Raw genomic sequence first — 143,722 nt, forward strand, 5'->3', positions numbered from 1 at the left:
TTTCATTTTAGTAAGCTGATAGCTCTATTTTTCTCGTTTATCTCTTTTTTTTTTTCTTTTTGGGTCACACCCAGCGATGCACAAAGGTTACTCCTGGTTCATGCACTCAGGAATTACTCCTGGCAGTGCTTGGGGGATCATATGGGATGCTGGGAATCGAACCCAGGTTGGCCGAGTACAAGGCAAACATCCTAATCGCTGTGCTATTGCTCCAGCCCCTCTTTTATCTTTTTATGTTGTTGGGCCAAACCCGGTTAAACCCACAGTTTGTTCTTAGATCTGTACTCAGGGATCAGTCCTGGCAGGGCTCAGGGAACCTGTGCTGGAATCGAACCCAGGACTGTTGTGTGCAAGGCAGGCACCCAACCCACTATACTATAGATCTGGCGCTAATAGTCCTTTTTTCTAACATGTCTAGTGTGTTTCACTTATTCAGGGTTTTATTCTTAGAATGATCTTAAATTCTCTCATAAAAGTTTACTTTTGTTAATCAGGACCAGAATAGTAGTACAGGTAGGGCACTTGACTTGCATGTGGCTGACTGGGCTCGATCCCTGGCATCATATACTGTCCTCTGAGCACTACCAGGATTGATCCCTGAACGCAGGGCCAGGAGTAATCCCTGAGCACCACTTGCTGTGGCCCTGAAATAAAACGACAAAAGCGCAATGTTTACTTTAATACCAAAGATATTTCTAAGCACCTGCATGAACCAAAACTACTTTGGATATGGAGGATAGAAGTAAACAAAGCACACAAAAATTATTATCCTGCTGTGAAGTTGTCTAGCTATTAAGAGAACATATTATGAAAAAATAAGCAAATAAATCCTGGAGAAACATATAGCAGCAGCTCGGGATGAGCTTTGTGGATTGCAATGTTCAGTTGGGTGCCAGAAAAAACCTCTACGTGGAAGCCCTAAAGGAGATTAGAAATATGGAGGAGGTAACTGCAAGCACAAACGCAGAATACAAAGGTGTGTTTGATATTTTGTCCCAACTGCAAACAGTTTATTTCAATCCTTACCCCATTAATCTCATCAGCTTGAATTGCAACGAGATTATTTTTATTTATTTTAAACGTGCAATTGCTTTGAACTGGCTTGGACACACATGTCGTTTCCTCTATCTCCCCAGGAACGCAGCAAAGCGCTGTTTTCAGTATAGGTTGTACTGGACATCACACTGTCTCCAAGTTTTCCCAGATCCTTTGTGCCTTAACTCCCCCCGAACATTGCTTGCATTGACTAGACCTGCGCTTTCCAAAATGGTAGCGGTTTAAAAAGCCTACGGCTAGTAGAACGGGATGCGCTTTAAGCCTAAAATATGTATTTCGAAGAATTCACACAAACACCGTAAAATATTTTGTTAAATAGTATTGCAATATAGCTAGCATGTTAGAATAACGGCATATTGGATTATAGTATGCTATTAAATTCATTTGCTGTTCATTTTCTGAGCTGCAGTCAATATTTAAAACAATATGTGACTCATTTCCTATTGCTTTGGAAAGCTCTGGATTAGCTCCTGGTTACTGACAGGGGTGGTAACCACAGCCGGCTCCCAAGCAATGCCCAGTTGGTAGTGTCAGTTCCAGTCCCCGGCAACGACCCCACGGTGCCCAAGATCCCTACAAGATGGCAGAGTGCCGCAGGGAGCTGACAGCGAACGAGTGGCAAAACACTCCAGTGAAAACGCACAAAGCAGCCCTCCAAATTTGCAGAGGCGGAGCGAGGGCGCAGGCTTCCCTACAGCCCTGCCAGTCGCCCCGCCTCTTTGCGGCAGAGCTCGGGCCGGTACAAACCGGTTCAGTGCCCTGACTGACATCTCGTATCACCCAATCCTCTGAGTGCTACCGCCTCCCCAGCGCGGTGGGAGACCTGGAACCGGCGTCCCAGGAGGCGGCCGTGAGGCCCACAACTACCGAGACGGCGCGGACCGGCGACCAATGGCGCGGCGCGGGGGCGGGCCTTCAGGGTAAGCCCCACCCCTTGGCCGCCCTCTTTGGGCCGGGCCCACTCTGCAGCCGACGGAAGAGGGGGAGCGGGGCGGGGCCCGGGAGTCCCGCGCCTGCGCAGTGCGGCGCCCGCGGCTGGTTCAGGGTGACGTCGCCTCCTCCGGCGGCCTCCGCGCCCCGCCCCTGCCGCGGTCGGCGCAGCGGGCGCGCACTCGGCGGGCGGCGCCGGGCGGGCAGCCTCGTTCCTTCGGTGTGTGCGCGCAGCTCCGTCGTCTCCAGCCCGCCGCCGCCGTCGTCGCTTTGTTCCCGGGCTCGCCGCGGAGCAGCCCCCGCGCCACCCTGGCGTCGTCCTCGTCGCCGTCGCCGCCGCCCCCCGCGCGCGGCCGGGCCCTGCCCCCCATGGTCTCCCGGCCGGAGCCGGAGGGCGAGACCATGGACGCGGAGCTGGTGGTGACGCCCCCGGGCTGCTCGCACCTGAGCAGCTTCAAGGTGGACAACTGGAAGCAGAACCTGCGCGCCATCTACCAGTGCTTCGTGTGGAGCGGGACGGCCGAGGCCCGCAAGCGCAAGGTGCGCCCCCGCCCTGCCGGGCCGCGGCACTGCCGGGGGGTGGGGGCTCCGCGCCCCGGGCTCTCCCCGCGCCTCGGGGTGGGCGAGGGCCCCGGCGGGTGGAAGCCTGCGCGCGGGGCCGCGGCCCGACGTTCCAGCGCGACCCAGGGCCGCGGAACCCCCGAGGGCCGGGAGGGTTCGGGGGCGGGGATGGCCGCCCCGAGGGAGGAATCCGGCGGAAAGCGAGTCGGAGGGACGGCGGGTCGCGGCCTGTGTGGTGGTCGGCCGCGGGTGCGCCCCCGGCCCCGCCTTGGGGTGCTCGAGCCATGGAAACGGCCCGTCTGCCCGGGCGGGGGATGTGGGGCGCAGTCACAATCGCAGCGCTCGGGTCTGCGGGAGCCTGCGGGGCGGCGCCGTCTCCCCGCCCCCGCCCCAGCTCTCCGCGTTGGTGGGAGGGGTGCGGGGAGGGGGGCTTGGTAGAAACGTAGCCGGTCACAGACTCCGCAGAGCCAGACCTGGGTGGGCCTTATCTCTGCACGGTTGCAGTGTGGAGAAATCCCTTGTAGCTCACCGGGAGTGAATTAAACAGAAGAACCAGGTAGGTCTGCTGGATGTGGGACTCGCCGTGCTTTCTGCGATTGGGAGGTTCTGGCGAGAAACCGAACCCCTCCTGGCGACGCTGAGGAGACATACTGGGTGGAAGAGTTTTTAAAGAGATACTTACTATCTAAGCGGTTAGGCTTCTTAGTAACGATTTGAAAATATCAGAAGTGCCGGTATCCCTTCCGAATAAACCGTGTATCAACAATATAATTTTGTCATTTATGTCCTGAGTCTAGGCAGATTCCACGTAGAGTAGCATTTGGGGAGGGGCAGGGGAAAGTAACATTCTTTGAGATTGTAGGGAATATTAGGATTTTTCTTTTCCATTTTATTAGTAATGGTGTGAAGCAAAACCCGTTAGGATGATCTAAAATCAAAGATGAAATCCAGTCTTCTATTAGGGTCAGATAGATTATTACTAGTGGTAGTGTGCACCCTTAAAAAAAATGGTTTGAAGCCCTGTGCTTCAGGAGTCATCTTACTCTGCTGTGAATTGTCAGTTGCTCATCGGCTTTGTGTGACAAGCGTGAGGACCGGCTCTTCCCCTCCCCCTCCTCTCCCCTTTGCCTCCCACTGCACTGTCATTTTTTTTTCTTTTTGGGTCACACCCGGCAATGCTCAGGGGTTACTCCTGGCTCTGCACTCAGAAGTTACTCCTGGCAGTGCTCAGGGGACCATATGGGATGCTGGAATTCGAACCCGGGTTGACCGCGTGCAAGGCAAACGCCTTACCCGCTATGCTATCGCTACAGCCCCTGCACCGTCAATTTTTAACAAAGCTGGAGCCCATCTTAACAGTTTTGCCTAATTTCCTCAAGGCAGAAATTTTTTTTTAAAAAAAGTCGTTGTTGCCATAAAGTATTTGAATTAATTAATCTTTCCCACCCCAAATTGATCAGTCTTACAATGTCAGTTGCTTAGTTTGAAGCTGTTGAAGCACATCTGTAAGGAGCTGCAGAGGGAGAGTGGTGATAGTCTCCCCCACCCCAGGTCAGGCCTATCTGTATAGCTGCACCTTTTGGTAGCATTCCAACAATAAATCCTAATTTTCTTTATCTAATACTCTCTAATTTTTTTTGGTGGTCTTTTGTTTTCTTTTTATATCAGTAGAGGTTCTATGAAACTGAATTTCTAGCACTCTCTAGTGGCCCTGCCAAGGAAGATATGGTTTGAAAAGTGGTTTACAGTAAATAATTCAGTTGACAGTTTGTGGGAGATTTTAGCACTTCTTTTGGGTTAGTACACTTTTCAGTTTTAACAATATGAAGTTTCCTATAAGAATAGGTCAGTTTATCTTTGTGAACAAAGGTGCCTTGTGGAGGTGACGCTTAGCTGTAGCCTCACTACAAAAATGACTGTCTGGAGGAAAAGGATTTGAAGAAATAGCTTTGGTGTTTAAATCTAGACTTGTTTCTTCCTTTAATAGGTAGAGAGTATGATCAGATCTCATAACTTTCCATGTAGTTTATATTTGAATTACAGTAAATTTTCTTTTTTTCTTTTGGGCCACACCCAGCAGTGCTTGGGGCTTATCCCCCACTCTGTACTCAGGGGCCACTGCTTGGGGGACTGGTAGGACTCTGGGGATTGAGCATGGGTCGGCCATGCACAAGGCAAGCACTGTATTCATTGTCCTGTCCCTCTGGCTCCATCATTATGGTAAATTTTCTGTACTCTTGAATACAGATGTTTCCCACGATTGAATGTCGCCATACAGTGCACTCTGTTCTTCATTTTTATGTTTTAGTATAACATACCACTTTCAGGATTTGTGTGTGTAAAATAGAAATGTGCAGTAAAAACATGTATTTTTGAATATATAGACATTATGGGGGAGGTGATGATTTTTCCTCATTTATGGTTTGAGGGGAGGTCACTCCTGTGTGCATGGGGGAGACTGTCGTGTGGGAGGTCAGAGCATATAAAGCATGTGATCAAGCCCTTTGAACTGTCATTTCCCCAGCAAGGGATGTGTCTTTTTTTTTTTAAAGTACACTTTTTTCCCTACCTCTGAACTTACTTTGAGAAATTTGCCTTTGGTAGTGGCTGGTGGGAGTGGTTTAGCCATACCAAGTGGTAATCAGGGCTTACTTCTGCTCTGTGTTCGGGGTCACTCCCGGAGAGATAGGGGTTCATAAATGATGCCAGGAATTGAACTCCAGGCTGGCTTCATGAGAGGCCAATAAATACCCTAACCTGCTCTGCTTTCACACTCCCTAGTGTTGTTGTTGTTGTTGTTGTTTGATTAATTGCAACAGAACACTCCTTTTATGCTGAGTAGTAAATTGGAAGTTTTTCTTTGTAAGGTTTTTATTTTGAGGGGCTGGAGTGATGGTACAGCAAGTAAAGTGCTTGCATACAGCCAACCCAGTTCAATTCCTGGCATCCCATATGACCCCCTGAGTACTGACAGGAGTGATTCCTGAGTGCAGAGGCAGGAGTAACCCCTGAGCATGCCAGGAGTTACCCCTGAATACTGCTGAGTATGGCTCGGAAAACTAAAAAAAAGTTCTTATTTTGAGATAATTATACATTCATTTAGAGTTGGGGAAATATAGTACAGAAAGATAGTGTTTCTTTTACCAAATCTCCCTCAATGGCACCATCTTACAAAATTGTTATAGTATCACTGCCTGGATGTCATTATTGATACACAGTTCATCTTTGATGTAATCTACTCATTATTCAGATTTCCTGTTTAACTTGTATTCATTTGTGTGTATAGTTTGCTCTGTGTAGACATGTAACAGTTTTATATTTACAGAAAAGTCACAGAAAATAATGTAGACTTCTTGTGTTTCCCTCCCTGGTGTTAATATCCTACATTGTTGTGACTTTTTTTTTTATCATATGTTATGATCAGTATTGAGATTAACTCAGTTTTGGGGTTTTTTTTGGGGGGGAACACATGTGGTGCTTAGGGCTTGCTTCTCCTGAGTCTGTGCTAAGAGATCACTCCTGGGATGCCAGGGATCAAACCCCAGTTGGCTGTTTGTGCAAGCAGTCGTCCTACCTGCTGTACTCTCTTGCCCTTAACTTTTTTAAGATATGAAAAAAATTAGTTTTAGGTGAGCTGGAGCGATAGCACAGTGGGTAGGGCATTTGCCTTGCATGCGGTCAACCTGGGTTTGATTCCCAGCATCCCATATGGTTCCCTGAGCACCGCCAGGAGTGAATTCTGAGTGCATGAGCCAGGAGTAACCCCTGTGCATCGCCAGGTGTGACCCAAAAAGCAAAAAAAAAAAAAAAAAAAAAAAAAAAAATTAGTTTTACTTTAAGCTTGTCAACTGCCTCTTTGCTTTGAAATTTAATTTGATTCCTAGTTACACATTTACTGGAGACAATGGAAAAAACTACTTAGTGATTTCACTTTAAAGTTAAAAACATATGACTAAAACTTTGAATATAAGCCTATTCATAAACTGGATAAGCTTTAGGAATTCTGTTGTTTTTGGATTGCACCTGGCAGTGCTCAGGGCTTAGTCCTGGTTCTGTGCTCACAGATCATACCTGGGAGTGCTCAGGGACTGTATGTAATGCATGAATCAAACTTGGGTCTGCCTTGTGCAGTGCTGGTGCCTTTTAACCCCTGTAATATCCTCTGGTCCCTGGATGGGGAATGGATAGGAATTTGCTTTCAAATTTTTAAAACTACTGTCAAACAGATATTTTTGTTCCCACCATCCATATATTAATTTACTCTCAGTATCAATGTGTAATGGTTTCCTACCAACTGGTACCCCCTTATGTTTGTTGTTGTTTGGGGGCCACACCCAGTGTGCTCAGGGCTTACTACTGGCTCTGCATTCAGGGATCACTTCTGGTAAGGTTTGGAGGGACCATATGTGGTGCTGGGAATTGAACAGGTTTGCCTGCATGCACAGCTAGCTCCTTGCCCACTACGCTGTCACTCTGGCTCAACTAGGACTCCCTTGGATGACTCCCTTCCCATCTGAAGTAAAATGCTTGGGAAGGGTTCCTTTGCTTAGTAGTTTTGTATTTTGTATTTTGTATCCAGGTTCTGTTCAGAGATCACTCCTGGTACTCCTTAGGGTACTGTATGTTAACCCAGGTCTGCCTTGTGCAAGGCAAGTGCCTGTCACTGTACTATCTCTGGCCACTGGTTTTGGACTTTTTACTCATTTTCAGGTTTCTTCCTTCTAGGGAGACATTGGCATACATTTGTCATAGTCATAGTTGTCTGATTCTTCCGCCTTGGTCTGCATTTCTGCCTTTTTCAAAATTTTTAAATTTTTAAATTATTTTTATGGGTGAATAATTTGGGGATTCTCAGGGGCTAATCCCAGTTTTGTGTTGGGGGCACCGAGTGGTGCCAGTCAGTCTCCTTAACAAGTTTTCTTCTTCTTTGCGAAGACTAGGCTGGGTATGTGACTCAGAGGTAGAATGCAGGTCTCACTTGTATGAGGCTCTGCAGGACTTCAGCACTGCAAAAATAGTAATCCAATTTCCATGTAAGAAGGTCAGCTTTTTGTGTGTATAAAGGGCAATATTCTGACAGATGCAGTGTTACATTGACCATTGCAGTGCTGTAGGGATGAGTTTGCCCTCCCAGATAGGACAATTCTTACCCAAGTACTTGCCCTACCCTTGGAACCTCTGAGCTTCTCCACCTTTGTTATTATGCTGTTTTCAGAATGTTGTTTATTTATTTACTTTGGGTAAAGCAAGGTAGTTTTTACTGAAACTTACATAGAAAGGTAGGAGGGGAAAGAAAGAACAAAGTGTACGAGAGCACTGGCTTTTCCAGAGTGGAAATAGGCAAGCAAAGAAACAAAGATGAGCAAGCAGGATATATGTTGGACTCCGGCTTGAAGAGCAAGCCCAGAATGTCCTTGACATAGTGCACTGTTCCGCAGCTTTCCCAGACTCCACCATGTAGGACCTCTTTACCCGTCCTTTCTCTAAGACTAAGGGTGCCAGTTTGTTCAGCCAGTATGCCAGCTCTCATTATTTTGTGGCTGGGAAGATGGCATAAGTGGTGGTTGCCCTGAGGATTGGCTCTGTTTCCCCTTTTTGGTAGCAGTGGGCCAATATTTTCCCAAAAATCCTGTTTCGAAGCCACATGTGACCATGCTTAGGGACTTCTCCTAGCTCTCTGCCCAGAAATGACCCCTAGCTGTGTTTGGGGGACCATATTTAGTGCCAGGGATTAAAATAGGGTTAGCAGCCGCAAGGCAAGTGGCACAACCCCTGTATGTTGTCTCTGGCCCCTGTATTTTATTTTTAAACTTTGTGGTGCTGGGGATTGAGAACCTCACACATGCAGGCAAAGGCTACATTATGGACCCTCTGTTTAAATGTTTTGTTTTGTTACCAGACCAGGTAGTGTTCAAGGGTTACTACTCATAACATTGTGCTCAGGGATTGCTCCTAGGATGCTCAAAACTATACGAGGTGCCAGGGATTGGGTCAGGGATGGCTGTGTGCGAGGTAAGCATGTTCCCCCTTACTGTTTCTCTAGCCCTCATTCTTCTGTTTTCTGTTTTTTTTTTTTGCTTTTTGGGTCACACCCGGCAATGCACAGGGGTTACCTCTTGGCTTTGCACTCAGGAGTTACTCCTGGCGGTGCTCAGGGGACCATATGGGATGCTGGGAATCGAACCCAGGTCGGCCGCTTGCAAGGCAAACGCCCTACCCGCTGTGCTATCGCTCCAGCCCTTGTTTTCTGTTTTTTAAGGAATCCCCATGTTTTCCTTCGAGGCTGTGCCAGTTTACATACTTATCTACAGTGTCCCCACAGTTCCTTTTTCTACATATCATCACCCGTATTCTTTGTTTTCAATTTTTTGCATATGGGCCTTTCTCACCAGTGTGAGATGATAACCTTATTGTGGTTTTGATTAGCCAGTTTTTTAAATAATAAGTGATGCTGAATTTATTTTGGGGAGTGGGGTGGGGTAGACTGCTTTTTTGTTGTGTGACTTGCATATATAGGTTGTTTTGTTTTGAGATCACACTCAGTGGTGCTCAGGGCTTATTCCTGATTTTGCACTCAGGAATCATTCCTGGTGGGCTTGAGGGACTATATAGGTTGTGGTGGACAGAACCTTCTGCTCTGCCATGTGCCATGCAAGAACCAACACGCTGTACTATTGCTCCAGCTCCCTTCTGTATATATTTTCACTAATAGCCCATTGTAGATAATATAATGTGTAGGTTGCTAGATTGTCTTTTTCTTCTGTGGTAGTTTCTTTTGCTGGGTAGAAGTATTTTCATTTTATGTAGTAGTGTTCAGCCAGTATGCCAGCTCTCATTATTTTGGGAAGGGGTTTTGCCACATACAAAATATACCTGTGTCTTTGCTTATTGCAGAGTTCATGATAGAAAAATATTTTCAGCCCTTGAAAAAATAATTGAAGATAATGCACAATAATTACACTTATTTCTGTGATGTATCGAATTTTACAAAACCAAGTTGGAACTCATGAACAGTATTTTTACCGTTCAGTATTTTATTTTATTTTATTTTATTTTATTTTATGTTATTGGCATAACCTTTTTGGTTCTTAGTGGACTCAATATCCAAGCAGCTGATTCCTCTGCGTGACATACGTGTTCTATTCTGCATATTCCCATGTTTGGTGTGGGCAGGAAGTGAAAAAGAAATGATAGCCAATGAAATATTCTTAATGCTGGAGCTGAATTAATGGGTTTTCAGGTTTCTTTTTAGTTGTGGGGCACACTCTACTGCGCTCAGGACTCACTGCTGGCCCTGCGCTCAGGGGTCACTCCTGGCGGGGCTGAGGGCATGGGGAAACCGTCAGTGGGGCCGGGATCAAACCTGGGTCAGCTGCATGCAAGGCAAGAGCCCTGTCCATCCTGCTGTCTCTCCAGCCCTGGATTTCCATTTTTTATTTTTTTAATTTTTATTGAATCACCATGTGGAAAGTTACAAAGTTCTCAGGTTTATGTCTCAGTTATACAATATTCAAACACCCATCCATTCACCAGTGCCCATATTCCACCACCAGAAACCCCAGTATACCCCCCGCCCCCCACCCCCAACTGTATAACTGATAAATTTCACTTCATTTTCTCTTTACCTTGACTACATTCCATATTTCAACACAAAACTCACTATTATTGTTGGAGATTCCCCCCAAGAAAGACAGCTCTACTACCAAGGAAGCATTTGATAATTAGTTTTCCATTAAAAGATTGTATGTTTTCAGTTTTTAGAAAAGGGCGCGCGGCCGCATTAGCGACCGAGCGGTTCGGAGTTGTCCCAGTCCCGAGTCCCGGAGCCGTGTTAGTTGCTGCTCAGTGTCGCCGGGGCTCCATCTGGAGAGGGTATGGTGGCTGCACCTCCTCCGTCCGGATCCCTGGTGTTGCTGGCCCGGTTTCGGGTCCGGAGCATTCTCCGGCTGCGTTGCTCACCAGAACGCCCAGCTGCTTCTCTGTTGAATATGGCAAGATGGCGCCGAGGGTGGGTCGAGGGCGTGATTTCCTGGAGGCTGGGCTGGTGCCGCCCCACTCCAGTGCCCCCCCCCACCCCCCCCGCGGTTCGGAGTTGTCCCAGTCCCGCATCCCGGAGCCGTGTTAGGATTTCCATTCTTACACTGGGTCAAGTCCACCAGCATTTTAAATAACCAAGTCCCCAGTTTCTGTTACAATACAAATCCTAGTATTTAAGGTTTTTTTTTTTTTAAGCAGTGCCTTCTTTCTTTATTTATTTTTTTTGCTTTTTTTGGGTCAGACCCGGCGATGCACAGGGGTCACTGATGCTCTGTACTCAAGAAATACCCCTGGCGGTGCTCAGGGGACCATATGGGATGCTGGGAATCGAACCCGGGTCTGCCGCGTGCAAGGCAAACGCCCTACCCGCTGTGCTACAGCTCCAGCCCCCTAGTATTTAAGTTTTAACAAAAGTCATTGCAGGATGGTTGGGGCAGTAGTTTTAAGGTTGAATTTCCAGGAATGTTCACCAGCCTCTAGTTCTAGAGTTACTTGTGAACTGAGAAAGTTGCAGTGTGGCAGTGCTCTCTCGCAACAGGAAACTCTTAAGTCAGCTGATGGAGGCAGCCTGTCACCTCCAGACCAACCACAGGCAGGGCCATCTCCAGTGAGCCTGGGCCCTAACTGTCACTGGAAGGAGGGGAGAGTCATAGCCCCTTAGCACAGCCCTGGATTATGCCTGTGACTGTTAATGGTGGCCACATACTGTCTGCCTTAGAATAGCAGGGACTGGTCCCCAGCATTGCACAACCTCACGTCAGAGAGCTGGGATTAGTTCCGAGTACTGTCAGTGTGGCCCCCAAAACAAAACAGTAAATAAAATGGAACAAACCTCAGTTGCCTGTACAAGTAAAAATTCTCATGACTTATGGATATTGGTAATTGGGTTAATGGGCTGTTTTGTTTGTTTTTTAATAAAACTAGTTTTGAGCTAATTATATTTACTTTCGGGGGCTATTGAAATGATTTACAAAATAACCAATGATTTTCTTAACATATAAAGACTTTAGAATACGTATGTGTTTATACAAATACACACGGAGAGAGAAAGAGAGAGAGAGAGAGAGAGAGAGAGAGAGAGAGAGAGAGAGAGTGTGTGTGTGTGTGTGTGTGTGTGTTAAAAGTTATGTGCGTTCCTCTCCCCGTATCAGTTCCTGCTGTGGAGCACAGCTGGAATGGTATTATCTGAGAACTGGCATAGCATGCACAGCTTTCTGTTCATTCATTCATTTATTTTCACATGCTGCTTTCTTATTCTCTATATTTTAGGCTAAGTCGTGTGTCTGCCATGTTTGTGGTGGTGTGCACCTCAACAGGCTTCACTCCTGCCTGCACTGTGTCTTCTTTGGCTGCTTCACAAAGAAGCACATTCATGAACATGCCAAGTCAAAGCGGCACAACCTAGGTAAGCCCCTTCTGAACTGTTGGCGCCAGGATATTTCCTTGAATATCAGTTTCCCTCTGATTTTTTTTTTTTTTTTTTGCAGTTTCCCTCTTCCAGAAGTCTACTTCTATCTTAACATATTTCTTCCTTGTGAAACTTCATAGAGAGAATGAAGGAGATAAATTAAGATCAGGGTATTATTATGTCCCCAGTTAACCGTAAGGCATTAGGTTGCTGTTAGTGTATTTGAGGCAGGGGAGGGGTCCTGAGGATCAGACACAGGTTCTCAGAGGTGTGAGGTGTGCACTTGACCCAGACTGATCTCCCTCCCTCGCCTGGTGTTAATATTCTCTGCCACCTTAATGAGTTTGTTGTATTCAGCTTTCTTTGAAAATGCTTTTCTTTTTTTTTTTTAATGCTTATTTTTATTTATTTATTTATTTATTTATTTATTTATTTATTTATTTGCTTTTTGGGTCACACCTGGTGATGCACAGGGGTTACTCCTGGCTCTGCACTCAGGAATTAGCCCTGGCCGTGCTCAGGGGACCATATGGGATGCTGGGATTTGAACCCTGGTCGGCCGCATGCAAGGCAAACGCCCTACCCACTGTGCTATCTCTCCAGCCCCGAAAATGCTTCTTTCTTTGTTTTTGGGACACTCCCAGCTGTGCTAGATGCTTGCTTCTGGCTCTGTGCTCAGGGATCCAAGCTGGCCGTGCTCAGGGGATGTATGTGGTTCCGGAGATCAAACCAGGGCCAGCCATGTGCAAGGCAAGCACCTTACCTACTGCAAAATACCTCACTCCTATAATGTTTGCTTTTTGTGTCACACCCAGCAATGCACAGGGGTCACTCCTGGCTCTGCACTCAGGAACTACCCTTGGCAGTGTTTAGGAGACCCTGTGGGATGCTGGGAATCGAATCCGGGTTGACTGTGTGCAAGGCAAACGCCTTACCCACTGTGCTATCACTCCAGCCCCATAATGAAAAATGCTTAAATGCAGTATTTTAGGTCATTGTTGTCGGTGGTTTTTAATATTACCAATAATAGATTTTTTTTTGCTTTTTGGGTCATACCCAGCGATGCTCAGGGGTTATTCCTGGCTTTGCACTCAGGAATTGCTCCTGGCAGTGCTTGGGGGACCATATGGGATGCCGGGGATCGAACCCGGGTCGGCCGCGTGCAAGGCAAACGCCCTACCCGCTGTGCTATCGCTCCGGCCCCACCAATAATAGATTTTTGAGAAATAGTTTTGTGAGAAAGTAACATAAATGTCTATTTTATATTTGAAAGTAAGCCTGGGGCTGGAGAGATACTATAGTGGGATATATAGGGAGCTTGCCTTGCACACTGCTGACCCAGGTTTTAATCCCGGTACCACCCATGATTCCCCCAGCAGCACCAGGAGTAAGTGCTGAGCATGGCAGCAAAATCAGACTTGTCCAGGTGGGGCGTAACAGGGAGAGAAGAGGAAAGCAGATACCCTTGCACAGAGGGCTTTGCTTTCCTTCCCTCACTTGCTGAGACCACATTCACCCCTTCCCTGAGTACCTCACTGATGCTTCCCCCACCACCCCAGAGCAGCTTCATGGACTTGTGATTTTGGTTAGCATCGTATGAAGAGTGTTTTGTGGTATGTTCAAGGGTAATTAAATGAAGCAGCCATATAGAACTTACTCTAATTTGGTGTAGCCGGAAGAGTTTGCTATATAGTTCCTCATTCCCAGTAGGTGTGCTTGACTGAATGTTGGAGTCCCAGAAAAATGTGTGAGGCGTGAGTATTAAATAAAATAGTTTAATTATGTGTTTTCTAACACAAAGAAAAATGTGTGGGGCTTGTACAATAAAGTTGGAGCTTTTTCTAGGTACTGAATCTAAGGAAAACTTAGATTTTTGCCAGTATGAGACTTAAAAGTGATGTCTTTGCTTAGTTTCATGCCTCGTAGGAAGATGATAGTAGTTGCCCCAAATGTGCAGGTTATCTGGGCTATTGATCTTTCCTCTCCATTCTCCAGGTCATTCAGTAACAAAAAGGGAAAATACCTGCCTGAGTGATATCTGTATCATTAGACTCCTTGAGAATTCCTGAGTAAGCCATTGCATGAAAACCCAACCAGACTTCAATGTACTTAAAACTTTCACCAATATGGGGACCCTTGCAGTACAAGAGCCTGTCTCAGCTTTAATTAATATCCTTTATATGGACAACTTTTTTTTTTCTCTCTCAACATTTTAGTCTGGTGCAATCAAAACTTTGTTCTCAAAACAGTTATCATAATTATGAAATAATTTTTCAGTATAACTGCATTAAATGGTAGGCCTTGGGGTTTTATATTGAAATGAAATTCATAGAATATACTACTTACATTTTTGGTTTTTTGTTTTGCTTTTTCGTCACACCTGGCAATGCACAGGGGTTACTCCTGGCTCTGCACTCAGGAATCACCCCAGGCGTTGCTTAGAGGACCATATGGGATGGTAGGAATAGAACCCGGGTCGGCCTTGTGCAAGGCAAACGCCCTACCCACTGTGCTATCGCTCCAGCCCCTACTGCTTACTATTTTTTTTTTCTTTTTGGGTCACACCCAGCGATGCACAGGGGTCACTCCTGGCTCATGCACTCAGAAATCACCCCTGGCGGTGCTCAGGGGACCATATGGGATGCTGGGATTTGAACCCAGGTCAGCCACGTGCAAGGCAAACTCCCTACCCGCTGTGCTATCACTCCAGCCCCTGCTTACTATTTTAAAGCATTCAATGCAGTATCATTTATTTCCAGTATTTAATCTTAGTCTCTCAAATTTTTTCATTACCTCAAGATTTTCATCTCCAGTAACTGAGTCACTCAGTCTTTCTTCCCCCAGATCCTGTCAGTCACTAATCTGCTTTTTGTCAAGGTTCATCCTGTCATAGTATTTGTAGGTAGTAATTTGTTCCTTAGTATAGTTGAACAATGTTCCATTGTGAGGGTAGACTACGTTTTGTTAGTTCATTTGTTAGTGAACATTTGGGAGTTTTCACATTTTTCAGTTAAGACTAATGCTTTACAAATATTCATATATACGTTTCTGTGTATGCTTGTTTTTGAAAGGTCTGGGAACAGGCTATGGAAAGAACAAGCAGAGACCAAGAGAAGAATCAGGCTAGAATGGGCTTATTGGAATGTTCCCAGGCAATGTTCATGGGCTTTCCAAGAGACCCAGTGAAGTCTCTTTTGTGTATCTTCTTTGAAAAAATCTCTCTCTTAGTCTTTGGCATCAAATATGAATCCATTCCTAATTGAAAGGTTGTGAAAACCAACTCCGCCATCTTTTCTGAAGAGTTTTATACTATAAACTCTCTTTTTGGAGGGGAGCTGAGGGACACCCGACTGTGCTCATGGTTTTCCCCTAGCTTTGTGTTCAGCGGTCACTCCTGACAGTGCTTGGGGGACCATAATATGGTACCAGGAATGGAACCAAAGTTGACCGCATGCAAGGCAAGGACCTTAACCCCTGTACTACCTCATACTTTTGCTTTGTTTGTCTTTGGGTCACCCACCCAGTGATGCTCAGGGGTTACTCAGGGGTTACTCTTCTGACTTTGCCCTCAGAAATTACTCCTGGTGATGCTCAGGGGACCATAAGGGATGCTGGGGACCAAACCCAGGTCAGCTACCTGCTAGGCCAGCGTATACCATCCCCCATGATTCATTTTGGTTCATTTTCCTGTTAATTTTTGTGCATGATTGGTGATAAGCATTGATCTTCATTTCTTTCATTTGGATATCTGTGGCCCCAGCACCACTTGTTGAAAAGACCAGGTTTTCCTCATTGCATTAAAATAACTGTATGCCTTCCTCAAAATAAGAGTTTTTCTGTCAGCTCTATGTTTGGCACATTTGTCATTGAACTGCCTCTGCTTTTCTGAAATTTCCATCATCCTCTGTGTAAGCTTCTCTCTGACCCAGTGTCTCTTTAGTATCCCAATGTCCAGAACAGTCCCACAAAGAAATACGGAATGCTGGAGGGCGGAGGCCTTGATGAGGCTCTCAGAGAGTTCTTTGGGATTTTGTTAGGTTTGGGAGAAGGGCGAACTGGCATGGGTGACTTAAATTGCTGTTTTGTGTTTCAACAGAATCTGCTTTGGGGTACTCTAAAGATAAACTACAGTATTAGCAAGTTGTGTCATGGCAACTTGATCATGAAATACAATAAAAATTGATTTATCAAGAATTACAGTTTATTAGGAAATGTGCTCTGATGACAGTGACAGTGACAGTGTGCTCTAATGGTTCTATATCTTGACGTAACTGTCACGCAAACCTGCTAATTCAGTTTGACTCCCGCCATTGTTACTGGACAGGAACCTCAGGCTCAGAAGTAGAGTGACTTTCAAGTGTCTAGAACCTAGTATGAGGCAGACCGATGTTCCTTACTCAAGTATGTTTTCTCTCCTCCATGCACTGGAGAAAGTGCTCAAGCCCCACTCAGCGCTGGATGGTGGACACTGTGGCAGGACGTCAGTGTCGCTGCCCAGCATATTTTACTGCTGTCCTGACAGTAAGGGAGGCCAGCAGCTGTTGCACTCCTGTTCTGTGATGAGAATTTTACGTCAGTAGAGCACAGTTACTAAATTTGAGGAGACCAAGAAACCTTATAAGTATGAGAATCAGTGAGGGCCAGAGCGATAGCACATCGGGTAGGGTGTTTGCCTTGCACGTGGCCGACCCGGGTTCGATCCCCGGCATCCCATATGATCCCCCAAGCACTGCCAGGAGTAATTCCTGAGTGCAAAGCCAGGAGTAACCCCTGAGCATCGCTGGGTGAGACCCAAAAAGCAAAAAAAAAAAAAGAGAGAATCAGTGAATTTTGACTCTCCGTACCACCCTTCCAAAGAAGAGGAGGGTCCCGATTCTTGACTCTTAAGTCCCTGATAGAGCAGTGGGTGACAGCTCTCAGAGTGGTCAGTTCGTGGGAGGAGCTTCCAGGCAAACGCTGTTCAGGGTAACCTTGCTGACTTGGAGGAAATGCCCTGTGACAATAGGATTCTCTGGTTGAAGAGTAGAAAATGGTGCTCTCATTTGTCTCAGAAACTGTGTCCTTATGTATCACATTGTGTATCATATGTGTCCTAAGAAATGGTGCTCTGATATGTCTTAGAAACTGTGTCCTTACGTACCATATTATGTATCATCTGTGTTCTTATGTATCATATTGCAGTTTTTAATTTATTCTCCTTTCTGTTTTCAGCCATAGAGCTTATGTATGGAGGAATCTACTGCTTTTTGTGTCAGGACTACATATATGACAAAGACATAGAAATAATTGCCAAAGAGGAACAGCGGAAAGCTTGGAAATTGCAAGGTGTGTTTTTCTGGGTTTATATGTCTCATTTTTTTCTCAGCTGCGTTTTCCTTCTGTCTGAAAGATGCCGAACTGTCTGAGAGAAGAGTGGGTGTAGAGGACGACAGTATAGGTGTTGAGAGACTGGTTTTCTGCAGAATGGGTTCTCACTTGGTGTAATGATGACCAGCCTTCACCAACTGGTGTGCCCCCTTCTGCCCCTCCTCCCCCAGCCCTGGCCAAACCTCCCCCTTCCTCCTGTAGCTGAAGTGGAGCCTGGGCAGCTGCCCCAGTGCTTAAGAAAGAGCAGCCCTTTAACACCCATAAGGACAGCATTCAGATGCAGTTGAGCAGGGCCACACCCCCATCTAGTGGACAAGTGATTCCATGTTCACAAGTCCCTGAAGATGGTTGCTCTGAGCTCCCCCTTCTGTTCCAGAAAGCCACCTCACCTCAGTCATACTAGAATGGATATTTCTGGTACCTTTTGTGAGGTTAGCCAAGTTTGGATTAACATTTATACATTATTTAGACAATAAAAAAACTTAAAACATAAACATCTGGGAAGAAGGAGAAAAGCAGAAAAAGCTCATATAGTAAATTTAAGTGTAGTATTGTTCTGTAAACATATAAATCACATTGCTAAGATAATATGTGTTCTGGAATAAAATAAAATTTTTTTTGCGGTTTTTTTTTTTTTTTTTGGTTCACACCCTGCAATGCATAGGGGTCACTTCCTGACTTTGCAGTCAGGAATTACTCCTGGCGGTGCTCAGGGGAACATATGGGATGTTGGGAATCAAACCTGGGTCGGCTACTTGCAAGTCAAATGTCCTACCCGCTCTGCTATCACTCCAGCCCTTAAAATAAATTTTTTCTAAAGTCACTTTATTGTTCTCTGATGCAATGGATTATTCTTTCACTGTTATTTGAGTTATGCAGATAATTTTAGGTAACATGGAACCAAGTATTTCTGGGTGAATAAAGTGTGTGTTGGGATAAAATGGGATGCTTATTCTCACAGACACTGTCAGTTATCTTTCTTTATAAATCTTCTGTGGGGGGCCTATAGAATCCTCCAGAGGTGAAGGCACTTCCCTTGGGTGCTACTGACAGCTGGTTTGATCCCAGCACCACATACAGTCCTCAAGCAGAGCCAGAAGTAAGCCCTGAGCACTGCCACATGTGGCCCCAAATACAATATGGGTATAAGTGTTCTACACGATGTATTTTAGAAATACACATTAACAATTTTTTTTTTTTATGGATCCTTTTTTTTGGATGGGGTTGGGGTTAAGATTCTCAGAATAATTGGGAAAGTGTGGGGGGCCTCCCAGGTGGTATTTAGGAGGCGCTGGAACCTCGTTGGCAATTCTCAGCCAGGCTGACGGCTCAGGGAAGGAGCCTGAGGAAGTCATGATGCTGAGGTGATGGTGTGCTGTCAGGATACCTGGGCCGCGTTGACACTGCTGGGAGCTCCAGGGCTGCACCAGGCGATGCTCAAAGGACCTCATGGTGCTGGGAATCGCACGAGGTCAGGGTGTGCCTGCTCATTGCTATGCTATCCTAGGCCCCAAGGTACTTCTCAGATTTTGTTTTCTCTTCACAGGAAAGTCTCTCACCTAAGACTTCACTAGAGCTGAGACTGATCTCTTTCTCTCTTTCAGTGAGCAGGGTTGCTTTCTCTCTGTCAGGAAACTCCAGTGTATGCTCTGCACAGTCTATGCGAGAAAGTCCCTGTCACGTCCTGTACAAGCCCACCACAGTGTCGGGTGACCTGCAGGAAGACCTGGTGTGACAGATCTCTCACTGAAATGCAGCCTGACAAAATGTGTGTCACCAGCACACTAACTTCTAACCACACTTGATAAAACTGTAGCTCATCACTCCTGTTGCTGGTTTTTACCTGCTTAGGTGTTGGAGAGAAGTTTTCAACCTGGGAACCGACCAAACGGGAACTTGAACTGCTGAAACACAACCCGAAGAGGCGGAAGATCACTTCTAACTGCACCATTGGTAGGTGGGGCGGTGGGGGGGGGGGCGGGGATTGTAGGGGGATCTCTATCCCTCCCCTTAAGCTTCTCAGGCTCGAAAAGTAGATATCTCAGTGGGATTCTAAGTGGAGTTCTCTCCTGGCCACTGTCAGAGCCCTTGTTCCTGGGCTGCGTGCGGGTGGTGGTGGCTCTCCCAGAGGCCTCAGATTCTGCCTGTGTAGAAACTCAAGTTTACTCTGACCACACTGTTGCTGTGTGGTCACTTTCAGGGAGAGAAGTAAGAGTGTGAGTTTGAGAGAGAAGAAATCTATTTAGAAACATTCTTAAAAGACTTTTGTTTAAGAGGCAACATTGTGTGAGCAAGTGTAACTGAACATCACAGAGTACCTTGGGTTGGTTCATTAAAACATGCCTGAAAGTATGTGAGGTTGTATGTTCCTCAGTACTCACATGGCAGAGATGATGTGAGGTTCATACAAAAGTGGCATGATGATCCTATTTCTTCTCACACATTTCTTGCTTCTTGGACAAATGAATGAAGGGAAGTGCACACATCAGTGGGTTGCTGCCATGCTATTGGGGCTCAGAAATGTGCGTGGTCAGTGTTGTGGTCGTTCCGGCTAAGAACTCCTGTCTGCTTCGTGCCCAGGCCTGCGCGGGCTGATCAACCTGGGGAACACGTGCTTCATGAACTGCATCGTGCAGGCTCTCACCCACACACCTCTGCTTCGGGACTTCTTCCTGTCCGACCGGCACCGGTGCGAGATGCAGAGCCCCAGCTCCTGCCTGGTCTGTGAGATGTCCTCGCTGTTCCAGGAGGTAGGGCAGGCAGCCTCCATACCAGAACCTCCTCATAACAAACCCTCCTCCCTCCTTGCCCTCTGCTTTATGGACTCTGATGGAGGGAGGCACATTTCTGAAACCTTATGTGAATAAGTTTTTTTTCCCCATTTTTTAAGAAGAAGTTTCAAAATGTAGAATTACAGAAAGGGGGTAAAAAAGGCACATGGAATAGGACAGATCTGTCAGGGCACATGGCTTGCTAGGTCCCAAATTTGACCCCTGCTGTGACGTACATCCCACACCCCCAACACCAGCAGTGGGTGTCAGGGATTCCCTGAAAGACCACTGTTGTGCCCTGTGGCTTCCATACTGATAGACCCAGATAAGTTCATATCGCATCAGAGAAATTGAGCCAAATGCCCAGTTGGCAGAATATAGTGGGGAGTGGCCCGCGTTCTTTGAGCTGTGTGATTATTTCTTCAGTGCCAGTATGTTTTATGGAAGACACCTTTCCTCCGCTTCTTCCCAGAGGCCATCGCTAGATCAGAGACTGCCACTCAAGCTGGAACCCAGGCAGTGCGGGAGGCCTGAGTCTCGTCCTGGCACCACACATGGAGCCCCTGAGCACTGCCAGATATAGCCCCCAAACAAAAGACACAGGGAGACTTCTGGCATCATTTTTAGAGGACAAGAATGCGCACTTTGAAAAGGGCACGGGGGCGGATGGGATTCATTTCTGCATGTACTATGGCTGGGTCACCTTGCTTCTCCGCATCATGATTTGGAGGGTTGTGGATCTGAAATTGCATGGCCCTCTCCTTATTTTGGGGTTTGGGCAGTACCTGGTTGTGCTCAGGGCTCACCCCTGGCTTTATGCTCAGGCTCACTCCTGACAGGGCTCGCGGAACCATACCAGGTCCACCGTAATAAAGGTAACCTCTTTATTCATTGTAATATCTCTACAGCCCCACTGCCCCCTAAAGGAGATGGTACTCCCCCGGTCCCTGGCTCTCGGGCCACACCCCATACTCTGGGCTTGCTCCTGGCTTTTCACTCAGGAGTTATTCCTGGTGGGGTACAGGGGATTATATGGGATGCTGAGGATTGAGTCTGGGGTTAGCTGCCTGCAAGGCAAATGCCCTACCCCCTGTACTATTGCTCTAGTCGGAGATTGGGTTCTATGTAATACTGAGTGCCAGGTCAGTCAAGTGATCCCCAAACTGTATTTGTGACTCTCTGCCCTCAGTGTCAGCTAAGGTGTTAGGCTGCAGTTGAGTAGGGCCTGTCCACGTCTGTCCACCAGTGCTTCTGGCAAAGCTCAGACCTGGTATGTGGTACTCAGCTGAGTACTGAGTTCAGCTTGGTGAACTTGGTGAACTTAGAAGAGGCTCTCTGAAATGAATGATTGAATGAATGCCAGAGCATGTGGCTGTCTCAGCTAAAAATCCTGGGCTTGTGCCTCTTCCTAGGTTGCTGAGATGAATTAGATTTTACTCATGCACCTGTAGGAGACAGCAGATCCTGCAGAGGCTGTTTCTGGAAAGGATCCTTTGGTACAGCTGTGACAGGGGCCACAAAACCTGCATTATTTCCAATCTGGCTCATTTCAGAGAAACTTGCTGGTTCTGTGGTCTAGCCAACTCACTTCCTCCATCCATGCAACAGCCCTGGCTCCTAGGTGAGCAGATACACCAGCATAGGGGGAAGAGAGGGGCCACTCTCACATACATGGATACATGGTTTCCCAGGTACTGTGAGGCTGAGGGTAGGTAATGGAAGGAAGTGAGAGCAGCTCTGCAAGGCCGGGGGTCAGGGTGAAAATCGGCTGCCCCCTGGATGGAAGGTGGAGTCATTCTAGTCAGACTCACCGTACATTGGGGGGGTGGTGGTGGTGGTGGTGGTGGTGGTGGTGGTTGTGGTGGTTGTGTGTGTGTGTGTGTGTGTGTGTGTGAGTGTGTATGAGATTCTGGTCAGACTCACCGTACATTCGGTGTGTGTGTGTGAGAGACATTCTAGTCAGAGTCACCGTACATTCAGGCAGGTGTGTGTGTATGGTGTCTGTGGAGTGTGCTTGAATGCATGTGCGTGTCAAGTGTGTGCCTGTGTGTGAGTGTGTCTGTAGTGTGCGCATGTGTGAGTGCATGTGTGTTGAGTGTGCTGCATGCATGTGTATGTACAGTGTGTGTGATGTCCAGAGGGGAGCGTTTATTGCTGATGGTGTTTCCTTTGCCTCTTCTGGCAGTTTTACTCGGGGCACCGCTCCCCCCACATCCCCTACAAGCTGCTGCACCTCGTGTGGACACACGCCCGGCACCTGGCAGGGTACGAGCAGCAGGACGCTCACGAGTTCCTCATTGCAGCCCTGGACGTGCTGCACCGGCACTGCAAAGGTGGGCCCCGAGCCCCGTCCTCGTGGGGGGCCGGGCACAGCCATGTCTTGTGTGTGTTGCTTTTCTCCCTCGACTCCAAAAGGCACCGTGCTGAGCTCAGACCCTCAGGCGGGGTCTTTCTAGTTCTTCGTGGCCCTGAGTGCTGCCCTTGGAGAGCCCTGCAATGACTTTTTAACATGGAAGATCCCATGTGGGGCTGTTACCCCCAGGCAGTGTGGTAATGCGTTTGTTCCGGCCGGAGCAGGGATGCGGGTGCCTGGCGTTGGTGCTGCTTTGTCCGCCCGCCTGGCTGTTCTGTGGCCTCTGCGCTGGGCCTGGGGCAGCCTCGGCATATCTGACAGCTTCAAGCATGACTGGTCACCAACCCTTCACCCTCCCTGTTGGGTCCCTAAAGCACCTCAAGAAATAACCCAAGATAACTGGTCTTATGCAGCTCAGTTTGTGCACTGGCCAGTCCCTCGTTGGCCCTCACTCAGTTCACTTTTGGTGCCACTTTCACTTTAAAGTCTTAGAGATCTGGCCAGAAGACTGAGCTTGGGCCCATCTCACCATAATAGTTGTATTCAGATGAAAAGGGAAGTTAGCAACTCTCTAGTGACTGGAATGAATATAGCCATAACTGTGTCTTGGTTTTCTGTGTGGGTAGGTGCTCAGGGCTTACTCCTGGCTCTGTGCTTAGGAATGTCTCCTAACAGGCTCAGGGAACAGTAGATATGTTTGGGGTGGCTGGGATTGCGCACAGGCTGGCCTCAGGCAAGGCAGAACACCTCACCTGCTGTGCTATTGCTCCGGCCCCTAAATATATTTGAACGCCAAGAAAGAAGCTAAGGAGGTCTTAGGGAACGGAAAGAAAGAAAATTGAAAGGAACAGAGGGCAGCTGAGTTGTCTGCCCCTCCCCCAAGTGTTCGAGTGATGTCCTTTCCACATTCCCGTGGCGGGCAGCAGGTGTGAGCCGCAGCTGTGTTCTCCCCAGGTGATGACAACGGGAAGAAGGCCAACAACCCCAACCATTGCAACTGCATCATAGACCAGATCTTCACTGGCGGGCTGCAGTCCGATGTCACCTGCCAAGTCTGCCAGTAAGTGCCCGGCGTGCTGGACCTTGTGCTGACCCTGCTCTGTCCTAGGCCAAAGCTGAGGTGCTCTGCGAAGCTTTGAATGTCTTCAATTCTTGTACTGTGTCTGCGCAGTGTTAACTGCAGCCTCCAGAAGAGACACACAGGTTGGCGTGAGCAGCCCCCCATAGTCCCCTACTCTCCTAGGGCTATCGTGAAAGTGCCCATAGGAAAGACACTGAGAGGACCCTGTAGGCTGAAGGTGTCAGGGCCGGTCCCTGAGTGAGTGGAGGTATCCATTTCTGGGGGCTCGTGCTCACCCCTATAGCCAGCACGCTCTGGATGCTTTCCTTTGGAAAAACACTGGACCGCAGGGGCTGATGTTTTTGGTACATGTGCCCCAAAGTATCACTGTATCACTGTCATCCCATTGTTCATCAATTTACTCAGGCGAGCCCCAGTAACGCCTGAGTTTTTAGCATCCTCTTCTTACTTGTCTTTCCCAACGATTGGAAGCTCTTTCAGGGTCAGGGGAATGAAACCTGTCGTTACTGTTTTTGGCATATCGAATACGGGTAGCTTGCCAGGCTCTGCCTCAAAGTACCTTTATTTTAATGATGCTGTAGCTTCCTTTTCCCTTCCTCTGAAATGAGGCTCTTCTCCGGAGCCAGCGGGAGGAGGCCTGGACTGATGAGGGTTGCAAGTTTACCCCCTGCTGTAGGCATTCTGATGGCTTTTACTGCCGAACTCTAAATGCTTGGAGGTACCGGGGCTATAGCTAGTGGCAGCAGGGAGGCGGTGGATGCTGGATGGAGCCAGGCCCTCTGCATGCCCTCCGGCTTGCTGGTGCTGTCTCTGGTCCATTTATAAACATTTTTTCAGCCCTGGTTGCAAAATTGTTTTAGACAGCAACTGGAGGAGGGTAACTTCGGCCCAAAGAGTGGGGCAGTGGCCCTGTGCAATAGCACAGACTGTCTCAGAACATCACGGAGCCGAGACTCGCACTGTCGTTTGTTCTGGCTTCAGGGCTGGGGCTTAGTCCAGGCTCTCTTGCATGAGGCAGTGTGCACACACCCCCTCCTGTGTGCTGTCGGAGCCTGTCAGCGGTGGCCTTTCTAGGACTTGGGTCTGGCTGGTTGCTATAGTAATCCATGGCTTTTTTTTTCTGTGCATTTGCAATAAATTCCTAGGAGGAATTGGCTTGGCAGGTGAGCCTGAAGGCACGCTCCCTGAGCTCCCAGGCAGCGTGCTTGGAGCTCCCACTGTCTCCAAGGGCTCCATCCTGCTTCCCTCCCGCATCGCCCAGAGTGCTTCCCTCTCACTAACTCCCGAGCCTGTGGTGTGGGCACCAGGGCTGCAGCAGTGCCGCTGCTGGCCTCCAGCCCCTCAGGGCGTGAGCTGTCTGCTCTTCCTGAGGGGCATTTGGACAGGGGCAGCACCAGTGGCACCTGGCTCTCTCTGTGGCTGTCACTTGTCTGGGGTTTTTTCAGCAAGGGAGCAACAGCGGTCCACAGGCACTGTGATGAGGGACGCATGTGCATGGTAGAGTTGCGAAGGGGGGTTTGGGAAGGAGGGGCCTTGGGATCCTTGGGAGAAAGGTGCTGCGCTGGTGATGGGTGTGGTGCTGGAATTATGTGCATGATAAACCATTAGTATTGTAAACCACAGGATCTCAATTCTAAAATTTCAGAAAATAATTTAAAACTAGTAAGGATTGGAGAAATAGTACAGTAGGTAGGGCGCTTGCCTTGGCATGTGACAGACCTGGGTTTGATTCCTGACATCCCATTTGGTCCCCCAAGCACCGCTAGAAGTGGTCCCTGAGCACCGTTGGCTGTGGCCCGGAAACAGAAAATAAAGTCATTTTAGAAAGTTAAGAACATTGTTCTTTGTGTTTTCCCCTCTTCCTAGTGGCGTCTCTACCACAATAGATCCCTTCTGGGACATTAGCCTGGATCTGCCGGGCTCTTCCACCCCATTCTGGCCCCTGAGCCCAGGGAGTGAAGGCAGCGTGGTTAATGGGGAGAGCCACATCGCGGGAACCACCACGCTCACTGACTGCTTGCGAAGGTAAGACCCTTGGTGCCCAGGCTTCTGAGGGAAGAGGACGTCTCCTGACACCTGGCTCACCACGGCCTGTGGCTCAGAGCACAGGTGCCTTCATTGCTTAAATAGCTTTAAATTCAAGGTGTGCTATAAGTCTATTCACAAAATTTCTAATGGGTATATAAGAAACACATAACATTTTCTTACTAAAAGTTGTTAGATTATTAAATATAAGAGATATTTTATATAACAGAATTAAAAAAAAAATAAATAAATAGCTGAGGAGCAGCTACCACCTTCTGTTGGAGATTTCTGTAGAGTCTTGCCGCCACTCAAACTCCTCAGACATGGGGAGGAGGGAAGGTAAACACTTGACTTACATTTTCGTCCAAAATTTCTTATAATTTGTGTTGAAGCCAAATTCCTTTCACATCTGAAGGTGGGGCTTTTTTTTTTTTTTTTCGATTTTTGGGTCACACCCGGAGATTCTTAGGGGTTACTCCTGCCTCTGCACTCAGGAATTAACTCCTGGCAGTGCTGGGGGACCATATGGAATGCTGGGAATCAAACCTGGGTCCACCACGTGCAAGGTAAATGCCCTACCCGCTGTTCTATTGCTCTAGACCCTGTTACATTTATTTTTGATATTGAATTTGGTTTGATCTATGCATCTGTTGCAGGAATTAGCAGTTTGGCTGAGATGATGAGGATTGTAGGCAAAAAAATGTTCTTCAGCATGGTGGTACTGCACATGGGGGGAAAATGACAAATAAGAAATGACCCAGGAGTGCTTGTCTCCCAGGGCCCCTTACCTGTCTGGGAATCCTGTGGTCAGAAGGGTCCACTTTGATCAGACACAGTAGCATCTTGCCCCCGGTGAAATAAGATTTCCTCAGACCTGCTTCTGAACAGATTGAATATTTTTTTAAGCTGTAAACTTTGAAATTTGACTTAGAGTAAAGTGAGCTATTTTATTGGTTTTCTTATTTAGTTGCTATCCCTTATGGCTTAATTTAAACTTCTGTTATATCTTCACCATTAGAAATATAGCTTTCTCCCTTCCTTAATTAAACTCTTTTATTGCGGGGAAGGGCTGGGGACCACACCCAATGATGCTCAGGGGTTACTCATGACTCTGCACTCTGGAATCACTCCTGACGGCACTCCAGTGAGCATATGGGTGATCAAACCCAGGTCAGCAAGTGTAAGGCAAGTGCCTTACTTCCTGTACTGCTTCTCTGGCCTAAATTAACGCTTAAAAAAAAAACAAAACCAGAAAACAGCAATGTTAGCATGAGATCTAGGCTACAACCACCAAACTTAAAAATGTGCCTGTCAAGGTGCTTGGGGGAGTGATAGAAGCTGGGACACTAGTGGAGGGAAGTCAGCTTGGTGGTGGTATTGGTGTGAGCACTGTATGCCTGGAGCCCAGCTATGAATATCTTTGTACCTTAATATCTTTAATTAAGGTATCAATGTCTTGGTACCTTAATTAAAAACACATTTTTGAAACTAAGCTTTTACTTTTGAGACAGTTGCAGTTTCCTGTGCAGTAGGAAATGGAGCCCATGTACCGTTGGCCCGGTTTCCCCAGTTGTAAAATCATAGCTTAGAGCTGCCCCCTCAAAGGAGGCTGACCTCCCTGAGGGAGGGATCAGAGCATGTGCCCTCAGAGGGGCCCTTACATCATACCATTTTCTCTTTCTCCACCTATGCTTCCTGACTCAGCTATGAGCGGGTCTTCATTCTGCAAGTAGCAGGGGACTGGAAAAGATAGTACAGTGGGTAGGGTGCTTGCCTTGTATACGCTGGACCTAGGTTCTATCCCCAGCACACCACATGATCCACTGGGCTTCACCAGTAGTAATTCGAGAGTACAGAACCAAGAGTAACCCCTGAGCATCGCCAGGTATGGCCCAAAAACAAAACAAGGAAGGAGAAGGAGAAGGGGAGTGGGGTGCGGGTGCATACAAAACATAGCTTTGGGCGTTGCTTATTTCTTTTTTTACTCATACTTCTCTGGAGACCCAGCCAGGTTTCCATAGACAGTATCAGTAATTTTTCACTTCTTAATATTGACCATTATTTCATGGTGTTCCATGTACCACAGTGTAATCATTCACATATTGAAGGAAACATGCATTGTTTCTAGGTTTTAACTGTTACAAGTAAAGTTTGTATGAACATTTCTGTACACTGTGTATATGAACATACATCCTCGTGTGTCGGGGGTTTTGAGGAGGCCTAATGATTTCCCAGTGGCGTATAGTCAGTGGCCCAGCCTGCCGTGTGGGTCTGAGGCTGGGCGAGCCAGGCACCACCCAGCAGCAGCGCCACTGGGGATCCCCACAGGAAGTAAGAGTGGCCGCCACTCAGGTGACCGCAGTGAGCGTCACAGCCACGCATGCTCACTGCAAGCACGAAACCAGTCACGACTCCCAGAGGCCATTACAGCCCAGATGTGCCCGTGCATTCCTGCAAGGGAGGGAAGAGGCATAAACTAAAGCGTATTATGGTTATATTAAAAATATCAAATATGGGGGCTGGAGTGATAGCACAGCGGGTAGGGCATTTGCCTTGCACGCAGCCGACCCAGGTTCAATTCCCAGCATCCCATATGGTCTCCTGAGCACCGCCAAGGGTGATTCCTGAGTGTAAAGCCAGGAGTAACCCCTGTACATCGCCAGGTGTGACCCAAAAAGCAAAAAAAAAAAATATCAAATATGATTTAAAATGATAGGGAAGATGGAAAAAATAGCTTCCATTTTGAGATTGTAAGTCTCTCTGTTGTTGGTAAATTAACATACTGAAAGCAATTTTTTTTTTAATGAAAAAGAACTCTTCTTTTCTCTCTCTGCCTCCCCCATATGCTCCCCCTCAGACATTTTTTTTTGATGTCTTACAGATTCACCAGACCGGAGCACTTGGGAAGCAGCGCCAAGATCAAATGCAGTGGTTGCCATAGCTACCAGGAGTCCACCAAGCAGCTCACCATGAAGAAGCTGCCCATTGTGGCCTGCTTCCATCTCAAAGTGAGTGTCCCAGAGATGTCCAGCCTCTGTGGTCACTGCCCCGTGCAGCTGTGAGCCAGGGCGATGGCTTGCTGCGAGCGGGTTGTGCAGAGACAGGAAGTGCTTTGGTATAAGAACGGGAGGGAAGGGGCATCTTGAGATTTCACTGCTCTTCTTACTTAGTTTTTTCTCTTTCCTCAACCCCCAAGTTTTCTGTTTTTCTTTAACTGTAAAAAGAACCAAAGGTCTCTACAGGGTCAGGTGAGATAATGACCCTCTTAGCTTGGCCGGGAGCACACGGCCGGGGGGAGCCGCAGGCGACTCCTCCCTTTTCCTCGCATCTTCTGTAGCGTTTTGAGCACTCCGCCAAGCTGAGGCGCAAGATCACCACCTACGTGTCCTTTCCCCTGGAGCTGGACATGACCCCCTTCATGGCATCCAGGTGAGAGCGGGTTTGGCCAGCTGCTCTGGGGACAGGTGTGGCTGGTAGGGGTGCGCTCCCAGGGTCCTGGCTCAGATAGGCACTTGTTGCAGAGCTGGACCGCCCTCGGGTGAGTCTCCCATTTTGTGGGTTTCTCATAAACTTACAGAATTGTCAAGGTGGGATCACATTGTGAAAGCAGCTCTTAGGCTGATGAAGCTGTTTTTGGAATACAGAGAAACTTAGTTGACTTTGCAGCTATAGATTTTATTTTCTTATATTATTTATTTATCTTACCAATTTTTGTATTCTAGACCACTTGTAATCAACTCTCTAAAAATGGCAACACTCATACATTAGACAGTGCTAATTGCTTGGGCTGCTGTGGCCTAAAGCACTTCCTACATTTCTCTAAGGGCCAGAAACCTGGTCAGGGTATTGTCGAGCCAGGCTTCCTTAGATCCTAGGGGCTACACACAGCAGTGCTCTGTGTGGGGAGATCACTCATGGTTGTGCTCAGGGAACCAGGTGTGTTGCGGGATTTGAGCCTGGGTTGGCCACAGGCAAAGCAAGCACCTTATTTGTGTCCTCTCTGGGGCCAGCAGGTAGACCTGGGGGTTGCACTCCGCCTCAGCTGATTGGCCGGTTTCTCCTCTGGTTCACTTAGCTAGCCTGAGTCTTGGTTTCCTCACGTTCAGTGTGCCACAGAAGGAAGATTTGTAGAGAGAACTAGATATGGTGTGTGTGTATATAAAAGACCTAGCACAGTAGTTTCCCAATGACACTGGTGATGGGCCTCAGATAATTATTTTGGATGTTTAGTTTACTCTTGTTCTTTATAGCAAGGAGAGCAGGATGAACGGGCAGTACCAGCAGCCTATGGATAGCCTCAATAATGATAACAAGTAAGTGGTGCCTTGGGGACATGTCCTGGGCATCACAGGTGTGGGCAGGGAGGGGCACTTGCAGGGAGGCCTGCCTCTGTTTCCCTTGGGCTTTTTTTTTTTTTTGCTTTTCAGGTCATATCTGGCGAAGCACAGGGGTAACTCCTGGCCCTGCACTCAGGAATTAATCCTAGCGGTGCTGGGGGTCCATGTGGGATGCTGGGAATCGAACCCGGGTTGACTGCGTGCAAGGCAAACGCCCTACCCGCTGTGCTCCAGCCTTCCTTTTGGCTTTTTGGGTCCTACCCAATGATGTTCAGGGGCTACTCCTGGCTCTGCACTTGGGAATTACTCTTGGCGGTGGGAACCATATGGGATGCTGGGGGTTGAACCTGGGTTGGCTATGTGCAAGGCAAATGTTATCCCCGCTGTGCTGTCGCTCCAGCCCAACCTGCCTGTGTTTCTCAGGGACACCGCTACACTGAGTGACAGCAAGAGTTCTGACTCTTGGGAGCTGGAGTGATAGCACAGCGGGTAGGGCGTTTGCCTTGTATGCGGCCGACCCGGGTTCGATTCCCAGCATCCCATATGGTCCCCTGAGCACCGCCAGGGGTAATTCCTGAGTGCAGAGCCAGGAGTGACCCCTGAGCATCGCTGGGTGTGACCCAAAAAGCAAAAAAAAAAAAAGAGTTCTGCTTCCGGTCTTGCTGGACTATATTAAAAGTACTTAATCCTCCGTTGGTTAGGAATGGGCTTTTCTACATGCATCATAAATGCCCCCTTCTGTTGCGGGCACTGGGTCCCCTCTGACCCCTGCACTTGGGAAGCGAAAGCTCAGCTCTGGAACGCTGGGCCCCGCGGCCTTTTCCCCACCTTGTCTTGGTGTTGGTGTGGCAGGGAGGAGGAGAGGGAGAGTGGTGCCAGCGCCTGCTAACGCCAGTTGCTTCCTGGGCCAGGCAGTCTTCCTTCGAAACTGGGGATTTCTCATTCACGTGAGCGTCTGGTCTCTGATGCGGTGCAGCAGGCTCACTGCTCTCTCCCTTCCTCCCTTCCTCCCAAACTAGATACTCCTTGTTTGCAGTTGTCAACCACCAGGGGACCCTGGAGAGCGGCCACTACACCAGCTTCATCCGCCAACACAAAGACCAGTGGTTCAAGTGTGATGACGCCATCATCACCAAGGCCAGCATCGAGGATGTGCTGGACAGTGAGGGGTAGGTCCAGGGCCCTTCACTTCCCATGTCAACACTGAGTCCAGGGCCGACCTGAGTGCTCTTAGAAGCATAAGCCCAGTGCTCACGGGGCCTTGCTGTCCAGAGCCTTTCTCCTCTCCTGTGGCCGCTTCTGGCCTTTCCTGGCAGGGTCACTTACTGTCTAGATGCTCTAAGTCTTTCCCCTGCCTGCAGAATCATTGCCTTGAGGACACACACACACACACACACACACACACACTGCTTCCTCACTCTGCCTTCCCCTCTCCTTCCACATCCACAAGGTCTCATTAAGTACCACCGTGAACAAGCAAGGTCAGGCTAGTGGGAGGTCAGTCTGGGCTTGTTCGGGCCTTGGGTAGCCAGTGCCACTACCCCGCCAGGACGCCTTGTCTTTGGGCAATCACTGAGTCCCCAAACCATCCCTCCAGGACATGGGACTCTGAGCTGGGCAGAGGCCGTGGTCCGAGTGTCCTGGGGCCTGAGTTCTCCATGCCCTGAGTTGAGCAGAAGCATGCTTTCTCCTTTTGCCTCCGCAGATACCTGCTGTTCTACCACAAGCAGTTCCTGGAATACGAATAGCCTTACCTGCAGTTGGTCCCCAGAAATGAAGGCAGTGAGTTGGCAAGCACATGTTGGCATCAATGCAATCCCTGTCCTCACCACTGTCCTGTGCCCGCCACCCCCGCCAGCATGCCCCCAGGAGCACCAGGCTCTCAGCAGCCTGGGCCCCTGGGGCCTTCGTGCAGTTGGCTCCCAGGATCGTGATGGACAAGCAGAGGGTGAGGGGGGGCTCTCGAGGTGCCCAGAAGAGCACATTGAAGGGAGGGTGCACCTGGGCTGGGGGAGCAGAGCAGGTCTGCAGTAGCGCATCTCCTGTGCTCCCTGAGAGGGGTGGGGGGTGTCACACCTTAGCAGCCTGGCCCAGGTGCTTCAGTTCAGCTGCACAGTGGTGCAGTTTCAAAAGGTGCCACTCGTTTCAGAATTAGGGTACAGGAAAGCAACAGGCTAGGGTGGTAGAGATGGTGGCAAGGACAGCGATGTCAAATCCCCTTTTCTCTGAGAGTGAAGTTCTAGCGCTGTAAAATCTGGGACTCTTAGCCTCAGTTCTGTCAGCAGATGCAGAGCGCCCCCCAGAGCCTGTGGGTGGAGCTGCAGACGCTGGGTCTCTGCGCATGCCTGCCCTGCAGAGGCCTTAGCCCTGGGCGCATGGGAGGCTCCCGCTCCTGTACGCTCACTTCCTTTTCTTGGCCTCCCCCTTCTCCCACAGTGTGATGCCAGTGACGTGAAAAATTATTGCGTTTATACGGAAATTTTAGGTGTTTTTTTCCCTTACTTCTGGGGAGAATGGATGTTGATTTCTAATTGGTGCTGGGTGCTTGCCTCCCCCTTCCCCTCCCGTTAGTGGCTGATTCCGCCGGTGGTACAGCTGAGGAAAGTCAGACCACAGCTAGAAGTGTCTGTCCTATCAATTCCTTGAGTAAAGGAAGCCATTTTTAGGTGGTTTCTTTGTTTCCCATCTTCGTATTTACTTCCGGCCACCTGTCCCACGAGCTGTTTGTCACGGCCTGGTGCGTCTGGATTCGGGAGCGGCTCCCGCTGGACGGTGCCAGAACACCTGCCGGGCCTTTAGTGGCGTTGTCATTCCGGCTTGTGGCTGTGTTCGTTGGCAGAGCTGCTCGGGAAGATGCAGCAGTGTAGAGCGTTCCTTGTAAGATACCTTGCATGCATCTGTGCGTTCAAACCTAAATGTCCATTGTTTGTACATTTACGAAAAACTGTACCCCAGAAAAACTGTACCCCAGGCGCGCAGGAGGAAAAAGGCGTGTTGGTGTAGTTTGGGAAATACCCACTTTCAAGCTTGATTTGTCCTAGTTGCCCCATCTGCATCTGAACAGGGTCAGTGTTTGTTTTTCACTAAAGAACCAAATATTAAATATTTAGTCTTTAAGAATCACACAGTTTCTGCCCGAGATGAATGAATGTGGCTGTGTTCCAATAAAACTTTATTTGTGGACAAAGTTTAGTTGTACCTAATTTACATGTTGGTAAATTTTTAGGACCTCCCTACCTTGCCCCACCCTCCTACTGCTAAAAATTATGTGAGTGATTCTCAGTTGGCAGACCTGTGCGAAAGCAGTGGCAGGCCCAGTTGGGCAGCAAGAGCCGAGCATTTGAAACTCCTGGTAGCCCTGTGGTAGGATTCAAGCCCCTGGCCAGTTCATTATTTTTCTGTGTTTAAGAAAGATAAGTTCTTAATGGCTTTAAGATAGAATATGACCGGAGAGGTTAGCATGGCACAGAAGTTCAGATACAGCCCCTCTTGACCTGTGTGACTGCAGAGTTGTTTCGGGGAGAGGAGGAGCCTGCAGACTTCAGAGCCACAAAGTTGGCCACTTGTGGCCGCCTCAATTCCTGGGGTGTCCCAAGGTGGAGTGGAGGCAAAGCAGAGTCTTTGGGTTTCCTGGCACATTGCCTCAGACGTGGCCGGCCCCACACCCTCACTTCAGAAGAGACAGCTCTTCTCCCCTGTCCCCACAACTGCCCATGGGCTCAGCTGCACCCAGACTGGAGTACTAGGTGGAGGCAGCAGAGCTCCTAGGTGTTTTCACTGTGGGCTTCAGCTTAGTGCCATTCCCTGTACTAGCATCTTGGCACTACACTGCTCATTGTTGCTAAGCAGGTCACCTGCCACTGAAGCCCGTGGAGGCGGGCACCTGGGGACTCAGGGATTTCTTTAGGTCGGGGTCCAGGTTTTAATATTCCGACATTCCTATTGGCCTCCCTGCCCTGCCACAGAGGTATCCATGTTGAGGTCGTCACCACTTAGGGCTGCAGCCCTGGGGAACCATTAGGTGACAGCCCCTCACACTCTGTTCCCAAGGTGTTGGCTGTCATCGCTGCACTCTGCGGTGGAGCCCCTCAGAGCTCTGAGCATGCAGAGAGCTGGGAAGTAAGTATAGGCCAGGGGCTGGCTGCTGCCATCCTGGGAGGCCTGTGTCTGGCACCTGGACCCGCACTTCCAAGCCCCTGTGCATCGTGGGCCTGCGCCGTGCTGCTTGGCTCGGGGTGTTTGCTTTTCCTGTGTGACATGGTTGTTCTTCTGACAATTAAAGTGGTCGTTGCATTGACTGTAACTTTGAAAACAAAAAATTGTAGGAAAAAAGGATTCCAATGATTGTGCTGGTGATTTATTATTATTACTCAGATGTGTAACACCTCTCTTTACCTGTCTTTGGGAACGTTTGCCCCGCTTCCTTATTGGCTTGTAGTCTTTACTATCTCCTAATAAAGCTGTTTTATTCTGAGAGTCGGCCTGTCTCCCCTTACTAGCAGCCGCTAAGGCAGTGGGGTGGCCCAGCCCTGCCCTGGGACCACCGCCTGCACAGGACCGTTTGGGCGCTGACTGTGCACTGGGCTTGCTTGGCTTCCTGTGATTAGCCCCTTCCTCCTCTCAGGGGCAGGAGGACGATATCAGGGTGAAAGAGGAACATCCATGACTCTCAGACTGGTGCACAGAAGTTCCGGGGGGGCTTCTTTGTGTGCATGTGCCCCTTCCGGCAGTGCTCAGGGATGCTGGCATGTTGGGTACCTCTGTGACCTCGCTTGGCTGTGTGCAGGCACCTGGTTGGCCACACAGCGGCCTGCTGACAGCCGTGGTCTCAGTCTTGTACGCAGACCATCAGGTGAGTTCAGTGGGGACGTGGCAGTTGTTCCAGGTCTTTGATGGCCTGACCATTGTGGAAATCACTCCCCCCGAATCCGATACGCTGCTGGTGCTACCTTGGTGAGGGAGGTAGGGGTTCTGGGGCTCCCAGTCACAGTAACTCTCACCAGTGCATCAGAGAGTTGTGGGATTCCTGCCAGTGGCCAAGTACACCTGTTAAACACTCGGAAACCGCGGAAGTAGCCAGACTGGATGAGATACGCTGCAGTTCTTCAAAGGGACATCATTTCTGGGATGCTGCTGCTCCATGTCTCCTGTCTGCTGGGCCCCTGGCTGTGTTCAGTTACTGGAAGTCATTGTGCAGAATGAGTGTTCCAAGGACAGGGTGACAGGGAAGGAACCTGTAGGGAACTCTGCTCAGACATTACAGTAATCGGCTAGATGTTCTGTTTTTCTTTTTGGTTTGGATTTTGGACCACATCTGGCTGTGCTCAGGGATTACTCCTGGCTCTGTACTCAGGAATCATTTCTGGTGGGCTTGGGGGACCGTATAGGGTGCTGGGATCTAACCCTAGTGAGCCGTGTGCAAGGCAAGTGCCTTACCCACTGTATTCTCTCCGTCCAGCCCCTACATGTTGTTTCTTGACTGAAAAAACACAGGACGATTGTTATAGTCATTACAAATAAAAGAATGATCTCCCCAAATGGAGGTCCCAGCTCTAGTCTCTCTTTAAAAAATTTTTTTTGTTTGTTTCTGGGTAGTACTGGGTGGTGCAGGACTTACTCCTGACTGTCCACCCAGGGATCCTCCTAGCAAGCTCGGGGACCCTGTGTTTCCGGGGGCTGAACCTGGGGTGGCTCCAGGCAAGGCAAGTGCCCGACCTGCTGTGCTATAACTCCAGCGCTTCTAGTCTTTTCTTACCAACAGCACTTAATAGGCCTTAAATATTTCTGGGATAAACAATGATCTCACTTAGTAGGACCCCAGTAACCCAATATCATCCCGAGTACAGGGCCTGGGGAGATTGCAAGCTCAGAACAACATCCTTCTTGTGCCAAAGCTTGAGTTCCATCTTGAGCAGAATGTGGCTTGGAGCACTGTTCTGGCCGCCCCATCAAAAACTACCCCAAGTACTGTGGGATGGTGAGTAGAAATGAGGCCAGACTCACACTGCAAGGAACTTGAGGATTGGCAGGGAAAGGAAGAATAGTCCCACAGCCTGCAAGAGCAGTGGATGGACCCACACCTTGAGTGCGCTGTGAGCCCTAAGGAAGGGGCATTTAGCAAGACAGTGGACTGGCGACAATCAGTGCACAGAGGCCTGAGGCAGTCAGCTCTTGGGAATGCTGCAGGCGGGGCTCCGGGGTGAGAGAGAGGAAGGACTTGGGGCTCCCAGAGCTGCAGGCGGGGTTGGCCAAGGCATTGCCTGACTTGGCCACATGACGGAGCAGCAGTTTAGCCACACTTACCCTGTGGAGTTCCCTAGGGTTAGAGATCAAGCTCACAAGAGATGGGAACTTGGGAAGTAAAACCAGATGGAAGTGGCCACAAATAAGTAGAATATTGACCCAAGAAGGAGCAGTCTCCCAGGAGAGCTCTGTAGACGTGACATCGGCCTGGTGAGTCAGAGGCAGAAGGAAGGGCCGAGGGTTTGGGCAGGACTTGAACGTGGTAGGTGGTTTCCCTGAAAGAGTTAGCAGCTGGGGAGCTCAGTAGGCTGCGTGCATGCTTGGCAGGCGGTGGATTGATTTGATGCCCAGTACAGTATGGTTCCTTGAACACTTTGGGGAGTGATTCCAGACAGAGCCAGAAGTAGCCCCTGTAATACTGCCAGGTGTAACCCCAAACCAGGTATTACCCAAAAACCACCCATCAGAAAAAAGAAAAAGACCAATGTACAAGTGATGTCGGTGGGCCCCATGGGTGACTAACATGAAGCGGGGAGGAGAAAGACAGTCACTTTCTCCCCAACCACCTCTACCACCCGGGACCCAGAGTTACTGGGTTCTTGTCTCGCTCGAGGAAAAGAATTTCAGGAATAGACAAGCAGTGAAGTAACAGAGTTTATTCAGAGGTTTCTGAGGGAAGGAGGAAGGGGTAAGTGGGAGAGAGAATAGTAAGAATAATGCGCTCAAGAGAGAACTCGGGCTTCTCCAATGGTGGAGAGAGCTCTACACACATCCTAGCACTGGACATGAAAATAGGAAAGTACACATCTCAAGGGGGGAGATGCGGGTGACACATGTGCTCGGGCACCACATGTGCTGGGCCACGTGGGCACAAGCAGCACATGGGCACAGTTTTCTGTACCCACAAGGTGGGTCAGTCTCAGGATTCTCCTTCCCAGAGACTGTTAATCTCAGTTTCATTGTCAAAGGCCTTTCCTTATCTACCTGCCTACATCACTTATAGCATGAGGGGGTTTTCTGGGAAGTGCTTCGAGAATCAACAGCTGGGAGAGGGCGGGGGGGGGGGGGAACAAAGGTGGGGGAGTGATGGGGTGCATACAGCTCACTCTACATGGAGCTGTGGGCTGGCTCACGCTGCTGCAGTGTGTCACCAGCTGTCATGAGGCAGATTACCCCCAGCTGTTGATCAGAGCAATTCCCAGAGGCCTTACCTGCACCTCCAGCAAGGAACCCTCCTGCCCGTCCTCCTGTGGAGGGCCTGAGGGCCTGAGGCCGGCCTTCACCCCTGTGTCCACCACGGTTGTAAGTACAGGAACCCCGGTCCTTGCCTGGCGAAGGCTGAGGTCCTGACAGCCGCAGACAAACCCCAGAGGCCTGTATCCACGCTTGCTTGCTCTGGGCCCGTCTGCAGGGAGTGGACGAGCATCGCTTTTCACTGGAGACGTTGATCCCATGAAGTCAGTTCTGTCCTCCGGGGCTGGTGTGACATGGTTGGTGGTCAGGGAGATTCCTTCCACTGCTGGCACAGAAGGAAACAGCTTCCTGTTAGGAGGCAGGGTAAACGGAGGGGGCTCCAAAGGCCAAGAGCAGGACTCTGGGCTGGTGAGACCCCTTCCCTGTCCCCTCACCTCCCACCCCCATTTGTTAGAGGGCAGAGAAGAGATCTGGAAGGTCCTTAACCCTGACATTTGATTAGACTTAGGTGGTGGTTTTATTTATTTTTTGAGGGGTGAGGGGTTATACCTAATGATGCTCAGGGGTTACTCCTGGCTCTGTGCTCAGAAATTACTCTTGGCAGTGCTCGAGGGACCATGTAAGATGTCGGGAATGTAACCAAAGAGTCGGCTGTGTGCAGGTAAACACCCTGACCGCTGTGCTGTGGCTCCCGCCCCAAAACTGGAGACTCATTTCCTTTTAGTGGCACTGTGCAAGGACAGGCAGTGACAGCACTGTAAAGCGGCCCTGGATTTGCCTGGACTCACCAGGAATTGACGTAGAGACACGGACTCAGAGTTGCACGGAGTGAACATTTATTGGAAGTAGAGATAAAGACTCCCGGATGGGAGGGCTATCAGAGCAAAGTGCGGAGAATGTTGGGGTTTAGAGGTTCTCTGCACCATACACCAGCTTGGACTCAGGCTGCTCTCTGTTCTTTGCGATACTGCTAGAGTGCTAGGCTAGGCGTCTCCATGCCTAGCCTTGTCGCATTATAGCTTATTGATGGTTAACAGCCCTTTGGAAGCCACAGGCTCTCTGCTAGTGGTACCTTAGAGGTTGTTAAACTTTCTTCGCCTGCAAGCATTTTTTACATTTTCTGGCTGAGGAGGATTGTTGATTCTTTCCCCGCATTGCCTGGAAAGAACTATGAACAGTATCAGTGGCTCAGAGGAGGGATTTGCAGAGAACACTAGGTTGTGGAGGAAGTTTGGCTTATTTTTGGACCACATCCTGTGATGCCCCAAGGCTTACTCCTAGCTCCAGTGCTCAGGAGTCAGGGGGACCATATGGGGCCTGGAGATTCAACCTGGGTTGGCCGCATGCAAGGCAGATGCTTTACTTTCTGTCCTTCCATAACCATAATGGAGTTTTTAAGGGTGGGTGTAGGATAACACTGGGTTTGTCCTTTCAGCCTTGCTGCAGGGAACTTAGTTTACCTTAAAGCAATGGCCTTTCTGTATGGACACAGGAAGACAGTTAATTATGCTTTGTAACTTGGGAGTTGATTGACTCCAATAATAGTTACTCCTGGGCATCTGCTTTCTTGATTCAGTTGCCCTTAGTTCCTAGTACCCCCAAAGCAGGGTGCTGACGAGGGACAGAATGGACCCAGGGCAAGCTGTGAGCTACCCTGGCATCGAAATGGGCCAGGCCAAAGCGCCACAATACTCAACTATAAGTTGAGAGCATGGTCATAGACAAATGCTGTCATGATCCAAAAGTGACGACGAGACTAGGACCTTGCTGGGGTTAGGAAGACTAACCTGGCCTGAGGACTGTGGTCTGGAATATATAGTGAATGTCCTCAGGGAGAACCAAACTTTAAGTTTCATATATCTCTTACTGTGCTCATACAGAATGACATTGCTAGAAATATAAGAAGTAAATTTACTATAGCTGTTTGAATGGATTACTAGCTGAGGAAAGAAAGTGACACACCCTGGATGGGATCCCACCTTTAAGCGGATCTCCTAGTAACCTGGAATAATCTCCTTAGATGAGATTTTGTTAATCTCCTGGAGGAGGAGCCTTAACCCCTCTTTGTTGATTTGTTAATGTTCAACCCACCTTTGTGTCATAACCCTATGTGATTGCTATATAATCTAAGACTAAGAGAAGTAAAGAGAGAAGACACAGAAGTAGAGCACAGAGTGAAAGAGAATCACTGGAGCCAGATGCAGGGGAAAGAGCACAAAGCAAGTGAGAGTCAGAGTCAGAAGTAAGGGTCAGAGTCAGAAGTAAGAGACAGAATCAGAAGTGAGAGCGAGTGGGGCTCCAGAGACTGAAGCAGAAGGGCTCCGCAGAGAGATCAGAAGAGAGTTCAGAAGAGGAAGAGACCAGAAGAGAGATGACAGAGACAGAGATACAAAGACAGACAGAAAAGAGCACACACAGAAGCAGAGCACAAGGAGGGGCCATCCCAATCCGGTCCATACACAATGGCTCGAGAGCACTGAATGGGAGTAGTGAGAGAGAGAGAGCACCGCCCCGAGAGCCCACGAACAACACACACACAAACACACACACACACCCTTCCACGTGTGCGCACACCTTTATATTTTTTATAGGTGGTGAAGATGGAGTGTCTCCTGACAGCCGACCAGGGAGAGCTGAGGAACCCTCTCTCTCTCAGTCAGCTGTAGGGGGTGGAAAGGTCGGGAGTGGGAGAGGAGGTGTGGAATTTGCGCTGGTACAATGTTGAAACCTGACTTCAGAGATGACCCAGTGGGCTCCCGAATTCGATCTTGCAGCTCTCAGAGTAGAAGCCCGTGTTCCGCAGGAAACTGTTCTAGACCTTCAGGAATCAGAGACCAAAGTGCTGTATCCACAGAGGGACTGTCCCCTGGGGGACATGCACATGTCGGGGGAAAGTACTTCCCAGCAGGTGAACAAACTGAGGGAGATGTGGGACGGGCAGGAGGGCTCTCAGGATGCCCGAGGAGACCAGAGTGAAGTGAGAAACAGCATGTGCTCGGAGAGCTTGAGCATTCTCTGGATAAGAAACCTCATGTTTAGAGATGGTGATGTGCAAGCCAAACGGGGTGCCGGAGCAAGCTCTCTCTGGAATACCACTGCAACCCACCCTTGCCAGCGCCTCTGTGTGGCTCCCCCAACCTGCAGAGTCTCCAGAGACTGCTGGCCCCAAGGCTAGTGTGTGTCGGCCACACCTGGTTCTTATCATTGCTCCTGCTGTCCCAAATCTCCATCCTCACTCTGAAAATGCCAGTGGCAACTGTCTAGTCCAGTGGTTAGGAGACTGGGCACAGATCCTGGTTCCCGGAGCCTCTGTGACTTTGTCTACACAGGGAGATGATGAGAACCCTCTCATAGGAAGGAGCACAGCATAGAAAAATTGAGTTGATATTCAACCAGTAAAGAAACTATGTTAATATGTCTAAAAGCTCCATACGTGTTTTCTAAATACCCAGACCTGACGCCCGCCAAGCCAGGGTCTCTTTAGGGCAGATCTACATTTGTTTTCTGACTAGCAAGGGGGAAAAAGGGCTCCAACAAGCCAGACACTGGGTTCTCAGGAGCCAATTGGCTTTTTCACTAAGTCGGTAAGTGAGAATGTATGGCGGGAACAAGGAAGGCAAACAAGGTATTTTGCTAAAGCGTGACTGAGATGATCCCTGCTCGGCTGGAAACTGGGTGAGATGGGTGGAGAAGGCCGGGCCTGTGTCTCAGTAAGTTGGTCCTGAGACTGGCCCTGGTAGACTGGAGTGACAGTACGGTGGGTAGGTGCTTTCCTTGCATGGGACTGACTGGCTTTCATCTGGGTCTCCTAGATGGGCCCCAGCCCTACCAAGAGTGAGCCCTGAACACCACCACGTGTGGCTCCAAAACAAAGAACAAAAACACAACACCTGGCCATTGGGACACCATGGAGCCTGCGCCTGCATATCCCGGGGCCTAAGCAGTGTCTGCCTTGCGTAGCCCCCCAAGTACCCTAATGGAATTGTCCCGAGACCCTGGCACCAGGCTGCTCACAGCTGCAGGGGGCGCCCCTGCTGCAGGAATCGAGCTAAGGACGCACAGCTGGAGGAAGTCTAGCCCTTCCTGAACTCCTTTGTTCCAAAAATAACTTTTGAGCGGCTTCCAAGGCTGGAGCTCCTGCAGAGAGGCTGCAAGGGACCAAAGACAAACTAGAGGTCGGGAGGGGCCTTGGAGGGGCCTTTGAGCTGAGGCTCCCAGGGCAGCTGGGTCTTCGGGCTGCAGTGGGAAACGGGACAGTGTCTCTGGGGACAAGAGACAGTGGCGGGGGCGGGGGGGGGGGCGGTGTGCTGGCTCCTCCGGTGGTCCTGAGCTGACGCGGAGGAGCCGGGCCCAAAAGGGGCCTTGGAAGAGGCTGAGCTGCTACTCTGTGCCGAGAACTTCAGGTTTTTTTTTTGGGGGGGGGTCACACCCAATGAGGCACAGTGGTTACTCCTGGCTCATGCACTCAGGAATTACTCCTGGCGGTGGGATGCTGGGAATCGAACCCAGGTAAGCCCTACCCGCTGTGCTATTGCTCCAGCCCCAGGAAACTAAAGGTTTTGAGCCGTCAAGAGACATGATCAGACTCGTGTCTTATTTATTGATTAGGTTTGAGGGCCATGCCCAGAGGTACTCAGGGGTAACTCCCAGCAGCTCAAGTGATGGGGGGAGAGGGTTTGCCCCCTGGGGTGTTCAGGCTAGGGACGGACTCCAGGACTACAGCGTGCAGCAGGCATGCTTAGCCCCGAGCTCTCTCCCCTGCCCCTGACTGATGTCTTTATTCTTAGGTACTTTGTTTATTTATTTTTCTTTATTTTTCTTTTTTTGTTGTTTTTTTTTTTTTGTTTTTGGGTCACACCCGGCGATGCACAGGGGTTACTCCTGGCTCTTCACTCAGGAATTATCCCTGGCGGTGCTCAGGGGACCATATGGGATGCTGGGATTAGAACCCAGGTCAGCCGCGTGCAAGGCAAACGCCCTACCCTCTGTGCTATCGCTCCAGCCCCTATTCTTAGGTACTTTATCAAATCACCATGAGACAAAGTTACAAAGTCATCCATGTCTGTCCATGTTTTAGTCATGCTATGTTCCAATACCCATCCCTTCATCAGTGTAGTTTCCCACCACCGCGTCCCAGTGTTCCTCCTTGCACCCCTGCACCGCCAGTATGCCTCTGCAGCGGACACTTTTCTTCTGTCTGTCTGTCTGTCTCTCTCTCTTTTTCCTTTTGGTCATTATGGTTCTAAGTACAGGTTCTGTAACGTTCACCAACTGATATTTTTCAGAGGACACTCTGGGGGCTGGAGAGATTGAGCAGAAGAAAAGCCTTGCTTGGGTTTGATCCCCAGCACCCCATGTGGCTCCCCAAGCCTGCCAGAAGCAAGTTCTGATCCCACTGGATGTGGCCCAAGTCAAACTGTTGGAATATAGCTCTAAATATGTTAGGCCTGACTTTGGTTTGTCCTTTCTCCCCTTGCCACTAGGAGCTTAGGTATATCAGTCACACCCATCTAGGTGCTCCCGAGTCACTCCCATTCCTTTGTTTATCCTTAATCACTTCTGTGCTCCCTTCCCCAACTAGTTATTCAGTCCTTCCTCTAATCAAACTGTTAATTTGTAAGGTCAGACCTTGCTAGGACAGTGAACTTGTATTGTAAGTTAACATTGTCTTTCTCCTCTTATGTCTTTTGAATAGTTTACTTTAAAACAATATCCTTTTTGTATGGACAAAGAAAGACAATTGTTAATATGCTTTGGTAACATGGGATTTAATTGGCTTCAAATATTATTCACTCCCGGGCATCTGCTTTCTTGACTTAAGCCTCAGCTGCCCTTACTTCCTAGCATCCCCAAAAGTAGGGTCCCGATGAGGGATGGGACGGACCCAGGGCAAGCGGTGAGTTATGTGCTACCCTGGCATCGAGATGGGCCTGGCCAAAGTGCCTAATGCTTAACTATATGTTAAGAGCTTGGTCATGGACATGTCATGTCATGATCCAAAAGCAATGACGAGACTAGGACCCTGCTAGGGCTAGGAAAAACTAATCTGGCCTGAGCACTGTAGTCTGAGATCCAGGTGACCCCAGGAGAGCAATTCTATAAGCTTAATGCATCTCTTGCTATGTCCATACAAAATGATTTATAATATGAATACTTATATGTTAGTTGGACAAAGAGAGGGGAAATATACCCATGGGATTCTGCTCTTGGGCGGGTGTCCTGCTGAAAGAGATTCTGTCCTAGTGAAAGCATCCCCTGAGGGATAGAACTTTACCCCCTATTGATTCTAACCACACCTATGTGTAAACCCTGGCCCCTGATGCAGGGGGATTTAAGGTGGCTGTATGAGGGGGTTTGGGGAAGAAGCAGAGAGAGAGATGGGAGTGGATAGAGAGGAGATTGGAATAAACTATGATTGAGACCAACCATCTTGCCTCCGTTCCTTCCTTCGCCTGCCTCGTCATCGCCATCAACTTCCCCGGGGTGGGGGAAGCGGCTGGAGACTACCGAACGCAGGTGGCGGGAGAGTCAGCGCCGCTGCCCTGTGCCCAGTGCCCAGCGCGGTGCGGTGAGGTGCTCCTCGCCCCCTTCCTTTTTCTTTTTTGTGTTTTTACACACAAACAAACAAACAAAATCATTGTGACTTCTAGCTGCTAACTCAGAACCAAAAAGCCTGAGAGAAGAATGCACCTTCCCTACAATAAAAAGCCAGATAGGGGGCTGGAGCGGTAGCACAGCAGGTAGGGCGTTTGCCTTGCATGCGGGTTCAATTCCCAGCATCCCATATGGTCCTCTGAGCACTGCCAGGAGTAATTCCTGAGTGCAGAGCCAGGAGTAACCCCTGTGCATCGCTGGGTGTGACCCAAAAAACAAACGAAAAAGCTAGTCACCAAAGCCCCACTTTCTCCTGAACCCATAAACCCATCTGTGAGCTGAAGTTGCAGGACAACCAGTTAGCCTGACACAGAGGGAAGTGGTTGCCTGCCAAGAAGGAGAGGAGGTGAGCCCTGGCCTGCAGCCGAGGGCAAGGAGGGGAGTGAGCCGAGGGCAGGAAGGAGGGGAGGGGCCATAGCTGGCGTTTCTCACTATCGGGCTGTTGGTTCAAATGGAGGGCCTGAGGATGGGGTGCTGCTTGGGCCCTCCAATGCCAAGGATCACTTGTGTCACCCACCACCCCCCCAGTGCTCAGGTGGACCTGCTGCTGCTCTAGGGACCACATGTTGGCAGGAATCAAACTGGGGTGGCTGCTTCCAAGGCACATGCCTGTGGCCCTGTGCTGTCTCTCAGCACACCTGCTTACAGTGAGGTGAGGTGTGTGTGGAATAGCACAAGCAGGAAGAGTGCCGTGAACGGCCACCAAGGAGGCTCCAAAGCCACTTGGAGGTTCTGCCCGACTTCCCCAAGGAAGCAGTTGGGACACATGTGGGTGGTGGGAGTCTCCCCGCATGCACCCACCCACATCAGACTCCTGTTGCCGAACAAACCAGTGTCTAAGGAAAAGTGAGCCTCCCTCCATGGAGGACAGGAATGTCCTGTCGAGTGGACTGCAGGCGGGGGCAGGAAACTCCTGAGTCTGAGCCGTGAGGGTTTTCACATGTCCAGAGGAGCAAGGATCCCTACAGAGGCTGCCCTGGGCACAGGACAAACATTTGGAGACAGGACACCATCCCCACCCCGGGTGGGTGATCCCTGAGCCATGGTGGTCTGCTGGGGGGAGAGAAGTGAGGAGGGACCCCCTGTGAGGCACAGCTGAGGGTGGAGCAGGAACACCAGCTCCCCTAAGAAAATGGGGGAATTTGTAGGCAGTGAGTACGGCGGGGCGTCCAGCTACAGAGTGGGCGCCTCGAGGCCTGGCACAGATGCTCCTAATCCCAGTCTCTGGACCGCTCCCACCAGTATCTGTCATTCATTAAAAATTTGGGGGGGGGTTCTGTATGTCCCTTCACCTACTTTTAACACTCAGTTCTTGTCTAGGGATATACTCATCAACCTTTCAGCATTTGTATTGCAAACCACAATGCCCAAGGGGTGGGGGGGGGGGGAGAGAGAGAGAGAGAGGGAGAGAGAGAGAGAGGTCTGCCTTAGAGGCAGGCTGGGGTGAGGGTGACAGGAGGGAGATTGGGGACACTGGTGACTGGAACCTAATAAACAGCTTTTCAAGGGTCTATCAGTGATTCAATAATTTTTTTTAATTCAAATGGGCCTGGAAAAATAGTACAGGGGTTAAAGTGCTGTATGGTCCCCTGAGCACAGCGAGGGGTCACACCTGAGGAGAGCAGGGACAGCCCCTGAGCACCACCAGCTGTGTCCCATCTCCACCACCCTCAACCCCCAAACTCGAGCATGTATCTAGCAGCAGCAGAACATTTCTGGTGAGTTTGATCTCCAGCACCAATGGCCCTTAGAGCACTGTGGCCCCAGGACTACTTCTACTGGCCTCAGTGTCTCCTGAACACCACGGTCCAGCTGGAACCAAGCTCTGTCAGAGGGACCCCAGGCTCTTCCAGCACCATTGAATGTGGCCCCTATTTAAAAAAACAAAACAAAAAATGGAAACACTAAAGAACAAGGATGAACAACTCCCTGTCAAGAGACAGACATCAGTAGAAGCAGACTCTGAGATGGCTCAGATGTTGACATCACCAGGTGGGACGTTTGAAATAACTAACATGTTGAGGACTCTTGTGGGAAAGGTGTTACGCATGGCTGAGTCGGTGGGGGATTTCAGCACTGAGCTGGAACTATCGGGAACCAAGTGTAAATGCTACAAGGATACAAAGTGTGGTGAGGGCGGCAAAGAAATGCCTTTGATGGGCCAATCAGATTCAACATGGCTGTGGAGTGAAGCATGAGCTCAAAGGTCAATAGACGTGATCAAAGCTGAGGGAGCTGGAGAGACAGTAGAGTGGGCAGGGCACTTGCCTGGCATGCAGCTGACCAGAGTTCAATCCCTGGCATCCCATCCCCTTGAGCCCCACCAGGAGTGATCCCTGAACTGATCTAGGAGTAAACCCTAAGCACCATGGGGCATGGTCCAAAAGTCAAAAAAGGAAAAGGTATTGCTTATTTTTTAGCCATTATAAATGCATTTTATTTTTATTTTTTTTTTTTTTTTTTTTTTAAATAATTTTATTGAATCACCATGTGGAGGGTTACATAGTTCTCAGGATTATGTCGGTTATACAATTCTCAAACACCCTTCCCTTCACCAGTGCCCATCTCCCATCACCAACCCCCCCAGTATACCTGCCACCCCCCTCCCACCTCCCCAGTCCCCACCCTTGTACATGATAAGTTCCACTTCGTTTATGCCTTATCTCGATTACATTCCATGTTTCAACACACAACTCACTACCATTGTTGGGGTTTCCCCCAAAAAAGGAAAGCAGTCCTATTGCCAAGGAGGCATTTGATAGTTCTCCACTGCTAAGAATATAGAGATATTAAGTCCCGCTGTTTGTTACATAACTTTTCTTTTTCCCCCTTGCCCCGCGCCACCGAGTTCACGCCTGTTTGGTAATCGCCACGCTGCCTGACAAGGGAAAAAAAAAACCGAAAAGGATGGTTATTTCCCGTCATCGGCAGGCGTGGGGCTCTGGCTTAGTTGATAGACTAGTAGAGTTTCTGCAAGCAGTTTCTGGAACCGAAGGGCTTGCGCTGGTATCGGCTCCGGCTCGAGATTCCACCAGCGTCCCACTGTTCCATGTACATAATTTTTCCCCTTATATCCCATTCCCACGCCACCAGGTCTGTTTGCTTAATGGACATCACACTATGTTTGACACCACGCCGCGTTTCTTCCCGAGAAAGAAGGATATTTCTTCTCAGCCGGCGTGGGGATATAGCTTAGTTCAGTCTAGAGAGATGGCTACCACTTTGATTGCCTTCAATATTTCAGCAACAGACTTACTATTCTTGTTAGGATCTCCCACAAAAGTCCGACCCATTAAAAAGGGACATATTACATATTGCTGATGCTAAGATGACATTAGGTCGCGCGGCCGCGACAGCGGCCGCGCGGTTTTGGGTTTCTGTATAAAGTCCAGGAAAAGTACAACCAGAAATATCACTACAAACTTTTACCCTTTTATGGTGCTCATAAGATGAAGAAGCCTAGAGAGAGGCTCGGCGTCTCCATTTTGCGCTCAGGAAAACCTCGGATCCTGCGCTGTGCTCAGGGGGGAGGTGTGGAGAGAGAGAGAGGTTAAAAGAATTGGGGGATGCCCGGCTCCCACTGTTTCAGCGCACCGTGGGGTCTCTGGTCCCATGCCGGAATTAGTTCAGTGGGCTGTTTGGAGTCCAAGAGCGCTTCCTTGGGCTCTTCCATCATGCTCGCTCCGCAGCAGGGTCCAAAGGGAAGCACACGTGGGGGAGGTGGGTTTAAGTATCTATCTGCTGTGGGCGGGGTCGCCGCCCCCGCCCCCTGGGGCCTCCCGCAAGCGCGCGCGCCTCCCGTTTCAGCTGGATCGCCGTCACCATTTTGCGCTCAGGAAAACCGCGGATCCTGCGCTGTGCTCAGGGGGGAGGTGTGGAGAGAGAGAGAGGTTAAAAGAATTGGGGGATGCCCGGCTCCCACTGTTTCAGCGCACCGTGGGGTCTCTGGTCCCATGCCGGAATTAGTTCAGTGGGCTGTTTGGAGTCCAAGAGCGCTTCCTTGGGCTCTTCCATCATGCTCGCTCCGCAGCAGGGTCCAAAGGGCGCATTTTATTTTTAAAGCAAAAATAGTCACAATACATTATGAGTCTGAAGAATGTGTGGACCTAAAGTGTAAAAGATGGGGTACAAGGGGATTGGAGGTTGTAGATGTTTCACAGTATGTGAAGTGATGAATTATTATTTGGGGATTGACTATTTAAAGATGTATATTGTAAAAAATCAAACATGTTAGAAGGAACATGAATAAAAAGGCCAATGTTCAGAGAAACTCTAAGGGTTTTTACTAGGAGCATGGGACTTCCTGTTATAATATCAATTATATTTTTTTTTGGCGGGGGGGCTGCTGTACTATCCAGCCCCAAGACCAACAAATTCTGACAATCTCACATACTGTGTGATTATATCCACTAATATTATATTCTATTATTTTGTTTTGGGGCCACACCCAGCAGTGTTCTGGGCTTACTTCTGGCCCAACGATCACTCCTGGCAGGCTCAGTGAACCATATGGATGCTGGGGACCAAACCCAAGTGAGCTGCATGCAAGGCAAGCTCCCTGCCCGCTGTATTGCCTCTAATATATTTGAAAGCTGCCAAGAGTGTGGACCTTCCGTGTTCTCACCCAAAGGAAGAAATGCTAGGTAGGTCCTGGGGAGAGTACAGTTGGTGGTGTGAGGATCTGGCCCAGGACAGACCACAGGAATCTATTTAGCTTTCTTAAGACTCTTTTTACAGGAGCCCGCATTCTAGAATAACTTGATTTTCTGCCCCTGAGCAAGGAATTCAGATACAGGCACCCCGGTTTGCAAGAAGGGTGGTGGTCAGACCAGATAACCAGACCCATATCACATGACCCGTATCACAAGACCCAGAACTGCCCCCAGAACCGGGACATTCCTGAATATTGGCGCGAATACTGATCTCTAAAACCATAGGCTAAGGAGTGATGTCCTTTTAAATGGATTGGTTAAGAAAGTTTGCAATATTACAAATCTATTGGCTATGAAATGCGCGGGCTCTGCTGTAACGGCCGGGGAAGGCCTATATAAGATCTCCTTTGGAGAAGCTCGGGGTCTTTGGCCCAACCTGCTGGACCTGCGTGTCCGTGTAGGCGGCTGGACCCTGGCTAGCCAGTCTTACAATAAACCCTGCTTGCTGTTTGCAGTCTCTGGAGTCTCTTTGTCATTATAGGGAGATCTCGATCCGCGCCCTAACAGGTGGCATACATGATTAGCATGTGTCATGCCCTGTACCTGCTCCTCGGTACCTCATGGCCCCCAACCACCTACCCTGGACCTCTGGGCTGAGCGTTAAAGGGAACGGCCACAGCCCCTGGTGTGTTCACTGATGGAGCTAGTGACGCCCCCACTGACAGGATTTTCCTGTCGGACTCTAGGAAGAAGCTGCTTGGCTGGCATGGCAGTTGGCAACCCTGAAGCCGAGATGTCTCATGTGCCACGTGGGTTAACTGTGCAGAGGGCCAGACACTATCTCAGACACTTGTTCTTTCGATGCCAACTTTCCTGCAGGCAGAGATAAAGTGTGAGTGGACCAAGGGCGTGGAGTGGCTGACAGGGGTGCCTTGGAATTCACCAGCTCAAGTCCTGGCTGGTGACTGTATAAAAATAAAAAGAAAAGGCGCGGGCGAGGGAAGGGACGCCTCACCGCACCGAGCCAGGCACAGGGCCTAGGGCAGCAGCTGTCTCTCCCGCCACCCGAGTTCGGTAGCCTCCGGCCGCTTCCCCCACCCCGGGGAGGTTGATGGCGAAGATGTGGCAGGCGAAGGAAGGAACGGAGCCATGATGGTTGGTCTCACTTGCAGTTTATTCCAATCTTCCCTCTATACACTCTCCTCCTCTATACACTTTCCACCCCTATACACTTTCCGCCCCTCACCTTCTCTCCGAACCCCTTTTATTCATCATGGCCCTTCCAAAGGGCGCAATACATTGACGTCACCAAAAGCACCAAAAGATCTTACAGGAAGAACATTGAGGCAACATAATTCTCTTGTATCTGCAGGCCGTTAATCTAGGCCCCCCCCCCCTCCCCAAAGAAGATACAAAACCAAAACCGAAGCCTCCATTGGGCTGAAAGCACTCGGATTTACATCCCAAAGACCAGGCTGGGCTGCAGCAAGAAATCTACATGTCAATTACAAACTAGATGGCACCTGAAATTTACATCCCAAAGACCAGGCTGGGCCAGAGCCTGGAATCTACAATGTCAAGTCAAACCTGGCTAGCACCTAAGATCTGGGGGTCTGTTGGATATCATTGGTTTGTCCTTTCCCCCTTGCCACTAGGAGCTTAGGTTTATCAGTCACACCCATCAAAGTGCTCCCGAGTCACTCCCATTCTTTTGTTTATCTGTAACCAATTCTACCAGTTTATCTGCTCTTCCCTTAATCAAACTCTGTTAATTGGTAGGGTCAGAACTTCCTAGGACACTGAATATTATAACATTGCCTTTCTCTCCTCTTTATGCCTTTTGAATAATTTACTTTAAAGCTATGTCTTTTTTGTATAGACACAAGAAGACAATATTATGTTTTTATAACTTAAGACTTAATTGGCCTCGATATTCCCTCCTGGGCATCTGCTTTCTCCACTTAAGCCTCAGTTGCCCTCAGTTCCTAGCACCCCAAAGTAGGGTCCCCGACGTGGGACGGGAAGGATCCAGGGCAAGCGGTGAGTTATGTGCTACCCTGGCATCGAGATGGGCCTGGCCAAAGTGCCTAATTCTTAACTATAAGTTAAGAGCTTGATCATAGACAAATGCTGTCATGATCCAATGGTAATGATGAGACTAGGACCCTGCCAGGGATAGGAAAGACTGATCTGGCCTGAGCACTGTAGTCTGAGATGGCCCAAGGAGAGCAATTCTATAAGCTTTAATGCATCTCTTATTGTGTCCATACAAAATAATTAATATTATGAATTCTTATATGTTTGCTGGCTGAGGAGAAGAGAAACACATTCATGGGACTCTGCCCTTGGGTGGATCCTCCTGCTGAAAGAGAATTAAGTCCTAGGAGAAGCATCCCCTGAGGGAAAAGAACCTTACCCTATTGCTGACCACACCTATGTGTATGCCCCAACCCCCTCATGTGGTGGAGATTTAACTAGGCGGTAAGAGTGGGTTGGGGGCCAGATCCATGGGAGCCAAATCCACGGGCCAGATCCACAGGGCCAGATCCACAGGGCCAGATCCACGGGGCGAGATCCATGGGGGCCAGATCCACGGGGGCCAGATCCACAGATCGAGAGAGAGACCGAGAGCCGGGAGAGAGGCAGAGAGAGAGAGAATGAAGTAGGATGGGGGAGAAAGAAGCAGGAGGAGAATCAGGAGAATGGAGATGGACATGAAATAAACCGATCGAGCAACCAGTTTGGCCTTCTTCCTTCCTTCGCCTGCCTTGCTCGCCTGCGCGCCCTTTCTTTTATGTTTATTTTTATACAGGGGTCAAAGATCAGCTAGGTTTCTGTGACAAAAGGTTTCTGTGACAGGGGCTGGAGCAATAGCACAGCGGGTAGGGCGTTTGCCTTGCACGTGGCCGACCCGGGTTCGATTCCCAGCATCCCATATGGTCCCCTGAGCACCGCCAGGGGTAATTCCTGAGTGCAGAGCCAGGAGTAACCCCTGTGCATTACCGGGTGTGACCCAAAAAGCAAAAAAAAAAAAAAAGGTTTCTGTGACAAAACTCCAGAAGGCAGCTGGAAAAGGGGAAATATTCCAACACGGGACCTCAACATGGGCCCTTTGGAAATGAGTTCCTTACAGAGGTGATCAAGTTAGAGTAAGGTCACTTGGGTGGGCTCTCATCCAGTGATCAGTGCCCATAAGAAAGGCTAATATGGACATAGACACAGGCCAGGGAGAGAGGGTTGGGCTTCCCCCGAGGCTCTCAGAGGGAGCCAGCTCTGAGCTGGACCAAGAAACAGTGCTCCTGCGGCTGTGGCCTGGCTGCGTGGCCTCGCTCGCCACAGGAAGTATCCGTGACCAGCGATGTAAAGAGGCGAGCACCAGGCTTCCTGCCCCTCTGAGGCATGCAGGGGCTGCTCAGTTGGGGTGTCACAGGCTTAGTGAAGATCACCTTGGTTCTGTATTTGCAGGTTTAAACCCTATCAAGTAGGTTGAAAGAAGAAAAAGCAATTACATAAATATGGGCTGGAATGGTAATAGAGTAGGTAGGGCATTTGCTTTGCACATGGCCAATGCAGGTTTGATCCCTGGTGCCCAGTATGGTCCCCTGAGCCTGTGACGAGTGATCCCTGAGCACAGAGCCAGGAGTCAGCCCTGAGGACCACTGGGTAGGCCCCTCCCCCCACCCCAAATTACATAAGTATAAAACACAAAATCTAAAATGTGTGGAAGCTCAGATACTAGTATTGTCAGAATCCACAAAATGTTAGTAGGAGCTGCAAGAGGATGTAGAAGAAAAGGTAAGTTAATGTTTCATCGTTGCTGATTTTTATTTTTTGGCTTTTTGGGTCACACCTGGCGATGCACAGAGGTTACTTCTGGATCGTGCACTCAAGAATTACTCCTGGCAGTGCTCGGGGGACCATATGGGATCCTGGGAATCAAACCTGGGTCAGCCGTGTGCAAGGCAAACGCCCTACCCCCTGTGCTATCGCTCCACCCCGTGTTGCTGTTTTGAAAAAGGCAAATAATAGTATGGGTTAGTTGGCTAGATACCGCCCAAGATGTAAGAGCAGTTCTGTTGTGATGGTGAATAATCAGAGCTGCCCTGTCCTTCCTGCCCACCTCTCCAACACAGCACACACAGGCCTGTCCACACAGCCATGCGCACTTACCTGTGCACACGCACACAAGTGCATGCCTGTATACCCATGCATGCTTCCCCCCTGCACACACCTGGACACACGTGTGCACACTCACTGCTAACCCAGCCTGGTTGTGGTGCCGGTGCAGCATCTTTCCGGCGCTCTCTGCATTTCCCAGAGGCCCCAGCCGGGCCCTCCTGAGGCTGGGAACTTCCAGAGCACCCTAATCAGGCAGGCCCGAGGGACCCTCCCGCAAAATCCCCAAACAGGACACAGTGACAGACGCAGGTGCGCACGGAGCTTTATTTTTGCAGGATTCCTTGAGGTCTGGCTCCCGCAGGGCCGGGTGTGTGAGTGGTGGCGACCTCGAGGCCCCCCTGTGTGCCAGGCCGGATCGGGCTGGGATGTGACAGCACCGCCCGTTCGGGGGCCCCCGCCCTCGTCACGCGGCGGGGCCCCAGTCCTGCGGGGCCTCGCGGCCCGACACGAGGCCGCCGTCCCCCGCGCGCGTGCAGGGCACCTGCGGAGCGGCCGGGGCGCGCGCCGGGCTGGGGCTGCGGGGCGGCCGGGCGCTCTCCTGGGTGGGCGCCCTGCGCTCCGGGAAGCAGAAGCTGCACGTCTCCACCGGCTCCAGCGGACCCGTGGCGCTCCCGGCTTCCATCCAGTGATCTGCCCGAGGGGAAGCCGCGTTGGCCTTGGCCGGACCCGCACTCCTCCCTCGGGGGACAGCGTCAGGGAAACGGTGGCTGCCTCAGCGGGGAGACGACGTTCCTCCGCCAAGCGCCCCATCCACCGACTGGGCCCCTACACCCTCCAGCTCCCAAGTTGGGGCCCCTGGGCAGGAGCAGGCTTGGGGGGACACTGCGGTCACCCACCCCCACCCCCAGGCTGTCCACCCCAGTCATCCCGGCCTTGCTGGACTGCAGTGCGGGGCTGCACGGCGCCGGCGCTAGGGCAGGGCAGAGCAGGGCAGGGCCCAGCCTGTCTCACAAGTGAGAGGCAAGAACTCCCGTGGAGGCTCACCCTTGGTGGACGTGGCCCCCGGCCGGCTGGGCCCCGGCGGGGGCGGGCCCGAGAACTGCGCACTTCTGCGCTTGAGGAAGCAGGCGACGGCCAGCAGGAAGCAGCAGACGATGGCGCCCAGGCAGAGCCCCAGGGTGCTGTAGACCAGGGCCAGCTGCTCTGTGCTCAGCTTCAGTCCCGGGGGCGCTGCAAGACAGCGGGGCTGGGGGAGCTCAGGAGGGACTCCTCACGCTGGGACCCATCTGGAGCCGTAGCAGCAAAGACCTGCCCTCCTGCCCGGACTGGGAAGACAAACCACCCCCAACTGCCTCCACCCCCCTTGCTCTAGCAGCTTCTCCCAAGACCTCAGCACAGTCCACCTCACTGGTGGCCCTCGGGCTGTATGTCCTGGGTGGGGCAGTTTCAGCGGGGGAAGGACAGCATGGACCGGAGGCCAGGGAGGGTCTCTCACTCTGCCTGGCCTGAAGCCTCCTCCCCTTGGGAGGAGCAGGGTAATGGGGGACACCATCTTGAGGAGACTCTGTAACTGCTCAGGGCTTGGGGTGGGGAAGACGAGGGCAGGGGTGGCCTCTGGGGAAGCAGGCCCCTGCCCCCAGGCCTGTCACTCTACCTCTCAGAGGTGACTCTGTCTAGAGTCAAATAAATGCCCCCCTTGCCCAAGCCCCTCATCCTCCGGGCGCCTTGCGCTGGGTGGAAAGCCAGCCCAGCAGCTGGGATTTGGATGACATCAGGGAGTGGGCGGTAACGTGAGCCCTCCTGTGCCAGGCATGTCTGCCAAAGCAACAGTTCTGAAGACATCTCAGACTTCTTCGGGGTCGGGGTGCTCTCATTCCAAGGACATTCCGGCCGCTGTGTGCCACCTTGTCCCCCTCAACCCCGTGGGGTCACTGCAGCTCGACTTCTGCTCTGCGCATCGCGGAAAGGGCCTCCTCCAGGACCCCCGGCACTGCTTCCTCCAGCCTTGCATGTTTGGGGGTTCATCTTGCCAACACCCCCCACTCCCCAGCCCAGGACCAATAGTGGCAGGTAAATAAGAAAGAACCAAGCCACAGGGGCCTCTCGGAGGACAGCTCAGATCCATATGTTCACACTGAAAGTGGACTTTCCCCATGGCCAGGGACCCTCCCATCTTAGCACCCTGGACACGGCTGTCTGCTTCATCCTGAGGGCTGGCCCTGTTGGACAGTTGAGTAGGAATCTACAATAAGACGGGTAATGAGAGGCTGGAGCAATAGCACAGCGGGTAGGCGTTTGCTTGCATGCAGCCGACCCGGATTAGATTCCTAGCAGCCCATATGGTCCCCTGAGCACTGCCAGGGGTAATTCCTCAGTGCAGAGCCAGGAGTGACCCCGTAGTGTGCATTACCCTGTACCCCATTACCCCATAGTGTGCATCGCCGAGTGTGACCCAAAAAGCAAAAAAAAGAAAAAGAAAAACGTTGGGTAATGAGAAGCAGCAGTTCCAAGTCCTTTTCCTTGACAAGGGTAGGGCCCCACATTAAGATAGCTGGGAAAAGATACTATATAATCAGCTTCCCAGAGCAAAGCCTTCTGTTGACAGAGGGTTTGAAGGTCAACTCTTGTTGGCTGCCTGGCTCTGCAGAAGCTCTGAGTTCCTTGAGTAGTGCTCATGCTCTTTATTTCTGGAGGAGGGGACAGCACAGGGAGTGCCCCTGGAAGTGCTCAGGGCTTACTCCTAGTTCCATGCTCAGGGACCACTCCTGGCAGTGCTCAGCGGACCAGATGGGGTTAAACCCAAGTCAGATGGAACCCGAGTCAGCCGTGCACAAGGCAAACACCCTACCCTGCTGTATTCCTGTCTGGCTCATGTTCTTTAAAACTTTTCAATGTCACCTTCTGTTCTCCTGAAATTCTTTGCTGTGAGCCATGAACAGGGAGCCTGGCCCTGGGAGGTTTGGACTGGCTTTTCCTGCCAACACATCCCCTGGCCTCAGCACATGACTCCCTGAGCATCCAGCTCATGCAGAGCAAGGTCATCTAGATCATCTCGGGCAGTGAGATCATCCCATGGCAGCTTTCACAGCCTGGCAGGACACCATGTCCCCGCCATGTGGCAGCTCAGGCAGGTGCTTCAGGGCTATCTCAGTCCTCACATCACCGATATGGTGGTGGGCTAGATAGGAGAGAGGGGACACCCCTGTTGCTTGCCTCTTCCTGCTCTTTCTTCCTTTTCATTTGGGGGGGTCTCTTAGATGCTCAGGATAATCGAGCTCCCCGTGATTCTTGGCCAAGCTAGCCAGCAGGAGAGGGCATGAGGATGTGGCGCTAGGTGTCACCACAGGCCCTGGGCTGTGCTTGGAGACTGATGCCAGGTACAGAATCAGGCTCAGCTGTATGCTAGACGTGTACCTCCAGCCCTGTTCTCTCTCTCTGGTCCTTGCTCCCCTTTTCACCCACATATTTCCTGACACCAAAAAGAAACAAGGAGAGGGAAGAACATGTGGGTTGGAGCAAGAATATACTGGGTAGGGAGCTTGCCTTGCACATGGCCGACCTGTGTTTGGTCCCCAGCACCACATAGGGTCACCTGAGCACTTCCAGGAGTAATCCGTGAGCAGAGCTGGGTGGGGACCAAAAACAAAAACAAACCTAAAAAAGGAACAGAAGACCAGATGTGGAAAGAAAAAAATTGATAATAGTTTTCTCCATAAATAAATATAGAAAAAACCAGGGGACCGTATGGGGTATGGAATGGGATAAGATTCCCCTGTCCCCACCCCACCCCCAATTTTTTTTTTGTTAAGTTACCATGTTGCTTTTATTTTAAAAACTGATCGAGGGCTGGAGCAATAGCACAGCGCCTTGCATTGCAGCCAACCCAGGTTTGAATCCCAGCATCCCATATGGTCCCCTGAGCACCGCCAAGGGTAATTCCTGAGTGCAGAGCCAGGAGTGACCTCTGTGCATCGCCGGATGTGACCCAAAAAGCAAAAAACCAAAAACAAACAAACAAAACTGATCTGGGTATCAGTTCCAAACAGAAAAGCCACTCAGAGCCATTCTGGTGGTACACCCCTCTCAGAGCCTTGCTAAAGCCGTCCAGAAATGATGGGGAGGCTGTGACACTCAGGGCCGTGTCCCTGCGACTGTGGTGGGAAGCAATTGGCTCTCTGGGACCCGGCCCTGCCAGACTGGAGGCCTCTCCCGTTTAATCGCTACCTTCTCACCCCATGGGAGCACAGGTGAACACATTGCAAAGTTGTCTGGGAATGAAAATCTTCTCTCGATGATGGCTTGGGGTGCAATTGTAGGGCCCCACCGCCAGGAGGCAGCACCCTCCAGGTGGTTTCTTTCTTTCTTTCTTTCTTTTTTTTTTTTTTTTTGCTTTTTGGGTCACACCCTGCTATTCACAGGGGTCACTCCTGGCTCTGCACTGAGGAATTACCTCTGGTGGTGCTCAGGGGACCATATGGGATGCTGGGAACCGAACCCGGGTCAGCCTCGTGCAAGGCAAAGGCCCTACCCGCTGTGCTATCACTCCAGCCCCTCCAGGTAGCTTCTAGAGCCACAGGGCCATTTGCATTTCCAAGCCAGTGATTGTTTTTGGTTAATTAGAGTCTTCAAAGTGAGCTCTCATATAAAAATAGAATTTCCCCGGCCTGCTGCTGCCCCAATCAGACTCAGGCTGGCCGTTTGGATGCTTCGTAGGGTTGCACTGTAGTGATGCTTTGCTCCGGGGGCAGGGCACAGGGGGTCTTCGTGGCCCTGGCAAGCCTGAGCCAGAAACCCCGGCCAGTCCTGGACTGCTCTGCCGGCTTCAGCCAGAGCAGAAAGGCTAACTTTAATTCCGGGCCCCGAAGCCACAGCTCACTGTGTTGAATGTGACTTTTGGACATTTCACTCTTCATTAATTCATTTCCTCATCTGTAAACAGAACATGCCATTCCTGTCTTTCAGCACTGTCATTCCTGAGGTAAAAACCTACCGGGAGCAGGCCTGGGTGGAAAGTTTGAGAATGGCCCGGCATCCTCGAGCTCTCTATTTCTTCCTACCAGAGATTGAGCCCAGGGCCACCTGCACAGAAGGCTGAGTGTTCCCACGAAGTCACACCTGTGGCTGGGGCTTCCTGTCCCTCCCTCCCAGGAGACGGCAGAGCAGCCAGCACCCATCTTGTCCCAAGTCCACGAGCTGACTCAGGCTCCCTGCTTTCTCTGAGCGCAGTGCTTGCTCTCGGGGCTTCCCCCGACGGGAATCCATCTCCAAGCCCCATCCCTCGAGCCTGGCCCCCAGAGGCCCGCTCCCTTTCACGGCGTGGTGTGTTGCTTGCCTTGCCCTTTCTACACTGCTGGACCCATTACTCCTGAATGAGACTCTCCCGCTGGCCACTGCCTCCCTCCTCAGTGACCTTTTATGGACTTTGCAGGTCTCATGAAGTTTGGGTGTAGAGCTGAGCTGATTCTGGGTTTGGTTTGGGGCCATTTTGTTTTTGTTTGGGGGCCACACCCAGCTGTGCTCAGGACTTACTCCTGGCTCTGTGCTCAGGAATTATTCCTGGTAGTGCACGAAGTACCATATGGGATGCTGGGGATCAAATCAGGGTGGACCGCATGCCACCATACCCACTGTACCTGATCCTGGATGGGGGTCAGTTCAATGAAGAGTGTCCTTGCAAAAGAAGAGAGCCAGAAGACAGTCTCAGACGTGCAGGGAGCCAGGGAAGACCCAACCTAGACTGCTGGGTGTGGCCACAGCCCAACACACCAGGACCCCTGAGCTGGAGGAGCTGAGGAAGGACCTTCTTTGGAGCTTTTACTTTTCATTTTAATTTTTTAATTTCCTTTGGGGAGTCACACTCAGCTGTGCTCAGGCTTACTCAGGAATCACTCCTGGTGTGGCTGGGGAACCATAAGGGATCCCAGGGATCAAATCCTGGTAGGCTGTGTGCAAGGCAAGAACCCTGCCCACTGCACTATCTCTCTGGTTCCAACACATATGTGTGAAGTGTTCTTTGTTTTATTTTGTTTTGTTTTTTGAGTCACACCTAGCAATGCTCAGGGGTTACCCCTGGCTCTGCACTCAGAAATATACTCCTGGCAGTGCTTGGGGAATCTGGATCCCTGTGATGCCAGGAATCAAACCCGGGTTGGCTGCGTACAAGGCAAGTGTCCTACCCACTGTGCTCTCTTTCTGGCCCCTGAAGTGTTGTGAATTAAGGTTTCAGTCATCTTCCGATTTCCCTGTGCAGTTCCCACAGTATTGCAGCATCTAGGGGTTCTCTGTGGTCCTATGTGCTTTGATAGATGCCCTTGAGGATGTTATTCCAAGGTGAGGTTTGGGGACTCCCCCAAGCTGGGCATGGCGGCTGAGTGGTACTGTGCTATCCCTTTCTGTCCCTACAATCCAGCACCACGGAGCTGCCTGCCTGCTTGTCCTTGTCTTTCTTGTCTGTCAGTGGAGGCCTCTGGCCTTGCCATGAAGAGTCCCTCCCAGGGCCTCGGGGGCTCCGCTGTGGTCACCATGCCCAGGCTCCCGGTCTTGTGCCAGGGCTGCCCTGAGTCCACAGCGTCTGATTCCCCCAATCCCCCGGCTGCCCCATGCCCCGTCCCCACAGTGTCCATCTCTGCCCTGCCCTCCCTTCCCGTACACATTATTTTATCTCTGCAAAGCAGGGAGCCGTCAGCAGCAGAGAGCGTCAGAACTGCTCTCTGTGGGTGGGCCCGGGCCGTGCTCGTGTCTGCTCAGGCTTTGGTGAATTCTTTTTCTGGATCCTTCCTTCCTACTGCATACCACTAAACAGAGGCCCAGTTCACGGGCACTGTACTCAGCCCTAGAGCTGAGTGTCCCGTGGCTCACTTTTTTTTTTTTTTTAGCTTCTTTTTTGGGTCATACCCAGCAATGCTCAGAGGTTACTTTGGCTCTGCGCTCAGGAATTACTCCTGACAGTGCTCGGGGGACCATATGGGATGCTGGGAATTGAACCCGGGTTGGCCGCATGCAAGGCAAATGCACTATCCACTGTGCTATGGTTCTGGTTTCCTGTTGCTCACTTTTAGGGGGTCTCCCTTGCCTCGGAATCAAAATCTTGCAGGCACTGTTAGCTGTGCACCCTCTGGGTCTCAGGCCCCTCTGCCTTCAGGACGAGTCAGTCTGATGTACAGGCTTACCTGGGCCTGCTTCCGCACCTCTGTGCTGTGGTCCCTGATTCCGTCCCAGGTTGCTGGACCTGACTCCGACCTCTTCAGTCCGCTGTCTCCTGACATCGGTTGGGAAATTCGCGGTGCTCCTGAACTTGTCACAGAAGTAGGTGCATTGCATGGGGTGGCGGCCACAGATGGAGGCACAGCTGATGCAGTCCTTCAGCAGCTGGTCGTAGTACCGGCCCTGCTCCTTGCGACAGCTGAGGGACTCTGGGAAACAGAAAGGGGGTTGCCCTAGGGTGACAGACATTGACAGATTGTCTAGCCTTGGAGGACAGTAGAGTTTAAAAAGAAATCCGCCGGAGTGGCCAGGAATCCCTGGCACCAAACAGCAGCATTGCACCCTTGGGTCCTCACTGCATCCTCGGACCCTGCACTGCATTCTCAGACCCTCACTGCATCTTTGGGTCCTGAACTGCATCCTCAGACCCTCACTGCATCCCTCAGTCCTGCATTGCATCCTCAGATCCTCACTGCATCCTCAGACCCTCACTGCATCCTTGGGCCCTCACTGCAACCTCAGGCCCTGCATTATATCCTCAGACCCTAACTGCATTCTCAGGTCCTCACTGCATTCTTGGGCCCTGCACTGCATCCTTAGGTACTCACCAATAATAAAATAATTAAACATTAAAAAATGTAGTCAAATTCCTCAAAAGCAATTCCAAGGGCTCAGGGGGCATGCCTCTTCTGTCCCAAGTTTGATTCCTGCATTTTGTGTCCCGGGCCCAATGCATAGAGCCCTGAAAGCACTTCTGGGTCTATGCAATGCCACATTACCAAGCCCAAGCTTTGAACCGTTGTCTGGTTGGTCACGTATTGCCAGAGCCAGTATCCCCTGAGAAGTGCTTTGAAGGTACCCCTTAGAAAGCAATTCCAGAGTAATCCAATTTCCAATATGGAAACCAAGGTTGTACATTATCCTCTAAAGACTGTTATGTTAGCATCTCATACATTTAATAAATGATTGTTGGATGCTGAGTCACATCTGGTAGTGCTTGTGGAGTGACTCCTGGTCTTGTGCTTGGAAATCACTCCTGATGGTGCTCAAAGGACCACTAGGTGCTGGGGCTCGAACCCAGGTCTCCCACATGCAAACTATGTGCTCCAGCCCTTAGGGCCATCTCCCTTGCCCTATATATGTTTTGACATGTAGCATTTTCTAGAACTATTATTTAAAATGCTTTTATTTTTCATTCTTATTTCATTCTCCTTAGGCCTATAGATAATTGACGAGTGCATTTCTTGGTTTCTAAACTTATACACGGATTTTTTTTTGTTATCTCTTAGCATTGATATCCAGTTTATTACATTGTCATGCCAAACTCTTTAAATTTCAAATCCAATAAAGGAGAAGCTTTTATTAAACTAAGAATGGGTTGGCACCAGAGACATAGTACAGCAGGCAAGGCCTCTACTTGCCTTATACAAAGCTGACCCGGGTTCACCTCCTGACACAATATGGACCCCCAAGCCCCACTAGAAGTGATCTCTGAGTGAGGAGCCAGGAGTAAGCCCTGAGCACTGCCAGGTGTGGCCCCCAAACAAACAAAAAATCGTAAGGTTGGGGCGAGTCCCACAGAGGCTCTGAGCGCCGCCACGGGCATAAGCTCCTGCTCTGATGTTTCTGCTCACAGCCTACGGGTACATGCAGGGCCTGGGAGGCAGAGACATCAGTGTCCCAGGGAGAACAGAAACAGAGTGGGGAGAGCGCATCAGGTAGGGCACGTGCCTGGCATGTGGCTGCCCTGGGTATGACTCCTGACATCACATGATCCCAAGCACCTCAGGGGTGGCTCGGGGTGTCTTTGGCACTGCAGGACCTGAGCAGCACTGCTCTTGGGCCCTTGCACTGAGCTCACTGTGTGTGTGTGTGTGTGTGTGTGTGTGTGTGTGTGTGTGTCGGGAGGTGGGGGGCAGATCCCAGACCTCCTGAGTATTACTCTGAAGCCCCATCCCCACCAACCCCCCAAAAAGCCTCAAATACAACAGAGCAAGTTATAAAAAAAGAACAAACAAAAGTTTTATTTTTCCAAAAAGTCAAGGAAAATTGGATATTGGATATAGCTTAAGTCTTAGTTATTAAGAGTTATTGCTTGGATTGATAGGATACTAAGATTCAGAGTCCTGTTTATTGGAAATTCAGGATTCAGTATTGTAGAAATGATGGGCTCTTCCACTTGCTTTTTTTTTAAATTTTTTTTGGGGGGGTCACACCAGGCGATGCACAGGGATTAACTCCTGGCTCTGCACTCAGGAATTACTCCTGGCGGTGCTCAGGGGACCATATGGGATGCTGGGAATCGAGCCTGGGTCGGCCGTGTGCAAGGCAAACACCCTACCCGCTGTGCTATCGCTCCAGCCCCCTACTTGCTCTTAAAGCACAGTGCTTTTTCCAGAGAGTAAAAAGGCAGAATTGTTCTGATGTTGGAAGCTGACAGGTCTGTCAGACTTTCCTCTTTGTGTATGTTTGGCAACTTCTACATTAAAAAGTTTCAGAAGAGCATCTGGAGAGATTTGCTTTGCATGCTGCCAACCTGGTTTTGAACCCTGGCATCCCATATGGTCTCTCAAACCCACCAAGAGTGAGCTCAGAGCCAGGAGTACACCCTGAGTACACCGGAGGGGACCTGAAAAAGAAAGGAAAAGCTGATGTCTACCAGGCAGCCCAAGACCCCTGCGAGTGTGGCTGGGTCCTGAGGGCAGGTCAGAAGGCGCCCAAGAGAGCAGCAGCGGGCACTCTGTGCACGGACAGGCGCACGCAGGGCTGCGAGGCAGCGCCGGCCAGGGTGGGGCCAGTGAGTTCAGAACGGAGGCCTGGTGGGAGCAACCCCACTCTGTCCACGGGCCACCCTCCCCCTGCCAGTAACCCCAGCTCAGTGGCACCAGCAGGGCCTCTGGGGTGATCCAGCTGTTCCCGGGCCGCCAACCCCAGAACTCACTGCAGAAGGCCGCACAGGTGTGTGGGATCTGATGGCTGCAGATGGGTTTGCAGGAGACGCAGACACTCAGCAGGGGGTCCCAGTACTGCTCCTCTGGGCAGGGCTCCATGGCCACCCGGACTGCAGGCCCTGTGGGACGAGAGGCAGGAGCGTGAGGAAAACAGGCGTCCCAAAGAGGCTGGGGTTCACGTGGCTTCTTTGGCACAGTTTCCACTTGCTTTCCTAGAGACCAGAGGGGCTGTCGACAAAGCTGCTTCTGCCCACAGCTGCCACTCCTGGGGAGCCTGACCCACATGGGTCTCAGTTTCCTGGTCTGTGAAATGGTTATTCTGAAGCTCTCATCTCAGTCATGTTCTGCCTTGTTACTACACTGATACCTTAGGGTATTTGCACATGCTTATTCCCTCTTCTTGACTGTCTATATCTCCCTCTACCTTCAGATCTCAGTTTTGTCTTCATTTCTACAGAGAAGTCTTTTGGGACTTCCCTCAACAAGGCCACCCCTTTTCTTGTTACTGACCTGCCCTTTTCCTGTTACTGTTGTCAAGTTGCTTTTATGAATGTGGTTCTTTGCTGCTATTCTCCATGAACTATGAATAGCATGCAGGAGGAGATTCTAATTTTTTAGTTTGCTACAGGGTACTTAGAACCTAACAGTGCCTAGACATAGTAGGTGTTCATTGAATGAATTAATGGGTGGGTGGGTGGGTGGGGAGAGCAAATAGGGGCCAGAAAGATAGTACAGGGGTTAAGGCGCTTGCCTAGCATGCACCCAACCTTGGTTCAATCCGTGGCACCACAAGGTCTCCTGAGCGTTGCTGGGTGCTACTCTAGAGGCACCCAGGCACCTCCAGGTGTGGCCTGGAGTCCCATAGCAGTTGGTCAGGGTAGGAAAATAATCCCCAGCACCGCAAGGCACAAACAGCACCACAACTTCAGACCCTTGCATAGAACTGCCAGCCTGGGTGGCATACAGTCTCCTGGAGGGGCCTCCAGCCCCAGTGAGCACTGCACAGCTCGGGAGCCACCCACCACACACACACACACACACACACACACACACACACACACACACACGCATGCACGCACACACACACACAAGCATACACACACATACACACACGAGCACACACACACAAAGCACACATGCACGGGCACACACACAAAGCACGCATGCATGCACGCGCGCACACACACATACACACGCACACATGCACACATACACACAAAGCATGCATGCACACATACACATGACCCAGAAAAAGGAAGCCAACTGCCTGTGCTTGACATACAGCACTTAGTATCATTGTCTTCCCTTTGCCCCCAAGGTGTGACACACACAATAACATGAGCAGAGCACACACCGCTGGCACACGCTCATGTTCCAGCCACCACCAACCAGATATGGAGCCTTCCTTTCCCACGGGAGACTCCTTCCAGCTCCCACTCACTCTGAGAGCCGATCCCGGCCGTGATTCTTGCCCTGCTCCACCAGCACGAGCCGCTCAGAAGAGGGGGGCCACACCCGGCAGTGCTCAGGGCTTACCCCTGGCTCTGCCCTCAGGAATTACTCCTGGCAGTGCTCAGGGGACCACATGGGGTGCTGGGGATTGAATGGGGTCTCCTGCGTGCGAGTCGGGCATCTCACCCACTGTAGTATGCTTCGGCTTCCCCAGCTTTCTGAGGTTTGTCCCTGAAGCAGTTTGCTCTACGTGAGCTACCTGTGTAGGAATGCATTCTCTTACTCTTCTGGTGTGAGACAATTCACTTCCCCAGTTTCTCCTTGTCAACATTTTGCAGGGGGTTAGTTTATTCCTTAACAACAGTAGCTGAGAGATGACCTGGACCTGCTTGGAACACAGCAGCTTCAACACAGGGATTTTTTTCTGCTATTAAGACAGAAAAGGATATTTGCCCTTCAAGATGAAGGATAGGGGGCTGGAGTGATAGCACAGCGGGTAGGGCGTTTGCCTTGCACGCGGCCGACCCGGATTCGAATCCCAGCATCCCATATGGTCCCCTGAGCACCGCTAGGGGTGATTCCTGAGTGCATGAGCCAGGAGTGACCCCTGTGCATCGCCGGGTGTGACCCAAAAAGAAAAAAAAAAAAAAGATGAAGGATATATTTTCATTTCTAATTTTTTCTTCCAATTTTTATTGAGGCACAGTGATTTACAATATTGTTAGTAATGGGGGAGAAATCTATGGCTAGAGGTGAATATGGCTCATGGTTGAGTACAAGTCTTGTTAAATGAGATTCTTTTTTTTTTTTTTTTTTTTTTTGCTTTTTGGGTCACGCCTGGCGATGCACAGGGGTTACTCCTGGCTTTGCACTCAGGAAGGAATTACCCCTGGCAGTGCTAGGGGACCATATGGGATGCTGGGAATTGAACCCGGGTCGGCCGCGTGCAAGGCAAACGCCCTACCCGCTGTGCTATTGCTCCAGCCCCAATGAGATTCTGATTTGACTGACTGACAGAGAACTAAACAAAAAGTAGCAGAAGGTTAATAATAATAAAGATTAAAGATAAATAATAGAGAAACACTGAAAAATAATAACAAAAATAAAGAAAGCTATAATCTGGCTCTGAAAAAAAAATGTCTAACCCTTTAGCTAGATTGACTAAGGAAGTGAAGAAGATACCAGTTTCTATAATTAGAAATTAAAGAGCATTACTGGTTTTATAGAAACTGAAAAGACAATCAGACAACACTGTGCACAATTATATACCAATAAAATTGGATAACCAAAATAAAATGGAGAAGGTCCTAGAAACACAGTCTGTCTGTGCCACTTGAAATGTCACTTGAAGAAAAAGAGTATCTGAACAGACATAAGAAGACTAAATCAGTAATATTCCAATAAAAAGTGCAGGCCCAGGAGGTCTCACAGGTAAATCCTGCCAAATGTCTAAGGGGGAATTTACATAAATATCTTTCAAACCCTTCCTCCAAATGGGAAGAAATATTTTCTAACTCACTCTATGAGATCAGCATTAGACTGATACCAAAGCCTAATAAGAATCATAAGAAAAATCTAAAAAGGAAAAAATTACAGATCAAGGGGCTTTATGACTGGAGATGTACAAGTTTTCAGCAAAATATTAGCTAGTCAGGGGCTGGAGCAATAGCACAGCAGGTAGGGCATTTGCTTTGCACGCGGCCGACCAGAGTTCGATTACCAGCATCCCATATGGTCCCCCAAGCACCACTAGGAGTAATTCCTGAGTGCAGAGCCAGGAGTAACCCCGAGCATAGCTGGTTGTGACCCAAAAAAGAAAAAAAAATTAGCTAGTCAAATCCAACAGCAGATTTAATTAGATACTATGAAGCAATTTAATTTCACAATTCAATGATAATTCAATATATGAAAACCTATCAACATCATATTAAAAGAATGTTAATGAGAAAAATGAAAGAGGAACTTACATGGTCATCTCAATTGATGCGGAGAGAATACTTAAGATTTCATGGGCCAGAGTCAGCAAATAGGACATTTGCCTTGCGTGTGGCAGGCCTGGGTTCAATCCCTGTACCTCACCGGGTTCAATCCCTGTACCTCACAGTGTTCCCTGAGCCCTGCCAAGAGTGATCCCCGAGCGCAGATCTAGAAGTAAGCCCAGAGCACTGCCAGGTGTGACACCGGAAAACAAAAAACAAAACCAAAAAAGGATACTTGAAAATATTAATGCCTATGTAGACAATGGGCTGGAGTGATAGCACAATGGGTAGGGCGTTTGCCTTGCACACAACTGACCAGAGTTCGATTCCTCCATGCCTCTTGGAGAGCCTGACAAGCTACCCTGTGTATCCTGCCCACACGGCAGAGCCTGACAAGCTACCGGTGGCATATTCAATATGCCAAAAACAGTCACAACAAGTCTCACGATGGAGACGTTACTGGTGCCCACTCGAGCAAATCAAACAATGGGACGACAGTAACAGTGCAGTGCTATGTAGACGATAACTTATACAACACAATACAAGCCATATATGACACACCCACAACTAATTACTTGAAATACATACAGAAATGGTAATTAGGGCCGGACTGATAGTACAGTAGGCAGGGCGGTTGCCTCGTGTTGCGGCTGACCTGGGTTTGATCCCCGGCATCCCATATGATCCCCAAGCACCTCGAGGGATAATTCCTGAGTGCAGAGCCAGGAGTAACCCCTGAGCATCGCTGGGTGTGACCCGAAAAGCAAAAAAAAAAAAAGTATTAACAAATTCTTTCTTATCAATAATTTCACTAAATGCCAATAGCTTGAACACATTAATCAATAGACATAAAGTGACCAGATTAAACAGGGAACAAAATCCAAGTTTCCATTGTCCACAGGAGACCCTCTTGTGCTCCAATTACAAATATGAATTTAAAGCAAATGGTTGTAACATAGCCTAAAATGTCAGGAAGAGGCATAGTTATATCAGTCAAAACAGATTTAAAGCTATAATAGTTAATACTAGATAGGGACAGACTTTATGTAAGATTAATATCTCTAGAGGATTTAACACTCGTTCAGATATTGCAACAGATTAAGGAGCATCAAATTATATAAATCAACTATTAACTATTCAAGCAGAGGTATGTCCAGTAACACAGTAGTAGTAAGGAACTTTAACATCCCATCCTCATCAAAGGACAGATAACCCAGGTAGAAAATCAAGGGAAACAGCATTTAATTTAATTTAATTTAATTAATTTATTTATTTATTTTTGCATTTTGGGTCATACCTGGCAACGCACAGGGGTTACTCCTGGCTCTGCACTCAGGAATTACCCCTGGCTGTGTTCAGGGGACCATATGGGATGCTGGGATTTGAACCCGGGTCGGCCGCGTGCAAGGCAAACGCCCTACCCACTGTGCTATCTCTCCAGCCCCAGCATTTTATTTTATTTAAAAAAATTTTTTTTATTGAATCACCATGTGGAAAGTTACAAAGTTCTCAGGCTTATGTCTCAGTTATACAATACTCAAACACCCATCCCTTCAGTGCCCATATTCCACCACCAAAAACCTCAGTAATACCTCCCGCCCCCCCCACCCCCAACTGCATAACTGATGAATTTCACTTCATTTTTTCTTTACCTTGATTACATTCCATATTTCAACACAAAACTCACTATTGTTGTTGGAGTTTTCCCCCAAGAAAGACAGCCCTACTACCAAAGAAGCATTTGATAATTAGTTTTCCATTGCTGAGAATGAAGAGATATGTAGCCCCACTGCTCCAAGTACATAACTCTTTTTTTTTCTTTTTCCTTTTCTCTTTTTCCTCATCCCCCTTCCCGCGCCTCATAGTATGGTGGACACCACGCCACGGGAAACAGCATTTTAAACGAGTGTTTGGATGGGATGAATTTAGTAGACGTTTATAAGTGTTCTCTACACCCCCTAAAACTTAACACACCCTTCTCTAGTGAGATGGGGCATTAAATTTTTTAAAATACCATCTTAATTGAGGTACCAGAGTTTCCAATACTTTTAATTAAACTTTTAATGCATACATCATTCCAACACCACACCCATCACCAGAGTCTGATCCTTCCACCCAAGGCCCCTACCAGCCACACCCTTCCCATTCAAGCTCTGTACTACAGATAAAATCTCCAGCGTTTGTTACTGATGTCATTGTTTTGGGTGTGTTACCGGCTATGATCAAGGCTTCCTCCTGGGTCTGCACTCAGTAATCTTCCTGGCAGGGCTAATGGGATCATATGTAGTGTCAGGGATTGAACCCGAGTTGACGCATACAAGGCAAGTACCTTCCCTGGTATACTATTTTTCTGGCCCCACACGGAGATGTTTTGAGGACAGAGCACATGTTGGGACACAAAAGAAGTATTAGGAAAGTCGTGGAGACTAAAATTATATCAAGTCACCTTTTTAGGCCACGATAGAATTAAGCTAGAAATCAATCACTAAGAAAAGAAAGATAAAAACTCAAAAACATTTAAAGACTATGCAGATGATGGCTAGTGGGTTGACAAGGAAGTCAAAGACGAAATAAAATACTACTGGACACAAATAAGACTAAAGAAACAAGCCATCAGCCATCAACATGGCACAGCAGAAGCATACTAAGAATGACAGTCATAGCAATATAGGCTTACATCAGGAAACAAGAAAAGTCTCAAGCAATCTAACTTTTTACTCTAGGTAACTAGAAAAAGAAAACAAATGAAAGTAAAATCAGTAGAAGTATGGAAACGACAAAATTTAAACCAATAAAATAGAAATCATAAAAGATAATATAAAAGATTAATAAAACCAGGAGCTGTTTCTTCAACATGATAAATAAGACTGACAAATCTTTAATTAGGCTCATGATTAAAAAAAAATCTACAAGTAGGATAAGAAATAAAAGTGGGAAATAAAAACATAAACCATAGAAACACAAAGGATAAGCATTTACTACAAACAACTTTACTTCACTAACTTGGAGAAACTAGTAGAAATGGATAAGTTCTTGAAATCATACAATGTCCTACCACTGAGTCAGGATAATAAAAAACTTTTACAAAATTTAAATAGTAATCTAGTCTCTGAAAAGTTTTTCTTTTCTGCATCTGTAAAGCTGGGGATATCACAGATGGACAAAGATCTCCATTTTTTTTTTTTTCTGCTTTTTGAGTCACACCCGGCAATGCACAGGGGTTACTCCTGGCTCATGCACTCAGGAATTACTCCTGGCGGCGCTCAGGAGTAATTCTGAGCTAATTCTAATTCTGGGATGCTGGGAATCGAACCCGGGTTGGCTGTGTGCAAGGCAAACGCCCTACCCGCTGTGCTATCACTCCAGCCCCAAGGACCTCCGCTTTTGATCCTTCCCTGAAGAGACACAATAAAATGTTTTGATCCCAGCTGAAGAGACACAATAAAATGCTTTGATCCCAGCTGCCCGGCCCTCCCCTCCCCCCGCAAAGTCCCTGCAAAAGCAAAAACCCAAGTCTGGATGATTTATTAGTGAGTTCTAAACCCTCAGAGGTTACCTACTACCTAAAATTTTGGGGAATTCTTCCAAATGCTTTTCTTATCCTCAATAAAGTCTGATTGAACTGAATTCATCAATAATAGTGAAAGGATCATACAAGCCCACCTTCACATCTCAGACACTCTTCTTGCTCTACCACCCCTCCAGGTGAAGTTATCCTCTCAACTGCATTCCCGGGACCTTTTGAGAACTAGAAACGGGTTCCCTTCCCTTCCAGCTGGGTCCTTACACCCTCTGCTCCCAACCCCCACCACCTCAGCAGGCCCACCCCTACATCCTCTGAGCCACACAGGCATGTAGGACAGCTCTTCTCATCACAGCTCACAGTGCTCACAGTGGGTGAAGTGACACGTTTGTCACTGAATGAAGACAGACAAGGAAAGAAAGGAGCACCACGCAGCCAAATCCCTCAGAAACACTCAGGCAGCTAGCTTCAGATTCACCTGCAGCACCAAAGGAATGCAGTAAACACAGCTGGGGAGACAATAAAGCCCCCCCAAGCAAAATGAGGGAAAACAATAACAGAAGTCTCCACCAGAACCAACCAGCTCTGTACTCGCACAATGATTTTAGTGACACCAAATTGAGGGTGTTTAATGAGTTCAAAGAATGGTGACGCAGGGAGTCAGCAAAGCACAAGAAAGTATGAGAGTAGAAATGGAAAACTGGGCTGGAGCAATAGCACAGCGGGTAGGGCATTTGCCTTGCACACGGCCAACCCGGGTTCAATTCCCAGCATCCCATACGGTCCCCTGAGCACTGCCAGGAGTAATTCCTGAGTGCATGAGCCAGGAGTAACCCTGTGCACTGCTGGGTGTGACCCAAAAAGAAAAAAAGATGAAAAACTAACAAAAGTGACAGATAGGAAGAGTATGGTAGGTGACATAAAAAAAAAAAAAACACAACAAAACCTCTTTTGAATACCTCATCAACAGAATAACAGCACCTGAGGGAAAGATGAGTTAGCTCCAATATGAGATGCAGGAAACTTCTAAAAAACAGCAGGAGATGGGGAAAGTCTGACAAGAAATTAACAGCACTGCTGAAAACTTTATGGGATGAGATAAAGAGGAACAATAGAAGAATCAAAAGAGTTCCTGAAGAACAGAAAGGCAAATGTGATGAAAAAACACCAGTTTAAAAAAAATCAAAGACTAGAATTTCCCAGAGTGAGGAGTGAAAATAGACCAAATAGAAAAATTTCAAGACATGTTATAACCAGAATGACAGAAGTCAAAGACAGAGACAGAATATTGAAAACAGCAAGATAAAAATGGAACTTTACGTATGAAGGAAAGCCTAGAGACTCACAGTAGATCTATCACACGAGACCCGCGGAGCCAGAAGAGAGTGGAGGGATATAGTTTTAAAACTCGATAAAATGAACACCTTGGCAAGAACACTGTCTAGCTATATTAGCATTCAAATTTGAGGGAACAATACAGAAGTTCATGGACAAGCAACAGCCTAGGGAATTCTTAGCCATCAATTTTGCAAGAAATATTAAAAGAACCTTTTAAAAAGACAGGACAAACTTCTCAGCGCTTTGCCATACTAAATTAAGAAAAGTCTGTTTATCTCTTGGTTGCTAAGGGATTTTACTTTTTCAATAATGAATTAATGTTTCACTTACATTGAATGTTCTATTCTGGTGGGTTGTTTTTACATCTATACAGATTTTTTTTTTTTTTTGAGGTTCATTTCTTTTTTTTTTTTAATTTTATTTTTTTTTAATTTATTTATTTTTAATTAGAGAATCACCGTGAGGGTACAGTTACAGATTTATACACTTCTGTGCTCACACTTCCCTCATACAAAGTTTGGGAACCCATCCCTTCACCAGTGCCCATTCTCCACCACCCGTAAACCCAGTGTCCCTCCCATATACCATAGATGAGTGCAATCTATGGTATATAGAATAACAGAGTGGGAGACTAACACCCAAGAACTGTAGAAATAAGTACCAGGAGGTTGACTCCATGGCTTCGAGGCTGGCCTCACTTTCCGGGGAAAGGTCAACTCAGAGAAGCGATCACCAACTACATTGCAGTCGAAGGCCATGTGGGGGAAGGGAGTTGCGGGCTGAATGAGGGCTAGAGACTGAGCACAGCGGCCACTCAACACCTTTGTTGCAAACCACAACAGCTAATTAGAGAGAGAAAGCAGAAGGGAATGCCTTGCCACAGTGGCAGGGTGGGGTGGGGGGGAGATGGGATTGGGGAGGGTGGGAGGGACACTGGGTTTACGGGTGGTGGAGAATGGGCACTGGTGAAGGGATGGGTTCCCAAACTTTGTATGAGGGAAGTATAAGCACAAAAGTGTATAAATCTGTAACTGTACCCTCACGGTGATTCTCTAATTAAAAATAAATAAATTTATACAGATTTTTTATTATGATCTTTAACTTGTTATACAGACACTTAAGCATTTTCTATAACATAATATTTTCTAACATAGTCAGCATCCCCTTCAAAGGTTAAAACACATCTTTATACACTCATAAACCTATCAGATTTTCCCTTAAAATTTTTTTAAGGGATTTAGTAATAATACAGTGGGTAGGGCATTTGCCTTGAATACAGCCAACCTGGGTTTGATCCCCAGCCTCCATAGAACTCCAGCATCACCAGGAGTTATCCTTGAGAGCAGAGCCAGGAGTAAGGCCTGAGCACTGCTGGGTGTGGCCCCAAAACACAAACAAAAACCCCTCAAACTTAAAATTCTTTTATTTTACTAAATTATATATTTTAGGGTTTATTTATGTAACATTTAAAATATATCAGTAGATAATTATTCATAGCGTTAAGTTTTTAAAATTTATAAACCCATAAGAAGATATATGTATATATACATATAGTTTTTGAATTCACATGTATATGTATAGATGTCACCACCTCCACAACAATCTTTTTAAAAAAGATCCCTTTCAGGGCCATAGCAATAGGACAGCAGGTAGGGCATTTGCCTTGCACACAGTCAACCTGGATTTGATCCCTGGCATCCCTTATGATCTGCCAACCATAACTCCTGAGTGCAGTGCCACATGAGTAAGCCCGGAGTATGACTGGGTACTCAGTGTACCTGGCTCCCAAACAAAAACATACAAAACAATACAAGCAAAGAAGGAGACCTCTTCCATATGTGGGATATAAAGAAACATAAATCGAACAACAAATGTCTGGAGCTAGTGGAAGTGGGGAGTTTGTCCACGAAATCCAGCTTACACAGTGGGACATGGTTTCCAGAAGGGGCCCTTGGGACACTCATGCAGGAAAGCGGGATCTCTGGTCATGGCTGTGGTATAGGAATGGCATGTGCATGAGAAATATAATTAATAGTATCGTAAATCCTGGTACCCCAATAAAAATGTTTTAATTTAAAAAGGATCATGACCTTGGTCATACATCATGACAAAGACTTTTCCCCCCCAGGGCTGTAATGATGGTTCAATATATGAAAATCTATTCATGTAATAAGCCACATAAATAAAAGGAAAGATAAAAGTCTCATGATTAGGTCAGGAATATAGCTCGAAAGGGTGGTGCATGCGTAAGACTCCAATCTCAGGTACTCCACGGCCTCCTGAGCACTGAGTATGGCCCAGACGGTCCCCAGGCACCAACAGGTTGGCCCTGGTGGTACCCAACAGCTCCCAAAACAAGAAGCATCATACACTGGACCATCAGACTCAACTTGAGCTACAAATTGCTAGGAGTGGTCCTAGGCTCCTAAGGACCACATGGGAAGGCCCCCACCCCTACCCCCACCAATTAAAATACACATCATTCTATGGATCTCACAGTGACCAATTAAAATAATTTTAATACACATCATCATATACATAGCTTTTGGCAAAGTACACATTTGGGGGTTGGGGGAAAAGTGACAGAGAAGTGTAACAACTTATAAAGGTCTGATATAACAAACCCATAGTTAACATTACACTGAATGATGGAAAACTGAATGCTTTCCTTAGATGAAGCACAGGACACCTGTTCTTACCACTATTGTCAGTATAGTGTTGGAATACTACACCCTTCTAGCCACAGTGCGAAATCAAGGTAAATATAAAGAAGGCCAGTTGATAGTATGGTGGCTTCAGGTTCAAGTCCTGTTACCACAAGATCCCCCAGGCACTGCCATGTGTAGCCTAGAGGCCCCAAACACCCTGGATGCCTGAGCACCATCAGGATGTTTGGGTGGCTCCTGCACCACAGGGCCTGATCAGCCTGGAACTCCTGAGCACTGCTTGGGAGTACCTTCCAAAAGGAATAAAAGTGATACTAATTGCAAGAGATAAAATTATCCCTATTTATAGATGATATGTCAATATACAGAGAAAACCCTAAAAGCTTTACTAAAAATAATTAGAAGGCATGGATAGTAGGCCCACACCCAGAGACTTAAAACCAAGTTCTCGGAAGTGGCCACACGACATCTTATAGCCTACTTCTCTCTCTGGGAGAACCTGACAAACTACAGAGAGTTTCCTGCCCACATAGGAGAGCCTTGCAAGGTCCCCATGGTGTATCCATATGCCAAAACCAGTAACAAAGCTGGGTCTCATACCCCTGACCCTGAAAGAGCCTCCAATGCGGCATTGTTGGGAAGGAGGAGTAAGGAGAGGCTTCTAAAATCTCAGGGCTAGGATGAATGGAGACGTTACTGAGACCGCTCGAGAAATACTACTAGTGGGACTACTAGTAGTATTAATGGGAAGATAGTAGATATAATGTTATTATATTTCTATATATATAAGCAATGATATATTGCTTATATATATATAGAAAGAAACCAAGAAAACAATCCTGGGGGCTAGTGTGATAGTACAGTAGGTAGGGCACTTGCCTTGCATGCAACCAACCAGGGTTTGATCCCTGGCATCCATATAGTCCCCTGAGCACTGCCAGGAGTAATTTTTGAGTGCAAAACCAGGAGTAATTCCTGAACCCCTGAGTATCACCAGGTGTGACTCAAAAAGCCAGAAAAAAAACCCAAAAAACACAATTCTGTGAGATGGGCACCAAAATGACCAAAAATTAATAGTTCTGTGGTAGCAACAGAAAGAACATATAAAAACTGAAGTGAAATCAGGTGCAGCCATATAGACTATGAATAGGAATGCTGGTCATTACTCAGAACACCTGGAACTCAGAGATTCACCCTTACTTCCCACAAAGCACCAGGAATAATGAACATAGTGAAAACATGCAGACACAGCAACAGATGGGAACAGAAGCAAGGAAAAACTGGAGAACATCAGAACTTTGGATGCTGCATAAAGATGATATCAGAGTGACAATCCTGGAAGGAAGAATCAGTAAACTTGAAGTAAAAATGATGAAAAAAATAAAATAACTCATTCAGACAGAAATGAAGGAGCCATAGAATACAGCAGAAGGACTCAGAAGCAGAGTGGAAGAAGCCAAAAAATAAGTTAGTGACCTCAAAGACAAGAAAGAGCTTTAATTACATTACTAATAAATCAATCAGCATTACCCTAATACTAAAAACAGACGGAGATACCCCTAAGAAGTAAAAGTACAAACCAATATTCCTAATGAAAATTGATGCAAAAACCCTCAACAAAATCTTGTGAAATCACTTCAACAATGTCTCAAAAGGTTCATACATTACGATCAAGTGACATTCATTCCAGGCATGCAAGGATGGTACAAAGTATGTAAATCAAATCAATGAGGGAATGAGGGACACCATAGTTACAAAAGGAAAGATGAAATCATATGATCTTATCAACAGAGGTAGATAAAGATTTTGACATGAATTAAATTCATTCATGATTAAAAAAAAAAAACCTCTGGGGCCAGTAGCACTAGCACAGCAAGTAGGGCATTTGCCTTGCAGAGGCCAACCCGGGTTTGATTCCCAGCATCCCATATGGTCCCCTGAGCACCACCAGGATTAATCCCTGTACATCACCGGGTGTGACCCAAAAAGCAAATAAATAAATAAATAAAAATAGAAATAAATTTTTAAAAACTTCAACAAAACTTTCCTTATACAGAGTTACAAGGAACATACTTTTTTTTTTCTTTGATAGAATCACCATGTGGAAAGTTACAAAGCTTTCAGGTTTAAGTCTCAGTTATACAATGCTCAAACACCCATCCCTTCACCAGTGGAATATGTATTCCACCACCAAGAATCACAGTATACCTCCCCCCTTCCCCCCATATAAGGAACATACTTTTAATGTTCCATTTATGATGCCCTTCACAAGTCACAGCTAACACTAAACTCAGCTGAAAAAACTGCCTTTTCTCTGATACCTGACACAAGACCAAGATGTTCACTTTCTCCACTACTATTCAATATTGTTTTGAAGTCTTTGTCACAGCAATCAGGCAAAAAAAAAATAATAATAAAAGCTTTCAAGTTGGAAAATAAGAAGTTGAAGTCTTTATTTTTAGATGACACATTAATATACAGATGACTCTAAAACTCCACTAAAAACTCTAAACTACTACTAAATAAACTATTACAGCAAAGTAATAGGGTACAAAATAAATGTACAAAAATTATTGTATTTATATATGTAAACAGTGAACTAAAACATAACTAAATAAGACAATCTCATTTAAAATAGTGTCCAAAAACATCAAACCCCCCTCCCAGAAATCAACTTAATGAAGATCATGAAAGTCTTCTTGCATCTGAAACTACAAGTCACTATTAAAAGAAATAGAAGAGGGCGAAAGAAAATGGGAAAATATTTCATATTCATAGGCTTGAAGAATTAGCATTGCCAAAATGACCACCTTATCCAAAGTATTATGCAAATTCAATGCAATCTCTGTCAAAATGACAGTAACATTCAAGCACTTTGAACAAATTCTAGCAAGATTTGTATGGAATCATAAAACTCCCCAAATAGCTAAAGTCATTCTGATAAAAAAATAAAAGGAGATCGGAAGTTTGTATTTTCTTGACTTTAAATTACACTATAAAGCTATAGTAATCAAAGCCACAGTGGTACTAGAATAAAGATAAACTGAGACTAATGGAAAAGAGTTGAGAATCCAGAAATAAAGTCTCAGGTTTATGGACAGTTAACCTGTGACAAAGGAACTAGGAACATGAAGTAGATAAAGAAAATTTCTTCAACAGATGTGCTGGATGAACTGGATAGCCACACGCAAAACATTAAAACTGGATCTACAGAGTATGATATCACATCATACATAAAAGTTAATTCAGATTGGACAACAACCTCAAGATTAGTCCAGAATTAATAAAATACAGTGAGGACATAGGCATTATCTCCAGGATATGGACCTCAGAGGTGCCTTCAACTTTTTTACTCCATCGGTAAAGATAATAAAACCAAAAATAAACAAATAGGACTACATTAAATTGAAGGTTTTGCATGGTGACAGGAACTTGGACTTAATAAAAAATGCCCTACTGGAGTAGAATGAATAGGATAAATATTTGCACATTCTGCATTAGATAAAGGGCTATAATATCTAATATATATAAAGCACCCACAAAGCCCAGCAACAATTTCAAAAACAGCAATCACATTAAAAAAGGGAAAGAAGTAGGGCCGAAGAGATGGCACAGTGGACAGGGTGCTTGCTTTGCACATGGTCAGCCTGGGTTGGATCTCCGGCCTCCTACCAGGAGCGATTACAGAGAGCAGCACTCGAACTGTAGCACTGTCGTCCTGTTGTTCATCGATTTGCTTGAGCGGGCATCAGTAACGTCTCCACTGCAAGACGTCTTCATTGTGAGACTTGTTACTGTTTTTGGCATATCGAATATGCCACGGGTAGCTTGCCAGGCTCTGCTGTGCGGGCGGGATACTCTCGGTAGCTTGCCGGGCTCTCCGAGAGGGGCAGAGCCCTTCAGAGAGCAGAGCCAGGAGTACTTTCTGAGCACTGCTAGGTATGGCCCAAAAATTTTAAAAATGGAGACAGAGATAAAGAGACATGTCCCTAAAGAGGATATATGGATGGCAAGTAGGCATATGAAAAAGTATTCATCATTCTTTACTATAGGGAAATGCAAGTCAGAATGACAATACGTAGTATCTCACATTAGTGACAATGGCCTAAATCTAAAAGACTAGAACCAATCGTTATTGGCAGGGATGCAGTGAAAAAGAAATCTTCATTTATTGTTAATAGAAATGAGGTCTCGTTCAGCCTCTGTGGAAAACAGTATGGAGATTTCTCAGAAAAATAAGATAATAACTTCCACATGACCCAGCAACTCCACTAAGAAGCATCTACTACCTAAACACAAAAATTTGAATTCAAGGAGATATATGCTTATTGCAGTGCTAAGTACAATAGCCCAACTACGGAAACAACCCAAAAGTGATGAATAAAGGAGTTGTGGTATAGATTCGCATTGGGATAATATACACCTGTAAGAAAATATGAAACCTCACAGTGTGCTGAAACTTGGTTGGAACTGGAGGGCATCGTGTTAAATAAAATAAATCAGAGGAAGAAGGACAAAAGGAATTATCTCACTTATCTATGTGATATAGAAAAAATAAAACAAGGGGATAGTATCAAATGATGACAAGCCCTTGACTTTTTTTTTTCTTTTTGAGTCACACCTGGCAATGCTCAGGGTTACTCTTGGCTCTGCACTCAAGAATTACTCCTGCCCCCCACCCATCTGGGGCCTGAAACCCCCAGACCCGCCTCTTGCCTCTCAGTTACCCCGTGGCGGCCCTGACCCCTCCCTCTTCACCAGGTTGTTAGGGGCAAGTCCATACATCAGGGGGGCGTGGCCTCAAAAGGGGCGTGGCCTCCTTCTGGAGTGTTGGCTGAAGGCCGCAGTTATTTTTCCCACTATGCATTGTGCTTCGGCCACAATTGATAGAATCTATTCCTCTGAAGAATACCCTGGTCATCTTAGTCACTATATGTTAATAGTCAACTAGCCTAGCTTGTCCTAATTTCACAAAAACTGCCAGTGAACACATCAAGCTGCACATAAAAGTCCTTTGTAAAAAGATCATAGCCCCACGTCTTCTGTTGAGGCCCCTCTCAAGCAAAAGAGAGCGCCTGATAGTAAAGCTATCAAACATGAAGAAACATGAAGAAACAGCGAAAATCCCCACCACCAGGAGAGATGGAAGGGAGGATCTCAGCAACCCCAGCAGCGACTTCCCAGAAATACAACCTCCTCTCAGATAAAGAATTCAGAGAGGAAATCATGAAGATGGTTGACGAACTCAAAGCAACTATGGAACGAACATCCAAGAAATTAAGGGAGGATATGGATGCAGCATTGGAACAGTCCACCAAGATAATCCAGGAAGAAATGAGAGCAGAAATTTCAAAGCTATGAACAGAAGTGACACAATTAAAAGAATCCGTAGATGAAATAAAAACCTCAGTAGGAGCCCTCAACAGTAGAATGACTACAGCCGAAGACAGAATCAGTGAGCTTGAAGACGAGCTGCTGAAAGCATATAGGCAACAACAAATAATGGAAAAAGACCTCAAAATGGCTCTAGAGTGAATTAGAGTCCTAGGGGATGACCTCAAGAGAAACAACATAAGAATCATTGGAGTACCAGAACCACAGGGAACCAATCCCAATGAAAAAAACACAATTAAAGACATCATTGCTAAGAAATTCCCAGAGCTAGAGAATGCGGACATCCAGATCCAAGGAGTCCGAAGGGTGCCAGCTAAAAGGGACCCAAATAAAAAATCTCCAAGTCATATCATAGTCAGAATGATGGATGCCATGGATAGAGACCCAATACTGCAAGCAGCAAGATCAAAGAAGGAGATCATATACAAAGGAGCACCCCTTAGATTCACAGCAGACCTGTCAGAAGAAACCTTCCAAGCCCGAAGACAATGGTGGGATATAGTGAAAAAACTTAATGAAATGAATGCTTCACCAAGAATACTTTACCCGGCTAAACTCTCAGTTAAACTTGAAGGAACCATACACTATTTCACGGAGAAGCAACAGCTCAGGAACTTCATAGACTCAAGACCAAATTTAAAAGAAGGACTCAAAGGGCTACTATAAGACAAGGAAAAAACCTACAAGAACAACAAACCCTACAGAAAAATGGCACATAATCCCATGACAATAATTTCTCTAATGTTAACGGTCTAAATACCCCAATCAAGAGGCACAGAGTGGCAAAATGGATTAGGAAACTAAACCCAACTTTCTGCTGCCTACAAGAAACACATCTGAATAGTCAGAACAAACACAGACTCAAAATCAAAGGATGGAAAACAATCCTGCAAGCAAACAGCTCCCTCAAAAAAGCAGGGGTGGCCATACTAGTATTCGACAACATGGATTTCAGTCTGAAAAAGATCAGAAGGGACAGCAAAGGTCATTTTCTATTCATCAAGGGACATGTACAAGAAGAAGAAATCACACTATTAAACATATACGCACCTAATGAATGACCAGCTAATTACTTAAAAGAACTCCTAACAGAATTTAAGGAGGGCATAACTAGCACCACAATAGTAGTAGGAGACTTCAACACTGCCTTATCACCTCTGGATAGATTGACAAGAACAACACTCAGCAAGGAAACAATGGCTCTGAAGGAAGAAATGGAGGAGACAGGGCTAATAGACCTATGCAGGGCTATACACCCTAAAAAGAAAGAATACACATTCTTTTTCAGTGCCCATGGAACATTTTCCAAAACAGACCATGTTCTGGGTCACAAATTATACCTTAATAGAATTGGGAAGATAGAAATTGTATCAACTATCTTCTCAGACCATGATGCACTGAAGATGGAAGTCACACATAGACGAGGAGAACCAAATCAAACACTTGGAAATTAAACAACTCACTATTGAACAATGAGTGGGTCACGAAGGAAATCAAGGAAGAAATTTAAAAATACCTCGAAACTAAAGAGAATGAAGACACAAGCTACCAGAACCTATGGGACGCAGCTTAAGCCGTGTTAAGGGGAAAATGTATAGCTCTGCAAGCTTTCCTCAGAAAGGAATAAAGGGCTTATATAGATATCTTGACTTCACAGCTCAAGATCTTAGAAGAGGACCAGCAAAAGGAACCCAAACCAGATTGAAGGAAAGAAATAATAAAACTTATTATTAATAAGGGAAAAAGAATGATGGGAGGCATCACCCTCCCCAACCTTAAACTTTACTACAAAGTGGTAACAATTAAAACAGCATGGTACTGGAACAAAGGCAGAGCCGCAAACCAATGGAACCGAGCGGAATATCCCTACACACAACCCCAAATGTATGATCATCTAATCTTTGATAAGGAAGCAAGAAAAGTGAAGTGGAGCAAGGAAAGTCTCTTCAACAAATGGTGCTGGCATAAGTGGACAACCACATGCAAAAGAATGGACTTAGACCTTGACCTGACACCATGCACAAAAATCAGATCAAAATGGATTAAAGACCTCAACATCAGACCACAATCCATAAGGTACCTCGAAGACAAGGTCGGCAAAACCCTTCACAATATTGAAGCTAAAGGTATCTTCAAAGATGACATGGAACTAAGCAATCAAGTAGAAACAGAGATAAACAAATGGGACTATATTAAACTAAAAAGCTTCTGCACCGCAAAAGACACAGTGAACAGAATTCAAAGGCAATCTACAGAATGGGAAAGGATATTCACCCAGTACCCATCTGATAAAAGGTTGATATCAATGGTATATAAAGCACTGGTTGAACTTTACAAGAAGAAAACATCCGGGGCTGGAGCAATAGCACAGCGGGTAGGGCGTTTGCCTTGCACGCGGCCAACCCGGGTTCGGTTCCCAGCATCCCATATGGTCCCCTGAGCACTGCTAGAGGTGATTCCTGAGTGCAGAGCCAGGAGTGATCCTTATGCATTGCCGGGTGTGACCCAGAAAGTAAAAGAAAAAAACATCCAACCCCATCAGAAAATGGGCCGAAGAAATGAACAGAAACTTTTCCAACGAAGAGATATGAATGGCCAAAAGGCACATGAAAAAATGCTCTGCATCACTAATCATCAGGGAGATGAAAATCAAAACAACCATGAGATACCACCTCACACCACAGAGAATGGCACACATCCAAAAGAACAAAAGCAACCACTGTTGGAAAGGATATGGGGAAAAGGGGACACTTTTACACTGTTTGTGGGAATGCCGAATGGTCCAGCCCCTTTGGAAAACAATATGGACACTTCTAAAAAAATTAGAAATTGAGCTTCCATTTGATCCAGCAATACCACTTCTGGGAATATATCCTGGAGAAACAAAAAAGTATAGTCGAAATGACGTCTGCACTTATATGTTCATCGCGGCACTGTTTACAATAGCCAGAATCTGGAAAAAATCCGAGTGCCCGAGAACAGACAACTGGTTAAAGAAACTTTGGTACATCTATACAGTGGAATACTATACAGCTGTTAGAAGGGATGAAGTCATGAACTTTGCGTATAAGTGGATCAACATGGAAAGTATCATGCTAAGTGAAATGAGCCAGAAAGAGAGGGACAGACATAGAAAGATTGCACTCATCTGTGGAATATAGAACAACAGAGTAGAAGACTAAGAATGAGTAGAAGACTAAGACTAAGAATGGTAGTATATAATACCAGGAGGTTGGCTCCATAGCTTGGAAGCTGGCCTTACACGCTGGGGGAAAGTCATCTCAGATAGAGAGGGGAACACCAAGTAATATGTGATTGGAGATCCTGCGCGGGAAGGGAGATGCATGCTGAAAGTAGACTAGAGACTGAACAGGATGACCACTCAATACCCCTATTTCAAACCACAACACCCAAAAGGAAAGAGAGATATCAAATTGGAATGCCCCACCACAGAGGCGAGGTGGAATGGGGGGATGGAACTGGGGGGGTGGGAGGGATACTGGGTTCATTGGTGTTGGAGAATGGACACTGGTGGAGGAATGGGCTCTTAAACATTGCATGAGGGAAAAACAAGAACAAAAAATGTGTGAATCTGTAACTGTACCCTCACTGTGACTCACTAATTAAAAAATAAATTTAAAAAAAAGAAAAAAAAGAATTACTCCTGGTGGTGCTCGGGGGACCATATGGGATGCTGGGAAGGCAAAGGCCCTACCTGCTGTGCTATCGCTCCAGCCCCAGACAAACCCTTGACTTTGGTTTACAGAATTCAGATTACTAACCAATGGGGTAGGATGTGGGGCAAATGAAGAGGTGACTTAGAGGTGATTCAAGGACCTTGGTAAAGGGTCTTTGGCAGGAGTCAGGGGAGTAGCTTTGTACATAGAAACCCAGAGCCCACAGCATTGCTTACTCATATGTGAAGATCAGTCACTCGACTGTCATCAATGAATAAAAATGAAAACAAGACTCCTATGAGAGAATCAGGAGGGAGAGGAAGTGAAACTGCAGAGGGTTTTACACTTTACACTGGGGAAAACTGTCTAGTTGGTAGCTGGCAAGAGATCAATCTAGGGCAGTGTATTTGAGAATCTGGGAGATCCAAGACCATCGGAGTAATTTATGGATTCTCTGGGAAATCCTGAAATCCTCATGTCAAGGTCATCCCAAGGGTCCCTACATCTATCCTTGGATGAGCCCATTCTCTGAATGAGAATGCTCATAACCCACAGGGCTGCAAATAAGCACAGTGGTATGGGAAACTGCATGGAGGAAAGGTTCTGTGTGCACAGATGTGATGTCAGAGTTAAATGCTCAACTGATAGAGCAGGACTTCCGTCCATACATTTGAAACTGGAAAGTCAGCAGTGTAAATAACTACTTTTAAAAAATTGAATCACCACAAGCTAGAGCATTATAAAGCTCTTCATGATTGTGTTTCAGTCATACAATGTTCCAACACCCATCCCTCTGCCAGTATAATTTCCCAGCGCCAATGACCCCAGGTTCCTTCCCATGCCTTCAAGCCATCCCTCAGCCCCACCTGTCTCCATGGTAGGCACCTCTCTCTCTCTCTCTGTCTCTCTGTCTGTCTGTCTCTATCTCTCTCTCCCTGTGTCTCTTTCTCATTTCAGGCATTATGGTTTGTAATACAGATGTTGAAATATTATCATGTATATCTCTTTACCTACTTTCAACACTCAGTTCCTGTCCAGAGTGATCATTTCCAACTAGTATTGTCAAAATGGACCCTCCTCTATCTCACCTACCCTCCATTGCCCACACCCTTGTGGTAATTCCCAACCAGTGACCAGTCCTCTTGGTCCATTTTTCCTGACTTTTTTTTAACATCCCACAAATAAATGCACTCATTCTATATCTGTACCTCTCCTTCTGACTCATTTCACTCAGCATGATACTCTCCAAATTCATCCAATTATAGACAAATTTCATGACCTCAATTTTCCTAACAGCTGTGTAGTATTCCATTGTGAAAATATTGGATCCTGGCTTCAGCATTTCCAAGCTGTGTGAAATGTGTGAAATTTCAGCATTTCCCAGCTGTGTGAAATTGGGCAGAACTTCACTTCTTTTAGACACACTATCTTCACTTGTAAAATGGGAGTGATTTTATTTTATTGAGCGCTTCAAATGGACACAAGAGCGCATAAGTAGAGATTTAGTTGTCTTTACTGAGCCTCCTTGCCACCGGGATGACTGCACATTCCAAGACCTGGACTGAGGTCAAGGGAAAAAGCAAAGACCCAATTCCTAGTACAGAGACCTGAGCCAATGTCCTCTCTTTCTCCATGGAAGCAAAAGGCACAGACTCGGGGGCGGGGAGGGGGGGGAGGTGTTGCCCTTCAAATGTTTTTCTGAGAAAGTCTATTGCTATCACTTATGATGGGAAGGTACAAGAAAGCTTCAGAAACAGGAAAAATTTCTATGAAATTCACGTTTCATGTCAGACTATCACTATGAGGACAGGGTAAGGGGGTCCAGAAAGATTTCCCAATGGGAAGACAAGCAGGGGGTGCCCCAGAGGGGGCAGAGCCTGAAGCCTGAGTGACACCTGGGGGAGCTGACAATGATCACTTCCTTCTTGAGTCTATTCACTGTGGAGGAAGACAGGAAGGACATGGGGAAGGGGAGTTGGGAAGGGATGGGGGTGGGAGAAGGAGGAAAAGGGGGAGAAGGGAGGATAGATAAGGGGAGAGAAAAATATGACTGTACATGATATTTGTGCTAGGCTTTGATGAAATATTGAAAATAGCTTTAAAATCTTTAAAATAGCTGCAATCTTCACCCCACCCAAATTTTCAGAGGGTCTCAGGGGGTGAGCCTGCCACCCCAAACTAGATCTAAAGTTGGCATTGAAGAGGGCTTGGGGGAGTTCATTGAATCCTCCTCCTTCAGCTTGTTGCCTGGGTCAGGTGAGGGCTAAATCCACCCACATTCAGGTCTGGCCTTTGTCATCTTCTGAAAACTGATGTGACGAGGTTCGGTGACAGGAGCTGGGAGAGCGGGGCGCTGTGGTGGGAAACACAGTTCCGAGTCACCCATAGAGACTACCGCCTTGGGAAAGGCTGACCTCCAGCTTCCCGTGCTCCTCCCTGAGTGGGGCTGGCAGCTTCCCCACAGCACGCGTGACTGGCCCCACTGTGGCCACCATAAGGGAGTGGCTGATCTATGTAGCACAGCATGTCATGGATTAATCATGCTCATTTTCTGATATGCAGGGTTAGAGGCAGTCTCATTAAACGTCACAGGGCCCAGGAACTGCTCTGAGAACCTCAGCTTGTGGCTGTGGCACCTTCATTTCCCACAGGCATTTGTGCCTGTGGTGGCCTTGTCCCAAGGCCATGGTGACAGAGACCTCTGCATTGCCTCGGTGAGATTTCCTGAATGTGACCGCAGCACCCTTCATGTGCTGATCTTTGCTGTTTGGAGTTACAATTGTTGGAAGGGTGACCCATCTGCCACCTTTCCCTGCCTCTGAATCCACAGCCATCCACAGTACCAGGCATACAGTGTGGGCTCAACAAGTGCTCAGAAACTACTGAGTATCTTCCAGAGAACTCTCTTCAGCAAAGATATATAGAATGGACACAAGGTCCTTTCTTGCCCTGTGTTAGACAGCTGGGTGGAGAGCCGCTCTGAGATATAGCCTGTTCCTCACCTGCTTCTCCTCGTCAGATGGGACTCAGGCAGGATGGCTCCTGATCACTGGAGAAGGGAGAGCAGACACAATTGTTTGAACTTCTGGTTTCAAACTGTAGGAGAAAGGATTATTGGTGCAGACAAAGTGACTGGGGCAGAAACCAGTACAGAAAACAATTCCCCCTAGATTAGAGAATACTGGACCCTATGGCCAGAGAAATAGAGCATCAAGTAAGGCTTGCCTTGCATGCAGCCAACTTGGTTCAGTCCCCAGCACCACACACGGTCCCTTGAGCATGGCCAGGAATGATCCCTAAGTACAGAGCCAGGAGTAAGCCCTGAACACTGCCCTGTGTGGCCCCCAAACCAACCCATCCAAGATGAATGAGGAGGACCCGTAGAGAGCACATATGTTAGCCTCCCCGAGACCCCACCACCACCACCAGACACACAAACTCTACAACCAGGATGTGCTCCAGCACCTGCAGATCCTAGGGGAGCACAACCAGTCCTTGAGCATTGGGACTGATGTGTGACCCCCCCCAGCAAATCCCACAAACCAAAAATGCACAAGCACCATAGTCACGTAGTGAGTTAGACCCGTCATTGCAGTTGCAGCAAAGGAAAGGAAGGGAAGAAAAAATGGAAAAGAAAAAGTTAGAGGATTCATGTATCTCCATTACCAAACTTAATACAGAGCAAGGCAATTAAGACAATGTGGCACTGCGCCAGAGAGACAACTAAGCTGGCTGGAGCACACGGTCCCCAAGCAGGACTTCCGAGCACTGCTGGTGGCCTGCCCAGCACACAACCAGGAGTAGCCCTAGCACTGCCTGAAGTGGCCCCAAAACAAGCACACAAAAAAGGTAATGTGGCACTGATATAAGATAGACACAGAACAAAAGAATGGAATTGGAATTCCAAAAATAAAACCAGAGTTTTATGGTCAAATGGTTTGCAACAAGGGTAAAAGGTGAGTCAGTAGGAGAAAGAGTTGTCTTCTTAGTAAACAGTGCCGAGACAACTGAGAGACATGTAAAAGAATGGTTTTGGACTTCAGACTATATGCAGTAGCAAGATTAGGCACAAGGCAACGATGTCTCTTTCACCACTAGTATTCAGTATAGGTTTGGCAACCCTTGCCACAGCCACCAGGCAAGAAAAAGAAATCAAAAGCATTAATATTAGAAAAGAAGTTAAAGTAGCATTACAAGAAAAAAACTTGTAGCTGGGTATGATGATGGACATTGAGTACTGATTGTGGTAACCATTTTACAATATGCACAAATATTAAATCATTATGTTGTACACATGAAACTAATGTAACATTCCATCTCAATTACACTCTAATTTAAAATATAGGCCAGGGACATGGGTATGGGTGATCACACTAGTGAAGTTGTGGTGCTGGAATTATGTACATGGGAAACCTATTAATAGCATTGTATATCACAGAACCTTAATCAATAGAATAGTTTAAAAATTAATGAAATAGGGGCTGGAGCAATAGCAGAGCGGGGAGGGCGTTTGCCTTGCATGCGGCCGATCCGGGTTCGATTTCCAGCATCCCATATGGTCCCCTGAGCACCGCCAGGGGTAATTCCTGAGTGCATAGCCAGGAGTAACCCCTGTGCATTGCCAGGTGTGACCCAAAAAGAAAAAAAAAATTAATGAAATGTAAATAAAATGTTAAGGAGAAATCAGAGTCCAGAAGAGTTCAGTGGCTTCAAAGTGCTGCTCTGGTGGAAACCAGGCTGTGAGTTCCAACCCAGGAGGTACCTGCAGGCTTGGGGCGACCCAGGCAGACCTGGATGGGGGCTGCCAGGGAGAAGACCCCTGAAGGCGGCCTGGGGGCGAGCAGGAGGCTGTGGCTTTATCCCTGGGGCTGTGCATGCCCTAGGCCGTCTTGACCATGGGTGTGGGGCCCCAGGCGAGGGAAAAATCATTTTTAATTAAAAGTTAAAGAAAAAGACTATTACAAAACAAAGTTTAAAAACAAGAAGATCAAACCAAATTTAACAGAGTTCAAATTAAAAGTGGCCTATCGCTCATTTGGGGAGAGGGAAAAGAGGGGGCTGCCTTCCACCCACCCAGAGTCTGGACTCACAGCGAGTGTGGGCCCAGCCGCTCTGGGGAAACCTACAGAAAGCCCCAGACCCATCACCCAGCCCCAGCGAGGGGCAGGAAACCCCCAGGGTTGGCAGGGCTGAATCTGAAAAGGAAACTGGCCAACGAGAGGTGAGGCTGGGGAGAGCAGCCCTGCTTGCATGGCTGTATCAGCAGCCTCCACCCTGCTTCAGGACATGGTGAGACCAGAGAGTGGGGACATCAGTTAGTGTGAAAGGGGCTGGAGAGACAGCGTAGCAGGTAAGCTATATTGCTTTGCATGTGGCTAACCAGGGTTTGGTTCCCAGCATCCTATATGGTTCTCTGAGCACCATAGGCGTGATTCATGAGTACGGAGCCAGGAGTAACCCCTGAGCATTGCCAAGTGTGGCCCAAACCCCAAAATAAATATGAATAAAGACCATTAAAAAAATGAGTGTGGAGGGCCTGGAGTGATAGCACAGCAGGTAAGACGTTTGCTTTGCACGCGGCCAACCCGGGTTCGATTCCCAGCATCCCACATGGTCCTCTGAGCACCGCCAGAGGTGATTCCTGAGTGCAGAGCCAGGAGTAACCCCTGTGCATTGCCAGGTGTGACCCAAAAAGAAAAAAAATGAGTGTGGAATAAACTGCTTTAAAGAAAATCAATGGATTGTTTGGGGATGGGGCAGTGGTGCTCAGGGCTCACTCCTGGCTCTGCACTCAGCATCCCTCCTGGTGGGGCTCGAGGGAATGGACGCTGTGCTGAGATGGAACCCATGTTGGCAACCTGCAAGGCAAGCATCTCTCCTGCTGCATGTCTTCTGGCCTGAAAGCCAGTATTTTTGCTTGACCTTGTGCTTTATTTTGTTTGGGGCCTCCCAAGCAAGTGCTCCATGGGGTCTGAAGACCACTCCCATAGCCCTGGTTCTGCTCAGGATTGGAAGTGCTAGGAGCCAGCAAGTCCACCCAAACGGTGTTGGGGGCCCACGCAGTACAGGGAACAGGACCCTCGGTGCCCCAGACACACAGTCAGCCCTAAGAGCCATCCTAGTGTTTGTTTCATTGGGGGTAGTGGCCTTATGGGAGGGGCGGTGCTCAGAGCTTACTCTTGGCTCTGCACCCAGGGATCATTCCTATTGGTTTGGGGAACCATTTGGGTTGCTTGGGGTCAAATCTGTCTTGGTGCAAGACGGATGCCTTACCCACCGTACTATTGCTCTGGTCCCTCATTTCACTTTGTAACTGCAGCCCTTTCTCAACATCTTGGCTTGCCACCCGTCGAGAGAGGGTTCTTGGAGTTTTGAGCCCTTTTATGGTTTTCTTTGGCGGGGAGTGGGGGGGCGTGTCATGAGGCGGAGCCAAGTCTATATTTGACTCTAGTGGAAATGGACTCCAGAGGGACTGAGGGGCTTACAGAGAGTCTGCAAATGACAGCCAGGGCGAGACCCTCTGCGCCCCCCTCAGCACCAGGTCTCAGTTCTCATCAGTGTCTGACTCCCTGTGGGCAAGCTGGGGGCTGGGTAGTTTCACTCTGTCTCAAGGCCACACAGGTCTTCACTTTGGTCCAACTGTCTTAAAAATTGTATAGATGAGAAACATGCACACTCCCGCCGCTGCCATGTCAACTCACCTACGACCTTGTTTCAGAGATTAATAAATAACTCTTTTTTAAATTTGGCTTTCTGGGTCATACTCAGTGATGCTCAGGGGTTCCTGCACTCAGGAATCACTCCTGGTGGTGCTCAGGGGGACCATATGGGGTGCTGGGGATTGATTCTGGGTTGGCTGTGTACCTTCTCTGTGGTACTATCACTCGCGCCCTCCCCCCCCCCCCATAAATAACTCTCGAAAGAGATTGACTAGCACAAAAATTTCTCAGACTGCTCAGTTAAATGTTCTGGATTTTCTGGACATCTCCAAACTCTCCAACACTAATATCCCAGTAGGAGATCACCAGATCGAATGGGGTGTAACACAAAGGCCAACCAATTTTGTTTTTTGCTTTTTGGGTCACACCTGGTGCTGCACAGGGGTTACTCCTGGCTTTGCACTCAGGAATTACCCCTGGCGGTGCTCAGGGGACCATATGGGATACCCCAACCAATCTCAACTAACAAAAATATTAACACAGAACGCTTAACTTGCAACAACAGTTTGGAAAACCCTGTCAAGGACTTAATGTCCCCATGGTGAGATACAACAATTTTCACAAATTTTCTTCAATGGAAATATTTTTTTGATCATCCTGTTAACCAGTTAGTGGTAATAAGAAATATAAAATAAATTATGGGGGGGTGACAGGCTTGTGGGATGGTTGGGAAAATGGAGACAATGGTGGAGGAAGGTGCTCTGGTGATGGAATTGGTGTTAGAATATTGAAAGTCTTAACAAATCATCATGAACAACTTTGCAAACCATGGTGTGTAAATAAAGTGGCTGAAAAATTGTACATATATGTATATGCATACACACACACACACACACACACACACATATATATATATATATATATATATATATATATATATATATATGAGTCTTTAGCTGGAGATGTACCTGGGACCTGATGGCTGGACATGAAAGAGTATCATAAAAAAGGTAGGACCCTGCTCTGTCCCCTGGGAGCTGTGAGGACCCATCAGATCTGGCCAGGGGACTAATCTGCATGATGGCACAATTGGATGCTTTCCTCTCCTTTAGCAGCTTCTGTGTCCAGATTTTTGCCTTAGAACGAACCTTTACCAACTTCCCTGTATAAATAATGTGGGGAAAATTATCCAATTTCTCTAAGAAATGACGAATAAACAAGGAAACACACAACAAGCCAACGTGGGAATCATTCTGTATACACAACCAAATGCATCATGCAGACGTGTGTCCTGACTCTGCCATAAAAAATCAACTGGAAATGACATAAGACTATCAGAGGGGTCAGGGACAGGAAGCAGAGGGCTGGAGCTCACACTTTGGTGTGGGAGCCCCAGGTTTGATCCCCAGCCCTTTATGGTCCTCCCGTGCACTACCGGGTATGGCCCCCTTAGGAAGTAGAAATAAAAACTATCAGAAGTCTAAACGTTCTTTTTTATAAGTGATTAAGAAAGAATGCTTAGTTTTTAAGTTTTTCTTTTATTTTTTTTGGGCCACACGTGGCGATGTTGAGGGGTTACTCCTGGCTTTGCACTCAGGAATCACTCCTTGCAGTGCTTGAAGGACCATGAAGGATGCCGGGGATCGAACCCAGATCGGCTGTGTACAAGGCACACCTGCTGTACTAAAGCTCTAGCCCCTAAATTTTGCTTTTCTTAAAAGATATTTTAAGGTTGGAGCGATAGTACAGTGGGTAGGGTGTTTGTTTTACATGCAGCCAACCTGGGTTTAATCCCTGGCACCCCATTTGGTCCCCTGAGCCTGCTAGGAGTGATCCCTGAGTGCAGATCCAGGAATATGCCTGGACCACTGTTGGATGTGAATATCCTTCCCCCAAATAAATTTTTAAAAGTTTGAAAAGCCAAAATCTGACACTTCTACAAAGCAAGCAATACAGTGTTTGGAATCTGCTTTCAAAACCCTAGAAAGGGTGGCGTGACATCTTCTGAACAGTGATTATTTGGGGAGCAGAGCAATGGTGCCATGAGTCAAATGCTTGCCTTGCATGCAGTCAACCCAGATTCAAACCCCTGAGCACCAGCATCAGGAGTTCAGAGCCAGGAGTAAGCCTAACACCAAACCCAAGATAAATATCGATAATTTTGTTAAATTTGGGTGATGTGCACAGGAGAGTTTGTGACATCCCCCCTCTACTTTTACAGAAGTGTTAACTTCAAGACAAGTTTCCTGGCCAGGACTCGGGGACCAAAGGCACTGGCCTTGGTAGCTGAGACCAGGAGCTGGAACCTGGTAGGGCCCAGATGCCTCCAGGAAGGTCCCAGTGTATCTGTTGTCTGGGACCCCCCGAGCCCTATAAAATGAAGAGTGCAAGCTCAAGTGTAGACTGGGTGTGGGGACGAGCACAGCGATGAGAGTGTGACGCAGGGAGCACGGCAGGGCCAGTCAGCACCACCACAGCAGTGCAGGGCAAACAGGCACTTGGGTATTTCCTGGTCCAGAGGCTGTGGGTCTCTGGCCAGCACGGGGAGGAGGAGTTTCTCCAGGGATGTGCATGTGCCCGAAACCTCGAAAGGTGGACTCTTCCCAGGCACAGGTTTGGAGATGTCCTGGATAGGCCTTCTGCTGTGTGTGCCACCACACAGAACCCTAGCAATCCCATGGGGGGGCTCCAAGCCAAGACATCCCCTCTCCTGCTCACCAACCTTGCCCAGCTCCCGGGCTACTCACTCTGCTCCTCCAGTACCGCTGGCTCCGGCCCGCTCCAGCTCTGCCTGCCTGGTCTGCTCAGACCCAGGCCTCGCATTACTCAGGATGTTTATTCTTAGCTTCAGATGTGATTGGCGCGCCACTGCACTTCCTGGGTCTCCCCCAACCTGTAGGATGTAAATCAGCACCACCCCTCCCACTCTTGCACCTGCGCTGTCTGTCTCAGGGGCCAAGAGAGGTGGACTCAGTCTGATGCTCCCCTCAGATGGGGACCTGAGCTGGGAACCCTATCAGAGGGGACCCGCTGGGTCTTCTCAGGTGCAGTCTGCTGAGGCCCCACTGCACGCGGCCTACTGAGGTGCACGGAGCAGGAGGCAGCCTGGCCTGGTGTGCAGAGCATGTCCAAATTTGGGTGGGACCTGAGGATCTTCTTGATCTGTCCCTGGCCACCACAAGCGCTTGGACTTCTGCATGGCACACACCCCAGGCTGCAGCCAGGGTGAATCAGCTCTCCAACCTCTCAGTAGTGACCACGCCATTCTCTGCCTCTTTCCATCCCACCATTTCTTACTCCATTGTCTTGTCATTGCTCCTGTTCATTTTTTAGTGGACAGGTCCTCTAGGCAGTCACCCCAGGTTTCCCCAAGGCAGGCGTCTATTCTACCCCTGTCCTGCTCTCCCCGGTCAGACCCTGTGGAAACTGACCCCTGCCCCAGGAACAAAGGTGTCCCGTGAGGGGAGAGCAGGGTGGATGTGGACCTCAGCCCACAGGGATGGTTGTTCTAACATTGTATGGTGGAAACCCAACCACGAACAATTGGTAACTGTGTATCTCATGGTGATTCAATTTTTAAAAATTATTTTAAAAAACAAACAAACAGGAGGAATGTTTGGAAGCTGAGCTTTGTAAGGAGGCCTGGAGCTCATAGGCAAAGCATCACCTCCCCAGACGGCCAGTCCAAGCAAATTTATATGTTCTAGAGAAAGCCTGAAAAGTGGGGCTGGGGTGGAGCCATCACCTGTAAGTGGTGAGAAAGTTTTTTGTTTAAAATTTATTTCCTGGGCCTGGAGAGCAGGACAGTAGGAAGGCTGCTTGTCTTGCTCAAGGCTGACCCAGGTTAGATTTCTGGCATCTCAGATGATCCTCTGAGCCTGCCAAAGTGATTCCTGAGTGCAGAGACAGGAGTGAGACCTCAACATTGCTGGGTGTGGCCCCCAAACAAACAAACAATATTATCTTTCCTTTAGGTTTTGGTTCAGGGGGCCACACCCAACTTTGCTTAAGGGCCACTCCTGGCTCTGTGGTCAGGAATCCCTCTGCTGGTACCTTCATGCGTGAGGCTTGTTAGAACGTGTGGAGAGCATCCTTGAGCATGGCTGTGGCTACGTTCCGGTGGTTTTCGGCTCCCGGGAGCTCTGTTCAGGGCGGGGAGGGAAGCTGGAGCCCATCCCCTCCGAGGGGCCCCAGGGAAGACAGCCAGGCATGCGGGCAAGAGACTCTCTGCCGAAATAACAATCAATTATCAAAAATGGACTTTTATTGATCTATGTTATAATAATTCAATTTGCCATTTTGTTGAGGCAAAGAATATGAAGTAAATTTATTATATGTCTTCTAAGGGGACAGGTCTGGGGCATGGGAAAGAAACTGGGGACGTTGGCAGAGGGAAGGTCACACCAGTGGTGGGATTGGTGTTGGAATGTTGTAAAAACATGAAATAACTATGCTACAAATGACTTTATAAATCACAGTGCTATAATTTAAAAAAAAATTTTTTTTAAGGAATGTTTTGTCACACACTTGTGGCAGCCTACCTGCTCTGAACAACACCACCAGCACGGACAGCTTCTCTCAACTCTTGCTTGGCCACAAGGCTCACAGGAAGCATTGTTGGCCATTCTTTCTCTGTGCCTCCATTTTCTCTTCTTGAAAAGGAGTATAATAGCAGTGTCTCTGTCACAGGTGATTGTGATAAAGAATGTTTTCACATAATTAAATTCTTAGAGCAAGTTCTTGCCCAATGATAAGCTCTTGATAAATGATATGAAGAATAGCACTGAAGTCTTCATCACTATTACAACTTTATTTCTGTGTCTTCTCAATATTTCTGAAACATCTCAGGAGATAGGAAGTTGAGCTGCATAAGGGCAGATGAATTTAGAGTCACAGAGAATCTACTTTGTTCAGAAGGAAACTGAGGGATGGAAAAGAATCAAGTAAGAAGGCAAGAAAGAAGCATGGGCTTTCCGCCCAGACGAGACACACAAACGGCTCCTCCGTTCCTGAGCGACCATGATCTCGGAGGCCCACTAACTACTTTCAGCACCAAGCGGCTTCTTGAAGAAATGCCTCTAGACTGTGAACTAGGGTATGGCCCCAGGCTGCCCCGGGAAGGGAAAAGTTTCTCTCTCTCGGCCTTTCCTTTTGGTGGCGGTGTGGTGACCGCCATATTTTAGAATTCACTAAACAGAGGTACGAGCTTGCAGTGATGCAACTTCTGGCAGAAATTTCTCTGGACTTAATTACTAAATACCAGAAATCCAAAACCGCGTGGCCATGACCTCATATGTTCTTCTTTCTCAGCAATGGAAAACATTATCAAATGACGACTTTTAGGCAGGTCTGACTGTTGGGGGAAAATTCCAAATAATAATAGCGAGTTTTCTGTTGAAATATTGAATGTAATCAAAGTAAAGAGAGATTAAAGTGAAAAGCCACACAGGCAGGGTGGGGGGTGGGATGGGAGGTATACTGGGGTTCTTGGAGGTAGAACACGTGCACTGGTGAAGGGATGGGTGTTTGATCATTGTATGACTGGGACTTAAACCTGAAAGCTTTGTAATTTTTCTCATGGTGATTCAATTAAAAAACAAATGAATAGGGGCTGGAGCGATAGTACAGCGGGTAGGGCCTTTGCCTTGCACGCAGCTGACCCGGGTTTGATTCCCAGCATCCCATATGGTCCCCTGAGCACCGCCAGGGGTAATTCCTGAGTGCAGAGCCAGGAGTAATCCCTGTACATCGCCGGGTGTGACCCAAACAGCAAAAAAGTAAAATAAAAAATAAAAATAAATAAATAAATGAATAAATAATTTTCCTATGTTAAATCTTACGTTATCCAAGTTTTAGAATTAAAAAATGAGGCCAGATCCACAGGGCCAGATCCACGGGGGCCAGATCCACGGGGGCCAGATCCACAGATCGAGAGAGAGACCGAGAGCCGGGAGAGAGGCAGAGAGAGAGAGAATGAAGTAGGATGGGGGAGAAAGAAGCAGGAGGAGAATCAGAGGAGAATGGAGATGGACATGAAATAAACCGATCGAGCAACCAGTTTGGCCTTCTTCCTTCCTTCGCCTGCCACATCTTCGCCATCAACCTCCCCGGGGTGGGGAAGCGGCTGGAGGCTACCAAACTCGGGTGGCAGGAGAGACACCTGCTGCCCTAGGCCCTGTGCCTGGCTTGGTGCGGTGAGGCATCCCTTCCCTCGCCCGCGTCTTTTTCTTTTTATTTTTATACAACTGGCGTCCCTGTGCGTGCACGAATCTCCAACCGCTGTGCAACTAAAGAAAAATATTTTCTACTTCACCTGTCAATTTTCAGTGTATTCCCTCATTGTCAATTTCTCCCGAACCAGAGGCTCCCCCTTCTGTTCTGGTGATTCTGCAGAGCCACCTGCAGAGCCGCCTGCTGATCCTTGGGAATTACAGAAGCTACAGTCCATGGTGATGCGCCATCTGACACACTGTCCCCAGGTGGGAGGAGAACGATGTGGTGACATGATGCAGTAACAGGAGTTCTTGGGGTGAAGCCTGTGGTGATCTCCTGGCTTGAAGGAGGATCCATGAGGCCATGGAAGAAGAGGCATGTGTGCAGGATAGTTCCTTGGAACAAGAATGTGACTTGTACGTGGAGGTCTGACCACTGCAGGGTGGAACTTTGTAGCCTAATGATCGAGGCTATAGCCGGTTTTTAGACTCTACAGGAAGCCCGGGATAGCCGATGGGCGGGACTCCCGGATCCGCCCTGTGCCGGCCGACATTTAAGCAGAGAGCCATGTGGGGACTCTCCTTTGCGGCCCCTCGCGAGATCGACCCCGGAGGCAACTGAACCACTTTGGACACGAGCGGCGCCCCCAAAATGCCTCCAAACTGTGTGGTGGGAGCTTCTGGCCCAGGCGCTGCCAGCGAGCAATGCAATTACCAAAAGAATTTTCCTTGGACTTCATATAGAAATCCAAAACCGCGCGGCTGCTATCACAGCCGCGCGACCTAATATCTCTTGATTGTCAGCAACGTGTAAATGTTCCTTTTTGGCAGGGCTTAACGTGGGGGGAAACTCCAAACAATAGTACTAAGTTTTTTGTTAAAGGGTAAAAGATTGTAGCGATAGAATTTTAGGCAGAATTTTCCCTGGACTTTAACGGGTCGGACTTTGGTGGGAAATCCTAACAAGAATAGTCTTTTGCTGAAATATTGAAGGCCACCAAAGTGGTAGCCATCTCTATAGACTGAACAAAGCCATATCCCCACGCCGGCTGAGAAGAAATATCCTTCTTTCTCGGGAAAAAACGCGGCGTGGCGTTAACCATAGTATGATGTCCATTAAGCTGACACGGACCTGGTGGCGTGGGAACCGGATGCAAGGGAATAAATTATTATGTACTTGGAACAGCGGGACGCTGGTGGAATCTTGAGCCGCGGCCGATACCAGCGTATTACTTTTGGTTCCAGAAACTGCTTGTAGACATTATACCAGACTATCAACTAAGCTAGAGCCCCACGCCGGCTGATGACGAGAAATAACCATCTCTTTTGGTTTGTTTTCCCTTTGACAGGCAGCGTGGTGATTACTAAACAGGCGTGATCTCGGTGGCGCGGGACGAGGGGGGAAAAAATAGAAAAGTTATGTAACAAACAGCGGGACTTAATATCTCTACATTCTCAGCAATGGAGAGCCATCAAATGCCTCCTTGACAGTGGGACTGTCTTCTCTTTTTTGGGGGGAAACCCTAGCAACAATAGTGAATTATGTGTTGAAACATGGACTGTAACCAAGATAAAGCGTAAACGAAGTGAAACTTATCACTTACAAGGGCGGGGACTGGGGGGGTGGGAGGGGGCGGGAGGTATAATGGGGTGGTTGGTGATGGAATATGGGCACGGGTGAAGGGAAGGGTGTTTGAGTACTGTATAACTGACATAATCATGAGAACTTTGTAACCCTCCACATGGTGATTCAATAAAATTTAAATTTAAAAAAAAATAAAATAAAAAGCAACCACTAAAAAAAAATAGAATTAAAAAATGAAATTATGGTATCTCTATCGTCATACAAATTTTTATGGATAATTAAAATATGGTAATTTTTATTAATAAAATTTTTTTTTAAAAAAGAAAGAAGCATGACAGGAGGCAAGAGAAAGGCCACTGGGGTGATTGTAGGCAGAGCAAGGCAGAACAAGTATGAGCTCCATCTCATCAGTAATCTTAAGAACACCAGCAAGTCCTCAGACAGTGACACTATGGTGAGGATATTCGATGAGTCCAAAGAAACTATAGCACAGGTAGTCAATAAAGCACAAGAAAGTATGAGAGTAAGAAGACTGCTATAATCAGAAATGGCAGAAATAAAGAACATGATAGGTGATATTAAAAAGTCAATAAAGGGGCTGGAGTGATAGCACAGCAGGTAGGGCATTTGCTTTGCACGTGGCCGACCCGGGTTCGAATCCCAGCATCCCATATGGTCCCCTGAGCACCGCCAGGGGTAATTCCTGAGTGCATGAGCCAGGAATGTGCATTGCCGGGTGTGACCCAAAAAAGCAAAAAAAAAAAAAAAAGTCAATAAAAACTCTAGCAGAATAGAGAAATTGAGAAAAGGATTGAGGAGCTCCAAGATGAGAAGGGAACTGCTAGAAAATGGCAGAAAGTGGAAAATAGTCTAAAAAAGAAATGAACAGCATACCAGAGAAGAATGGGATGAGGTAAAGAGGAACAATATGAGAATCACTGGAGCTCCTGAAGAAGAAGAAGGCAAATGTGAAAAAAAAAAATAATAGAACATCAGTAAGGACCCCCCAGAGCTGAGGGTTACAGGCCCTGAGATCCAAGAGGCCCGAAGGGTCCCAGTGAAAATAGACCCAATTAGAACAACTCCAGGACACATTATACTCAAAATGACAAAGTCCAAAGGTAGAGACAGAATATTGAAAGCAACAAGATCAAAAAAGGAACTTATATACAAAGGAAATCCCATAAAATGTACAGCAGATCTATCAAATGAGACTATAAGCCAGAAGAATGCGGAAAGATATAGTACAAAAACTCAATGAGCGGAACACCTCACCAAGAACACTCTATCCAGCGAGATCATCATCAGATCTGAGGTAGCTATACAGACCTTCATGGACAGGCAACAGCTCAGGGCATTCATAGCCTTGAAACCAGTACTTTAAGAAGAGTTAAGAGTTCCTTTTTTAAAAAAAAAATATTTTATTGAATCACCATGTGGAAAGTTACAAAGTTCTGAGGCTTATGTCTCAGTTATACAATGCTCAAACACCCGTCCCTTCACCAGTGCCCATATTCCACCACCACAAAAAAAAAACAACCCAGTATACCTCCCACCCCCCGCCCCCGAACCACCCCCCCCCGCATAACTGATAAATTTCACTTCCTTTTCTCTTTACCTTGATTACATTCCATATTTCAACACAAAACTCACTATTGTTGCTGGAGTTTAAACACAGAACTCACTATTCTTGTTGGAATTTATCCCCCAAGAATACGGCCCTATTGGCAGGGAAACATTTGATAATTAGTTTTTCACTGATGAGAATGAAGAGATATGTGCGGTTTAGGATTTCTGTACTTTAGTAATTAAGTCCAGGGAGATTTAAGTTGGAAATTGCATCATTTCCCTTCCTGGAGCAGCATGGAGCATAAGCTTAGTTCACAGTCTGGATACATGGCTGCAAGCACTCGCTGGGACCCCAAGTAATATAGCTGGCTCTGGATCCTGGTCGTTCAGCAGCAAAGCGGTTGTGCAAAGGCATGGCCACCCGGGTCAAATCTCAGCGGAGCTCAAGACGGCACCGGCCCCGGCCCGAGACTGCCCAGGCGTCCCGCTGTTTCAAGTTCAAAACACATTTTTTTTTTCCTGCGCCACCAAGTTTATACCTGTTTAAAAGTTCCATAAAATGGCGGACACCATGCCGCTTCCTCCCGGAGGGAAGAAAAACCAAGGAAGAAGGATATTTCCCCCGTTAGCCAGCGTGGGGCAAAAGCTTAGTTCACAGTCTGGAGACATGGCTGCAAGCACTCACTGGAACCCCAAGTCATATAGCAGGCTCTGGATCCTGGTCATTCAGCAGCAAAGCGGCTGTGCAAAGGCATGGCCACCCAGGTCGAATCTCGGCGGAGCTCGAGTTAAAGAGTTCCTTTTATTTGTTTGTTTTTTTTTTTTGCTTTTTGGGTCACACCCAGAGATGTACAGGGGTTACTCCTGGCTCTGCACTCAGGAATCACCCCTGGTAGTGCTCAGGGGACCATATGGGATGCTGGGAATAGAACCCGGGTCGGCCGCATGCAAGGCAAACGCCCTCCCCGCTGTGCTATCGCTCCAGTCCCCAAAAGAGTTCCTTTTAAACAGGAGAAATTTCCCATCATCTGGCATTGAGTATGGCACTCACTAACAGTGCATAAGGTTGTCCTCTACTAGATTAAGAAAGGTTAAAAATAGAGCAATTAATTATCACAAATGGACTTTCATTGGTTTATTTTCTAATAATTCTATTCACCATTCTTTTAAGTTTTTTTTTTGGACCAAGTAATATGAAATAAGTTTGTTGTATGCCTGCCAAGGAAGAAAAAAGAAGAATCTCCATTTATGCAGGAAAGATAGGATTACTGCAATAAGGTTCAAGTGCAAAATAAAATTTAAATGCAATATGTTTTAGATGCTGGAGTTGAAAATTTCATTATATAAATGAGAATTGGCAGCATACTATATTATATTAAATGATTTTAATTTCTTTATTTATATACGTAAAAATAAAATAGCAATTAATCATTATAAACTGACTCTTGTTGATATATCTTCTGATAATTCCATGTGCCATTTCTTCAAGTCTTGTCACAGCAAGCAATATAAGTTTACCATATGCCCGCCTAAGGGGGCAGGCTGGGGGATGGCGGGGGCCCTGGGGACGCCAGTGACTAGACTGACTTTGAAACATTGTATGCCTGAAAAAACTCTATTATGAGGAGCTTTATAAATAACAGTATCTTAATTAAAAAAAATTAAGGAGAAAAATAAAGAATGCAGGCTAATCAGCCATGAGGGAAGAAAATTAATATCGTACAGGGGTTAAGTTGCATGCCAAGCAAGCACTATATGGTCTTCTGAACACTGCACTGGAATGGCGGGTGGTCAGGGTGGCCCCCTTATCCCTGGCCCCAGAGGACTGGAGCAGCACTGCATCCTCAAGCCCCAACACTGAAATGCAGGGAGAGATCCCTGAGCCTCCCAAGGCCTGTTTGGGAGGACTCCCACCCTGCCCCCCAAACAACCCAGCAATGAAAACCTCATTGTCATCCATCAAGTGGCAAAGTCTTCAAATTGGATAATCCTGCATCTTGGAGGTGATGACTCCAGTCCTGCAAGAGGGAGGGAGGCCACATGACCAGAGGGTGATCTGCTGAAGCAGCGAACCCCACACAGAACCTGCCCTTCTCCTGCCCACCCCTGAAATTCTATGCATGCCATAGGGCACCAGGGCGCTGGGCACGGTGGAGCTCACCAGAGTGAGCAGCTGAGAGAGGGCCAGGCCCACCCCACCCAAGCAGGCTGCAAGGTCAGAGCACACAGATCCACCAGGGGTACTGTCAACGGATCAAAAGGATAAGTTCTGGAAGCACCACATGAAGAGTGTCAAGACGGCTTTGTGGAAAACACAGCCCATTGTAGTGGGATTCTTTTGGAAAGTTTTAGTGAAATGCTGTCTGTATACAAGCACGACTTTAGGGTCACACAGTCTCAGTGTGATGCCAAGTGGCAAGGAGAGAAGCTGAGGGCAGGGGCTGGGCAAGAGGAAACTATCGTGCATAATGACCCAAAGGAAACGTGAACTCTATTTGGTTTTTTTTTTTTTTTTTTTTTTTGCTTTTTTTGAACTCTATTTGTAACCGGGAAAGATGTCTATGACTTGTCTCAGAGGAAAGTCAAGCCCATGGCTGAGCCATGCATGGATGCAGGAGCCAGGGGCCATCACAAGCTGTGTGGCCAAGAACTTTCTACCCTCCGCAGGCCCAGAGTCACTTGCCAGTGCCGTTCTTGCACTCTTTTACTGCCTTCCTTTTTGCACACCACCCCAATGCTTTTATCATCTCAAAGATGCACTGGATCCCTGAGGGTTAGCTTTAGTGACCAGAGCACTGTCCAGAAATGGAAGTACTACAGGACTGCAGCTCAGAGAAGCCCAAGCCAAAGTCAGAATACATGAGGCATGAGGCAAAACCCACAAAACCCAACAAGACTGGACCAGTGGTCCAAAGGCTTACCACTGAATCCTGATAATAGAGTAGCAGGATTCACTAACATCTCGTGCTGGTCAAAGCACTTGATCAAATGGCATTTGCTGAAAGTGCATTTCATTTGCTATACACTTTCTTTCATTTGAGGTATTATTTCCATGCACTGTAACGTCTGACAAAGAACGTTTACCTTTGAGCAAAGAGCATATTATGTGGATGAAGACTTAGAACATTTGTAACCCCCTACACACACACACACACACACACACACACACACACACACATACACACACACACAGAGGCACTCACTCACTGGGCTTCTGCATTCCTCCATTCAAGCAGCCATTCTGCCAACTTCTGCTGCCTGCTTTATTTTATTTATTTATTTATTTATTTTTCTTTTTGGGTCACACATGGCAATGCACAGGAGTCATTCCTGGCTCATGCACTCAGGAATTATCCCTGGCGGTGCTCAAGGGACCATATGGGATGCTGGGATTGAACCCGGGTCAGCCGTGTGCAAGGCAAATGGCCTACCCTTGTGCTATCACTCCAGCCCCCTGATGCCTGCTTTAATTTTGTTTATTTCTAAACTTCACCAAAATGAACTTTATCCAAATATTCATGTGGGATTATTTTCTTCTTTCTTTCTTTCTTCTTTTTTTTTGAGGTGGAGGAATTTGGGGGTCGAGGTTTGGGCATTCCTGGCTATGCTCAGGGATCACACCTGGCTCTGTAGTCAGGGATCACTCCTGGATCTGTAGTTAGGGATCATTCCTGGCTCTGTGGTCAGGGATCACTCCTGGCTCTGTGGTCAGGGATGGTCAGGGATCACTCCTGGATCCGTGTTTAGTACTCACTCCTGGCTCTGCTGGGGGAACAACATGCAGTGTGAGGAATCAAACCAGGTCAGGTGCTTGCTTGCAAGGCAAGTGCCTTACTCGAAATACTCTCTTTCCAGCCCTTAATTTGCATCTTTCTTCCATCATCTTTGACTTGATGTGACATTTTATTAAACCAGGTAGAACAAAGATGTGGGACATCTGGGAGAAGTGATTTCATCTAATTTTCTCCTGGACCGGTCAATGGAAAATCATGTAACACCACAAACACGTGAACCCTTCCGCCCAGGGCCAGACGATGGTGGAGAATTGTCACCAGCTCTATAGTAACTGGGGGTGCACATATTTCATGGCCCAGGAAAATAGACTCCCCCTCCATACCAGGTTCTCACACACCAGGTGCTAGAGGTTTCTCAGCCTCATTCTGAAACCAGCCCTTTCTGATCTGTCTCCCAGGGGGCATGTGGGATGCTAATTTTAAGATTCACAGTCAAGATGATAGAAAGGCTTTGGAACCGGAGTAAAGAGATCTTGTCTACCAGAAGGTTTTGGAGCTGATTCATTTATATAGATAGAGATGGGGACAGAGATAGAAATAGAGTTAGAAATAGAGACAGAGATAGAATTAGAAAAGAAAAAAAGATATATATTCTTCAGCAGTTAAGGTGAGTCTGTGCTAGGGAAAACATTCAGCACGAAAGGGAATGTGGTAAACAGTCTGGTGCTCTCCTGCCTGGGCACACTAAGACTCATTTTCTCCTGGCAGAACTTACAGAACCTGTCAGCAAAGCCCAGGAATCACATGTGTTTATGTGCCACAAAATGAGAGATACACCAGTCCCTCATCCATTTCTTCCCATGAACATTTTTTAGAGAAGTTGTTGGCTTACACAGATGAAACTATTTCACATGCTACTTTTTCCTACTTAATATTCTTTATCAACTAGTCTTTAATCTTTTCCTTCCTTCCTCCCTTCTTTCCTTCTTTCTTTCCTTAACCCCAGCCTCCTTCCCTCCCTCCCTCCCTCCCTCCCTTCCTTCCTTCCTTCCTTCCTTCCTTCCTTCCTTCCTTCCTTCCTTCCTTCCTTCCTTCCTTCCTTCCTTCCTTCCTTCCTTCCTTCCTTCCTTCCTTCCTTCCTCTCTTTCTCTTCATTCTCTTTCTCTTCATTCTTCCTTTCTATTCACTTTCTTTCTCCCTCTCTCCCTCCCTCCCTCCTATCCAACCTTCCTTGGAATTGCACCCTGAACTTCACACATGAGAAACATGTGCTCTACTACTGAACCACATGCCCTGGTCCCCTGATGAGCATTTTCCAAGGAGGTTACACAGGAGTGAATTTGCATCATCTGCTCTTAGAATTGTCATCCACTTGCTGCTGTGGTCTCTTTGAGGGAGGAAGTGTTTTTCTGTTTTCAACCCGTGTCTGCCACTCTCCATGATTTTTTTGAGGAGCCACTATCAAATCTTCTGAGAAAGTTCTCGAGGCCAGAAAAAAGCAAGAGTAGCCCCCAAAAGTCACTTCTTTGAAATTCAGCAAAAGTCCTGATTTTCATAATCACGATTTACATATAGGAGTGCTGAATTTCCTACACTGGTAATATACCCAGTCCTGTTATTTTTACTAATTTCTCAGAAATACTAAAACATTTATTTTCATTTTGGTTTGTCTGGGGGAATGCACAGTGGTTGTTAGGGGGTCATTCCTAGAACAATACCAGGGGTGTCTCCCTGTGGCATTCGTCGGACCATGAGGTGTTGGGGTTTGCCCCCTCCCTCCCTGCACATACTTTCCCCCCTCCTCTCACCCCCCATGCAAAGCATGTGCACTGGCTCTTGGTTATCTTCCCAGCCCCTTCTTTGGCAAAGTCTGCGTCAAAGAAGAGAATGCCACTTTTTAAAAAAATTAATCACCATGAGATACAGTTACAAAGCTTTCATGTTTGAGTTTCAGTCATACAGTGATCGAACACCCATCCCTCCACAGTGCACATTCTCCACCACTAATTTCCCCAGTATTATACCCCCCCTTTCTAACCTTTCCCCTTCCCCAGGAACCCTAATGAAGGTTCCTGGAGCCTCCAGCAAAGTCAAACAGTGGCTCACAGTGGAGTTGATAGCACATCTTTCCCATGTTAGCTTTTTACTGAGACAACTGGAAGGGATTTGTAAATATTATGACCATCGTTTCTAAATCCTTCCACAGACGCCCAAAGAGGAGAGGTATTCTCTTACTCATGCTCGTTTACATCCTTACTGAACTTGACCATAATTCAATAGCAGCATCACCAACACAGTCCATCCATAGCTTCAGGGTCCTGAGAAGAGTCTCATGACTGCTTCTGTCAATTGAGGACCCGCCAGCATCACACCCAGAGTCTGGTCGTCTCTTGGAATCCTTTTCTGTCTTGAGCAGTGTTTTGTTTGTGGGATGGTTGGTTTGATTTTGGTTTGTTCTTTTGGGCCATATCTCATGGTGCTCAGGGCTTACTCCTGGTTCTGTGGTCAGGAATCCCTCCTAGTGATACTCGAGGGATTGTATGTGGTGCCTAGGATTGAACCCAGGTCAGCTGCGGGCAAAGCCTGTCCCCGACACCCCACCTATTGCCCCCTTGGTCCTCTGTCCTTTATCTCCTGTTCTTTTCTCCTGTCTGTTTGGCAGGATCTTGGCCATAGTCCGTGGAGCTGAGATTCCCTCTCAGGTCTGCCTCTGATTGTTTCCTGCACACTGGCAAAGTTCCTGGTGACTGAGCACGGGGCCCAAAGGCTCGCCTCAATTTAGCTACACATTTTTGGGGAGAAGAGCACTGGGCCAGGTGTGTCTTCTTTTAAAGCTCATCAAGGGGCTGGAGTGATAGCACAGCAGGTAGGGTGTTTGCCTTGTACTCGGCCAACCTGGGTTCGATTCCCAGCATCCCATATGATCCCCTGAGCACCGCCAGGAGTAATTCCTGAGTGCAGAGCCAGGAGTAACCCCTGTGACACCCCCTCCCAAAAAAAAAAAGCTCGTTAAGTTTCATTAAGACAAGGTTGGTTTGTCTCATGCGTGTGGTGCTGTAAGGATCACCCTCTAGGCGTGGACGCTGGGGGTTCTGTGGAAACATGCCCTGCTCTCCCTCTGAGATTAGTGTCGTCTGTGGTGACACTTTGGGACCTGGCCCCTCGTGGCTCTCACACACCTCAGCATGCGCCTGGCTAAAAATAAAATTAGTATTAAAGGTGCAAGATGGCAACATTTATGTGAGGGACATGCTGACCTCCAAACTACGTCCTTGATCAAGATGGGGACTTGATGAAGGAGGCTTTCTTTTTCTTTCTGTTTGAGAAAGCAAACCACAAATAACCATGAATCTGAATCACATAACAAAGCTCATATATCCACCAGGCTGAATTGTGTTAAAAGATTAACATAGGTCCCTTCCAATTTTTCTTTCATCCTTTTTTTATTCTTTTAATTTTTTTTGGTGGGGGGCATACCTGGCAATGCTCCGGGGTCACTCCTGGCTCTACCTTCAACGATCATGCCTGGCGGTGCTCAGGGGACCATATGGGATGCCAGGGACCAAACCTGGGTCCACCATGTGCAAGGCAAGTGTTTACCCACTGTATTATCACTCTGTCTTCCAATTTTTCTTTCAAGTTTTAGTGAAAGTTCCTGAAACCATCTCCTGCTCTCATTAGAAGAAGTTCCAGGTCAGGGAGACATCCTAGGAATCAGGGGCCTGTGCTTTGCAAGTACGAAGATCCAAGTTCAGTCCCCAGCACCATCTGTCCCCTCCCCCTGAGCCTGGGCATTGACCTGTCAGACTCAGTTGCTAAGCATCACTGGGCTTGGCCCCAGGTCCTTTGAACAAGAGAGCCAAAAATGGAAGTTCACAAATATGTCTGTCTTCCAGGCTCTTTTCTAGCTTCAGAAGTTCGTACTTACCTCTGAGAAGCACCATCTAGCACTTTTTTGCATCCATCATTATTTGTAAATAAATAATATTCTGTACATATTGATAAGCAAAATAAAAATCACCACCAGGAATGGGGGGGTGTAGAAACTTCACATTTTAGACTTAAACTCGAGAGCTGCCTGGAAGAAGAAAGCACTTCCCACGGAATCCGCACAGGCTGCCCCTGGGCCACCTGGAGGTGGGCCTCGAGTCACGGGCAGCGGGAGCAGCCGGTTTACTGTCCATAGGAGGATTCGCATTAGAGTCACTGTTAGTGTAGTCAAGTATTTGTCTTTGGAATGTGGCAGTTCCTACATTGGACTAAAACGCATAATTTAAACTCCAGGTCATCAGCCCTGGGGCAGGAGCCCTTCTAGGCAGGAGGAAATGCAAATTCAGAGACACAGATCCATCAGCGGGACTGGGGAGATGGCGCAGGTCATGGACAGCTTTGCATGTGTGGGATCCTGATTCAGTCCCCCACACCGCACAATCCTCTCCCCTGAGAAATATCACATCCAGGGTCTGTGGGTGCTGAGCCATAGGACAGTTATCACCAGGAGTGGCTCTGGTCCCCCAGATCATTTCTAGGGAGACTCACTCCCACTCCAGCCCCGCCCCCCCCCACACACACACACAAAAATTAGGACTAGAGAGATAGTTCAATGGACTGAGCATGTGCTTTGCATGTGAGAAGTCTGGGTTTCATCCCTGGCACCACATGGAGTGATCACAGAGCCTAGAACCAGGATTATCCCCCCAAACAAATGAATGAAATAGCTCAGATGATTTTTATTTGGGCACTTTAGTGGCCTGGGTTTGACCCTGGTCTTTATAGCTACTGTGATCTTCCTGTTGTTGCAACAAGGGACCCAGGGCCAAGACAGGAGAAGACCAACAGGCCTCTCACTGCCGACATGGTTTATTGTTTTTCCCTCTTTATTGATGATTCAAAAACCTCTGCAAGTTCACCCACCGGGTGCCTGATTTGATGAGGCAGTGTCTCATCTTCCAGTTTTCTCCCAAGATTCTCCCAAGACCGATCAGTCCCCGTGTGTTGAGTTCATTCTTTGGAACTGCTTCTGATATTCCAGGCACGCCCGCACCCCCAGGTGGCTTCTGATTCCGTCCCCCGCAGGCCGATGTCTGCACTCACAGGGAGCACCTGTTTGGTTAGCTGTTCCCAGCCTGCCCTCTGTGCTGTCCCCAGGCCCGCAGACACGGCCCAAGTGTCTTCTTGACTTTAGGCCCCACCGGTGTGTGGAGATGGAGAAGATCAGACGTGGGAACCTCTGTGCTCTTGGGTCTCCAAGGACCCAAAAGTGTTCCACTTACTCCTCAATGTAATACGTAGCTCACAGAGGCCCATGGAATGAGTAAGCATGTGAATGAGAATGTTGGAAATTCAGAGCAAATCAGGCACTCACTTGAGATTTTGTTTCCTTTGGGTTCTGCTGCTGAGGTGGGGTGGGAGGGGGAGAGGCAGTGAAGCAGGGCATTCGTGAGTTCTGCCTGGGGTGGTCTGACTCAGTGGGGGATCTTCTGCAGCACACGGGCCCCCTTCTTCCTCCCACCCCTCTCTCCTCCCAGTGGGAGATGTGAGCCAGGCTAGCTCACACCAGGCCACTGCCCGCTGGGACCGCAGGCAGTATTTTTTTTTTTTTCATTAAAACACCATGATTTACAAAGTTGTTCATAATATCTTTGTTTTAGGCATTAAGTGATCCAACATCATCAGTGTGACCTTTCCTCCACCTAAGTCCCCAGGTTCCCTCCCAACCCCAACCTGTCCCTTTAGGCACATAACAAATTCACTTTATGTTGTTTGCGCGAACAAAAAGTAAAAAAATGGCAAATAGAATGATTAGAAAACAAATCAGTAAGAGCCAATTTATGATTCTGATATGATTTTAACCTTTGTAAATAAGGAAATTAAAACTATGTAATACAATTTAACAAAATGCCTATTCTCATTTACATAAGTAAGTTTTCAATACCAGAATCCAAAATATATTGCATTAAATTTATTTTTTACTTGGATCTCATTATGGTGATAATCATGTCTTAACTGTCATTAATAAACTTTTTAAAAAATCCCCCAAAATAGCTTGGAATTTACAAGAAATAGGTGCATATGTACATGTTTTTCCCCTATACTTTAAGCTCTGTGATTTCCAAAGTTGTTTGTGATGGTTTGTTACAGGCATTCAACATTCCAACACCGTTTCCACCACCACTGTCACCATCCCTCCACCACTGTCTCCATTTTCCCAACCACCTCTTAAGCCTTTCCCGGTGGCAACTCAGCCAGTTATATTGGGGTGACTGAAACTCAACAGCAGAAGCACAGCAGGTAGGACCCTTGCCTTGCACACAGCCAACCTAGATTCGATCCCGGCATCCCAAATGGTCTCCTGGGCACCTCAGAGTGATTCCTGAGTGCAAAGCCAGGAGTAACATCTAAGCACAGCTGGGTGTGGTCCTGCCAAAATAAAAACAACAGCACTCCTGAGTGGGTGGGCCTTCCTGCCCCCGCCCTGCCACTCTGATCTGAGTTACTTTGCTCTGAGTACTCACTCTTACTTAGTGCTTATAGGAGGGTTATCTGCCTCTGTGCTGGGGTCAGGGCTTCCTCTGACAGTCAGTCACCAGACCCTGGCACTTGGAGCTCTCCAGGTGAAAGGCACGCCACAGTCAACTGTGGGTGAGCAAGGGGAAAGAAAGGGGTGATGAAGGCTGATTTCACCCACGCCCTCCCTCCCTCACTATCTCCCACCCTTCCTCACTCACCCACCCACTCCCTCCCTCCCTCCCTCCCTCCCTTCTTCCCTCCCTCCCTCCTTCACTAACTCTGTTCTGTTGTCTGAAAGAAATTACCACTGAGAAGTTGTTCTTCTTCCTGTTAGGATTCTCTTTTCACCCCAGGACTTTATGAAGAATGGAGCTTTTCCAGTTGGTGGGACCAGGAATACATTTGCTCAGCAACCCACAGGGTGAAACTAAACACAGCCTGAATTTCAAAATGCGCCTAAGGACTGACAGGTGCCAAACTGAGCCCCTCGTCACAGCTTGAGCTGTGCCTGGACCCAGGAAATTATAAGGTGGCACCAGGATCCCATCTCAAGGTCTGCCTTAGAAGAGAACTAGTTTGTTGGTCCTGGGGGTGGGTGGTGGGGAAGGGTGCTGGGCCATACCCACCCCACCATCCTTCTTTTGGTCTCCTTTGACTAGGATAAAATCATCCCACTTTTCAAGAGCCCAGTTGTGGGAATTCTGTTTAAAAGTGAAACCACAGTAAAGACATTTATTTATTACTTTTTAAAACAAGGTGACTTATTTTTTAAAAGCAACTTATGAGGTAAAAATGCAGGAATTTATTACTTTTAACAGTAATGCAAGCACCCTATCCACTGTACTCTCTCTCCCACAACCCCATACATTTGTACCCTTTATATATCACTTTGGTTGAGGAACTCGTGTGTGCAAAATGGCTGCCTACGTGCCAGACCTCAGAGCCTCGGCTGAGTCCCTTCCGAGAGAAGACTTTTCCCGAGAAGCCCAACAGACATCTCAGGCCCCCTTGCTATGATTTTCCAGCTTCAAGGGCTGCTGCTGGTGGGTGGCAGGCTCTGCCAACAGGGAAATAGTGGCCAGTGGACACTGACTGGGCAGAACTGAGAATTCAGCCTGGGCAGGAAAGTGCTCATTCCTTTGCTTCCCTGGCCTACTCCCACGTTCCTGGTTTCAGCTGGGGATGAACTTTAATCGGCCTTTTCCTCAATATTGACAGGTACCAGTGATAGAGAAGAGATACATTTGTATCCATAAAATTACATTCTCCCACACAACATTCTGCATCCTTCCCTCTGACAAGTGGCTCAACAGGGGCAGAGCAATATAGTACAGCAGGTAGGATGTTTTTCTTGTGTGTGGTTGACCTGGGTTTGATCCCCCAGCACCATATATGGTCCCCAAAGCATCACCAGATGTAATTGCTGAGTGCGGAGCCAGGAGTAAACTCTGAGTATCGCTGAATGTGGCCTCAACAACCAACCAACCAAACAAAAACAACTAGAGAAAGGGCTAGGGGATGAGGAAATACTGGTTTACAAGATTTTATGTTTTAGGGGTACACTTTCATGCTATACACATACCCTGTTTTGTTTGGGGCCATGCCCAGTGTTGCTTAAGGGTTACCCCAAGCTCAGTGATCACAGCCAAGTGCTGAGGATAAAACTGGGGCACCCGCCAGAAAAGCACGTGCTGAGAAGAGGCCTTTGTGCCATCTCCCCAGTCCATCCCATGCCTAAGAGGAGAGTATTAGTGAAGCTAACTGGGGTAAACTAAGGCTCTTGGCCCTGAAAACCAACATCAGGGTTCTAAGTAACTGCCACTCCCTCTGGAGTTTTGGCCTTGATTTACATTGATAAGTTTCATGGACAGAAAGAACCTGCAGGGGCCAGAGCAATAGTACATCAGGTAGGGCGCTTGCCTTGCACGAGGCCCATCAGGTTCCATCCCGAGCCACCCATATGGTCCCCCAAGCAGTGCCAGAAGTGATTCCTGAGTGTGAAGCCAGGAGCAACTCTTGAGCATCACCTGGTATGGCCCCCAAAACAAAACAAAAAAAAAATTTAAAAAAAAAGAGCACGTAATTGGTCTTTAGAAAAGAGATTAGTTTACTGATAAAGGTCAAAACATTCAGAACTTCAAAGCACGGATTTCATCTCTCTGTTTGAGAAGATGCGATCGATCAATCGTGTCTGTGTGTGTGTGTGTGTGTGTGTGTGTGTGTGTGTGTGTGTGCTTGTTTTTGTTTGTTTTATTTTGGCCTTTTTTCAGGGAAGACCACATCTGGCCTTGCTCAGGGCTCTGTGCTCAGAAATCTTTCTTTATGGCTGGACATGGGGACTATATGGGATGCTGGGGATATAACCCAGGTCGGCCACATGCAAGGTAAATGTCCTACTCACTGTACAATCTCTCTGGTCCTGTAATTTTATTCTTTTTTTTTTTTTTTGCTTTTTGGGTCACACCCAGCAATGCACAGGGGTTACTCCTGGCTCTGCACTCAGGAATCACTCCTGGCAGTGCTCAGGGGACCATATGGGATGCTGGGAATCGAACCCGGGTCAGCCGTGTGCAAGGCAAACACCCTATCCACTGTGCTGTCGCTCCAGCCCCTGTAATCTTATTCTTAAATAAGAATCTGTTGATCTGACAGTAGCCCCTATAGATGTGAGGAGACAGTCAAGCCACTTTCTTCGTGCTTCTCAGTGACTCTAAATGCTCAGTGACTCTAAATGCTGTAGGGCTTCTCACCCAGGCACCTTCTCTTCCTCTTTTTCCTTTTTTCTTTTAATTTTTGGGTTGCACCTAACAGTGCTTTATCACTGGGGCGTCTCTTGCCGCACGGTTGCCGAGGTTCACTCTCAGGGGTGCTCAGGGACCAAGCAATGCCAGGGGTGAGGAATCAACCCCAGGCTCCTCACCTGCTCAGTAGACGCTCCAGCCTCGGGGCCATCCCCGCAGCCCTTGCCCCAAAGTTCTTGACAAGACAAAAACCACTGCCCTGTTGATCTCATCAGCCTCTCAGGGCCCTGGCCAGGGTGAAGACTGTCTAATGGCAAAACACAGAATGTTCTTTTTGGTCCACAGTTCACAAGCATTAATTGAGCACCTATTGTGTGTGTAGGAAAGAGGCTGGAGGAGTACTCAGAGACTCCAAGTTTTGGGGATAAGAGAGAAGACACCCGAGTAGATGATAGAAGATGATTCAGGTAGAATGGAATAACCCAGATAGGGGCAGACCAGCGGCAAGAGTTCTAGGTGAAAGGTACTTCAGGCAGCTGGGCCATATAGAAGTAAGTGAACTTGGCATATCAATAAAGAGAAATAAGAGAGGTCTGTGAGGTAGGCCTAGGGAGCAAGAAAAAATGTTTACTAAATGAGGGAACGATTGAATTAACATTAGGGACTCCCCCAGGGCCTGGCACGGGGAAGGCTTCCACAAATATCTGAACTGAATTGAAATTAATCAGATCAAGGCCTTGCTTGGGGAAAAAGAAATAAAAAAGTAAACAGACTTTTCTTTTAAAGTTTCTGGTGCTGCCCATCTCACAGGAAAATTTCCTCCAGGAAGATGAGGGGGAATGTTAAGCTCCCAGGGGTTTGGCAAAGCAAAAGAACACGCACAGATGGAATAAGGCAGATTAGCAAGTCTCAGGTTGCAGAAGCGAACTTTTAGTGGTTTGGGTAGAGACAAAAAATACTTAAGACCTTCTGTGTTATAGGATTTGAATTCAATCTCCTGCTATCATTGAAGACTAATCTATTCTCCCCTTTTTTCCTGCTAAGTGGGAAGTTGGCTCTAAAACAGGAGGTAAGAGAAACTCTGGGGCTCCCAAATCATAGCTGAACTGGCTCATTTATGTCACTCTGGGTACAAAGTGTCAAAGGACACAGAGGCCCCAGGGTGACAATGGTAAGCGTCTGCTTCCAGCTTCCAACTGGGATCTCCATCATGCTCAACATCGTCATCACCATGGAAACTGAGGTGGGTGCAACGTGATTTCACTTGGGCAAATGAGAAAAACAAGGCACAGAGGGAATAAATCACCTACTAATCATAACATACAGAACCACTTCCTCTCCCGGCCTCTCCCAGCTCAGTACATGACACGCCATTCACTCTATTCCTTCAACCAGAAATCTGGAAAAGGTTCTTGGTTCTTTCCTGTTCTTCCTCTCATATCTGACTCATCACCAAATCATCAGACTCTCCTCGACATGGCTCTTGTCTCCCATGCTCACGGTTCTCACCCTCACACCCAGCCCCTTCTCTTCCGAGCCCCCTGCTTCTACAACCACCCTCCTCCTCAAAACTTAGTCACATACCACTTGCTAAAAACTCTTTATGATCTTCTCGCTGCTTTTCGTTTTCTCTCTGCTTATACCTAAGCTTTTTCTCTCTGACTTGCATTTGCTTACTTATTTCTTGTTGGGCCCCCAAGTGGTCTTCAGCCCAGTGCCATTGGCTCATTGCAAGGAGGGCCCAGGACTGCAAAGCTGCTCAGGCCCTGCAGTGCTAGAGATACGTGGGCCACTGGGTGGTGCTGGGGACCTCCAGGACTGCAACTGTGATGCTCAGGTGAAAAGGTGGTACAAAGAGTCACACCTTGGTCAGGCTTGCGTACGTTATAACCACTATGCCACTCCCTGGCCTTCTGCTTCTCCAGTGATGGTTTGGGGCTGTGCCTCAGTGTGGTTTATTCTAAGCAGGTACGACCTGCCAAGTGTTCATAATTCTCAAATCCTTGATTTGCTATCTTTCGTTCATTTAAAGTATTCTTAGAAAAAATATTTTTTAATTCTTAATTGGGAGCCAGAGAGATAGTACAGGAATAAAAGCATTTGCCTTGCCTTGCATGTGGCTGGCCCCTGTTTGATTATATATGGTCCCTGAGCACAGAGCCAGGAGTAGGCCTTGAGCACTGCTGGGTGTGGCTCCAAAACAAAACAAATTCTTAGGGCATGTACACACACACACACATGCACACATACAACTATTGTCTCTTAAATTTGTACTGTTTTTCTAGTATTTTCCTCTTCTTCTGAGACTCTGATCATACCAGTTAGATGTTTTACACTTCATGGGATTATACCTCATATTTCCTATGCACTTTTTGTTTACTTTGGGAGGGGCCCACACTCAATGGGCTCAGGATTTATTCCTGGCTCTGCTCTCAGGGATCACTCCTGGTTGGCTTGGGGGAACCATATGGAATGCCAGTGGGGAGGGAATTGAACATGGGTTGGTCACATGCAAGGCAAGTGCCCGACCTGCTGGACTATCATTCCAGCCCCTTCCTGAGCATTTTTATCTCATATTCACTTTACAACTCTCTTCACCATATCACTGTCATCCTGTTGCTCATCGATTTGCTCGAGCGGGCACCAGTAACATCTCCATTGTGAGACTTGTTGTTACTGGTTTTGGCACATCGAATACACCACAGGGAGCTTGCCAGGCTCTGCTGTGTGGGCAAGATACTCTCAGTAGCTTGCCGGGCTCTCCGAGAGGGACAGAGGAATCAAACCCGGGTCGGCCGCGTGCAAAGCAAATGCCCTGCCGCTGTGCTATCGCTCCAGCCCACAGCTCTCCCCAACAGTATCTAATTAGCTATTGAAATTATCTCTTTTAGAATTTGCATTTCAATTTATGACTTTTTCGGGTCCACAATTTCTTTTTCATTTTTTGCAGGGGTGGGGTGGGGGTGTGTATCTGGTGGTGCTTAGGGCTTACTCCTGGCTCTGCAGCCAGGGATTACTTCCTGAGCAGGGCTCAGGGGATCATATGGGGTGCCAGGGATTGAACCCTGCTTGACTGTGTGCAACTTGTTGGAATTCCTGCTGGCTCAGCTCCCAAAACCACCTGGATGTTTCACCTGTGAGAATGTTCCAGGACCCTGAGGCACTTGTCTTAGTACATTGATTCAAGTAATGGCGAAGAACTGAAATCAGGAGATTTAATGTTTCCTAGAGATTAGTATAGATTGATGATTCAAAATTACTGGTGGCTGGGCTTGAAATATGGGATACTGTCATCGATGTAACCTAAAAGACAAATAGCCTAGTTTCTGCTTAGAGATCACAGGACCCTGTACAACTACCCCGTGTAGCCACTAACCTCACCTTCACCTCCCTCTCACCACATGCCCTCACCCGCATGTATTGCATTCCTCTGCCTCTATTTAATCACTGCTTATCCTAAATAAACTTGTCTATTGACAAGACATCAGTCAGTAGTCCATACCTATTGATTATCGGTCACAGACTGCATTGGAATTGACTCATTGCATCAGGCTCCCCATGTTGCAGGACAGCACACAAGACAATCATCCTACCTCTTTGGCCCCAGGTTCTCAATGTCTGAATCCCTCTCTGTCTTTATCATTTCTTCAAGTTTTTTTTTTCATAATAATCAACTTTTTTGGGCTGGCAAGATAAAAGGTTGAAATGCATCTCTTTCATGTGTAAGACCCGGAGTTTGATCCCTGGCACTGTACGCATGCCACCCCCATCCCAGCACCATGACGTCTGGCCCCCATCACTGTTTGGCCCTAGTGGGATCACATATCCAGGCCAGGAGTTTGAAATGCCTACCCTAGTTAGCCAATTATCACTAGGTGTGACTTTTGGGACACCCTGAGCATCGCTTGGGACATCATCTCCCCCCAAAATAGATATTTTTAAGAGAGCAGGTTTGTTTAGGTTTATAGCAAACTTAAGCAGAAAGTACAGAAACTTTCTATAAATTCTATGCCCACCATACACATGACCTACCCAACCGTCAATACCCTACGTCAGAGTAGTATTGCTTATAATTGATGAAGTTATAGGGATGTGTTGTCATCCCCCAAAGTCCGTAGTTTCCATTAAGTTTAATTCTTGGTGTTTTATTATCTATTAGACAAATGTATAATGGCCATAATAGAACCATACTGAATAGTTTTGCTGCCCTAAAACACGTTTCTTCCTAATTATCCTCTCCCTCTTAACTCCCAGAAATCTCTTGCTCATCCCCTACGCTATGCTTTTTTAAGAATGCCAGAAAATTGAAATCATACAATATGGACCTTTACTAATTGTCTTATTTCAATTGAAATTGGGAGGTATCTCATTGCATAACTTAAAACTATACTCCAATGCTATAGTAATCAAAACAGCATGGTACTAGAATAAGGATAAACTCTGATCAATGGATTAGAATTGGGTTCCCAAATACAAATACACAGATCCATGGTCATCTAATCTTTGAAAAAGGAGCTGGGTACATGAAGTGAAGTTAAGGTAGTCTCTTAACTATGTATGTTGGAAAAATTGTATAACCACATGTTTAAAACATGAAGCTGGATCCATATCTTACACATTACACAAAAGTCAGCTCAAAGTGGATCAAAGAACTTGAGGTCAGACCAGAATCCATAAAGTAAATTGAGAAAAATATTGACATAATGCTCCAAGATTTGTACCTCAAAGGTGTTTTCAATTATATGATGCCATTGGCAAAGGCAGCAGAAACAAAAATAAATAAATGGGCAACATCAAGTTAAAAAGCTGCATGGCAAAATAAACATAGGCTAAAACTAAAAGATGACCAACTGAATGGAAGAAAATATTTGCACTCAACACATTAGATAAAAGTGTCCAAGCTATATAAAGATATACAAAGAAAGGACTGGAGTGATAGCACAGCGGGTAGGGCATTTGCCTTGCACGTGGCCGACCCGGGTTTGATTCCCAGCATCCCATATTGTCTCCCGAGCACTGCCAGGAATGATTCCTGGGTGCAAAGCCCAGAGAAACCCTGAGCATTGCCGGGTGTGACCCAAAAAAAAGAAAAAAAAAGATATACAAAGAACCTATAAAAGTGGGGAGAGGAAAGTTAAGAGATAGCACAGTGGGTAGGGTGCTTTCCTTGCACACAGCCAACTAGGTTTGATCCCTCGAACCCCATATGGGTCTCCCAAACACGAGTAGGAGTGATCCCTGAGCACCACCAGGTGTGATCCACAAAAAAATGGGGAGAGGAAATGAAAACACACTTTTCTGAAGAAAATAGATGAATTGTTTATAGGCACATGAAAAATTGCTATCGTCATTTATTATCAGTGAAATCCAAATCAAGATGACAATGAGATATCATCTCACACCAGTGATAATGGCACAAATAAAAGCATAACTTGAAACAATCTATGTTGGAGAAAATTGGTTGAAAAAGGAACTCTCACCCACTGTTGGTAGAAATGTCTAATTTAACCCCCATAGAAAACAGTACAGAGATGTCTCAGAGAAGTAAGAGTAGAGCTGCCATAAACCCAGCAACTCTGCTTTTGAGGTCTACCACCGAGGCACCAAAACACTCATTTAAAAAGACACATTCACAAGAGTTGGGGGGAGCAAGGTAGGAGGGAAACTAGGGACATTGGTGGTGGGAAATGTACCCTGGCGAAGGGATGGATGTTGGAACATTGCATGACTTAAACCTAGTCGTGAACAACCTGGTAACAGTGTATCTCATAGTGATCCAATAAAATTTTTTTAATTTCAAAAATTTTTTTAATTAAAAGGACACATAGCTTTGCACAGTGGCAGTATCATAGCCAATGAGGTTTATCCGAGGCGTGATTATTGCTAATTGAAAAAATCAAAAGGACACATACCCACCGTTATTCATAGGTAGGATATGGGATCAACCCAGGTGTCCAAGCACAGACAAGTAGTGGATAATATAGTTGTGGTATATATACACAATGGAATACCGTGTAGCTGCAAGGAGTGGTGAAATCATGCAATTTGCTGCAATTTGGAAGAAATTTGAGGATAACATGTTTAAGTGGTGGAAGTCAGAAGGACAAATACCACATTGAGGAATATTTCACAAACGAGGAATAAATAAAAATTTTGGCTCTTTAAAGAAAAAGAACAAATATCGAATGATCTCACTTATCATTTGATGGTACATAGAATAACAGGACAAGGGAGTGCAAGGGGTGATATCTAGGTTACTCTTGGCCCTAGATTGTAGAAATGAGAAGGACATGGAAGGGAAGAAATTAAAGGGGGAGTAAGAAGAGATGGACAGAAGGTAACAGGGGCAGGGAGCGGGGCTCTCAGGCACATTGGTGATGCGGAGGTGTGGCATATGTGTATATTTAAACCACAGGGCCCACTACCGGCAGAAGGAGGCCCAAATTACAGTAACCTAACTTTAAAATATGCCTGTTAAAGAAAGAGACTGGTGGGAGTTGGGAATCCTGAGGAATACAGGAGGAAAGTTGATACCGGTGGTGGAATTGGTGTTGATACATTATATGCTTGAAATTCTATTATAAACAACTTTGTAAATCAAGATGCCTTAATAAAAACATTAAAATGAAGTGCTAAAAAACAAATTGGTTTCTTTCATTATTAATATGTTTTAAGTTTCCCATGTCTTTTTACTGCTTGATGCCTCATTTTTAATATTATTATTCTATTCCAGCTGAATATTATTCCATTCTCTTGGTATACTAGAATTGTTTTATCCATCCACTTACCTAATAAAGAACTTCTTGGTTATTTCCATGTTTTCACAATTTATTTTAAAAAATCAATGCTATAAACATCCACACATGTTATGTGACTGGAAGTTTCAACTCTTTTGGGTCAACATCAAAGATGCCAATTGCTGAATCCCATTCACAGAATATGTTTGGATTACAATTTTCTTCTATGGACAGCCACTCTGCCAAAATTCTCTATCGTGTATTTTAATTCATTGAACATTTAATTCTGGTGTGGGGAAAAAAATCGAATGCAGAATTGGTGTGTTTCAGAGTATTTGTGAATTTTGTGTCACCCACAAGTTAAGAAATCCTTTTTTTTCAGGCCACGAATATCCCTCTGGCCCAGCCTACCAACGTCTTAGTTCCTGACTGAGCTATCTGGAAAAAATGGCAGCCAGCAGCTGGTAGAACCCAGGGTGAAATGTCTATTTAACCAACCGCCATATGATGAACTGTTTTCTCTTAATTTGTATTTCCTCATACCTGGAGATAACAGTCTCTAAGTTGAAATATGCATATTATTGTGCAGTCTGGGTACTAGAAATTGCTGTTTGTCACCGAAAGACAAAATGTTTGACTTCAGTGTAAAATTTCTCCCTCCCCAATTACATTCAGTCCCTATACGAGAGGTGGGATGCAGTTAATTAAAGCTCTCTCTCTCTCTCTCTGTCTCTCTCTCTCTCTCTCTGACTCTCTCTCCCTCTCTCTCCCTCCCTCCCTCCCTCTCTGTCTGTCTGTCTGTCTGTCTGTCTGTCTCTCTCTCTTGCTGTGTGTGTGTGTGTGTGTGTGTGTGTGTGTGTGTGTGTGTGTGTGTGATTTGCCTTTACTGGGCAGCCCTAAACTGAAACTCTGGAAAATAAAGTTTTCTTTCCCTCTCTGCAGTAGTGCTGTTTTGCGTTAGCTAACAATAACTATTTAATCTTGTTTTGGGGAGATTTGAGGGAGGCATATCCCATAATGCTCAAAGCCTATTTTTGACTCAGAGCTTAGGACTGACCTTTGACCCTGGTAGGCTGGGAGGTAGGCCAAACAAGAACTTTAAGCCCTGTATTATCTCTCTGGCCCCAATAGTAGCTATTTTGAGGTACATGTCCATTATCTGCATCTCCTCCAGTCTGTTTTTATAGTTGTGTGATTCCCCCCCCACCCACATCCCCACACACATCCCCAACCCCCTCAGTTTTTGGCCAAGGACATTGTCTTGAGATGACTTGAAGTTGGGATCCAATCTCTGTGAAGGCTGGTCTCTCTTACTTTTCTTTGTTCTTGACTCCCAGGCCTTGTGGATTCCAAGCCCCAGCTTTGGATGTTTCAGCAACCTCTTCGGGCAGAGAGAGTCCAGCCTCTGCTTAGTGCGGGCTCTAAGCCTCACCTGTCACTTTCGACTCAGGGAATCAGTTTCTCCTCTTCAGGGATCCCTCTGCCCCGGACCTTAGTCCCACAATACTTACAATATCATTGCTTTATAGGGACCTTCCAACAGATGTGCTTTTCTTTTCCATTTTGTTTAGTTTTTCTAGCATTCTTGGCAGGAAACATGGTTTGGAATAATCTAGTATATTTCTGGAAAAGTCATTTATTCTAAGAGAACAGAAAACTTCTTGTCCTCCCTTTCAGGCCATACAGAGTTTAAATCAAACTTGCTTCCAGCCCTCTCTTGCCCATTACACACTCATAAGAGTGTGGGTTTAAAAGAAGAAAGAAAGAAAGAAAGAAAGAAAGAAAGAAAGAAAGAAAGAAAGAAAGAAAGAAAGAAAGAAAGAAAGAAAGAAAGAAAGAAAGAAAGAAAGAAAGAAAAAAAGAAAGAAAGAAAGAAAGAAAGAAAGAAAGAAAGAAAGAAAGAAAGAGAGAGAGAGAGAAAGAAAGAAAGAAAGAAAGAAAGAAAGAAAGAAAGAAAGAAAGAAAGAAAGAAAGAAAGAAAGAAAGAAAGAAAGAAAGAAAGAAAGAAAGAGAAAGAAAGAAAGAAAGAAAGAGAAAGAAAGGAAAAGAAAAAGGTATGGGCTTTTCCTATAACTTAAATATGCCATTCTCCTTCATTCCCCAGGACCTTTGCATCTGCTCCTCCTTCTTTAGAATATGGTTTCATTGGGGCTGGAGCAATAGCACAGCAGGTAGGGCATTTGCCTTGCACGCGGCCAACCCGGGTTCGAATCCCAGAATCCCATATGGTCCCCCGAGCACCGCCAGGGGTAATTCCTGAGTGTATGAACCAGGAGTGACCTCTGTGCATTGCCGGGTATGACCCAAAAACAAAACAAAACAAAAAAGAATATGGTTTCATTGTCTCCATCTTTAAATATCTGTTTCAAAGTCACTTGCTCTGAGAAACTGTTCCTGATTCTGGATTCTGGCACATTCAATTCGTATTCTCACACTGCTCTCTTTCTCTCTCTCTCTCTCTGCCTGGCTTCTTATATCTCGTTCTTCACATCCTTTGCTGCAATTTTAAATTGTCTATGTCTATTTTCTCTACGTGTGTGTGTGTGTGCGTGCGTGTGTTTGGGGATTGAACAGAGGCTTCCCAGCAGTGCTCAGAGGACCCAGGAGTCACTGTCAGTGGTTCTTGACCACTGGGTCAATATGCTGGCACGGTGTGTGTGTCCAGTGTGGGGCGTGGTGGTACTGGGGGCAGAACCCAGGACCTCACACACACAAAGTAACTGCTCTACTACTGAGCCACACTCCAACTTTCTGTGACGGTTTTATCCTTAGCTCCTAACATCATACTTGGTACATAGTAGGAAACCGACACATTATTTGCTGAGTGACTGAACTTTTAGACCTCTGGTAACAGACAACGCGTGTCTGCCTATAGGTCTGAATTTGCCAGGCTGGGAGATGGGTGAAGGAGCCTCAGCCCGTCTCCTCCACAGTCACGTGACTCAGTTGACTGTGTGTGCTCTGTGCTGTGTGCCGCGGTGTGGCTGTGTACAGTGTTAGGCTGAGCCCCTGGGCCTCATACACACAAGGTATGGGCTTCATCGCTAACTACATCCCCAGCCCTTGCACATCCCCAGTCCACACTTTAAAACCTCTTTCCCTCTCTCCTCAGCCTCTCTCACAGATGATGAATTGCACGTAATCTCAGAGAGCCACACACATCCTGCCTGTCCTGTGTCCCTGCATAACTGTGACGCATGCTCGGCTGTGCTCAAGGTATGAACAGCCCCAAGTCTGTCTGCAGCTGGGCCTCTTCTGGACCTGCACTGGGGTCCCTGCCAGCCTCCTCCATGTCTCTGCTCTTCCTAACAGGCATCACAGAGCCCCAACCTGCCCACCTGCATGCCTGTCCCATCTGCCCTGCCTCAGAGACCTGCAGTTCCAACCTCACCCCGTGGAGATATCCTCATCCTCTCTCTCTCTCTCTCTCTCTCTCTCTCTCTCTCTCTCTCTCTCTCTCTCTCTCTCTCTCTCTCTCTCTCTCTCTCAGTTCTTCCCTTCAACCACCAATCCACAGGCAAACCAGTAACTCATCTTCAAAATACCAGGACTGGGTCAGAGAGGTAGTACAGCTGGTAGAGTGCCTGCCTCGCATGCAGCTGACGTGGGTTCGACCCCAGCATCCCAAGCTCACCAGTTGTGATCCCTGACTTCAGAGTCAGGAGGGAGTCTTGAACACAACTGGGTTTGGCCCAAAAACCAAACCAAAACAAAACCAAATATCAGAGCCATCAGATGTTCACAAAGTACATTGACCTCCATAACCACGCCTCCACCCACACTCACTTATTTTGGGGAGAGGGGAGGCAGGGGGCACACCAGACAGCGCTTAGGAGCTATTTCTGGTTCAGTGCTCAGGACTGGGCCCTGGTGGTGCTCAGGGAACCATATGTGGTCTGGGGATGGAGGTGGGGTGGGCCCCACGCAAGGCCCGCTTAAGCCCTGCGCTGTCTCTCTGGCCCAGCTCTCAGGCTCTCTCCTCCTTTGTCCAGCCCCTGCCCACATCCCTTCCTTCCCGGGACTCCCCATCTCTCCCTCCAAAGGAGGCCCCTGGGGTTTCTTTACACTCAGGGACAAGGTCACAGGGAGAGGTGCTCAGGGCACTCCTGCCAGCAGGCCACCCCGGGGCCTCTGAGACCATGGGTCTTGGTGCCCTGAATCTGAACCCGCTCCCCTCCACACAACCCTACTAGAGAAGCCCCCCGCCCCCCACCACGGAGAGCCCTGACCTGTGTGGCACCTCTCCGTGCAGGCAGGAACATATTTTGAAGAGGTGAGAAGTTGTACCCTAAAGTACAGACCATTGTGTCATTATGTAAACCAGCATCTGTCAACCTCTTTCCAGCCGTGGCCCCTTCCTACCTGCTTCCTTCCTGTGACCTCCCAGCCTATCAGCTGGCCCCCTTGCCTCATTTCTGAAATTTTCACCTATGGCCCCTTGGAATATTAAAGGACTCATGGGGGAATATTTAGTCCCTGACTGAGAAACCTTGATGAACATGTTATCTCAAAAAAGTTAAAAGTGAAAAACAGAACAGGGCCAGGAGACGCACAGCCTGTAGGGCGCGTAGCTGGCATGTGCCTGGTCTGAGTTTGGTTCCCGGCACCACTTGGTCCCCTGAGCATCGCTGAGTGCAGTGCTGGGGGCCCCCGAGCATCTCTGCCTGACCCCGAGGTACCCCAGGCACTGCAAGGCCAGGCAGCATCAAGTTCTTGGGTCCTTTTGCTGAACCCATTGAACATTGAACTGTTTGGCCAAGAATTTCCAGTAGGGGCCCCAGATACCCTGAGCACTGCTTGGGAGCCCCCCAAACAAATACATAAAAAGGAAAAATTTTAAAGAAGGATAGATAACTGTTAAAAACTCACTTGTTAATCTAAATCTTGCGGTGGTAGGAGGTCATTGGTGTTGGGAGGAGACCAGCAGGGAGAGGAGCATGCACCTGCTTTCAGCTTGGGGGGTCATCCAAGAGCACGGGGTCCTTGCTCCACCAAGGCTTCACAGGTGAGTGAGGCCACGCGGCCTCCCAGAGCCGTGGCCATGGCCCAGCCATGAAGAAGCCCAGGGAGCTGCCAGGGTCCCCACAAGAATTCTGAACCTGCTCATGGGCTGCAGATTTGTCCACAGTGCTCCATGAGACAGGGCCCTGAGGGCACCAGCACCCTGTGAAAGACCCCTGAGGACATTTGCCTCTCAGGGCCATGAGGAGGGTTGAGGTTAGTGGGCAGAAACATGTGGCACCCAGCAGCCTGAGCCCCAAGTTTGCCCTTCTGGTTGGGGGTCGGGGGTTGGGAAGGCAGCCCTCCTGCCTCCCCTCTGTCCAGAGGCCCGGGCCAGGAAGGGAAGGACTGAGAGTGTAAGACCCACCAGCACCCCTGGGAACCCCCAGGCCCGAGAGCCCCCGAGGGGGGAAGAGCAGGGAGCTCCCCGCCAGGGCAGCTGTGCCCGCTGAGAGGCGCCAAGCATGTCAGGCACTGAGCTGAGATTCTTCCTAACTTAGGTCCTCCAAGCCATTCATGCTCAGAAAGTGACCAAAAAGACAGTGCCCCCACCCCTGCCCCCCAAGTCTTCCTACAGGGACGGGGCAACTAGTTGGCCGTGACTTCCAGTCAATGTGGCAAAAAGAGACACGATGGAATCACACCACCTGCCCAGCCATATGTCCCCATGACGGGCATTCTGGCAAACCCCAGACACAGCCACACTCTGCCCCTGTTCTCCTGCAGCTGTGTGTCAGTCTTGTCACCACCCTGGTCCCCTCTCCCCGTGGGCGTGTGCCGGGAGGTACTGAGGCAGCAGGAGAGGGTCTTTAAAGAACCCAACAGGATGGGGGGGGGAGTAGAGTGGTCAGGGCACAGCTGGGCTGGATCCCTAGCTCCACGTGGTCCCCAGCATGGCTGGTATGGCCTCACAGCACCGCATCGCCATGCCCCTGCTCAGGCCCCGGGCTGGGTTTGGGCTGTGGAGGGACTCTGGACCTTGAGCACTGTTCGGGAAGCCTTGTTTGCTGTCCCCCACAAACTCATACAACAGGGCTGGGGGCCGGCCCACATGGGAGCACGCCAGGGGCTGGGCTTGACCCAGCACTGCATCGTGGAGTGCTCCTGGAGCATAGAGCCTGGAGTAGCCTCTGAGTACCACAGCGTGTGGCCACCACCCCCAAGAGAAGAAGAAAGAAGACTCACACAACCACAGCCAAACCTGTATGGCAGCCCGTGCCACAGCCTGGGCCAGCCTGTGTCATACCCACAGGGGTTGCCCAGACACCATTTCTCTGCCTGCCAACCCTTTCCAGTAACCCCAAACAACCAACCTTCAGTCCTCACACAGGCACCCCCCCAGTCTCAGCTCAGAGTCCTTGCATGTGCTGTTCCTCCCACCAGAAACACCGTTCCCTGCTGTCCTGCCAACCTCATGCTTTCTCCTCATTTAGGCCTCAATGCTTGTCTCCTGCCCCCCGGGGTGCTATCGCCTGCCTCCGTCCTGCTTCTGTCCTGCCTCTTCATCGCCATCATATTCCTGCTGCCTCCCTTCCCACCTGGCTCCCACCTCAGCTGCCCAGTGTCTTCAGGGCGGGGAGCTGGTCTTGGTCCCGAGCAGCTCAATCAACATTGTCCCGGGGCTGGAGACCAACTTGGAGGTGAGACCTGCCAACATGACCAGATGTGGCCTTTCCCGGCCAGCAGAGCTCAGGCCTGCCGGGTGCTAGATGGCCACACCATCACTCATGTGTGGATTGTAGTGGACACTCGGACCCTGCCTCTCCTCCTCCACTGCGGGTCACCTTGGCAGTGACTGGGTTGGCCAAGCAGTGTTCCTAGGGGCTCCCGTCTGCCTGTGCTGTGGGTACGTGTGTGGCGCACACCCCGGGACCAGCTTGGCCTGTCACAGCCTGAGAGGACCTTTGCCTCGCCTCTGCCCAAAGCCCTCTGCTGGCTCCTAGCTCAAGGCTCCCCCAGGCCTCCTCCTCCCTCTGTCTGTGCTGCTGTTCGGGCCTTCTCCGACACATGCCCAGTCAGGGCTCCCGCCCGGGGCTCCTAGCCCCTCCTAGGGACACTTGCACAGGAACGGTTCATGCCCAGATACGGTGGCCCATTGCCTTCCTGCAGACTCGGGTGCAAACCTCACCTTTGTCAGTAAGGGGAAGCCTCGAGCTCTTTCAGAAGGGGGGGGGGCGGGGGTCTGGCACATACATGCTCTACATTGAGTTGGGGGGAGAAAAGATACACAGTCTTTTGGGGGTGACAGCTGGTGGCGTGCAGGGATTACTCCCAGTGCATTGCTTGAGGGTCTCTCCAGGTGGTGCTCGGGGGACCATGTGGTGTTGGGGATGGAACCCTGGGCCCCCTCATGAGAGGCTGACACTCAGCCTCGAGAGTGCCCCCAACCCTCACACAGCCATTTTATTCCAGTGCATTGGGGCTACAAGGGAGAGCAGGGAACACCCCGGACAGAAGACCCCCCTGGCAATGACAAGGGAAGAGGGAGGGGGGGATTTGGAGGCCCGGATGTGTGCAGGAGCCTCCAGTTGGCTGTCCACTCAGGAGCCCAGCCACCAGGATCTGCAGTCAAGACTCCACAGCCACAGACCTCATTTCTGCGCCCAAGAGACGAGCTTGAGGGAGGGTTCAGAGCCTGGGTCTGGGCAAGTGCGTTAGTCTACACCGAGAGCTATAGCCACCCCATCAGGGAGGGACAGCGACGCTATCTTCGTCTGTCTGTCAGAACCTCCAGACCAAGACTAACGCCACCCCCGCCCCCATCTCTTTCCTCTCAGGAAGAGCTGGGGTTTCACACACAGCAGCCAAGGCCCAGAATAGCAGCCGGCCCTTCACAGGCCCACCCTCCCCAGCCCCAAAAAGGAAGTGAGAGAGAGGCGGGCACTTTTGTTCTCTCTGCGGAAAAAGAATTGTTTCTGCAGCATCCCTGCAGGCGAGCCCCAGGGCTGGGTGTGGAACCAGCCCCAGCACCCACCCGCTGTTCCCTAATGCGGCCCAGAAGACAGTATGGAAGCCCCGTCTCACCTGTGAGGTGTGAGACCTTCACCTGGACGCTGGAACCTTTGTCTTACCTCACTCTGCAACTCACAGCTTGGAGGCTGGAGAAATAGTTTGGCAGGGAGGGCACTTGCCTTGCACGTGGTTGACCCAGGGCTGATTCCTGCATCCCTGTCACCTCCCGACACACACACACACACACACACACACACACACACACACACACACACACACACACACACACACACACACACACACACACACACACACACACACACACACACACACACACACACACACACACACACACACACACACACACACACCAATTACCATCAGGAGTGATTCCTGAGCGCCACAGGATGGCTCAAAAACAAATTAGCAAACAAACCAAAAGTAGAACTCACACCTTGACTGATGTGGCTCTGCTGAGGTGTGTAGGGGACAAAGCTGTGTGGGGACAGCCCCGAAGCTACGCTCCAGGGTGACTCCACACAGCAGGGGACCAAGGGGGAATTCTAACCCACAGTGTGATGCATCCACTTGAAATCAAGATCACTTCCTTGACGCTTAGTGATGCTAGATCAGAGGGATGCAGTTTCCTGACACAGCCCGGCCAGCTGTCTTCTTACAGGGAGTTCAGAGTGACTTTTTAAAAAATGGGCTGGAGCGATAGCACAGCAGGTAGGGCATTTGCCTTGCACGCGGCCAACCTGGGTTCGATTCCTCCAGCCCCCTCAGAGAGCCCGGCAAGCTACCGAGAGTATCCAGTCCGCATGGCAGAGCCTGGCAAGTTCCCCATGGCGTATTTGATATGCCAAAAACAGTAACAACAAGTCTCACAATGGAAACGTTACTGGTGCCCGCTCGAGCAAATTGATGAACAACAGGACGACAGTGCTAGAGTGCTACAATTGTTTTTTAATTTAAAGAACTGTGATTTAGTTATTGATAGTTGAGTTTTGCACATATACTATTTCAACACCAGTACCACCACCACCAGTGTCAACTTCCCCCAGCAGTGTTCCCACAATCCCTCCTCCCAGAGCCCCCATGGCCCTCCTGCAGCGGCGAGAGGCACATTGCAAAGTTCAGTGGTTGCGGCTTAGCTCTCATGCTTTGGCGTTGTTGAGACAGAGCTTTGGCTCTATGGCTGTACCACTCACCCACATCACCAGCACGACCCAGAGGAACTTTGGGACAGGACCCAGACCCGGGCCAGAACAGCAGACAGCAGGACAGTGGGCTGCGGTTTGCACCAGCTCCTTGCACTATTCCACACTGCCCCCACTACTTCCTGCCTGGACCCAGACCCCAGATCCCGTGGCTGGAAGAGGACACCCCAGCGGAATGGGTAGCTGCCGAGACCATCCTATAGCAAGGGAAGGAAGCCCATGAGTGTTCCTGTGCATCTTCCCAGACCCCCCAAGAGCAGTCGGTGACGAGAGGCTGGTGTTCACAGTGGGAGTCTTGAGGCCCCAAATAGCACTAATGGAATCCAGAAACACTGACACAGGTGTGGAAAGGAAGGAAGGAAGGAAGGAAGGAAGGAAGGAAGGAAGGAAGGAAGGAAGGAAGGAAGGAAGGAAGGAAGGAAGGAAGGAAGGAAGGAAGGAAGGGAGGGAGGGAGGGAGGGAGGGAGGGAGGGAGGGAGGGAGGGAGGGAGGGAGGGAGGGAGAAAGGGAGGAAGAAAAAAGAAAAGGAGAGAGAAAGAGAGAGGAGGGAGAGATAGAGAGAAGAAACCTGTAGAGTTAACACTGAATGTCAGGCTGAAAAGACAGTACTTGGTTTGTATGTGGCCGATCTGGGTTCAATCCTCAGCACCGTATAGGGTCTCCCAAGCACTGCCAGACTCCTGAGCACAGAGCTAGGAGTAAGCCTGAGTACTTGAGTACTGCTGAGTACTGCCCAAACTCTCCCTCACAAAAAATAAAGAGAAACACACACACACACACACACACACACACACACACGTGTCAGATATTGGTGTAGACTGAGAAAAATATACCCATGGAGGCTGGGAAGATAGGACAGTGGGTAAGGAGCTTGCCTTGCATGCAGCTGACCCAGGTTTGATCCCGAGCACCACGTCCAGTCCCCTGAGCACTGCCAGGACTGATTGCAGAACCACAAGTGAGCCCTGAGCACGGCCAGCTGTGGACCACAAGCCAAATAGAAAAGAGAAATATATTAATGGAAAATATATCAATTCCAGAGTCTGGTCACATTCTGTGCATTGGAAATTCATCTAAACGAAAACATGTAATTTTTTCTTTGACTTTATGGGGTATTTACTATCTTAGGGATTTGCCCCATCAATCTGAGATGTGCACCTTTAGCTTTTTCTCCCCTGGAAAAACCCATGTTCTCTCTCTCTCTCTCTCTCTCTCTCTCTCTCTCTCTCTCTCTCTCATCTTCTCCCTCCATGCCTTTCTTCCTTCCACATATTTTTCTAATAAAATGTAGCACTGTCATCCCATTGTTCATTGATTTGCTCAGGCACCAGTAACGTCTCCAATGTGAGATTTGTTGTTACTGCTTTTGGCATATTGAATACGCCATGGGTAGCTTGCCAGGATCTGCCATGTGGGATACTCTGGGTAGCTTGTCAGGCCCTCCGACAGGGACGGAGAAATCGAGCCCGGTGTATTTCTCATTTTTGTTTTGTTTTGTTTGAAGACCCAGCAGAGTTCAGGGATTACTCCTAGCTCTATGCTCAGAGATCATTTCTGTTGGTGTATAGGATTCATTCCTGGTGATGCTGGGGATTGAACCAGGCTGGCTGCATGGAAGGAAGCATCTTACCTAGCCTGTCTCTAAGTAAATTTCTCTAACTAAAACTGTTTTACTTAAAAGAATTAGCAAGCCTTGAAAAAGAATTTTGTATCTGGACAAATGATTTTGACAAAGACAATTCAGTAAACAGGAGATAGTCTTTCAACCAGTGGCATTAGAAAATTTGAAGAACATATGTGAAAAAGAACTTGTATCCGCATGAAAAATTAACACAAAATATTGCTTATATGGAATACTTAAAAACTATCCTCAGTAGATAATAAACCAAAATGCAAAGCCTGTAAGTATAAAACTTCTAGAAGAAAATATATGGTTAGGAAAGACTATAAGAAAATAGTCTTGGTTTCTTGGTTTCTTATAAGAGAATAGTCAAAGATTTCTTAGATGGAACATCAAAAGCACAGTCTGTTAATAACAAAAAAAAGATTGACTTCATTCAAAACAAACACTCTGCTCTTCAACAGATGTCGGGAGAATGAAAAAACAAGTAGCAGATTGGGAAAATATTTGTGAATCAGATATTTGCCAAAGGACTTATATTCAGAAAATTTAAAAAGTTCTAAAAATTCTATAATAAGGGAACAACACCATTTTCAAAAAATGGATCAAGATGGGGCTGGAGTGATAGCACAGCGGGTAGGGCGCTTGCCTTGCACGCGGCCGACCCGGGTTCGATTCCCAGCATCCCATATGGTCCCCTGAGTACTGCCAGGGGTAATTCCTGAGTGCAGAGCCAGGAGTGACCCCTGTGCATTGCCGGGTGTGACCCAAAAAGCAAAAAAAAAAAAAAAATGGATCAAGATATTTGAATAGCCACTCATCAAAGGAGATCATGTATTCAAATAAGCAGTCAGGAGATATTTAATATTATTAGTAATAAGGGAAATGAAAATTAAATCTGTAAATGAGATGCTACTGAGGACCTATTAAAATGGCTAGAACGGGGGCCGGAGCGATAGCACAGCGGGTAGGGCGTTTGCCTTGCATGCGGCCGACCCGGGTTCGATCCCCGGCATCCCATATGATCTCCCAGGCACCGCCAGGAGTAATTCCTGAGTGCAGAGCCAGGAGTAACCCCTGAGCATCGCTGGGTGAGACCCAAAAAGCAAAAAAAAAAAAAACAAAAAAACAAAAAAAACAACGGCTAGAATGAAAAAAGACTGACCACTGCCCGTTGATGAAGATGTGGGTAACTTGAAAACTTATTTCCTGCTGGTCAGGAAGTAGACTATACGACCTTTAAGAAACACAATTTAGGGGCCAGAGAGACAGTACAGTGGGTAGGGCGTTTGCCTTGCACACAGCTGACATCCCATCCCTGGCATCCCATATGGTCCTCTTAGTACCACTGAGTGATCCCTGAGTGCAGAGCTGGGAGGAACCCCTGAGAATCAGCAGGTGAGACCCCAAAAAATAAAATCACCATAATTTAGTAGATTCGTGACATTTTAACCTCAGACCTCCACTATGATTCAGCAATTCTACTCCAAGCCATTTGCCAAGTGAAATGAAAGACTTACATCCCTAGGAATGTGTAAGTCAGTGTTGATAGCCACGTGGTAATGGGCCAGGCACTGGAGACAACTATCTTCGATCAACAGGAGAAGGGCTGCATTCCTAGGGCAGAACACGGCTCTGCAGCGGAAAGGAAGAGTGTGTCCCAAACAAACGTGGCTTATACCCCCTTAGCCAAGGGCCCAGGGAGACTAAACTCCGTTTCAGAGATGGCTGGTCCAGACCCCTGATTTCCCTCGGCTCCCACTGCTGGCAGCAGTGCAGGCGGGAGGGCCTGGCGTGCTGGGCGAAGAACTCAAGGCCTCGTGTTCAAGGCATGCGCTCTACCGCTGAGTTACTCCCCGCCAGCCCTGCCTCAGAACTAATCATTAAAAGAGAAGCACAGCATTTGTCTTTGGATGGATTCACAGCAGCTCCCAACAAGTGAGCTGAACAAAACAGTGCACGTGGACTTCGAAATCGGCGGCAGGAAGCATTCTAGTGGTGAGGACATGCAAATCAAGATCAAGGCGCACCATTCACAGGTATGTTGCTCGGAGGCCGGCCCACCCTGTCTCGTAGTTACTAGGGTCCATTCGGCACGCCAGTGATTTCTGTGACGGGTGGGGTGGGCGGTTCAGGGCTTTCATATCACAAAGAATTTTTTCATTCTTTGCAAAAACCCTTTGCAAAGTTCGTTTCTACCCAAATTTTATTTCACTCTCCTAATAAAGAATTTTCTGAAGCAGGGCCAGTGAAATAGCACAAGGATTAAGCTGCTTGCCTGTGTGTGGCCACGCCCCCGTGTCACCCGAAGGTTCCCCAAGCCCTCCCAGGAGCAAGGCCTGAGCATCCCTGGGTGTGGCCTAACATCCATCCCCATAAAAATAAAGACTTTTCTGGAGCCACTGTCCTCGTGCCGCCGTGGAAGGCCAGCTCTCCCAGCCTGAGCCGTGCCCATGGCCAGTTTCCTTTAGGACCACTGTGGGCACTGCATTTCATAGCCGCCTAGCGTGGACACTGGGCCCTTTATGAAACCTTGTAAGACCGTAAACAAAATGCATGTTTGTACTGGGAACAGATCATCCTGACCACAACCATCCGAGAACTTTGCATACAAGGGTTTTGTTTTTGAAAACCGAAATTACAGAAAAACTGCCCCAAAAGCCAGAAAGAGAATTTTTCTGTTTTGATTCAAATTAGCCACTGGAGTTTTCATGTCCCCAGGCAGAAAAGGGGGTGCTGTCCTCGACAAGCCCTTGGGCTGTGACTGTGGTTGCATCCCTCTGGCCTCTTACACACACACACACACACACACACACACACACACACACACACACACACCCTAGCATGCAGATGTCTGGGACCCCAGATGACTAAGAGAGACCAAGAGCATCTCTGCGCAAACAGAAAGTAGGGTTCTGAGCAGAGTGGAAAACATCTGCGGATGCTCACTCAAGGTGTGCTGTGGTCTGAGTTGGCGCTGAGATCAGACCGAACTGGCGTACAGGGCTCTTGGGGGGCCAGCCAGGCCAGACCTCGTGTCTGAGCACACACGGTGAGACTCTCGGAAACAGTGCCATGTGATGAGTCTGTGAGGGGAAACATCTGCGGTGTGAGCCGCTAGCTTGGAGACTCGCTTGGTCTCCTGGACTGAGTTCCATGAAGTATCACTGTATCACTCTATCACTGTCCCGTTGCTCATCAATTTGCTCGAGTGGGCACCAATAACGTCTCCATTGTGAGATTTGTTACTCTTTTGGCATGTTGAATACGCCACGGGTAGCTTGCCAGGCTCTGCCGTGGGGGCGGGGTAATCTCGGTAGCTTGCCGGGCTCTCCGAGAGGGTCAGAGGAATCGAACCTGGGTCGGCCGAGTGCAAGGCAAACACCCTACCTGCCGTGCTATCGCTCCAGCCCTCCATGAAGTAAACATTTTAAATTCTGATCTTTAGGGATTGCTTAGTGGTGGAGCACATGCCTTTCCTGAGTTCAATCCCTGGTACCCTCAGGAAAAAAAAACACTCTGATTTTGTGTGTATGTTTGTGCATCCAGGGACACTTTTAGTGTTCCGTGGCATGAGAGGGCGAGGGCTCCGGGGCAGAACTGTGCAGGTCCAGGCTCTCTCCGCTCACTAGCGCAAGTGTGAGCAGACACTGCTGAGCTGCGTCTCGGGGAGGTCAGGGCCCAGGCTGCGGCAGCTTCCCAGGGAGGGGAGGGCTGCCGGGGGCCCGGGGCTGAGGAGGCTGGTCTGGCCTCTGGATGCTGTGTCCTTCCAGCTGGTCAAGGCTCCTTCTGCATCTCCCCATCTCCTCTCAGCCCTCCCCAAGCCATCTCTCCCTCGATCCTTCTTGAGTCATTTACACACACTTATGCTGTATTTGTTTTTGTGCCTCAGGGGTTACTCCTGGTGGTGCTCAGGTGACCATGTGGGATGCCAGGGATCAAACCCAGGTGGGCTGTGCGGAAGGCAAGTGCCCTACCTGCTGTGCTATGGCTGTGTCCCCAGTTTACACACACTTACGAGTTTATGTGTACTAATCTGAATGGAAGCTGATGTAGTTATGTTGACATCAAGACCATGCTTCCTCTATGGCACAGCCTCTCTGAGCCGACTCCTTCCTTCATTCTTGCCCTTTGTACCCCAGCCAATTGCCAGCTACTTACAGTCCCTGCATGCACTTTGCAATGGCCATTCCTTCTGCTCAGAATGCCCTTCCATCCACTTCCTGCAAAGCTCTCTCCTCTCTTCCTGAAGCTCTGTTCCAGTCTCCCCTTCTCAATTAGAGTTTCCCTAACAAACCCCCCCCAACTTCCCCAGAATCTCCCTCAAGTGGCTTTTAAGCAAGAGTGAAGCCACGGCACCTCCTGGTGGGCTGTGTCCCCTGGTTTTCCCAACAGTGAGTCCCAGCAAGTCTCTCCTGGGTGGTCCCTCAAATGCGGTTAGCCCAGCCCAGCCCCTACAGTGAGGGCTGGCTCTCACCCCTGACTCTCGGGCTCACAGGGGGCAATGGGTTCTCTTTGGGGTGTCCCACCTCAGCTTCTCCAATGTACTGTTCTGTATTCTGTAGAATTGTCTTTACTTTTCTCGAGTGAATCCTGTGTAACTCTCTATGTTAAATGTTGCCTCCTGGGACTGGAGTGATAGTACAGCAGGTGGGGCACTTGTTTTGCATGTGGCCAACCTAGCTTTGATCCCCAGTATTCCATATGGTCCCCCAAGCACTGTCAGGAGTGATTCCCGAGTGCAGAGCCAGGAGTAGCCCCTGGGCACTGCCAGGCATACCCAAAAAGCAAAACAAACAAAAATCAAACAAATAAATCAGCATTCCTTACTCTTGTGATGTCTGGTTTCCATCTTCTAGTTGGACTCTGAGAACACAGAAGTGCATTGTTCCTGCTCTGATTCTACCCTACCCCCGAGTCTAGAGTATGCCACACAGTTAATACATATTTTTTGTTTGTTTTGCTTGGGGCCACACCTGGCTGTGCTCAGGACGTACTCTGACTCTGCACTCAAGGATCACTCCTGACAGGGCTGGGGTGCTGGGGATTGAACTGGGTCGACTGTGTCATCAGGTGCCCTACCTGCTGTACTATTGCTCCGGCCTTTCTTTTCATGCTGTTTTGTTTTTTGTAAATGCTGGAGAATGAATGAATGAATGAGAGCTCCTGTTCTGTCTCACTATTTGGTGGTTTACTGTTTTGCTTCCTTGGAAGGGAAAATGAGAAGATCTAAACCGTGCAAATGAACAAGCATCTGTTAGGGTCCTATGACGTTGGGCATTTTCTAGGTACTAAAGAAGAGATGAAGATACATATTTGTAACAAGGACACACAAGCTGTTTGCAGTGACTTAACTTTAGGACAATGCTACTGGCAAACATGCTGTGATTTTTTTTTTCTTTTTGGGTCACACCGGGCGATGCACAGGGGTTACTCCTGGCTCATGCACTCAGGAATTACTCCTGGCGGTGCTCAGGGGACCTTATGGGATGCTGGGAATCGAACCCGGGTTGGCCCCATGCAAGGCAAACGCCCTACCCGCTGTGCTATGGCTCCAGCCCCACTGCTGTGATTTTTCTTTTGTAGTTTTTGAGCCATGCTTGGCAATGTTCAGGAGTTTCTCCAAGCTCTGCACTCAGGAATCACGCCTGGCTGTGTTCAGGGGACCATATGGGATTCTGGGGTCAAACCTGGGTCAGCCATGTGCAAGGCAAATGCCCTACCCATTGTCTTATCTGGTCCCTTCTGTGATTTTTCTAAACAAAACACATAGCACAGAGGGTAGGGCGTTTGCCCTGCACGTGGCCAACCTGGGTTCGATTCCCAGCATCCCATATAGTCCCCTGAGCACTGCCAGGAGTGATTCCTGAGTGCAGAGCCAGGAGTAACCCCTGAGCATCACTGGGTGTGACCCAAAAAGGAAAAAAAAAAAACTATCGCAGGGGGTTTTGGAACAACATCCATGAGGTAGTGGAGGGTGACTGGAGGGTGACCCCCGTAAATGTCCCTGCGCCAGCTAAGGGGCTCAGGGGCCTCCCAGTCCCGCTTTGGCTCAGTGAGAGGACTGAGGGCCTCAGTGGGATTCTGGAGCACATGTGAGAGGCCTTGCAGGGGCTGCAAACCCAGGGCTTTGCTTCTCCAGGGTGAGAGAGCACTGAGATATGAGAGGCCAGTCACTGGTCTCAGAATTAGAGCTGGGCTCTAGTCCAGTCTTTGCACTGACTGCTGTGTATCTTTGAGCAAGTCATTAACATCTCTGAACCTCAGTTTCCTCCTCTTTGAAATGGGAGTCAAAGTTCCAATTCAGTTCAGTGGAAGTTGTCCCCTCCCTGCTACCCTCTCTCCCTCCCTTCCTCCCTCCCATCCTCCCTCCCTCCTTCCCTCCCTCCCTCCCTCCCTCCCTCCCATCCTTCCTCCCTCCTTCCCTCTTTCCCTCCTTCCCTCCTTCCCTCCCTCCTTCCCTCCCATCCTCCCTCCCTCCTTCCCTCTTTCCCTCCTTCCCTCCCTCCTTCCCTCCTTCCCTCCTTCCCTCCATCCTTCCTTCCCTCCCTCCCTCCCCTCCCTTCCTTCCTTCCTTCCTTCCTTCCTTCCTTCCTTCCTTCCTTCCTTCCTTCCTTCCTTCCTTCCTTCCTTCCTTCCTTCCTTCCTTCCTTCCTTCCTTCCTTCCTTCCTTCCTGGGCTTTCCTTACTCTCTGCTCAGGAGTGACCCCTGGTGGCCTGTGGCGGCACTGTATGTTGGCCAAACTGCATCTCGCATGCAGGACAAATGCCCTCACTCCTGGATTTTCTCCGTCTCTTCTCTCCTAGACTCTGTGAGGGTATAAACAGATGAACTTTTCTCTGAGGAGATGTTGAGGAAAAGGTGGGGCCGGAGCAGCAGTACAGCGGGTAGGGCGTTTGCCTTGCATTCAGCTGACCCAGGTTCGATCCCCAGCATCTCATATGGTCCCCCCAGGCTTGTCAGGAGTGATTCCTGAGTGCATGAGCCAGGAGTAACCCTTGCCAGGTGTGCCTGGCCCCAAAATGAAAAAGCAAAAAAGAAAGAAAAGAAACTGAGGAAAAGAAATTACGAGTGTGTGGACAATCTACAGAGACCCTTCCATCCCGGGGCAGTTCTGAGCCTTTTAAAGGGGCCAGGGAGGCAGCTCCGTGCTAGAGCACACTGTTTGTATGTGTGAGGCCCCAGGTTCATGCCTGCATCACACACACACACACACGCACTATAGAGGTAGAAGTCCCCCACAGTGGGGCCCAGGAGATGTCCCAAAGGGCTTCGTCAGGCCTCGCAGGCCTGAGCACTGAAGTCAGGCCCCTGCGCCCAAGCTGGTGATGCCAGGAACACCCTCAGGTCCTCTGAGCACTGCCCAGAACCTCCTGCCACAAAAGCCACATCGGATATCGGTCAGAGTGAAGGGACAGGGGCTAAGCGTGTGCCCTGCACTGCCCTCTCTGACTCAATCCACACAGCATTTGGTCCCCCTCTTCCTGTCCCGCGCTGGAGCGGCCAAGCACCACAAGGGAGGCCTGGGGGGTCCTGGCACCGTGAAGTCCGAGCCACACCCTGGCTTCTGCCTCTCACACTCAACCATGGAGCGATCGGTCAAGCTCCCGAGCCCCCAGCCCCATCAGGCTGCCCCCACCGCCAGGCCCCACCCTACCAAAACAAATCCCATACCCCCCTGCCCCCCTGCTGTGGGCATACAGCAGCACAGGAAGGGGCTGGCAAGTGGCCAGAGCCACGGAAGCTGAGGGCTGGCCTGCAGGACTGAGCCTTGCCGCAGCGGGGACGGGGGACAGTGAGGCGGTGGGGGGGGTGGGGGGAGCATTCCACTAACAGAATCACAGTTACAGGGCTGCAACTCCGTAACTGATTCTGAAAAACTCACATCATATGAAATCCACCGTTTGCACTGTGAGCTGCGTCGCTCACATCTACACACTCACCCATCATTCACACGCCGCAGCCGCGCACGCTCACAGCCGCGCTGGGCCGTCCTCTGCGCCCTCTGCACAGCACCTCATGGCTTCAAGCCGATCCGGAGCCCACCTCAGCCACCCCCGCGCCGCCTCCCTGCAGCCCCTGGCGCCGCCCATCTGCTCCTGCTGCCCTCACCTGTTGCCTGCCGGGCTTCCCAGACACAGAGTCACACCCGCTTATTCCTTTAATCCAGGCTTCTTACCTAGCATCACTAGTCCTGTGTTCGCCAGGTTGTGGGGCTTGGCACATCACTTCTTTCCATGACTGAACAATACTCTGGACCAGCTCATATCCTTTTCCCCTGTCAGGGGACATTTGGCCACTTCGGGGGACTATGAATAATGCTGCTAACAGAACTTTCCTGCAGGGCCAGGGATGAGACTCAGCAACAGAGCACTCGCCTTGCACGTGTCAGGCCCTGGGTCAATCCCTGGCATCTCCAGGGGAAAAGGCCTGCAGGTATTTGATTCCAGTTCTTTTGCTTTGCTTTGTTTTATTTGGGGGCCACACCTGGCAGTGTCCAGGGGCTACTCCCAGCTCAGTGCTCAGAGGGCTCATTTAGTAGTGTTCAAGGGAGCGTGTGTTGCTGGGGATGGGGTCTGGGTCCCTCGAACTACCATCTCCAGTTTCTATTTTTAGTTCTTTTGAGAATGAAGCTTGGGGTAGAAATGTGGGGATGTGGGTAATTCCACATCTGACTTCTGGAAAACTGTCCAATTGTTTCTTACACAGCTATATCATTTCACGTTTCACCTGCAGTGTTAGAAGACTCTAGTTTCTCTATATCCTTTACAAGTTGTGATTTTCCTTTTTGCTTGCTTGCCTGTTTGTTTAAATTATAGCCTCAAGGGGGTGGAAGTGGTCTCTCATTGTGGTTAGATTCCCCGTTCCCCAAGGGCATTCGTATCTTTCTCTGTGGTGGCCGTTTGTAAGTCTTCTTTGGAGAAATGTCTATGCAGTTCCTTGGACCATTTTATTTATTTATTTATTTATTTATTTATTTATTTATTTATTTATTTATTTATTTATTCATTCTTTTTGGGCCACACCTGGCGATGCACAGGGGTTACTCCTGGCTCTGCACTCAGGAATTACACCTGGCGGTGCTCAGGGGACCTTATGGGATGCTGGGAATCAAACCTGGGTTGGCCAAGAGCAAGGCAAACGCCCTACCCCCTACCCGCTGTGCTATCGCTCCAGCCCCATCCTTGGACCATTTTAAATTTTGGATTTTTTTTTTAACCTTTTCTGATTGAATTGTAGGAGTCCTTTCTAGATCTGAGTATTGAGCCTTTATTTGCTGTATGCCTTGTAAATCTTTTTTTCCATTCTGTGGGTCACTTCTCACTTGATAGTGTCCTTGATGGTACAAATATTTGATTGTTTTTGTTTTGCTCCATAGCTGCGTGCTGAGGGCTTCTTCCTGGCTCTGGGCTCAGGGATCACACCTGGCAGAGCTCGTGGGACCATATGTGGTGACAAAGATCAAACTAGAGTTGGGTGCTTCTAAGGCAAGCGTCTCACCCACTGTACTATCACTCCAGCCCCATACTGCACAAATATTTTTTACTTTGCGGAAGTCCAATGTATTTATTTTTCTTTTGATGCCTGTGCTTTGGGTATCGCATGGAGAAATATTTATTTTTTACACTATTTAATTGAGATTCTGTGGTTTACAACAATATTATTAATGGTTTCTCAGGCACATAATTCAAACTCCACACCCCCCACCAGTGTATTCCCAGACACCCCGTCGTTCCTCCTCCCTCTCCTCTCCAATCAACTCTAAGGATCAGTTCCCCCATTTTGTTGCCTTTGGACCTTTGTTTGTATCTCATTATGCATCTTTAAGACCCACACCTGGGAAAGAGCATTCTGAGCGTGTCCCTTTCCTTCTGACTGATTCACTCAGTATGGCATCCTCTAGTTCCGTCCATGCTGCTGCAAACTGCATGATTTTGTTCTTTCTTAGAGCTTCATAGTATTCCCACACCAAGAAATAGTTACCAGATCCAGGCCCATGTCCCAGTGCCGCCGTATAAGCTCATTTACTAGCCTTGTCCCAGAATCTCACAAATAAATCTTGAAAGAGGTTAACCCTCCAGATTTCTCCGACCCCCTTCCTGGCTGAGACCTCCGGGGCAATCTTGAAGGGGCCAGGCTGGCTCCCACCCAGGCAAAGTCCCAGCAGCTGTTCCCACAGCCCGAAGCCATGCCCATGCCTCGGCCAGACAGCCCAGTTCAATGTTCTGGGTCTTCTGGAGTGTGAGAGCACTGGCAGCCGTGCATCATCTCCAAACTCTACAGCCCTGACAACCCAGCAGGATGGGATGTGACACAGAAGCCAGCCAATGTGAACTAAAACAAAAACATTAACACAGAGCTTAACTTGTAACGACATTTTAGTAATCCCTCAGACAAGGACTTAATGTCCCCATGGTGAGAGACAACAATTTTCACAAATTTTCTTCTATGGAAATAATTTTTTTTTCTTTTTGGATTACTTCTGGCTCTAAAGCTCAGGAATTACTCCTGGCGGTGCTCAGGGGACCATATAGGATGCTGGGAATCAAACCTGGGTAGGCCGCGTGCAAGGTAAATGCCCTACCCACTGTGCTATTGCTCCAGCCCCTGTGGAAATAATTTTTTATCATTCCGCTAGCCATTTGGTGGTAACAAGCAGTATAAAAATTGTGGGCCTGCTACTGGGGCAGGCTTGAGGCATGGTTGTAAAAAGGGAGGAAAATAACGGAGGGAAGGCAATAGCGCAGGGGATTGGTGTTGGAATATTGAATGCCTGTAACAAATGCGTCACTTAGTAAATGACTGTGTCTAAATAGAAAAAAATAATTTTTAATTAGAATAATACATTTTAATAAACCTGGTGTGATGTTTTCCTCCAGGTCTCCCTCTAAAGTTTTTCTTCTTATACTTAGGATCTTAACTCATTTTATTGCAACTTTTTATTAAGATATACCTTATTCACAAAGTTATTCATAGTTGAGTTTTAGGTCTATCATATTCCAGCACCCATTCTACCACCAGAGTCAGCCTCCTTCCCACCCACAACAGCTGCCTGATTAATTTTTAATTAGTTTTTCATATACGTGTAGGGTAGGGGTTCGACTCATTATTCTGTGCAGGTATCCCACTACCAGTGGCCTTGTGAAGATGCCGCGGGGAGGGGGCTCCCCAGCAGTGCTCTGGAGGTGAGGCGGGGCTGGAGATGAAGTGGGGGCCTCTGGCAGTGTTGGGAGTGAGCTCCAGCCTTTTGCTCTCTTGCTCCAGCTCTGAAGATGTTCTACTTTATGCACTAAATAGTCTTGGCGCCCCTGTCAAAAATTAGTTCAACTGGGGGCTGGAGCGATAGCACAGCGGGTAGGGCGTTTACATTGCACGCGGCCAACCCGGGTTCGGAATCCCAGCATCCCATATGGTCCCCTGAGCACCACCAGGAGTAATTCCTGAGTGCAAAGCCAGGAGTAACCCCTGTGCATTGCCGGGTGTGACCCAAAACGAAAAAAAAAAATAGTTCAACATAATAAGTGTCTAGGTTCTTTGACCACACTGTTTGAATTGAATGACTTTGTAGTATGGTTTGAAATCAGAAAAGTGTGAGTTTTTCAACCTTTGCCTCTTTGTCAAGATTGTTTAGTTATTCAAGGTTTAATACCATGATTTTCAACAAGAACTTCTCCATTTATTAAGAAGAAAGGAAGGAAGGAAGGAAGGAAGGAAGGAAGGAAGGAAGGAAGGAAGGAAGGAAGGAAGAAAGAAAGAAAGAAAGAAAGAAAGAAAGAAAGAAAGAAGAAAGAAAGAAAGAAGAAAGAAAGAAAGAAAGAAAGAAAGAAAGAAAGAAAGAAAGAAAGAAAGAAAGAAAGAAAGAAAGAGGGCTGGAGTGCTAGCACAGTGGGTAGGGCATTTGCCTTGCACGTGGCAAATCCAGGTTCAAATCCCAGCATCCCATATGGTCCCCTGAGCACCGCCAGGGGCGATTCCTGAGTGGCATGAGCCAGGAGTGACCTTTGTGCATCGCCAGGTGTGACCCAGAAAGAAAGAAAGAAAGAAAGAAAGAAGAAAGAGAAAGAAGAAAGAAAAGAAAGAAAGAAAGAAAGAAAGAAAGAAAGAAAGAAAGAAAGAAAGAAAGAAAGAAAGAAAGAAAGAGGGAGAGGGAGGGAAGGAAGGAAGGAAGGAAGGAAGGAAGGAAGGAAGGAAGGAAGGAAGGAAGGAAGGAAGGAAGGAAGGAAGGAAGGAAGGAAGGAGGAGGAGGGAGGGAGGGAAGGAAGGAAGGAAGGAAGGAAGGAAGGAAGGAAGGAAGGAAGGAAGGAAGGAAGGAAGGAAGGAAGGAAGGAAGGAGGGAGGGAGGGAGGGAGGGAGGGAAAGGAGGGGAGGAGGGAGGGAGGGAGGGAAGGAGGGAGGGAGGGAAGGTAGGAAGGAAGGAAGGAAGGAAGGAAGGAAGGAAGGAAGGAAGGAAGGAAGGAAGGAAGGAAGGAAGGAAGGAAGGAAGGAAGGAAGAGGAAGGAGGAAGGAAGAAGAGGCCCAGAAAGATAGTATGTAGTACAAGGGCTAAGTCATTTTCCTTCTATGTGATCAACCACTCAAGCCTTAACACCCATCTGGGACCCTGAACACCACCAGAAGTGACCTCTGAGCACAGAGCCAGGAATAGTCTCTGAACACCACCAGATATGGCCCAAACAAACCTTTTCCCCGCAAAAGAAAACAATATTTAAACAGACAGAAGGAAAGAGACTATAGAGATTTTCATAAGAATTGCGCTGTCTTTGTACTGGTTTGCATTTCACCTTTGGGGCTGGGAGTTGGGTAACTCCAACCCTGCTCATACTCTGCGGTGCCAGGGCCACACTCGGGCCTCCACATGCCAAGCAAGGGCACTGCCCTTCGAGTCACCTCCCAACCCTGTAGTTGTATCTTGATCACATTAAGTCTCCAGTCCATAATCACAAGATTTCCTCCTACTTCGATCTTCTTTAGTTTATGTCAGCAATGTTGTAAAGTTATAGTGTTTATGTCTTTTTGCTTCCTTAATTAGATTTATTTGTAAATATTTTTTTCTTTGGATCCACCTTTGTGAACAGACTGTTTTCTTAATTTCCTTTCGGGATTATTCATTGTGGATGTGATGTAACTGATTTTTATATGTTGATCTCATCTGTGATAACTTGGCCCAATTTGTTTATCAACACTGCTAGTGAGTGGGTTATTTGAATGTTCTCTATATAAGATCATAATTGGCCAGAGAGATAGTAAGTCACTTGCCCTTGCACATACTCAACCCTGATTTGATCCCTGGTATAGCGTATGGTCCCGAGTCCCACCAGGAGTGATCCCTAAGCACAGAACTAGGAGCAAGCCCTGAGCACTGCCTGGGTGTGGCCAAGGGGGGGGGAAGAAAAATCTACAGAGCAATCGTAGAGCAGATAGGGAGTTTTCCTTGCATGTGACCTACCAGGTTGGATCACTGGCATCCCATATGGTTCCTGGAGCCCTGCCATGAGGGTCCCTGAGTGCAGAGCCAGGAGTAAGCCCTGAGCACCGGTGGGTAGGACCCAAAAACAGCAACAACAAAATCATGATACCTGTGAATAGTTTCACTTCTTCCTTTTCAGTGGAATGCTTTTCCGTTTCTGTTGCCAGAGATGAGACATGGACAGCCTGCATTCCTCCACTGAGCTACTCCCTGGCTTGCCTTTTGTTTCGTTTTTTTGCCTAATTTCTTTGGCTCGAATTCCAGAACCCTGCTGAGTGGAGTTGGTGAAAGCGGCTTCCTTGTCTTGTTTCTGTCTGGGGAAGATTTCCATTGTATACCACTAAGTTTGATATCAGCTGTAGATTTTCCTAAGATACCCCTTTATCATATTGAGAAAATTTCCTTTGCCTCCAGTTTGTGGGGCATTTTGTCATAAAGGACTGGGCTTTTGTCAGACACTTTCCTGGATCAATTGAAATGATCCCGCAGTTTAAACCCACCCACCTTCATTCTCTGAACACAGTATATTATACTGATTGATTGGGAAGCCTCTGATTTCCCAAGATAAGTTGGACAATGAAATTCAAATGATAAGTCTTACTTTTAAATGTTGACGTGGATTTTTAAAATTGTGGTGGTGTGTATGGAGCGCTGTAGTGGAGCACAGGCTTCCCATATGGGAGCCCATGTGTTTATTCCCCCCGTACCCAGCACGATCACCCCCAAATTGCCTGGGCCAAA

At 48.1% G+C, this 143,722-nt stretch overlaps 2 protein-coding genes and 1 pseudogene across 2 annotated transcripts; 2 read left to right on the forward strand and 1 right to left on the reverse strand.

The window, feature by feature from the left end:
- Positions 1-2,117: 2,117 nt before the first annotated feature.
- Positions 2,118-34,400, forward strand: USP22 (ubiquitin specific peptidase 22). Its single transcript, XM_004612816.2, has 13 exons — positions 2,118-2,526; positions 11,854-11,989; positions 17,204-17,317; positions 19,211-19,312; positions 19,940-20,109; positions 22,316-22,463; positions 23,438-23,543; positions 25,431-25,589; positions 28,471-28,597; positions 28,927-29,018; positions 29,840-29,902; positions 30,946-31,095; positions 31,632-34,400. Exons 1-13 carry the CDS (start codon positions 2,356-2,358, stop codon positions 31,672-31,674), a joined length of 1,581 nt encoding a protein of 526 aa, XP_004612873.1. The 5' UTR covers positions 2,118-2,355; the 3' UTR covers positions 31,675-34,400.
- An 18,851-nt stretch (positions 34,401-53,251) lies between these two features.
- TNFRSF13B (TNF receptor superfamily member 13B) lies at positions 53,252-92,453 on the reverse strand. Its single transcript, XM_055136681.1, has 5 exons — positions 92,378-92,453; positions 62,933-63,061; positions 59,958-60,200; positions 53,833-54,018; positions 53,252-53,478 (listed from the first exon to the last, which is right to left on the reverse strand). Exons 1-5 carry the CDS (start codon positions 92,451-92,453, stop codon positions 53,252-53,254), a joined length of 861 nt encoding a protein of 286 aa, XP_054992656.1.
- A 25,354-nt stretch (positions 92,454-117,807) lies between these two features.
- On the forward strand, positions 117,808-117,934 carry LOC129404490 (U4 spliceosomal RNA; annotated as a pseudogene).
- Positions 117,935-143,722: the final 25,788 nt, after the last annotated feature.

This window comes from Sorex araneus, chromosome 4, assembly GCF_027595985.1.
Source record: "Sorex araneus isolate mSorAra2 chromosome 4, mSorAra2.pri, whole genome shotgun sequence".
NCBI classification, from domain to species: Eukaryota; Metazoa; Chordata; class Mammalia; order Eulipotyphla; family Soricidae; genus Sorex; species Sorex araneus.

Bases quoted from the DNA above. Each gene is read 5' to 3' on its own strand.
- TNFRSF13B (XM_055136681.1), bottom strand. From the start codon at position 92,453: ATGCGAGGCCTGGGTCTGAGCAGACCAGGCAGGCAGAGCTGGAGCGGG. The intron at 60,201-62,932 runs GTGAGTTCTGGG...TCTGTTTCCCAG, and splicing joins CACCTGTGCGGCCTTCTGCA to AGTCCCTCAGCTGTCGCAAG. The intron at 53,479-53,832 runs GTGAGCCTCCAC...CCCCTCGGGCAG, and splicing joins GGGGGCCACGTCCACCAAGG to ATCACTGGATGGAAGCCGGG.
- USP22 (XM_004612816.2), top strand. From the start codon at position 2,356: ATGGTCTCCCGGCCGGAGCCGGAGGGCGAGACCATGGACGCGGAGCTG. The intron at 11,990-17,203 runs GTAAGCCCCTTC...TTCTGTTTTCAG, and splicing joins GTCAAAGCGGCACAACCTAG to CCATAGAGCTTATGTATGGA. The intron at 23,544-25,430 runs GTAAGTGCCCGG...CCCTCTTCCTAG, and splicing joins GTCACCTGCCAAGTCTGCCA to TGGCGTCTCTACCACAATAG.